This window comes from Hyla sarda, chromosome 2 (genome assembly GCF_029499605.1).
Source record: "Hyla sarda isolate aHylSar1 chromosome 2, aHylSar1.hap1, whole genome shotgun sequence".
In the NCBI taxonomy this organism is placed as follows: domain Eukaryota; kingdom Metazoa; phylum Chordata; class Amphibia; order Anura; family Hylidae; genus Hyla; species Hyla sarda.
In genome coordinates, this window is record NC_079190.1 from 2,475,271 (window position 1) to 2,618,500 (window position 143,230).

General features: G+C 44.6%; 3 protein-coding genes across 3 annotated transcripts; 1 reads left to right on the forward strand and 2 right to left on the reverse strand.

Moving 5' to 3' along the window:
• Positions 1-60,720: 60,720 nt before the first annotated feature.
• LOC130358757 (gastrula zinc finger protein XlCGF49.1-like) lies at positions 60,721-61,425 on the forward strand. Its single transcript, XM_056562506.1, has one exon. The coding sequence runs from the start codon at positions 60,721-60,723 to the stop codon at positions 61,423-61,425; it is 705 nt and encodes a 234-aa protein (XP_056418481.1).
• A 6,044-nt stretch (positions 61,426-67,469) lies between these two features.
• Positions 67,470-71,057, reverse strand: LOC130357551 (serine-rich adhesin for platelets-like). Its single transcript, XM_056560248.1, has 2 exons — positions 70,553-71,057; positions 67,470-70,482 (listed from the first exon to the last, which is right to left on the reverse strand). Exon 2 carries the CDS (start codon positions 69,704-69,706, stop codon positions 68,645-68,647), a length of 1,062 nt encoding a protein of 353 aa, XP_056416223.1. The 5' UTR covers positions 69,707-70,482; positions 70,553-71,057; the 3' UTR covers positions 67,470-68,644.
• Positions 71,058-71,709: 652 nt separating this feature from the next.
• SURF6 (surfeit 6) lies at positions 71,710-112,068 on the reverse strand. The gene is made up of 5 exons (XM_056560251.1): positions 111,853-112,068; positions 105,479-105,575; positions 105,121-105,243; positions 89,623-89,702; positions 71,710-72,944 (listed from the first exon to the last, which is right to left on the reverse strand). The coding sequence occupies exons 2-5, from the start codon at positions 105,570-105,572 to the stop codon at positions 72,270-72,272; spliced, it is 972 nt and encodes a 323-aa protein (XP_056416226.1). The 5' UTR covers positions 105,573-105,575; positions 111,853-112,068; the 3' UTR covers positions 71,710-72,269.
• Positions 112,069-143,230: the final 31,162 nt, after the last annotated feature.

The following is a 143,230-nucleotide window of genomic DNA, read 5'->3' on the forward strand; positions in this document are numbered from 1 at the left end:
ACATCGGACACAGAGACAGACAACAGACGTTCACACACACACTCCCGGAGCACTCTTCCCAACTCATAGCCCAGTCCAGACAGCCAACCAAACTAGGAGAACTAACCCTCTAAGGGGGAACCACCGACTCTCCCAGCACAAGCCAGGGCATCCAGACCTTATCAAATTTCTTGGGCCATTTACGGCAAGTATATAACATCCTATACAACGGTGCATATTTATTAACTAGTTTAAACCATATCAAAATAGGGGGGGGGGGGGGGGAAGCATCTTTCCATGCCATTATCAATACTTTCTAAGCACAGAACCATAGAAATCTAACGAGAAGGCACCTATGGGAGCCCATGGCCAAATCATTAATAACCCTCAGAAGACAGACAACCAGGGAAAACACATAGGGGAAGCCTAAGTGATCTGCCAGAAATTGCATCACCTCCCTCCAGAAGGGTTCCACACAAGGGCAGGGCAACTCCACATTGCATGAAGGAGGGAACCTACATCTACATTATATCTGAAACAAGTATCCGAGGAGGAAACTCCAATACGAAGCAACTTAACCGGAGTGAAGTATGAACAGAGGATTAGCCACATCTGAATGAGCAAATCCCTCGCACTGACCACCATAGGGTAAAATGTTTTGGTAACTTCTTGCCAGTGATCCTCAGTCAACTCAGGGATATCCGCCACCCACTTCACAAATGCCAACCCAAACGGATCAGGACCTACCGATTGCAGCAAAGCGTAAGCTTGGGTCAGGGATTTAGCAAGGTCGGTGGCCCCCCAGAAGCAACTCCAACTCAGAAATTGCCGGAATCACATCCAGAGAGCCAAATTGCGCCTCCACCTCATGTCTCAACTGGAAGTACCAAAACTGGGCACCCTGAGGGAGATGGAAGCGGTCACACATCTCCTGAAAGGAGGAGAACTCCCCAAAAAGATGCATGGCGAACTTGACTTCATGATCGCTCCAGAAACCTGCAGCCTCCAACCCCTGCAGGTGCTCAAAGTGAGGATTCCCCCACAGAGGTGCCCTAGGAGACATCACCGGTAGCGGGAAGTGTCTGGAAACCACCGACCACACCTCAGCCACTGTCTTGATAGGGGGCAACAATGTGGAAGAAGAAGAAGAAGTATATCTATACAGGACATTAGTAAATGTTTCATACAAACCCATAAGAGCTCCCGCTAAAGCAGTGGCCACATTCGCCAAATCCAGGTCAATCCACCAGGCCGCATACACCAATTGAGAAGCTAGGAAGTAATCAAGCATATTAGGGGCAGCCAAACCACCCCGCTGTTTGGACGCCTGGAGCAGCACCTGACCCAATTGTGGAGGTTTATCTTGCCAATAGAAGGACCTTAAAACACCACTCAGCCTCTTAAAAAAAGATTTGGGGGAAATTATCGAAGAAAGATGAGAGATATAGAAATTTGGGTAAGTAAATCATCTTGAAAATATTAATCCTACCAGCCAGCGAGAGGGGTAAGGAGAGGACCAAGCCTGTAATTAAGCCGTCACTGACTCCAACACCGGTGTTAAGTTCAACCTTACATACTCTGTCACACAAGGAGCAACCTCTACACCCAAGTATCTGAACTGAGAGACAACTTGCAGCCCGTGAGGAAGATGCAGCACAGAGTCTGCCAACCCAGAGAGGGCCATTAAGGAGGACTTACCCCAGTTAACCCTGAGACCTGAAAAAGAACCAAAGTCTGACAAAAGGGAAAACAAGGCCCCTAGGGAACCCTGAACATCAGCTAAATAAACTAAGGTATCATCCGCATACATGGACACTTTTTCTTCCAAGGAGCCCCTACGGATTCCATGAATATTAAGGGATGCTCAGATGGCTGCAGCCAGGGGCTTTACCACTAAGGCAAACAAAAAAGGAGACAGAGGACAACCCTGTCGCGTTCCCCTACTCAACCAAAAGGCCTCAGAAACCTCCAGATTAGTCCTAACCCTTGCCCTAGGACTATCATACAGCAGCCTCACCCACGCCCGGAACCGAGGGCCAAACTTAAGGACTCCCAATTCGTCCCTCAGGTATAGACATTCCACTGAATCAAAGGCCTTGCAAACATCCAAGCTGTCCACGTAACCCCCAGAGGCTTCCCCTGCCGGTGCAGCTATGTTTAGTTGTAATCTCTGGTCATTGATATCCGTAGCCCTCCCCAGCATAAAACCCGTCTGGTCTGGATGAATGATGGCAGCTATAATCATGCGCAGCCGAGTAGCCAACACTTTAGCCAAGATTTTAATATCAACCTTAAGGAGGGAAATCGGTCTATAGGAATCCGGCAGAGTCGGATCCTTGCCCGGCTTGGGGAGGACTACAATCAGGGCTTCCCTCATAGAGTCAGGGAGTCGCCCAGCTTCAAATACAACATTAAAGAGATTTTGTAAAACAGGGATCAGCCTCTCCTCATTCATCCTGTACCAGTTCCCAATCATGCCATCTAACCCCAGGGTCTTCCCTGTCTGCAGGGAAGAAATAGCCACTGAAATCTCTTCATCCATAAAGGGGGCATCTAAAGCATCCGCCTGGGCTCTAGTCAGGGGGGTAAGGGGCAAATTCTAAGAAAGGACACTAAGCCTTCAGGAACACCTGAAACCTGGTAGGTATATAGAGCCCGGTAAAAGTCTCGGAACACACCGTGAATGGAGGCTAGGTCGGTCACCAATACCCCAGTAGCCTCTCTGATACACGGGATAGCAGCCACCGGCTACTCTCCCTAGGCAAATATGCCAACAGCCTACCATTCTTGTCCCCAAATTCAAATATGGCAGCTTCCCTGTCAACTAATCTCTTTTGAACCCTCTCTTTTTGCAGGATCACGAGAGCTCTCTGGGCTGTCAACCATTCCCGTTCACTGTTCGAGGACGGGTCCCTCACCACTTCCACCTCCAAAACCCTTATCTCTGTCTGCAATGCCCTTTCTCTAAGTGCATACGCCCATCTCTCCCCCCCCCCCACAAAGGCCCCTCAAACATGGGCTTTATAGACATCCCATTGCACCAACACGTCAGGGAGGGATCTATTATGTTCCCAGAAACAATTGTGGGCATCTAACAAGGAGGCCGTCACCACCTCCTCCTGCAACCAGCCTGGGTGCATTAGCCATACCTTGGAGGAGGGACGAGGGCCCAGACCTAGGGAAATTAAGAGCGCTGAGTGGTCAGAGATCCCCCTAACGGTATATGTAGTGTCACTCACAAGAGGCAGAAGATCAGAAGAGGCAAATGCCAAGTCAATCCTGGAGAAGGACTTATGCACTGCTGAATAGAAGGAGAATAACGAGTCAGACATATTGTTACATTCTTATACTGGTCATATTTCATTTGACACAGTCACCATTGGAGAAATAAATTACTCAGATTAAATAAACAAAAATTACATTTATTATTAGGCTCATAGACAAATATGGTAGACAGAACAAACTAGAAAATCTTATGTAAATAACAGTCCTTGCTTAAGTATTACAATAATGACAGTAGGAAGTGTAGGCATGTTCTTAGAACCATCTCACCAACTGAGGCTTGTATGGGCTGGATCCATCATGGAAAGTTCATCTAAGATGGCTTCCTCCTTCATCAGACTGGATTGGCTCTGCCTCCTTCCTCTTAGCTTGGCTTGGCTTCCTTCATCAGTCTTGCTTCCTTGTTACTTCATGAATGATGCCCTCCTCGTCCTCAATGAATGAGGCTTCCTTGGTAACTTGTGAGGCCGTCTTCTTATATACCATACTTATGGGTGTGTTCTTTACATATGTGGGCGTGGTTATACTAAGTCTTATATCCATAAATATACTTATCTCTATATATCTCCTCCTAGTGGGTTGGTTTGAGTATATCTTTAACTTAAGGGTGTATACATTATGTCATGCTTAACTTGCATACTGATTGGACATTACTACCCTTCACATATATGGTAGGCCTGTGACTAGAATAGTATACTATGCATAGCTCTAGCTAAACAATATATATCTATAGTATTCAGCTATAGCTTAACTGTTCTAAAGGTCATGGCATCCATCTTAGGTTTGACTCTTGTCAGCCATCTTGTATACCCTTGCATAATTATTGGATATTAAACATAGAATTTTACATTCCCCCCTGATTATGAGTTTAAAATAAATTTTTGATACTCAAAATACAAGTTTTCAATATACAATTACCATATATAGCATTAGTAACCAAATCTTTACTTTGTAGTCATTTTATAAATAAATGAGACAATCCCCTTTAACCTCTGAACCCCTTAAGGACCGGGTTTTTTTTTTCCATTTTTGCATTTTAGTTTTTTGCTCCTTGCCTTTAAAAAATCATAACTCTTTCAATTTTGCACCTAAAAGTCCCTATGATGCTTATTTTTTGCGCCACCAATTCTACTTTGTAATGACGTCAGTCATTTTGCCCAAAAATCTACGGTGAAACGGGGAAAAAAATCATTGTGCGACAAAATTGAAAAAAAAACCGCAGTTTTGTAAATTTTGGGGGCTTCCGTTTCTACGTAGTACATTTTTCGGTAAAAATGACACCTTATATTTATTCTGTAGGTCCATACGATTAAAATGATACCCTACTTATATAGGTTGGATATTGTCGGACTTCTGGAAAAAATCATAACTACATGCAGGAAAATTAATATGTTTAAAATTGTCATCTTCTGACCCCTATAACTTTTTATTTTTCCGTGTATGGGGCAGTATGAGGGCTCATTTTTTGCGCAGTGATTTGAAGTTTTTAACGGTACCATTTTTGCATTGATAGGACTTATTGATCGCTTTTTATTCATTTTTAAATTATATAAAAAGTGACCAAAAATGCACTATTTGGGACTTTGGAATTTTTTTGCGCGCACGCCATTGACCGAGCGGTTTAATTAATGATATATTTTTATAATTCGGACATTTCCGCACGTGATGATACCATATATGTTTATTTTTATTTTTATTTACACTGTGTTTTTTTTTTTATGGGAAAAGGGGGGTGATTCAAACTTTTAATAGGGGAGGGGTTAAATGATATTCATTCACTTTTTTTTTTTCACTTTTTTTTTGCAGTGTTATAGCTCCCATAGGGACCTATAACACTGCACATACTGATCTCTTATACTGATCATTATTATCCCATAGGAGACTATAACACTGCACACACTGATCTCTTATACTGATCATTGTTATCACATAGGGACCTATAACACTGCACACACTGATCTCTTATACTGATCATTGTTATCACATAGGGACCTATAACACTGCACACACTGATCTTTATCATTGATCACTGGTTTCTCATAGGAAACCAGTGATCGATGATTCTGCCGCATGACTGCTCATGTCTGGATCTCAGGCACTGAGCAGTCATTCGGCGGTCAGACAGCGAGGAGGCAGGTAGTCCTCTAAGCTGTCCTGTAAGCTGTTCGGGATGCCGCGATTTCGCCGCGGCTATCCCGAACAGCCCACTGAGTTAACCGGAAGCTTTCACTTTCGCTTTTAGCCGCGCGGCTCAGCTCTGAGCGCGCGGCTAAAGGGTTAATAGCGCGCGACGCCGCGCGCTATTAGTGGCGGATCCCGGCTTCACTATGACGCCGGGCCCGCCGTGATATGATGCGGGGTTACTGTGTAACCCCGCGTTATATCACGGGAGCAGGACCAAGGACGTACCAGTACGTCCTTGGTCCTTAAGGGGTTAAGGACCCAGGGCGTATTAATACGCCCTCACACCCTGGGCCTTAAGGACCCAGGGCGTATCCATATGCCCTGGCGTTTTCCAGTCCCTGCCGCGCCGGGCAGAGATCAGCAGGCATCCAGGGCAAACGCCGAGGGGGGCCATGTAGGCCCCCCATGTCGGCGATCACCGCAAATCGGGACCCTCTGGGACCCGACCGCCCGGTAATTTTGCATGATCCCGGCTGTCACAGACAGCCAGGACCATGCTAACGTATAGGAGCAAGCCTGCCACCTCCTCCGATCCCCTGCGATTCTTCGGTTAGTTAACCGACCAATCGCAGGGGGGGGGGCTGTTACTTCCTCCCGCCCTGCCCGGCCCCTTGAAGTCCGGAGAGGACGGGAGGAAGACCTCGTCCCTGAAGACCCGGATCCTGGCGATGAAGACGACGGCGGCGGCGGCGACAGGTGAGTTCCTCTTCAGCCGCGGTCGGGCCCTTTACAGCAATGCACGTCGCCGTAAAGCGACATGCATTGCTGTAATGGGACCCTGTATACTACAACTCCCAGCATGCCCAGACAGCCCTTGGTGTCTGGGCATGCCGGGAGTTGCAGTTTTGCAACATCTGGAGGTCCACAGTTTGGAGACCACTGTGCCCTTCCAGATGTTGCAAAACTACACATCTTCAGTATGCCCTTACTGTCCAGGCATGCTGGGAGTTGTAGTTCTGTAACATCTGGCCCTTCAGATGTTGCAGAACTACAACTCCCAGCATGCCTGGACAGTTTTGGCATACTGGGAGTTGTAGTTTTGCAACATCTGGAAGGGCACAGATTGGGAACCACTGTATTAGTGGTCTGCAAACTGTAGTCCTCCAGATGTTGCAAAACTACAACTCCAAGCATGCTGGGAGTTGTAGTTCGGCAACATCTGGCTCTAAAGATGTTGCCGAACTACTACTTCCAGCATGCCTGAGAATGTTTGGGAGTAGTGGTTTTGCAACAACTGGAGGCACACTGGTTGGGAAACATTGTCTGTTTCCTAACTCAGTGTTTCCCAACCCGTGTGCCTCCAGCTGTTGCAAAGCTATAACTACCAGCATGCACTGATAGACTGTGCATGCTGGGAGTTGTAGTTTTGCAACAGCTGGAGGTCCCCCACCCTGTGAATGTACAGGGTACATTCACATGGGCAGGGGCTTACAGTGAGTATCAGGCTGCAAGTTTGCGATGCAGAAAAATTTTGCGCGGCAGCTCAAACTCGCAGCGGGAAACTCGCTGTAATCCCCCGCCCGTGTGACTGTACCCTAAAAACACTATACTACACTAACACAAAATAAAATAAAAATTAAAAAACACTACATATACACATACCCCTACACAGCCCCCCTCCCCAATAAAAATGAAAAACGTCTGGTACGCCACTGTTTCCAAAATGGAGCCTCCAGCTGTTGCAAAACAACAACTCCCAGTATTGCTGGACAGCCGTTGACTGTCCAAGCATGCTGGGAGTTTTGCAACAGCTGGAGGCACCCTGTTTGGGAATCACTGGCGTAGAATACCCCTATGTCCACCATTATGCAAATCCCTAATTCAGGCCTCAAATGCGCATGGCGCTCTCACTTCGGAGACCTGTCGTATTTCAAGGCAACAGTTTAGGGTCACATATGGGGTCATCGCCGTACTCGGGAGAAATTGCCTAACAAATTTTGGGGGGCTTTTTCTCCTTTCACCCCTTATGAAAAGGTGAAGTTGGGGTCTACACCAGCATGTTAGTGTAAAAAAATTAATTGTTTACACTAACATGCTGGTGTTGCCCTATACTTTTCATTTTGAAAAAGGGAAAAAAGCCCCCCAAAATTTGTAATGCAATTTCTCCCGACTACGGAGATACCCCATATGTAGGCGCAAAGTGCTCTGGGGGCGCACAACAAGGCCCAGAAGGGAGAGTGCACCATGTACATTTGAGGTGATTTGCACAGGGGTGGCTGATTGTTACAGCGGTTTTGACAAACTCAAAAAAAACAAAACCCCACATGTGAACCCATTTCGGAAACTACACCCCTCACGGAATGCAAAGAGGGGTGCAGTGAGAATTTACACCCTACTGGTGTCTGACAGATCTTCGGAACAGTGGGCTGTGCAAATTAAAAATTTTGTACAGCCCACTGTTCCAAAGATCTGACAGACACCAGTGGGGGGTAAATGCTCACTGTACCCCTTCTTACGTTCCTCAAGGGGTCTAGTTTCCAAAATGGTATGCCATGTGTTTTTTTTTTGCTGTTCTGGCCCCATAGGTGCTTCCTAAATGCGACATGCCCCCCGAGCAAAATTTGCTCTCAAAAAGCCAAATATGACTCCTTCTCTTCTGAGCATTGTAGTTCGCCCGTAGAGCACTTCTGGTCAACTTATGGGGTACCTCCATACTCAGAAGAGATGGGGTTACAAATTTTGGGGGGTATTTTCTGCTATTAACCCTTGCAAAAATTTGAAATTTGGGGGGAAACACATATTTTTGTGAAATTTTTTTATTTTTTTTTACGTATGCAAAAGTCGTGAAACCCCTGTGGGGTATTAAGGCTCACTTTATTCCTTGTTACGTTCCTCAAGGGGTCTAGTTTCCAAAATGGTATGCCATGTGGGGTTTGTTTTGCTCTCCTGGCACCATAAGGGCTTCCTAAATGTGACACGCCCCCGAGCAAAATTTGCTCTCAAAAAGCCAAATATGACTCCTTGTCTTCTGAGCATTGTAGTTCGCCCGTAGAGCACTTCTGGTCAACTTATGGGGTACCTCCATACTCAGAAGAGATGGGGTTACAAATTTTGGGGGGTATTTTCTGCTATTAACCCTTGAAAAAATGTAAAATTTGGGGGGGGAAACACACATTTTAGTGAAATTTAGTTTTTTTTACGTATTCAAAAGTCGTGAAACCCCTGTGGGGTATTAAGGCTCACTTTATTCCTTGTTACGTTCCTCAAGGGGTCTAGTTTCCAAAATGGTATGCCATGTGGTTTTTTTTTTTGCTCTCCTGGCACCATAAGGGCTTCCTAAATACGACACGCCCCTGAACAAAATTTGCTCTCAAAAAGCCAAATATGACTCCTTCTCTTCTGAGCATTGTAGTTCGCCTGTAGAGCACTTCTGGTCAACTTATGGGGTACCTCCATACTCAGAAGAGATGGGGTTTCAAATTTTGGGGGGTATTTTTTGCTATTAACCCTTGCAAAAATGTGAAATTTGGGGGGAAACACACATTTTAGTGAAATAAATTTTTTTTTTACGTATGCAAAAGTCGTGAAACCCCTGTGGGGTATTAAGGCTCACTTTATTCCTAATTACGTTCCTCAAGGGGTCTAGTTTCCAAAATGGTATGCCATGTGGGGTTTGTTTTGCTCTCCTGGCACCATAAGGGCTTCCTAAATGCGACACGCCCCGAGCAAAATTTGCTCTCAAAAAGCCAAATATGACTCCTTCTCTTCTGAGCATTGTAGTTCGCCCGTAGAGCACTTCTGGTCAACTTATGGGGCACCTCCATACGCAGAAGAGATGGGGTTACAAATTTTGGGGGGTATTTTCTGCTATTAACCCTAGCAAAAATGTGAAGTTTGGGGGGAAACACACATTTTAGTGAAATTTTATTTTATTTTTTTACATATGCAAAAGTCGTGAAACACATGTGGGGTATTAAGGCTCACTTAATTCCTTGTTACGTTCCTCAAGGGGTCTTGTTTCAAAAATGGTATGGCATGTGTTTTTTTTTTGCTGTTCTGGCACCATAGGGGCTTCCTAAATGCAACATGCCCCCCAAAAACCATTTCAGAAAAACGTACTCTCCAAAATCCCCTTGTCGCTCCTTCGGTTCTGAGCCCTCTACTGTGCCCGCCGAACAATTTACATAGACATATGAGGTATGTGCTTACTCGAGAGAAATTGGGCTACAAACATAAGTATAAATTTTCTCCTTTTACCCCTTGTAAAAATTCAAAAATTGGGTCTACAAGAACATGCGAGTGTAAAAAATGAAGATTGTGAATTTTCTCCTTCACTTTCCTGCTATTCCTGTGAAACACCTAAAGGGTAAAAGGCTGACCGAATATCATTTTGAATACTTTGGGGGGGGGGGGGGGTGCAGTTTTTATAATGGGGTCATTTGTGGGGTATTTCTAAGATGAAAACCCTTCAAATCCACTTCAAACCTGAACTGGTCCCTGAAAATAGTGAGTTTGGAAATTTTGTGAAAAATTGGAAAATTGCTGCTGAACTTTGAAGCCCTCTGGTGTCTTCCAAAAGTAAAAACTTGTCAATTTTATGATGCAAACATAAAGTAGACATATTGTATATGTGAATAAAAAAATAATATTTTGAACATCCATTTTCCTTACAAGCAAAGAGCTTCAAAGTTAGAAAAATGCAAAATTTTCAAATTTTTCATAACATTTTGGGATTTTTCACCTAGAAAGGATGCAAGTTACCAAAATTTTTTACCACTATGTTAAAGTAGAATATGTCACGAAAAAACAATCTCGGAATCAGAATGATAACTAAAAGCATTCCAGAGTTATTAATGTTTAAAGTGACAGTGGTCAGATGTTCAAAAAATGGCCGGGTCCTAAGGTGTAAAATGGCTGGGTCCTTAAGAGGTTAAATTAGTATATATCATCTTAGAATATCAATTTTAAGTAAATTAATCCATTCATGGTATACATTGGTATTATTATCATTTTTCTAATAATTCTATGTTGTAGTATATCATGATATCTAACAAATCATGTCATACTAGTCCATACAATGATAAATTCTCATTTTACCATATTTTGTTATATTATATTATGTTATGTTGTGTTGTGGTATACTGTAATTTATTTTTCATAAAAAACATTTTTACCCAATATCCAAATCTTTGTCTTCTTGGGCCTTGGAAAAACAGTCCATAACACAGTCCATAAAAGATCCTTGAAATGGAAAAACTTTACAATATACCACATCATTTCATATCATATATACCTTTATAATTGGAGATTTTCCTATCCTTGGTGAAGGAAAATATAGATTTTATTAAAGACAAAACGCGAGTATTATGCTTTATAAACTTCATTTACTGATCAGCAGCAAAAGAATATTGAATTGAATATTACAGAAGAAAAAACTTTAAATATAATGGATAATGTAGCCAAACATGCTAGCATATAACACCAGCCAATCAGAATACAGTGCTGGATATAACATTGGCAGTTAGTAGCAACACTTCCTTCTTCTTTGCAGCGAAGGGAAAAAACTGTTCATAACTTGAGGAAGATAGTAGACCGGAAAGAACTCAGGGATAGAGCAACTTCTGAACGAGGAAGATCTTCTGGAACATCGTAAAGACCACCGTACATGAATCCTTATTGGGAAGCTGAAAATAACAAGAAATTAAGAATTATAGGGATGGGATCTTAGGGAGGGATAATACTCGCGTTTTGTCTTTAATAAAATCTATATTTTCCTTCACCAAGGATAGGAAAATCTCCAATTTTATAAAAAGACAAAACGCTCCTATTATGCTAGTTTAAAGCTAAGCTTAACACATAACATAAATTGACATTAAAATGTATAACAATGGAGATATAAAACATGCATTACAAAAGTGTCATAGAGACATGAGATTGGGGTTTGAAATAGAAAGTTTTAAACGTAGAATCAGATGACCAATTTGCCGCTTTAAGAATATCCGAGAGGGTAGCGCCGGATTGGAATAACTTAGTGGATACAGCTCCTCTGGTAGAATGAGCGCCAAAAGTTGATACATCAATGTCAGCCATTGCAATGGTTAATTTAACCCAGCGGGCTAAAGTAGTGGAAGAGACAGGTCTATGAGGTCTAAAAAAGGAAATAAGAAGTTGTGAAGATGAAGAAGATCGTAAAGATTGAGTCCTTGATTCATAAGAACGTAGACAACGGACCACACAAAGTTTGTGTTGATGAGGAAAAGCGGGATAAAATACGGAATGGAGATTAGTCTTAGTGCAACGATATACAGTGAAGACTACTCCTTCAGGTGAATATTGCATCCTAGATATATCTAAGGCCTTAACGTCAGAAACGCGTTTGATAGATATAAGACAAAGAAGAACAGTGAGTTTGAAAGAGAGAAATTTTAAAGATAGGGAATCATTATCTTCCCAAGATAAAAATAGATCAAGGATGAGATTAACATCCCAAGTGGAATTGTATTTAGGTAAAGGAGGGCGACGGAAACGTATGCCTTTCAAAAGTCTACACACAAGAGGATGTTTACCTATTGGGACAAAATCAATGAGAGGATGTTTAGCAGAAATAGCCGAACGATAAAGATTAATTGTTCTATAAGCCTTTCTCGCATCAAAGGAAGCGGAAAGAAAATTTAAGATGTCAGATATAGATGCTTGTAAGGGATCCAGATCCCGTTGAGAGCACCAATGAACCCAAACTTTCCAGGCTGATCTGTAAGCCGATCTGGTGCCTGGAGCCCAAGCGTCTGATAGGAGTTCCCTAGTTGTGAAAGAAAATGAAGAGATTGTTCTGGAATTCCCGATATTAGCCAAGCAACAAGGTTGAGTTGATCCGACAAGATCAGAGGGTGAAAGTTGCCAAGAGGATCTTGGAGAAGATCTGGAATGGAAGGAAGAATCCAGGGTAGTCTATTAAGAGATGTAGAAGTTGAGGGAACCACGATTGAGTCGGCCACCAAAGAGTGATGAGGACCATGGTTGACTTCCGTAGCGAAGTTTGAATGAGAACTCGTGGGATAAGATTGAAAGGAGGAAAAGCATAGAGTATTTGTGGAGGCCAAAATTGGAGAAAAGCGTCTACTCCTAGAGCATCTGGATCTGGTTTCCAGCTGAAAAATTGAGGAATTTGGCAATTCAGGCGTGAAGCGAACATGTCGAGAAAGAGAGGGCCCCATAGGAGGTTGACATGTTTGAAAATTTCGGGATGAAGTTTCCAATCGCTGAAATCCGTAAGGTACCGGGAGTTCCAATCTGCGACAGAATTGGAGATTCCCGGAAGATATTCCGCCTTCAATGTAATGTGTCTGTCTAGACAAAAATGCCAGAAATCTTTGGCAATGTCGGCAAGGGCCTTGGAAGTCGTACCGCCTAGTCGATTTATATATTGGACCGCTGATATATTGTCCATGCGAAGCAAAACACAGCAATGAGATAAATTCTTCGCAAAGCTCTTTAGAGCGAAGGACCCAGCTAAAAGTTCCAAGCAGTTGATGTGAAGAGTGGTTTCGGAAAGAGACCATTTCCCTCCAGTAGAGAGTGAGTCGCAGCGAGCTCCCCATCCTGACAGACTCGCATCCGATTCTATAATGATGTCTGAATTGGGGTTGAATATTGTTTTCCCATTCCATAACTGGATGTGAGAGAGCCACCATAGAAGTTCTTTTCTGGCGTCCGAGGATAGACCAATCTCGTCTGAATATCCAAGACCTTCTCTCAGGTGTTGAATTTTTAGGCGTTGAAGGGCTCGATAATGTAGAGGAGCTGGAAAAACCGCCTGAATAGAAGCTGAAAGAAGACCTACTATCCGAGCAATAGCTCTCAGAGAAATTAGATCCTTCTGAAGAAGTTGGCAAATTTCTTTCCTTATAATCTTCAACCTCCTGGGGGGTTGATTGGGTATTGACCAGAAATCCCAGGAATTCTACTTCTTGAGTAGGCTGAAGAATGGATTTCGTGTGGTTGATGAGAAAACCCAGATTGGTGAGGAGAGACAGAGTCCAATCCCTGTGAGAAAGAAGAACGGATTTGGACTGTGCCATGAGGAGAATGTCGTCTAGATAGATGATGAGACGGACACCTCGACTTCTGAGTAGAGCGACAATAGGTTTCAGAAGTTTGGTGAAACACCATGGGGCCGAGGATAGGCCGAACGGAAGGCAAGTGAATTGCCACTTCTGATTGTTCCAAAGAAACTGAAGAAAGACTTGAGAGGAAGGGTGAATTGGTGTCACGATGCCGGCTGGCAGGTAGTGGATCCTCTGTGCCAGAGAGGGATTGGCGTGGACCGTGCTAGTGGATCGGTTCTAAGTCACTACTGGTTTTCACCAGAGCCCGCCGCAAAGCGGGATGGTCTTGCTGCGGCGGTAGTGACCAGGTCGTATCCACTAGCAACGGCTCAACCTCTCTGGCTGCTGAAGATAGGCACGGTACAAGGGAGTAGACAGAAGCAAGGTCGGACGTAGCAGAAGGTCGGGGCAGGCAGCAAGGATCGTAGTCAGGGGCAACGGCAGGAGGTCTGGAACACAGGCTAGGAACACACAAGGAAACGCTTTCACTGGCACGATGGCAACAAGATCCGGCGAGGGAGTGCAGGGGAAGTGAGGTGATATAGGGAAGTGCACAGGTGATAACACTAATTGGAACCACTGCGCCAATCAGCGGCGCAGTGGCCCTTTAAATCGCAAAGACCCGGCGCGCCCTAGGGAGCGGGGCCGCGCGCGCCGGGACAGGACTGACGGAGAGCGAGTCAGGTACGGGAGCCGGGGTGCGCATCGCGAGCGGGCGCTACCCGCATCGCGAATCGCATCCCGGCTGGAGGCGGTATCGCAGCGCCCCGGGTCAGTGGATCTGACCGGAGCGCTGCAGTGAGGAGAGTGTAGCGAGCGCTCCGGGGAGGAGCGGGGACCCGGAGCGCTCGGCGTAACAGTACCCCCCCCCTTGGGTCTCCCCCTCTTCTTAGAGCCTGAGAACCTGAGGAGCAGACTTTTGTCTAGGATATTGTCCTCAGGTTCCCAGGACCTCTCTTCTGGACCACAACCCTCCCAATCCACTAAAAAAAAGGTTTTCCCTCTGACCTTTTTTGATGCCAAAATCTCTCTGACGGAGAAGATGTCCGAGGAGCCGGAAACAGGAGTGGGAGGAACAGATTTGGGAGAGAAACGGTTAATGATAAGTGGTTTAAGAAGAGAAACGTGAAAGGCATTAGGAATACGAAGAGAAGGAGGAAGAAGAAGTTTGTAAGAGACAGGATTAATCTGGCACAAAATCTTGAAAGGACCAAGATAGCGTGGTCCCAACTTATAGCTAGGGACACGGAAGCGGACATATTTAGCGGAGAGCCATACCTTGTCTCCAGGGGAAAAAATGGGAGGAGCTCTTCTTTTCTTATCCGCGAATTTCTTCATGCGTGAAGAAGCCTGTAAGAGAGAATTTTGGGTCTCTCTCCATATGATGGAAAGATCACGAGAAATTTCATCCACAGCGGGCAGACCAGAGGGCAAGGGGGTAGGGAGGGGGGGAAGAGGGTGACGGCCGTACACCACGAAAAATGGGGATTTGGAGGAAGATTCAGAGACTCTGAAATTATACGAGAATTCGGCCCAAGGTAGAAGATCTGCCCAGTCATCCTGGCGGGAGGAAACAAAATGTCGTAAATAATCACCCAAGACCTGGTTAATTCTTTCTACTTGTCCATTGGATTGAGGATGATATGCAGAAGAAAAATTTAATTTAATCTTGAGTTGTTTACAGAGAGCCCTCCAGAATTTAGACACGAATTGGACGCCTCTATCCGAGACGATCTGCGTAGGCAACCCGTGAAGACGAAAAATGTGTACAAAAAATTGTTTAGCCAACTGAGGCGCTGAAGGAAGACCAGGAAGAGGGATGAAATGTGCCATTTTGGAGAATCGATCAACGACCACCCAAATAACAGTGTTGCCATGGGATGGGGGTAAGTCAGTAATAAAATCCATACCAATCAGAGACCAAGGCTGTTCGGGGACAGGCAGAGGATGAAGAAAACCAGCAGGCTTCTGGCGAGGAGTCTTATCCCGGGCACAGACAGTGCAGGCTCGCACAAAGTCCACGACATCCGTCTCCAGAGTCTTCCACCAATAGAAGCGAGAGATGAGTTGCACAGATTTCTTGATGCCCGCATGACCTGCGAGATGGGAGGAGTGACCCCATTTGAGGATTCCGAGGCGTTGGCGTGGAGAAACAAAGGTCTTTCCAGGAGGAGTTTGCCTGATGGAGGCTGGAGAAGTGGAAATCAGGCAGTCAGGAGGAATGATGTGTTGAGGAGAGAGTTCAACTTCAGAAGCATCTGAGGAACGAGAGAGAGCATCGGCCCTAATGTTCTTATCGGCAGGCCGAAAGTGAATTTCAAAATTAAATCGGGCAAAGAACAGAGACCACCTGGCCTGGCGAGGATTCAGCCGTTGAGCAGACTGGAGGTAGGAGAGGTTCTTGTGATCGGTGTAAATAATAACTGGAAATCTTGATCCCTCCAGCAGATGCCTCCATTCCTCAAGTGCTAATTTAATGGCTAGAAGCTCTCGATCCCCGATGGAGTAGTTCATCTCCGCCCGAGAGAAGGTCCTAGAAAAAAAACCACAAGTAACAGCATGCCCGGAAGAATTTTTTTGTAGAAGGACAGCTCCAGCTCCCACTGAGGAGGCATCAACCTCCAATAGGAAGGGTTTAGATGGGTCAGGTCTGGAGAGCACGGGAGCCGAAGAAAAGGCAGACTTGAGCCGTTTAAAGGCGTCTTCCGCTTGAGGAGGCCAAGACTTGGGATCGGCATTTTTTTTGGTTAAAGCCACGATAGGAGCCACAACGGTAGAAAAATGTGGAATAAATTGCCTGTAATAATTGGTGAACCCCAAAAAACGTTGGATGGCACGGAGTCCGGAGGGGCGTGGCCAATCTAAGACGGCAGAGAGTTTGTCTGGATCCATTTGTAGTCCCTGGCCAGAGACCAAGTATCCTAGGAAAGGAAGAGATTGGCATTCAAACAGACATTTCTCTATTTTGGCATAGAGTTGATTGTCACGAAGTCTCTGAAGAACCATACGGACATGCTGGCGGTGTTCTTCTAGATTGGCAGAAAAAATCAGGATATCGTCCAGATATACAACAACACAGGAGTATAGGAGATCACGAAAAATTTCATTAACAAAGTCTTGGAAGACGGCAGGGGCGTTGCACAGGCCAAAGGGCATGACCAGATACTCAAAGTGTCCATCTCTGGTGTTAAATGCCGTTTTCCATTCATCCCCCTCTCTGATGCGGATGAGATTATAAGCACCTCTTAAGTCCAGTTTGGTAAAAATGTGGGCACCTTGGAGGCGATCAAAGAGTTCAGAGATGAGGGGTAGGGGGTAGCGGTTCTTAACCGTGATTTTATTAAGACCGCGGTAGTCAATGCAAGGACGTAGAGAGCCATCTTTTTTGGACACAAAGAAAAATCCAGCTCCGGCAGGAGAGGAGGATTTACGGATAAAGCCCTTTTTTAAATTTTCCTGGACGTATTCAGACATGGCAAGAGTCTCTGGGACGGACAGAGGATAGATTCTGCCCCGGGGTGGAGTAGTGCCCGGGAGGAGGTCGATAGGACAATCATAAGGCCTGTGAGGAGGTAGAGTCTCAGCTTGTTTTTTGCAAAAAACATCCGCAAAGTCCATATAGGCCTTAGGGAGACCGGTTACAGGAGGAACCACAGAGTCACGGCAAGGGTTACTGGGAACCGGTTTTAGGCAGTCCTTGGAACAAGAGGGCCCCCAACTCTTGATCTCCCCAGTGGCCCAATCCAGGGTTGGGGAATGAAGTTGAAGCCAGGGAAGTCCAAGGAGAATTTCAGAAGTGCAATTGGGGAGGACCAAAAGTTCAATCCTCTCGTGATGAGATCCGATGCACATTAGAAGGGGCTCCGTACGGAAATGTATGGTACAGTCCAATCTTTCATTGTTTACACAATTGATGTAGAGGGGTCTGGCGAGACTGGTCACCGGGATGTTGAACCTGTTGACGAGAGAGGCCAAAATAAAATTTCCTGCAGATCCGGAGTCCAAGAAGGCCACAGTAGAGAAGGAGAAGGCAGAGGCAGATATCCGCACAGGCACAGTAAGACGTGGAGAAGCAGAGTAGACATCAAGGACTGTCTCACCTTTGTGCGGAGTCAGCGTACGTCTTTCCAGGCGGGGAGGACGGATAGGACAATCCTTCAGGAAGTGTTCGGTACTAGCACAGTACAGGCAGAGATTCTCCATGTGGCGTCGTGTCCTCTCTTGAGGTGTCAGGCGAGACCGGTCGACCTGCATAGCCTCCACGGCGGAAGGCACAGGAACAGATTGCAGGGGACCAGAGGAGAGAGGAGCCGGGGAGAAGAAACGCCTCGTGCGAACAGAGTCCATATCCTGGCGGAGCTCCTGACGCCTTTCGGAAAAACGCATGTCAATGCGAGTGGCTAGGTGAATGAGTTCATGTAGATTAGCAGGGATTTCTCGTGCGGCCAGAACATCTTTAATGTTGCTGGATAGGCCTTTTTTAAAGGTCGCGCAGAGGGCCTCATTATTCCAGGATAATTCTGAAGCAAGAGTACGGAATTGTACGGCATACTCGCCAACGGAAGAATTACCCTGGACCAGGTTCAACAGGGCAGTCTCAGCAGAAGAGGCTCGGGCAGGTTCCTCAAAGACACTTCGAATTTCCGAGAAGAAGGAGTGTACAGAGGCAGTGACGGGGTCATTGCGGTCCCAGAGCGGTGTGGCCCAAGACAGGGCTTTTCCAGACAGAAGGCTGACTACGAAAGCCACCTTAGACCTTTCAGTGGGAAACTGGTCCGACATCATCTCCAAGTGCAATGAACATTGGGAAAGAAAGCCACGGCAAAACTTAGAGTCCCCATCAAACTTATCCGGCAAGGATAGTCGTAGTCCAGAAGCGGCCACTCGCTGCGGAGGAGGTGCAGGAGCTGGCGGAGGAGATGATTGCTGAAGCTGTGGTAGTAACTGCTGTAGCATAACGGTCAGTTGAGACAGCTGTTGGCCTTGTTGCGCTATCTGTTGTGACTGCTGGGCGACCACCGTGGTGAGGTCAGCGACAACTGGCAGAGGAACTTCAGCGGGATCCATGGCCGGATCTACTGTCACGATGCCGGCTGGCAGGTAGTGGATCCTCTGTGCCAGAGAGGGATTGGCGTGGACCGTGCTAGTGGATCGGTTCTAAGTCACTACTGGTTTTCACCAGAGCCCGCCGCAAAGCGGGATGGTCTTGCTGCGGCGGTAGTGACCAGGTCGTATCCACTAGCAACGGCTCAACCTCTCTGGCTGCTGAAGATAGGCGCGGTACAAGGGAGTAGACAGAAGCAAGGTCGGACGTAGCAGAAGGTCGGGGCAGGCAGCAAGGATCGTAGTCAGGGGCAACGGCAGGAGGTCTGGAACACAGGCTAGGAACACACAAGGAAACGCTTTCACTGGCACGATGGCAACAAGATCCGGCGAGGGAGTGCAGGGGAAGTGAGGTGATATAGGGAAGTGCACAGGTGATAACACTAATTGGAACCACTGCGCCAATCAGCGGCGCAGTGGCCCTTTAAATCGCAAAGACCCGGCGCGCGCGCGCCCTAGGGAGCGGGGCCGCGCGCGCCGGGACAGGACTGACGGAGAGCGAGTCAGGTACGGGAGCCGGGGTGCGCATCGCGAGCGGGCGCTACCCGCATCGCGAATCGCATCCCGGCTGGAGGCGGTATCGCAGCGCCCCGGGTCAGTGGATCTGACCGGAGCGCTGCAGTGAGGAGAGTGTAGCGAGCGCTCCGGGGAGGAGCGGGGACCCGGAGCGCTCGGCGTAACAATTGGAACCGTCAAATAATCGTCTTTCAGATCTATCTTGATTACCCAATCGTCTTTTAACAGCATGTCTCTTAAGAGATGAATGCCTTCCATTTTGAAATGTCTGTACACAACAAAATTGTTGAGTAGTCTTAGATTGATTACAGGTCTGTGACCTCCGTCTTTCTTTTTCACAAGAAATAGGTTGCTGAGAAAACCTGGGGCATTTACAGGGACAGACATGATAGCCTTTTTTGCAATAAGATCTTTCACCTCTGAATCTATCAGGGTTTGATCTGAGGTTGAAAATGTGATGGGGTGTGGAAGAGTAGTTTGTACAGGTGGATAGACAAATTCTATTAGAAAACCCGAAACAGTATTTAGGATCCATAAGTCGGAAGTAATCATAGTCCAATTTTTCAAAAAATTGATGATTCTTCCACCCAATGGAATGTCTGGGAAAGAAACAGGAGGGCTTACCTGAAGATGTCTTCGCACGGGGTACTCCTCTTTGTCCTCTTGAACGCCATGGTCTTGCGCGATAGGGAAAGAAGGGAGTAGGGATGGATGGTGCGCTTGTATATGGCTGGTTATACTGATTGTAATGATAGGAGCCTCTGGACATAGTCCTGGATGGATGAGAGCGGCCGGGGAAGCGGCTCCTTCCTTTCCCGGCCCAATTGAAAACACGTTGGGAAAAAAACTTTTTTAGGGAACTTTGGGCCTTGTTAATGGAAGAGAAGAGGCCCACATATTTCCCCATGTGGTGTATAAAATCTTCCCCAAACAACATGCCTTCAGTAGGTTTCTCGGGGTCATTTGAGGCAAGGTTTGTAAGTTGGGGGTCAATTTTTAACAAAATTGAGCGTTTTCGCTCAGTGGTTAAGGAAGAATTTGCATTTCCGAAGAAACAAATGGCACGTTGTGCCCATCCCAATAGTACCTCCGTATTAACAGGTCTATTAGAAGCAGAGGATTCTTCTGCTAGATCGAGTATTTTAGTAAGGGGACCCAGGAGATCCATGAGTTTATCCTGGCACGAGCGAAAACTCCGGTCTACCCCCTTTTTTGGGTTTTTACCTGATTTCATCAGGAATTTTGTCAAAATTGGGTCAAGTTCTGGAGTGAGGGATGAGTTGTGGGGAAGTGTCGGTCTCGGACATTCCGATTTCAATTTATTTCTGGTGGATTTGTCCAGACCTTTATTAACTCTGACCGAGAGGAATTTAGCCACCTTAGGTAAGGGAAGCCATTCCCCCGATCTGGGATGGTGGATCAAAGAGGGGTCAAAATAATTTGGATCTGAGTCGATGGAAATAAAATCTTCCTGATCATCGGGGTCGTCGGCAATTTCCCCACTTTCTGCTGAGGAAGAATCCGATCTCTCAAGGATATTAATAACTTCCTGAGACTCATCTGAATCATCTGAATTGGATTCAACAAAAGAATCTGGTTTCGTCCGCTTAGCGGATTTCTTAGCCCTTTTATAAGAAACTTCCTCTTGGGTAGAGGGTATGGTGTGTTTGATAGGAACACTGTCATGATGACCTTTCTTGGGTCTAGTATGGTGGGTGTCTTGGCGGGCTCCTTTAGATGATTTTTTATTAGGAGCTTTGCCGTCTGAAGTGTGGTGGCGCTTAGATAAGGCCTTTTTTGGTGCCTGAAAGCCTTTGGCTAATTTTGACACAGAGGTCACAGGGGACCAATATACATCAGATGGAGTAGTAGGTCCAGGATTTGTGGAAGGTCCGGCTTGAGAAAGGACCATAGCCAATGACTTAGAAAAGCTATCCTGAAGGACAGAAACAGCAGACTGAACTGCTGATTGTACTGAACGGGATACAGAATTATCCACCATTGACTGAAAAAGATCATGGTTAACATTTTCAGGAATCAAAGATGGTGGACGTACTTCCCTAGCAGTATTTCCTTCAGAAACATCCATGATAATAATATAATAGGAAAATGGAAAATGAAATTTTGACAAAAATGTTTTTTAAAAATGAACCTGAGGTGAACAGGTAATGAGGAAAAATTATATATATATATATATATATATATATATATATATATATATATATAGGTATATACCAATATATACTAACACTGGAAGCACTGAGGTAAAATGCAATGAATTATATAAATATATATAAATTGGCCAGTAGATGGCAGCAGATGTTAAGAACAGACAAATTAACAACATTTTCTGTCAAAAGAACAAAATATATATAGTATTATGTAATTATAAAGGGGAAAATGATAAGAGCACAATTGCCTGACGGGAATCCGACTGTCGCCTCAAACGAGTGACAGGATTCCCGCCAGACGCAACAGGTGAGGACCACTCTGTTGCTGATCTCGCGAGACTCAACAGCCGAGATCTCGGAGAAGACAAGATGTCGGCTGTGGCGCAGATGAAAATAAGACGTCTGCGAGCCGGAGAGACTGGAGCTGATCGCGGGGAAAGGATCGGACATGGACCGGAATAAAAAGGTAAGCGATACTAGTTAAAAGAGAGAGGGTGAACGGAAACTAACAAGGGCGCAATTAAAAGAATGGACTAAAGGGATAATGGAGGCACGGAGTTTGCGGTCGCAAACAAGGAGTAAGGAGCTGGTATAAATGAGAGGAAATAATATGGAAATAATATGGAAATGAATGAGAGAACGAAAAATAGGGATATATAGTGCGATTTAGGGGAGAAGAAAGAATAAGGAAATAAATGAAATATACTTTATTATAAGGAATAAAAAATAGGCAAGAAATAAATAAAATTACATATATAAAATATATATGAACTAGTTAAAATAACAATAGTAATGGAGAAATGTTGTACTCATCTGTTTGTACTGCTGAGCAGCAAAAGAAGAAGGAAGTGTTGCTACTAACTGCCAATGTTCTATCCAGCACTGTATTCTGATTGGCTGGTGTTATATGCTAGCATGTTTGGCTACATTATCCATTATATTTAAAGTTTTTTCTTCTGTAATATTCACTTCAATATTCTTTTGCTGCTGATCAGTAAATGAAGTTTATAAAGCACAATAGGAGCGTTTTGTCTTTTTATAAAATTCTAAATATGAAATAATTATTAAAAACACTAATTATTATTATTATCATGACACATATGCTAAACATTATTCTATGACTATTCATATTATTCTTTCTATATTATTATATTAACCATATCTGACTGCGAATTCTAAATATAATACTTTAAAATAATACAATAGTATGATAGTAAACAAGTCTTAACTCATAAGTTATCCTCATATATCATTTAAATCATATATTATCTAAGCATATTCATAACATTCTTATTTTTATTTCACATTAATAATTACTTTAAATATAACCTTAAACTTTATTAATTAATTACCCATGCATTCCACCATGTTATTCATTTAATAAAATGGACACTTTTAAAATAATCTTTATTACCCAAATTTTTTTATTATCCCACATGACACGATAAAATGTGTATAAAACCTTATATTGTTGTGTGTATTTGACTTTTTTGTACCTGTTTAGAGGTCATAGTGATTTATTATATCACTTTCCCAATACCAGACTTTTTCTTAACATCTGTCACTCGCCCCATTCAGCTTATGAGAGCCGAAGCACTCCGTGACCTTTATTGTTGGGAACACCACAGTGTAGGGTTACTGTTTGTAAGAGAGAGATGGAATTTGCCTCTTCCTTGTTACTATGTTTTGTAATACCATTTTTTGTTATAGTAATGGACTCCATTAAAATGAATAAAATAATTCCCCACATTTTTACCTATGTGAATTACATGAAGATTTGTTTTTGTGTAAACATGTATACAACAAGACATTCACAAACACACACCATATATGAATTTGTGTATTTCCTTGAATTAATTCCCATATGAATATTCATGTATACTGAACATGTAAAACAAAGAACAATTAATAATTGAACCTACATTATGTCAGTGTGTAATTTCCCCAAATTCCTTTATATTACAATAACCATAATGTAACCTAAACTTTCTTAAAAATAACTAGAATAAAATAAAATAAAATATACCCCTCGAACCTTTAATAATTAACAATAATATTTGAAATCATGTGATTCATCAATTTCACCATATTAACATAGAAATATATGTATTTTCATGTCAATATGTAATTATCTCTATAATTTGGTATAGAATGAAATATTGTGCACTCATATTTTATTCCATATAAGACCAATCATTATTAACCCTTTATCTTTTGGATTTCAAACATTATTCTATATTTCTTTGAACATAGCATCCTCCAATCACATTCACTTCAATCTCCGTACTCAACACATTAATTCACTCACGGAATACACCTTTTCATACATTTCATAATTTGAATATGGTACCATAAAAATATTCAATATTCAATATTCATTTTGAGGGTGAATTTTACGTTTGAAAACCGGCCACTAGGGGTCACCCTCCTAGTGGCCGGCTGCAGCCTGGCGTGACGTCACGCCTGAAAAAGGAATGATTTTGGACTGGCAATCAGTCCTTTTTCATTTAGGCTGCTCTCGCTCCCTGCCTGTCAATCAGACAGGCGAGGGGCGAGCGCATTGGCTCCCCGGCCACTGGCTGGGAGGCCACTCCTTCCGCACGTGTCCTCGCCGCCGCTGACCCTGCACGCCCGCTGCCGGACTCTGCAGGTATCAGTAAGCATCAGAAGGAGGGTGGACAGGGGGAACTGGGTATGTGTTCGTGACAGGGGGAACTGGGTATGTGGGGGGGGGCTGTGTGTGACGGAGGGAATGGGGTATGCGGGGTGTTTGTGAAGGAGGGAACGGGGTATGTGGCTGCGGGCGTAGCGCAGCATGGCACTAAGTTATAGTTCATCTACACAGGGTGCCTCCAGCTGTTTCACTACTACAACTCCCAGCATGCCCTGACAGTCAATAGATGTCAGGGCAAGCTGGGAGTCGTAGTGGTGAAACAGCTGGAGGCACCCTGTATAGATGAACTAAGGACGGAAGTCCCCAAGGAAGTGACGGCGGCATGAGCTAGGGCCGCGCACTCCGGGGCTCTGGCCCCGCCCCCTGAGCCCTCGGGACGGAGGTGGAGTGGATGCCGACCTCGCGACAGTGGGGCTCTCCAGCCCGAACGCCCTGTGAAGAGCCGGGGGCGCTGGATTCTGCCGTCGGAGGAGGGAGGAGCGAGACGGTGGTGGCGCAACCCGTCGTCGGATAGGACGGGAGGCGCTGTGGAAGGGGATGCCGGAGAGGAGGTGAGAGAGGGGGGGGTGTGGTCTTGCTTCGGCCAGCTATTGAGAGGAGCTTCGGGCTTGTGCCGGAGGCCTATATATGGTGGCACCTGCCTCACGTAGGCCACAGCGACGCGGAGGTGTTGAGGGGCATGTGTGGAACTCCGCTACTCCTTGCAGGGATTTGGATAGACTGGCCCAGACCCTTCTTGTGGATGGAGAGTGGAGCTGAGTAAAACGATCAGATGCTACATGTGATGAATATCTAACAGTGCAGAAGCCGGTGAGTTATTGCTCCCTTTTGGGGGGCAGATTTTCTTATTCAGCAGTCTCCCTGCATGGATGTGTTTTACATGAGGACAAACTGCCATGAAACCTACTCACGGATTCCCTCCAACTAGGTGAAACCATTGATTAATACCCCTGACAATATTCTGAACAGCAGCAGCCCCCTGCACTGGCCCCATGTGGAATGGACAATATTGGATGCCTGACTCCCTGCCTGGCCACTCCTCCTAGTGATTTGGTGAGTGGCAGCTGCGGCAATGCATCTGTCCGGGTCTCCCCCTCTTCCCCCTGTGATGGTTGGTAACTGTGGAGCACCCATTGAGTTTACTAAATGTCCTTATGAGGCAGATATGTATATTACTAGCTTGGGGTGCTGTTTTGCTGCTACACATGAGGAAGGAGCTACAGTGGGCCTAATTACAGTGATAGGGATACTCCTGCCCTGCCCGCTTAGGCCGAGCCCTAATGGACAATTGACGCCTCGGGGAACTGAGCTAACTGAGCAATGTGGGACTGGCGCCCCCCCCTCCCTCCTCCCTTTAGGCATCCTTTACTTTTAGTCATGGAGACTCTGCCCATGATGAAAGCTGTGTGGACTTTGAGGAGTATAGATGGTATAATTATGGTCACGTAGAAGTACCTATGGCTTGCCATGCTGTAAAAATCGATGTTTTTGGAGGATTTACCCCCCCCCCCCCTCTCTCTCTTATACAGGAGAAACCTGGACTCATGGACTAAATTGAACAACTTGGTCTTAGCAGAATTCCTCTCTCATGAAATTGGACCCCTCCCTGGACCCAATAAGATCAGTGACTCTGGGGGGTGATTGCACTGCCTACCAGGGGGAGCGTGAATACGCTAATGATTCCGTAGTTGCATATTAGTATGCTATATTTGGTGGTGGATACTTCTGGATCAGTGTGTGACACCCTAGGTTTTAAGCGCTCCCCAGAGCCATATGGGACTGTGAATCCTTACTTTTGTATGCTGTAAATAACGGGATTTAAATTCTCGAGTGGGAGGGGCCTATGGTGTATAAAGTTGCTAAGTTGGTCCGTGATATCCCCATAGTGATACATATACCCCACAAATATAAAGTGAAGAGAAATAGTGGGTGAAATGGCCCCTAAGGTGAACCCCAGAAGATCAAGGGGTAGCTCGCCACAAAAAGACAAGGGGGCTATGGGTAAATTGGATAAAATATGGAAGTCTCCAGCTGTGGGTATAAAAACTAGAACCCAGAAGGATCTCTCCCCTAGTAAAACAGGCTCTAGGTACTCGGTCTTGGAGGTGGAAGAAACTGAGGAAGGGCAGTCTGTGCCCCCTATGGGAACACAGATGTTAGAGGAGATCTTGGGGGGGGTGAAAAAATCTAATTGTGCAATTGAGGAGATAAATAAACAACTGGGTGTGGTATCTACCGAGGTATCTCTGATAAGACACGATATGACTAAAATCAGAGATAGGATTTCCAGACTGGAGGAAGAAGCCCCTAAAACAGAAAATAGGATTAAGGTTTTGGAGGAGGAGGTTAATGACTTGAAAAAGGAGAGGACATCTGTTAAAGATAAGCTCACTGACCTTGAGGATAGATCCAGACGTTGTAATATAAGGATGGTGGGGTTTCCTGAGGGGGTGGAGGGGGGGGGGGACTCTGCCATACAGTTTCTTAGTAGGTGGTTGAAGGAGGGGATAGGGGAAGGGCATCTTACCCCAATGATTGGGATTGAACGAGCTCATCGGGTACCAAGGCGTATTCCCCCTCCGAGGGGTCCCCCTAGGACAATCCTAATTAAATTATATACCTCCCAGGACAGGGATACTATCCTTAGGAGGGCAAGAGAGATGAGGGACCTACAGTATAATGGACAGAATATTTTTCTATATCCGGATTTCTCCTGGGAGACCCAGAGGAAAAGGGCATCCTTTCGGGAGATAAAAAGGCGGCTAAAGAAAGCAGGGGTGCCCTTCTCTCTGTTGTTTCCAACGAGACTCCGGGTTGAGCATAAGGGAAAGGTAACAATATTTGGAACCCCACAAGAAGTCTCAGATTGGATGGATAAAGAAGGCATCTAATATAAGGCACTACTGTGGCATTAGGGGTTGGAAGTATTAGTTGAGTAATAATGTTACGTCTCGGGGGGAGGGGGGAGGGGTTGGGGGGTTCTCTGGGGTGTCACTAGGATAGGAGTGCATAGTAGAAGTACGGTGCATTATGGGGAGAGGGGGGGTGCGTGGGGGAAGGGTAAGGCAAAGGGGGGAGGGATGGCACGGGATGATCAAATGAGGGGATCTTTCTTCCTTTTTAATTTTTTATTTTTTTTATATATATTTTTTTTCTTTCTATTTTTTATTTATTTATTTTTTATTTTATTTTTATTTATTTTTTCTCTCTTAGGTAAATATATCTATGCTAAAATTATTAGCCTGGAACGTACGAGGTATGTCAGATAGAATTAAAAAGTGTGCAATCTTCGATTATATTCGGAGGTGCCTTCCTGCGATCATATGTTTAGTCGAGACCCATAGGTCAAGAGATGAGCAGATAATTCCAAGGAAGTGGGCCAAAGAAGAATACCACTCCAGACTCTCTTCTTACTCCGTGGGAGTGTCAGTATATGTTCACAGGAGGGTACCATTCGAGACTAAGAATGCAAAGGTAGATAAGTATGGTCGATATGTATTTCTTTATGGAATATGGGAAGATAGGGCAGTCATCTTGGCTTTTGTTTATATTCCTCCACCTTTTAGAGTGGATGTTCTGAGGGACCTCGTGAGCTATAGCGAAAGTAAGACACATTCGGCATTATGGATAGTTGGAGATTTGAACAATGTAATGGAACCTAGTATGGACAGATACAAATTAGGTAGGAATGTAGGGGGGAACGAAACAGCATTGGCGAGATACTGTGGAGAGATGAATTGGGTTGATGGGTGACGGAAACTAAACCCAGGAGTTACATAGTTACATAGTTACATAGTTAGTACGGTCGAAAAAAGACATATGTCCATCAAGTTCAACCAGGGAATTAAGGGGTAGGGGTGTGGCGCGATATTGGACAGTACTCATGTTTTAGTACCTCATATAACACCGCTTCCCGAATTGACTTATGCCTGTGTGATAAGAATGCAATGACCTGAACCAGCAGGGTGCAGTATAAAGCTAAAACCCTATCGGACCATTGCCCAGTGGTGGTGGAAATTGGAGGTAAGGTAATGGGTGGGAAAAGGTTGGGCTTTCGGCTCAACCCCCACTGGATAGAATTAGTGGGAGATCAGGACTGGTTTAGACAGGAAATAGAGGCATTCTGGGAGATTAATCATAAGTCTGCAAACCCTCAGGTGGTATGGGATACTATGAAGGCATATTTGAGGGGCCTATAGATAGGGCGAATCAATAAAAAGAAAAAGGAATTCTCACAGGAAGAATCAATGCTGAATAGTAAAGTGGCAACATTAGAAGCAGGGATAGAAGAGGATAGTGGGGGGGGGGGAACAGCTGTTAGAACTGAAGGCAGCTCAAGAGGAATATAAAGAAGATCTACTTAAAAAGGCACAAAATAAACTATTCTTCAGTTGGCAATTTAATTTCTTTGAGAAAGGGAAACCAAACAAGACACTGTCAAGATTACTTAAAAATCAAGGCGACGAATGTGGTATTATGGCTCTGAGGAGGGAGGATGGCAGCATAACCACAGATAGAGAAGAAATAGCCCAAATGGTTGGCTCTTTTTTCTCCAATCTCTATATAGGCAGCAATATTAATAGGGCGGAGGTAGCGGAATTCTTGAGGGGAATTAATATTCCAAGTTTGACAGAGGATGTCAGGGACTCCTTGGATGACCCAATTTCCCTCCAGGAATTGGAGGAGGCATTGGCATCAATCCAAGGGAATACATCCCCCGGGTCTGACGGCATTCCTTTCCAGATATATAGGATATACTCAACTCTGCTACTTCCAAAACTGCTGGGTATCATTAATGAATCCTGGAGGGGGGGGGGGTTCTCCCTAAATCTATGTGTGAGGCTAATATTAGACTCATTAGGAAAAAAGATAAAGATCCCTTGGATTTGGGCTCATATCGTCCTATCTCCTTGCTTAATACAGATATAAAGATAATAGCGAAAGCACTGGCAAGGAGATTGGATAAAGTAGTGGAGGTAGTGGTGGGCAATGACCAGGGAGGGTTTAGGTCAGGAAGAACGGTTCATGACAATATTCATCAGGTGTATGAAGCAATCCAGAGTGGATCCCGGGGCCCCCGCTCCATTCTGTCATTGGATGCTACTAAAGCTTTTGACAGGGTGGAGTGGGGATACCTCTGGGAAGTTTTGAAGCGGGTTGGGGTGGGCCCGAGGTTTTTGAGTTATATTCAGCTACTATACACTAACCCCGAGGCGAGTGTAGTGGAAGATGGAATTCCCTCCTACCCATTCAAACTAAGTAGAGGAACAAGGCAGGGCTGCCCCCTCTCACCCTCTTTATTTTTAATTTATATTGAACCCTTAGCGGCTTGGATAAGAGATAATGATGTTTATGAGGGATTTGGAGTAAATGGAGAGAAGAGTAAGATCTTGTTCTTTGCAGATGATATCCTCCTTTTTGTAACTAACCCACAAGAAAAAATACATTGTATCATTAAGATGTTCGAGGCTTTTGCCCCTCTATCTGGGTTGGAGATAAATTGGAGTAAATCTACTATGCTCCCCCTGGACGAAGATATGGGGGAGACGGTGGGAAGACTATCCGTGTTAAAAAAAATGAATGTTTCCTTTATCTGGGAGTAAAAATAGCAGCCACGAATGATAGGTTTGTGATTAACAATATACGGCCCCTTTTGAATAGTTTAGCGAAGAGAGTAGAAGTGTGGATTAAAATGCCCTTCTCTATGTCAGAAAGGATGGCGATAATAAAAATGGTGGTCCTCCCACAGGTCCTTTTTTTTCTTACTGCTTCCGGAAGATAGAAGTGATACTGGGTAGATTGTTATGGGGAAGAAAAAGGGTTCGTCTGAAGTACAGATATTTTATGGCCCCTGGAGATAGGGGGGGATTGGATATGCCCAACTTTTTTGTTTATTACATGGCCGCGCAGTTGGTACGAATCATGAATTGGAGAAATTCTAGATATCTGGAGAAGATTGTAGTAGATAAGGAGAAAGTGAACATATATGAGGTGTTGGAATTAGATGATTATGAGGAGAGTGGGTCAAATAACACGATGTTATGGTATAAATATAGGAAACTATGGGAAAGATTAAAGGGAGAATTACATGTAGGAAATAGTTTTGGGTTGACACCCCTATGGGGTAACAATAAATTTAAAGAATTGGTGAATTGTGAGTCAACTTTTTGGGATAGTAAGGGTATAAAACGACTAGAACAACTATTTGATAAAGGACAACTCTTTTAATTTGAGCACATAAAAAGGGGGTATGATATTAGTGATAATGATTGGCTGTACTATTGGCAAGTTAGTCACGCAGTCCATAACACGATAGATAAGGAGATATATGTAGCACAGAAACACAATTTCATAGAAGCACTAACTCAAATAGAGCACTTTAAAAAAAAAAAAGGAATATCAATTTTGTATAAGAAATTAAATAAGATTATTGGAGTAAGGGGGATCGATAGAATTAAAGAAAAATGGTCCGGAATAGTGGGTACTGTGTCTGAGGAAGACTGGGACATTATGGCCCAAAATATAAGCAAGGTTTCTCGTAATATGGAACATAAAATTACACAATTTAAGATATTACACAGGACCCACTATTCCGCGCTTCATTTACACAGGATAGGGGTGAGAATCACTTCACAGTGTGTTAAATGCGGTTTGGAAGAGGCGGATTATTTACATAGCTTTTGGTCGTGTGAGAAGATATCTGTTTTCTGGGAATCTGTAATAAAAGAGGTAGAAAGTAAAATTGCTGTGAAGGTACCTCGTACGATAGAGTTTATACTGTTGGGAGCTATGGGTAAGATGGGCAAATTTGAGTGCCTACTACATCGGATTTTGTTCTTCGCCAGACTGATTATATTAAGGAATTGGATATCCCCTAAAGAACTGCAAATAGAGGAATGGAAGGAAGGTTTGAAAACCATGAAAAATAAGGAGTTTAGATGGATGAGGAGTAGGGGGGGTCAAAGAGAATGTAAAAAAATTTGGAATTTATGGTCGACTTAAAAGTTCTTCCTTTTTTTTATTTTTTTTTCTCTACTCTTTGCTCTTCTCGGTGCCAGTGGGTTGGGGGGGGGGGTGGGGGTGGGGGGGGGTTGTTGATTAGATATACTCTCAAATGTAAACAAGTATGGCTATATGGCTATTTGGCTTCTATGGCTTTTGTTTTTCTCCCGATTGGTGATGTTGTTTTATCGGATTTGTACAATGTATTTTTGTAATTGTTTAATATTAAAATAAAAATAAAAAGGACGGAAGTCCCCCCCCCCCCCCCCCAGCAGGCATCAGTGATGTGGTGCCTGCTGGTGAAGTCTGCCTGGTAGTGAGCAGGGCAGACAAAAAGTTATTTTTAATATAGTAAAAAAAAATTAAAAGCAGGGAGGGTGTTAGGGGTAGATGGGCAATAGGCAGGGACAGAAAAAAAATATAGGATGGTGGGAGCTTCCCTTTAACTTACTTCTTACAAACACTGCCATGTCACATTTACATCCCACTGTAGTTTCAGTCTTCCAAAGACACATTCCTTAATTTATTTAAGCATACATATGGTCACACATGGTCCTGTCAATTGCACACATTCCAAACAAATGCTCGTACCCAAGGTTTTACTTACACACACCATATGCAGTTACAATGGCGACAGACACATGGACTCAAGGTTACTTAAATTGTCACATGAAGACAGAGAAGAAGCATGCTTACTTTTAAAGAGCAAAATGGATTTATTTATTCTTCATGCTTTTTAAACATATACAAGAGGCAACATATATGTAAGTGCATAAAATACTTTTATTTAAACTTCATTAAGTTAGGGTTAGTCACACCACTCTTAGCTTAATCAGCTCTTGTCCTGAATCTCTGTTAACCATATCTTTGGGACAAAATAACTTTTATTTGTTTCCCAACTTTTACTTCTTCTAAGAGATAAAAGCAGATATCCATTAGTTACATATTCCATTATCATTGCAGAATAATAACAACATATGACAGTGGTCTCCAGATTATGACCCTGCAGCTGTTTTAAAAAAAAAACATGATCTTTCTCTATCTTATTAATAATGTATATGCATACAAACATATCACTAGTAATATATTTAGTAGTAGAAGAAGAACAGCACAACCAATGGAAGAAAAATATCGTAGGGGGGTGCACGCAGCTCCTGGATCCTTGGTTAGGGGATCATCTTTCAAACAGAAGAAAAAGTCTTGTCCACAGCACCAAAGTTCATGAAAAAAATGTGTGTTTTATTCCATAAAAGGTGTCAATACAACAGCGACGTTTCAGTCAGCTCAACCTGATGCTTGAGAAAGCTCAGGTTGAGCTGACTGAAACGTCGCTGTTGTATTGACACCTTTTATGGAATAAAACACACATTTTTTTCATGAACTTTGGTGCTGTGGACAAGACTTTTTCTTCTAGTAATATATTTAGCTATACACAGATATCCATAACTAATCTGTCTTACTCTATAGGTTATATATATATATATATATATATATATATATATATGTACACATCTAATCTGTCTTACTCCATAGAGTATATATATATATATATATATATATATATATATATATACTCTTTACCATAAAAAATGTAGCAAAGAGTAAAAACATATAACATTAATTAATCTCTCACTACCATATAACATAACTAAAACATTTTTACATAATATTGCCAAAATCCAATAGACTAGCCAAAAATCATTTACCATATATTCTATACTTAAGAAATATTTGAAACCGTTTTATCCAATTGCTATCTTTAGTTTAATTACTTCATTCATAAGTAAAGTATTAAACAATCCCATTAAACCTTTAATTTCTCTAAGCTCTGTCTTTTCTAACTTACCATTTTTCAGCCTTTTTAACCATTTAACATATGTCTTTGTGAAACTGTCATTCATAGACCTTGTTAAAGCTGGGGTGTCATTTTTCTCTACAGCTGCCTTAGCTATGCTCCCAACAGCTGAACTAGTTAAAGACCGTGCAGACGGTCATCTTGTCATCTGACACTTCTATTGGCTTACTTTTAAAATTACTTATTTTGTTTGTTTCACTATTATATGATGTAACATTTATATGTAGTAATTTCCTCCGCTGTTCACAGATTGCATCTTGATTTTTGTAACTCTTTTTGGACAATGTTGGGGTTACATTTCCTTTTGACATAGTTTTACTATTTTCATTATGTGTTGAACTTTTCTGGAGCTGTGGAATTTCTGTCATGTGATCTCTCAGTGGTCCGTGTCTCTTCTGAGCCACCATTTTCTCCCTTATTATGTGTCTCACTTGCCTGATGTCTGACACTGGTTCTGGCTTTGTCTGCCTAATGTTCTCCTGTATGTTGGACTTTTTACAATTGTGCCTAGCCATGTTGTTTTGCGATATTTTAGAAGCCTGACAATTTTTATCTTTTTGTTGCTTCCTGGCTACATCAATTATCTTAGCGACTTCGATTAACAAATTTTTCTTTGACGCTATGGCTAATATTAGTTTATCCACAAAAGGAAACTTTTTAATAAATGTTGTTATCAAATTTTATCAATTCATGTGTTTTTTCCCATGAGCACCTTGAACATTCGCTCAAAACTTCTCCTGTACTCAAAAACACATTGTTTTTTGCCGAATTTATATGAAGTTAACATATCCATGCTTGGAATGTCCTTGTTGACACCTGTACAGAGCATTGTCAGCCTGTCAACATTGTCACATTCCAACCATTCTTCTCCCTGTACATTGTGATGTAATTCTCCAAATATACACAGGGATATATAATCGGAATATTTTATTGATTTGAGACTTGGTTAATCCATTTTGCGCTACATGGGCCTCAAAAATTTCTAAACTCTTCGCTACATGAAAATTTCTTATTAAATGTAGGGATATTACTTTTCAGTTTAATCAGATAGTTTAATTCTTTTAACAAATGCATTGACCTGTCACTTTGACAGATGCCAACAGCTGACTCCCTTAAGTCTTCACTCCACTGAGTAGGAAACATTCCTTGTGACTCTGTATCCAGATCAGATGTCGGCACATTTTGACTCTGACTTGTTACATCACATTGTATAGCAAAATCTTTTTTGGATACAATACTATCACTCCCATGTATCAGAACTTGATCATGGAAAACTTGTGACAGATGTACCAGATTTGCTAGCTTACTTTTCTCTTTATTTACAAATAGTTTACCATCTATTTCCTTATTCTTAGTTTCATATTCTGTTACTAATTTCATCCATAAAGATTTTAAGTCTATTTTAGATACATCTGACTTAAAACTAGACATGTCTGAAACCTGCATTTTACATTTGTCTGCCATAATATAGAGTAATTGAAACAATACTCACAAGATAGCCTCTTGTCTCTCAGTCTGCTTTGCTGAAACATCTGACACGTTTTTCCTTAGCAATTTCCCGCAGCTGAATTCTTTTCCTGGCCTTCTCCAATGGTCTTAGACTCTAGGTTCTCGTCTTTCTGGAAAGCTTGTATAGTATATGGCATCTGTACGTCTCTCCCCCTGTACAAGCGGAACAAAGACTAATGGCTGGGGCTTCCTTGGTAACTTGTGACATAGTCTTCTTATATACCATACTTATGGGTGTGTTCTTTACATATGTGGGCGTGGTTACACTAAGTCTTATATCCATAAATATACTTATCTCTATATATCTCCTCCTAGTGGGTTGGTTTGAGTATATCTTTAACTTAAGGGTGTATACATTATGTCATGCTTAACTTGCATACTGATCACATATATGGTAGGCCTGTGACTAGAATAGTATACTATGCATAGCTCTAGCTAAACAATATCTATCTATAGTATTCAGCTATAGCTTAACTGTTCTAAAGGTCATGGCATCCATTTTAGGTTTGACTCTTGTCAGCCATCTTGTATACCCTTGCATGATTATTGTATATTAAACATATAATTTTACACATATGCTTCCAGCGCCAAACCTCAGTAAGGGACAATGCTGAACTCCAGCCATTAAGACCAGAGGAGCCAGAAACCGTAGCACCGTTGCGATCGACACATGGAACCGGGACTGTGTTGAAATCACCTAGTAGGAGAACAGGTAAAGAGGGGAACGTTAGCAATTTAGACGTAATACATTCTAAGGTCTCTACACAGGAAGGAGGGGGAACATAAACTGACACTAAAAGAAAACTAAAGGCATGTAGGGATCACTGAATAATCACAAACCTCCCAAAATGATCACAAGCTACTTGATCAATGACTAAGGGAAGGGTTTTAGTAACCAATATAGAGACTCCCCTTGCAAAGGAGGAATAAGTAGAGTGATAACCATTCGCTATCCAAGCCCTCTTCAAGGCGAGAATCTTCTGACCAGTTAGATGGGTTTCCTATAAACAAATAAGGTGAGGGGACTCCTTTTTAATAAAATCCAAGCACAATGCCTGTTTAAATTTGGAATTAAGGCCCCTCACATTCCAACTCAGAATTCTAAGGGACCCCATTATGGACAAATAACAAAACTAATCCGCAGAAGTACCCCATAAAAACACACCATCTCTTTGTGCCATAGAGACAGCACAGACGAACCGTCTTACCTGGGCCAGCATACCCCTACGCTGGAGACTTCGGGAGACCACCACAAGCCTACCACAAACAAGACACGAGACCAGACAGACAAACAAAGAAAACAAACAGAAAAACAAAAAAACAAACAGTGCAGAACAAATGCATCCCCAACAATCCCTGTCTAACACTAAACTTGTGCAGACCTAGACCCTGAAAAACAAAAATTACGGAGGTAGCGAGAGTACTAGCAACCTGAACGGACCCACACCAACCCCCCCCCCCCCCCCACCAACCCAACCCCACTAACTTAATAGCTCAGGCCAACTCGCCCCTACACCGGAACCCCCACAGGTTGAGAGAGAGCCAAAGTCCAGTGCAGAAGTCCAGGTTCGGGACCCAGAGGGAAAGCTAACCTAACCCCTAGCAATTAACTAACTAACTGAGAAGCATGGGAGAGATCAGCAGCAGCAGACAGTTCAAAGTTCAATCTGGAGGAGCCGCAGCAGGCGCCACAGGAGCCGCCTCCACCAACTGCAAAGCTTCCGCTGGAGAGGTGAAGAATCTAGTTGTAGTCCCGTCGACCACCCGAAGGCGAGCTGGAAACAACATGGCATAACGGTATCCTTTAGTACGGAGTCTGAGGAGAACTTCTGTGAACTTGGTACGTTGCTTGCGCAGTTCCACCCAAAAATCCGGGTAGAAGGCCACCCGACTGCCATTAACCCCTTAAGGACTCAGGGTTTTTCCGTTTTTGCACTTTCATTTTTTCCTCCTTACCTTTTAAAAATCATAACCCTTTCAATTTTCCACCTAAAAATCCATATTATGGCTTATTTTTTGCGTCGCCAATTCTACTTTGCAGTGACATTAGTCATTTTACCCAAAAATGCATGGCGAAACGGAAAAAAAAAATCATTGTGCGACAAAATCGAAAAAAAAACGCCACTTTGTAACTTTTGGGGGCTTCCGTTTCTACGCAGTGCATATTTCGGTAAAAATTACACCTTATCATTATTCTGTAGGTCCATACGGTTAAAATGATACCCTACTTATATAGGTTTGATTTTGTCGCACTTCTGGAAAAAATCATAACTACATGCAGGAAAATGTATACGTTTAAAAATGTCATCTTCTGACCCCTATAACTTTTTTATTTTTCCACGTACGGGGCGGAATGAGGACTCATTTTTTGTGCCGTGATCTGAAGTTTTTATTGGTATGATTTTTGTTTTGATCGGACTTTTTGATCACTTTTTATTCATTTTTTAATGTTATAAAAAGTTACCAAAATACGCTTTTTTGGACTTTGGAATTTTTTTGCGCGTACGCCATTGACCGTACGGCTTAATTAATTATATATTTTTATAGTTCGGACATTTACGCACGCGGCGATACCACATATGTTTATTTATTTATTTTTTTACACTGTTTTATTTTTTTTTATGGGAAAAGGGGGGTGATTCAAACTTTTATTAGGGAAGGGGTTAAATGACCTTTATTAACACTTTTTTTTTAACTTTTTTTTTGCAGTGTTATAGGTCCCATAGGGACCTATAACACTGCACACACTGATCTCTCATCCTGATCACAGGCGTGTATTAACACGCCTGTGATCAGCATTATCGGCGCTTGACTGCTCCTGCCTGGATCTCAGGCACGGAGCAGTCATTCGTCGATCGGACACCGAGGAGGCAGGTAAGAGCCCTCCCGGTGTCCGATCAGCTGTTCGGGACGCCGCGATTGAAATCGCGGCGGTCCCGAACAGCCCGACTGAGCAGCCGGGATACTTTCAGTTTCACTTTAGAAGCGGCGGTCAGCTTTGACCGCCTCTTCTAAAGGGTTAATACCGCACATCGCCGCGATCGGCGATGTGTGGTATTAGCCGCGGGTCCCGGCCGTTGATTAGCGCCGGGACCCACGGGATATGATGCGGGATCGCGGCGCGATCCCGCTTCATATCGCGGGAGCCGGCGCAGGACGTAAATATACGTCCTGCGTCGTTAAGGGGTTAAAGCGTACCTCTCCTTTGATACGCACAGCTCTCAGGTTAGCATCTCACTGTGCGCCTCTTAACGGCGGTGCCGATAGTGATGTTGAGGGTTGCTCGCTTCAAGGCATGCTTTCACAATTCTGCTGGCCAGCGGTGTGAGTACGGTCGGCGGAGCATGCACTCGGCTTCTGGGTAAGGCGGCCATGATTCCTATATTGCGGGTACTCCGATAACCTGTATGGGTGCATACAGTTGTTGGCTAGATGCGTTTCGGGGAGCCACATCCCCTTTTTCAATAGCGGTAGAAGTGGTAGACTGGAAAAAATAGAAGGTAAGAAAAGAAATAGAAATACAAAATGAATGTCCTGGGGACTGGCACTAATTTCTAGTGTAATTCATCCCTGTCATTAAGTAAAGGGAGCAATGGCTTAAGGGTATAGGATAATACCGGGTGTCAGGAGCGATCCACTGCAGGGAACTTGTTCCAGATGGATTGATTGTAAAAGTTGCTTTATTAACCAAGGTGCACAGACACGTTTCGAGGTAACAACCTCTTTCTCAATGTGAATATTTCATTTACCCATTGAGAAATGCCATATTCACATTGAGAAAGAGGTTGTTACCTCGAAGCGCGTCTGTGCACCTTGGCTAATAAAGCAACTGTGAGTTGGCCTAACACTGCTGTAATTGCCCACTGGCCCCTGGTATTGCCCATATGGCACAGGTAGGTTTAGCGTTAGGTTCCGTGCCACTTGAGAAAACTTGGCGTTGGTGTGCAGGCTCAGGTATGTCCTTCATACAAGGATATACTGGCTAATGTCTCAATTTTAACATCAGTGTTGAGGGTTAGCCAATGTCATTGTTTACATCTGCCACAGTAGTGCACCTAAATTCCTGTATTAACAGGAAACCAGTACCCAGGCATGGGTACTGGGAGCCCACCATACAAGTGGGAGAGTATGTCCTCCGAGGACAAGGTGTCATTAAAACAAATGTAATTGATAAAGGGGCAGCAGAGTTAATTCTAGGAATGAAGATTATGAGGCATTGTTTTGAGGAGATCGTAGGGTCCTTGCATGTATCTGTCCCTCACATGTCACCTTCAGGCCGGCAAGCTGCGCAACACCATCTGAAGACTCTGCAAGCCGAACAGAAATTCGTCAACTGCCAAGGGGAGATCTGCCGAGTGAGGATTCAGGATATATGGTCTGTGACCCTCCAGCCGCAGACGGAGACATTTATCTGGTGCCGTGCCCGACCAGGGGTGATGAACCAGGATTATCAGGCCTTACTGGAACCGATCCAGCTGGAAGGTTACCCCTTGGTCCGTGCAGCGAGGAGTCTAGTTACTGTGTCTAACGGAAGGGTCCCGGTCCGAGTAGTCAACTTGTCGGATGTCACCACCAAGCTACTGAAGCATACTCCTGTCACTCAGCTATACCATCTTGGGCCCAAAGGTGTACTGACTAAGCTGCAAGTAGCTCGACAGTTGACCACCCAGACTACCCATGGAGCTGGTAACAGCTATCCAGAACCATGGTGGATCCAGCTGCAGATAGGGGATGAGAATACCCCCAGTGATCAGGTTGGCAGAGTCATCCAAGTGGCCGAACAATATCAGGAGGCCTTCAGCAAGCACCCCACCGATTTTGGCCGGATCACGATGATCCTACATTGGATTCTAACAGGTGATAGTCCTCCAATCAAGGAAACCCATCGTCCAGTGGCCCCTGGTATGTACCAGACAGTAAAAAAAATTCTGACCGAGATGAAAGAGGCTGACGTAATCCGGGAGAGCCAAATTCCTTGGGCTGCTCCCTTGGTCCTCATCAAAAAAAAAGATGGGACCATCCGCTTCTGCGTAGATTACCAGAAGCTGAATAACGTCACCCACAAAGACACCTACCCTCTCCCTCGGATTGATAAATCCCTGACTGCCCTGGGATCGGATGCCTACTTCTCTACTTTAGACTTGACCAGTGGATATTGGCAAGTGCCTATGGCAGAAGAAGATCGTGAGAAGACAGCGTTTGTGACACTGATGGAGCTTTTCAAATTCAAAAGTATGCCCTTTGGGCTATGCAACACCCCTGCCACCTTTCAACGTCTAATGGAGTGGTGTCTAGGACATCTCAATTTACAAAGTGTGCTACTATATCTGGATAATGTCATTGTCTACTCCAAGACTTATCAAGAGCATCTGGACCACTTTAAGGGGGTGTTTCAAGTCCTAATCCAACATGGACTGAAGATCAAATGTTCTAAGTGTCATCTACTGAAGCCACAGGTCCATTATCTTGGCCATGTGGTCAGCGCAGAGGGCGTCCAGCCTGACCCAGAAAAAGTGAGTGTTGTCAAGGACTGGCCTACCCTACACATGGTGAAAGACATCAGGAGCTTCCTGGGATTCGCTAGCTACTACCGGCACTTCATCCCTCACTTCGCACAGATTGCTGGACCCCTTACAGCTCTTCTCCGGGGTATTGCAAAGGAGAACTATAACGGAAGACTCCCGATCCAGTGGACTCAGGAACAAGAAACAGCTTTCCGGGCTCTGAAGTACCTGCTCCCTGAGTCGCCTATCTTGGCATATTCTGGTTAAGGCCAGCTCTTCAGGTTGTACACAGATGCCAGCTTCGAAGGCCTGAGAGCTGTTCTATCCCAGATGCAAGACGGTAAAGAAAGGGTGATAGCCTACGCCAGTAGACATCTGCGAGGAGCAGAGAAGAACAACTCCAACTACAGTTCCTTCATGCTGGAGCTCCTTGCCTTGGTCTGGGCAGTGACCGAAAAGTTTAAGGACTATCTAGCAGCCATCCCTTTCACAGTGTACACCGACAACAACCCGTTGGCACATTTGAATACAGCAAAATTGGAAGCCATTGAGCAGCCTTGGCCCTCCAGACTGGCCAACTACGACTTCAACATTAAATACCAAAGTGGCAAGTCTAATGTGAACGCTGATGTGCTATCCCGTATGGCCCCTGATGAAGAACCACCTGTTGAGGACGAGTGGGAAGATGTGGAGATGCCCCCATTCTATCAGAGGTTTGTGAGTCAGAGTGTCCTGACTACACAGGAAAACGATGAACCTGGATCTACAAAGGTTCCCGAGGACCTCTATACATGGAAGACTCTACAGGACGAAAGTTGAGTCATGAGGGATCTGTCGGACTACCTACTCCTGAAGAAGGTACCAACCCGTCTACGCCGGTCACAATGTGACTATGAACTGAAGAGGTTGTGGCGTCAAAGAAACCGTCTGTTTATCCACAAAGGACTGCTGTACAGGAACTCGCTGGATCCAGTCTCTGGTGAACGACTACATCAGATCCTGATCCTAGAAGAGATGCTGCCATGGTCCTGAATGCCTATCATGATCAGTCAGGACACTTTGGTATCCACAAAACTGAAGTCACCATCAGACAGAGGTTCTATTGGATAGGGATGCGAGGAGACATTGAAAAGTTCTGCGGTGAATGTACTGTCTGCAACGTCACCAAGAATCTCCGCAAGGATGCGAGAGCACCCCTTCATCCCATCCAAACTGAAAGGCCAACCAGCTGGTCGCCTTGGACCATGTGAAGTTGTCCTCTCCACGGTCGGGATACACCTATGCCCTGACCATAGTAAATCACTACTACAAGTGAGTAGTGGTAGTCCCTGTCAAGGACCTCACGGCGAAGACTGCTGCGCAGCTGTTCTATTCCAACTGGGTCCAGACCCTGGGATGTCCAGAGTCAGTACTTACAGACCAGGGAACAGCTTTTGAAGCCCAACTGTTCCAAGAATTGTGCCAGTTTCACGACTGTAAGAAGCTCCGGACTACAGCCTACCACCCCCAGGGGAATGGATTGTGTGAATGAATCAATCAGGTCTTCATACACATGCTACGAGCAGTGTCAGTATCCAAGCACAAAAAGTGGCCCGGCTATTGCCTGAACTGTTGTAGATATACAACAATACCATCCATTGCTCCATGGGGTACACTCCCTTCTTCTTAATGAAGGGACTGCATGGGCAGCTTCCCAAGGACCGAGCGTTTGGGTTACAAGCACCCTTCAACAACTCTCCACAAGCCTCGCAAGACTGGGTCTCTGAACATCAAAGGAGAATTCAGGAAGCTAAGGAGATTGTTGGGAAGAAAATGGGCGAGGCCCAAGAACGTCAGCAGAGAGACTACAACCGCCACGCATCTGCTAAGCCGTTACAACTGGGAGACAGGGTTTGGCTGAAGAAGTTCCCCAGAACACACAAGTTAGATTCCATTAGAGAGACGGAACCTTATACTATAACTGCTGTGCCATACCCAGACTTAGACGTCTACGAAGTCCAAAAGACTGGATTTGAGCCGCAGGAGGTTCATCGGAACCGGATCAAATTGTGCCTCAGAGAGGATTTACCAGAACCACCTCCTTCTCCTGCTTCCATCGCTGCTAGACCCGTGAGGGAATATGTCCCAGGAGAAGGAATCCATCCGTCGACGGACATTCCGATGTTCTCATCTAACCAGCCTGCAGTGTTCTGTGCAATGCCCTATCCAGTTCCAGCACAGCCATCTCTGGTTTCCTCACCTGCTGTAAGCTTGTTTCCCGTGGCAACTTCTGTAAGTCGAGGTTTGACCTCACCGATCCCCATGGATTCTCTCAGTCAGGACCAACTGCTACTCCTGACTCCAGCTCTCAAGCTGGTCCCCCTGGGACTGAAGAAACAAGAGTTCCGGTAGAAGAAGATACTCCTGAAACCCAAGAGGTGGTGTCGCGTCGGTCTCAAAGGTCGACACAGAGAAACATACCAATCAGATACCAAGACTGACTTCACATTAATAAAATTCATTAGTGTACATTTAGAATTCAGTACACATAACTCAGTCACATAACTTGTAACCTATACTCACAAAAAATAATAGGTATATAACAATATCTCACAAACAAACAAAAATTGAGTATTAGGGACTGTAACAATGTTCTATATCAGTCCATATCACTGTTATGCACAAGTGTCATGCACTAATATGTTCTTTTGTCTTTTCGTGTTAAGGATGCTCTTCCTGTCCAGAAGGTATACCTGTAGCTAACTAAACAATACACGTATCCAGGAAGGTAACAGTATGCTTAATTGTTATCTAGGTCAAAGAGTTCTAGGGGTAAGTGTGTAATACTGAGAGACCCTAGTAGCTAAGGCATTGGGCAGAAAGCCTCAGGCAACCCAATCTGCAACCAGTGTATAACAAATGGAAATAATATGTGGTATTGTATTAAATGAATGATGAAAAAAAAATAACAGTGAGATTAATTACAGTATGTAGAAGCATTCCAGTCATTATACATACTTCCAGTCTATATGTCAGTCAGGATTAAATGTCAGACATACATCAAATGTCTAATGTCAATAACATTTTCAGCTATAGATGGATGCTATAGCTAGTATATAATTAAATTTCATGCATAGTCAGTAAATGCATAGTCTCATAAAATAAGGTAAAATGGAGATGCTCAAAGGTGTAAAAAAAATATGCTCATCCTATACTGTTCATCCTGTTTGTGAATAGGGATTTATGCTATCCTAGGATTTATGTTCCCAACAAATTTTGTTTATATATCAGTTTTAGAGCATGTATGGACATTGCCTAAATGCACAGAGACTCTATTTATATTTTCTTCATTTCTATTATCACCAGCCTGGATTTGGACATTTGTATTAATGCTTCAGGACTGCATCCGGCCCTATGGCCATTCTGTCCCTCTACCTCAGGGGACCTATGTCGAGGACGACTCATCTTAAGTAAGGGGGTTTGTGGTGTCCCGGTACAGGACCTAGTCCTGTCCCTGTCTATAGTCCCCTCAGCTAGAGTCCCTCTAATCCACAGGGCTCTCCTGCAGGGCTTGCCCCTTAATCATGTCATATAAATGTATTTCTGTATAGTGTACAAATATATAGGACCTACCTAGGTCACGTGATATATTACAATGGTTGTACAAATGTTTAGGACCTTCCTGGGTCATGTGATAATGTCATGTGATGTACCCAGAGTTCTCTGGGTTCAGGACATACAGGCTTTGCATCCAATGGGATTAGTCCAACCCCCTTAATATATAAGGGGCTGTAGTCTGTAAATTCACTCTTTTCCTGCTGAACTATCAAGCAAGCACAATCAGCATATCTCAATTCATCTCAACTATGCCAAAGCTTAAAGAACCAGCAGCCACTAAAACCGTGAGTTATAAAACTCTGTTTACTAAATCCTTGTGACTACTATTCAACTCAACTCATACAATTGGTAGCACAGTGGCCTGCTTAAAGCTAAAGACTATTAGTCCTGGCAAAGCCTGTGAGGAACCTGCATCCCGGTTACCTCCGGAGAGAGACTATGTAGGAGATTTATCAAAACCTGTCCAGAGGAAAAGTTGCTGAGTTGCCCATAGCAACCAATCAGATTACTACTTTCAGTTTTGAAAAGGCCTCTGAGAAATGAAAGAAGCGATCTGATTGGTTGCTATGGGCAACTCAGCAACTTTTCCTCTGGACAGGTTCTGATAAATCTCCCCCTATGTGTTTACAAAGACTGTTTGCATAAGAAGTTCAGTAAAAGTTCCAGTTATCTCCTAAATCAATCTGTGGACATTCCATTTATTTCCTGCCGTTTTTGGGCCGGTTGGTGGCAGGGCCTTCTATACTAAGCAAAACCACACCCTGGCGTCATGACAAATCAAGGGTTAATACCACCAGACGCTGCATCACCATTGCAACACCCCAGGTCACCACAAAAACAATAACATTAGTAAATAAAAATAAGCATTATTATAAAGAAATTTCAAAAATAGGGTTAGGATAGCGGGTTAGGTTTAGCGGTTAAGGGTTAGGGAGTTAGGGTTAGCGGGTTAGGGGTAGTGGTTAGGATTTGGGGTTAGGGTTAGCGGTTAAGGGTTAGGATTTGGGATTAGGGTTAGGTTTTAAAATAATTTTATTGGGTTTTTCAGATTTTACATTAAATAAGGAAAACAAAGTAATAACAAGAAAGTAAATAACAATATAACATATAAAGGAAAGGAAATTGTACATATTGTACAAAAATTACTATATACCGTAAGTAATTTATGTGTGGGTCCTGATGAAGCTCGCTCTAAATAGGATTAAAGCCAGCCAGTTTGTGGGCAAATATTTCTTATGCATAAAATAGCTGTCTTTCAGTAGTAACAGTAAATTTAAATCATTCACTGCCCCATAAGTTATAATTGCACTTACCTGTGGAATAGAAACATGGAATAGGGTTACAGTTAGGGGTTAGGGTTAAGGGTAAGGGTTAGGAGTTAAGGGTTAAGTGTTAGGGGTTGGGTTAGGGGATAGCGGGTTAGGGGGTTAGGGTGTTAGGGTTAACATAAGGTTTAGGGGTTAGGGTTGAGGTTAGGGTTAGGTTCAAATAATTTTTATTGACATTTTTCAAGAATTTTTTACAATACAAAAAAGTTGGCCAACAAAAAGCAAACACAGCCAGAAAACAATACAGAAATAAATGCATCAAAATAGCATATATGTTTATGAAATTATCACTCAGTGGAAGTATTGTGCATAATATCAGAATAATAGCGAAATCAATGGGATATTGTATAAGCATACCCGGACTAAAGAATATAATATTTTGGATGGAAAGAAAAATAATGTCGTTATTAGAGATGAGCAAATCGAAGCTGATAAACCCGAATTTGTTACGAATTTCCTGAAAAATTCGATTCGCAGCGAATGCGAATATCACAGCGATTCTATCGCGCGAATCGCTTCAATAAACTCAATTTAGTGCGGCCCAGGCTCCAGGGCATCTAAAATGGTGGATCCACATGTCAGTACATGGGGCAAGGAACGATGGGAAGGTGGGAAGGGAATTAGGCGGGATGACCCTGAATCACATGCAGGATGCAGCCTATCAGCAGCCAGTCACCCCTGTGATATCACAGCCCTATATATTCAGCAGCCATTTTGCGGCCAGTCACTTCATTCATTACACTGCGGAGATATAGGATGGACACCCTGTGTGCGCGTTACACAGAAAAGTTTTTTCCAGCAGCGTTTCACCTCCTAGTCACATCAGCGTTCTGGTGGACAGAGAGCAGTGTTTGTTCTCACTGAAAATTATTTTTACTGCAGCCATTAACCTCCCAGCCCCTTTCTTCCGTATAGTATTACAGAGAGGGGCAGAGAGCTGTGTGTTGTCTCAAACATTTCAACAAGCTTCCTCAACTTCATAAACCTTAGCAGAGGAGGCCGGAATAATTTTTCAGCGCAATTCTGTGTCTATGTTGCACATCAAATCTACTGGCTATACTAGTCTTTAGACAGTATAATACCCAGCAGTCCATTCCTAATAGTCTTTGAGAGAGTGCAATTTTGGGTTTAGTACACAGCGACTGTGTGCTACAGCACTGTTGTGTTCTGCTGGTGTTGAGCAAAAATACGTATTTTTAAGCGTACTGTAGCGCATTTTTCTGCCCTCATTAGTGCATACCTGTCACGTACCGGCTGGACTGGTAGTGGATCCTCTGGACCAGAGAGTCGATGGCGCGGGTTGTACCAGAGGACTTGTTCTAAGTGGTTACTGGTTTTCACCAGAGCCCGCCGCAAGGCGGGATGGTCTTGCTGCGGCGGTAACCACCAGGTCGTATCCTCCAGTAGCAACTCAACCTCTCAGGCAGCTGATATGGCGTGGTACACAGGGAGCAGGCAGGAGCGTAGTCGGACGTAGCAGAGGTCAGGGCAGGCGGTAAGGGTTCACAGGCGAGTAGGCGGTAGCAACGTGTTCGGCAACAGGCAAGGCAATACACACAATAGGAATGCTTTCTCAGAGGCACTAGGGCACAAAGATCCAGCAATAGCAGGAAGGGGCAGGTGCCTTTATAGGGAAGGCAGGGGAAGTGGGGAACCAGCGCACTAATTACCGGTGCGCTGGCCCTTTAAATTTACTGAAGGCGGCACGCGCGCCCTAGAGAGCGGGGCCACGCGTGCTGGGAGGCAGAGAAGGACGGCGCACGGAGCGGGAAGCCAGGTGAGTGGAGCTGGGATGCGGCGCGTGAACGGAGGCCAGCTGTCACGGCAGCCGTGTCCCCGACACAAGGGAACCCGCGGGGGCAGACGCTCCGGTCCGGGGACAGGGACTGAAGCGCACGCATTTACAGTACCCCCCCTCTTGGTGCCCAGAAAATAGAGAATGAGACTGCGGTCCAAGATATTCTCATCAGGCTCCCAAGACCTCTCCTCAGGACCGCAACCCTCCCAATCCACCAGAAAAAATCTTTTCCCCCGAGAGATCTTGGTCGCCAAGATCTCATTAACAGAAAAAATATCAGAGGTACCGGCAACAGGGGTGGGAGAAAACAGCTTGGGAGAGAAATGGTTGAAGACAGCGGGTTTAAGAAGGGAGACATGGAAAGAGCTATGGATTCGGAGGGAGGAAGATGGAGCTGGTAGGAGACCTGATTACTCCGACTCTTGATTTTGTAGGGTCCCAAGTAGCGAGGACCCAACTTGTAGCTAGGAACCTTGAATCAGATGTATTTCGAGGAGAGCCAAACCTTGTCACCTGGGCGGAATTCCGGAGGAGCTCTGCGTCTCTTGTTGGCTTGGACCTTCATACGAGCAGATGCCCTGAGGAGAGCTGTTTGGTGGAAGAGGATGTTGGCCAAAAACCACAAAAAATTGAGATTTTTTAGTAGCAGAGGATTGTTTGTAATTGTAAGAAAATTCTGCCCAGGGAAGGAGATCCACCCAATTGTCATGGCGGGAGGATACAAAGTGGCGCAGATAGTCGCCCAAAATTTGATTCACCCGTTCTACTTGGCCGTTGGACTGAGGGTGGTAGGAAGAAGATAAGTCCAATTTGATCCCACATTTCCCACAAAGTGCCCTCCAGAACTTGGAGACAAATTGTACCCCACGATCCGAGACGATATGTTCGGGGAGGCCATGGAGACGGAAGATGTGTTGGAAGAATAGTTTGGTTAACATGGGTGCAGAAGGTAGACTGGAGAGAGGTACAAAGTGAGCCATTTTGGAGAAGCGATCTACCACAACCCAGATAACAGCCATGCCATGGGAGGAGGGAAGGTCTGTAACAAAGTCCATGGCAATGTGAGACCAGGGCCTTGCAGGAATGGGCAGATGCAAGAGAAGACCCGCTGGTTTCTGGCGGGGCGATTTATCCCGGGCGCAAATCACACAGGTGTGGACAAAGTCCGAGACATCCTTCTCCAGAGATGGCCACCAGTATCTTTGGGAGATCAGCTGAAGGGATTTTTGTATCCCTGGATGCCCGGCAAAAAGAGAAGAGTGGCCCCACTTGAGTACCTGCAACCGCTGACGTGGTGGTACATAAGACAGAGCATCTGCTCTAATGCAGGACGGAAATGGATTTCAAAATTAAAGCGGCCGAAGAACAAGGACCATCGAGCTTGGCGGGGATTTAGTCGCTGGGCGGACTGGAGATAAGCCAAGTTTTTGTGATCAGTGAAGATGTTCACAGGGTGTGAGGCGCCCTCGAGTAAATGCCTTTATTCCTCCAGTGCCAATTTAATGGCCAGCAGTTCTCTGTCTCCAATTGAATAGTTTCTCTCTGCAGGGGAGAATGTTTTAGAAAAGAAGCCACAAGTTACCGTTTTGCCCCCGGGAGACTTTTGGGTAAGGATAGCTCCAGCGCCCACCGAAGAGGCATCCACTTCGAGAGAGAAGGGCTTGGTGGAATCTGGCCTAGAGAAAACCGGTGCAGAGGCAAAGGCAGCTTTCAGTGACTGGAAGGCTTCTTCGGCTTGAGAAGGCCAAGATTTGGGGTTGGCTCTTTTTTTTGTTAAAGCCACGATAGGAGCCACGAGAGTGGAATACTGCGGAATAAACTGTCTAGTAATAAGCAAAGCCCAAAAATCTTTGTATGGATTGGAGTCCAGAGGGGCGCGGCCAATCCAGTATCGCAGAGAGCTTGTCTGGATCCATTTGAAGTCCTTGGGCAGAGATAATGTATCCCAGCAAAGGTAGGGAGGACCGTTCAAAAAGGCATTTCTCAAGTTTGGCGTATAGGCGATTGCTCCTAAGGCGGGTGAGAACTTGACGCACATGGACCCGATGTTGAATCAAATTGGAGGAGAAAATTAGGATGTCATCCAAGTATACGACCACGCAGGTATAGAGTAGGTCTCTGAAGATGTCGTTGACAAATTCCTGGAAGACGGCTGGTGCATTACAAAGGCCGAAGGGCATCCCCAGATACTCAAAGTGCCCGTCCCTTGTGTTGAAGGCGGTCTTCCACTCGTCCCCCTCTCGGATGCGGATCAAATTATAGGCCCCTCGTAGGTCCAATTTGGTGAAGATCTTTGCCCCTCGGAGGCGATCAAACAGTTCCGAGATCAGGGGCAGAGGTTAACGGTTCTTGATGGTGATCTTATTAAGTCCTCTGTAGTCAATGCAGGGACGGAGAGAACCGTCCTTCTTAGTCACAAAGAAAAACCCGGCTTCAGCAGGGGAGGAAGACTTTCTAATAAATCCTCTCTCTAGATTCTCACGAATATAGTCAGACATGGCAAGAGTCTCAGGAGGTGAGAGAGGATAGATCCTACCCCGAGGTGGGGTCGAACCGGGCACCAGGTCAATAGGACAGTCATAAGGACTGTGAGGAAGAAAGACCTCAGCTTGCTTCTTGCAAAAGACATCCGCAAAAGAATGGTACGGCTTGGGCAGATCAGGAGGCGGAGCGACTTGCGGGACCTGTTTGACAGGAGGAGGCTTGAGACAACGGCCAGAACAAGAGGAGCCCCAACGCAGGATTTCACCTGAGGTCCAATTCAGGACGGGACAATGTCGTTGTAGCCACGGCAGACCCAGGAGGAGTTCGGAGAAGCAGAAAGGGAGGACAAAGAACTCTAAGGTTTCGGTATGGAATATTACAATGTACATCTGCAGAAGCTGGGTACAGAACTGCACCGTGGTAGATAGTCTCTTACCGTTAACGTTAGAAATGAGGAACGGCTTAGGAAGACTGGTTACTGGAATATGGTACTTGTCAACCAAGGAAGCATGAATGAAATTGCCAGCTGAACCAGAATCCAAGAAGGCGGAAGCGGAGAAAGAGGACTTGGAAGAGATGAACAACTGCACGGGTATGATGAGTCGTGGAGAGGAGGAATCCACACCTAGCAACGCCTCTCCCACGTTTACTAGGTGCGAGCGTTTCCCGAACGCGGTGGATGGAGAGGACAGTCTCGTAGGAAGTGCTCAGTACTGGTGCAGTACAGACATAGGTTCTCGTCTCTGCGACGGCTTCGTTCCTGCGGAGTCAGGCATGACCGATCAACCTGCATGGCTTCCACAGCAGGAGGCCCGGAAAGAGGTTGAGGTGGACGCTGGAAAACGGGAGCCAGACGAGGGTAGCGTCTAGGTTGAGCTTTTCCTTTTTCTAGAAGTTCCTCCCGTCTCTCTGCGAAACGCTTGTCGATTCTAGTGGCCAGCAAGATGAGGTCACTAAGGGTGGAAGGTAGTTCACGTGCAGCCAGAACGTCCTATACTTCACTATTAGGTCCCTTCTTAAATGTGGCACAAAGGGCATAATTGTTCCAGTTCAGCTCTGAGGCTAGGGTGCGAATCTGAATGGCGTAGTCGCCCACAGTAGAGTTTCCCTGGAACAAGTTTAGTAAGGCAGTCTCTGCGGAGGTCACCCAGGCCGGTTCTTCGAAAACATTCCGGAACTCTTGGCAGAAGCTCTGGACGGAGGAGGTGACTGGATCAGCGCGGTTCCACAGCGGTGTAGCCCAGGCCAGGGCCTTCCCGGAGAGCAGACTGAGGATAAAGGCTACCTTGGCTCGCTCGGAAGGAAACTGGTCAGACAGTAGCTCGAGGTGGAGAGAGCACTGTGAGAGGAACCCTCGGCACTGCTTTGGATCTCCGTCATACTTGTCTGGCAGGGATAGACGGACTCGGGAACCGGAGATATCTGCCGGCGGTGGAGATACAGCAGATGCAGGAGGAGGAGCTGGCTGTTGCTGAGACGGCAGGAGCTGCTGCACCATGGCGGTTAGCTGGGCTAGCTGCTGACCTTGCTGGGCCACAATGGAGGTGAGGTCCGCTAGGCTTGGCAAAGGAACATCAGCGGGATCCATGGCCGGATCTTACTGTCACGTACCGGCTGGACTGGTAGTGGATCCTCTGGACCAGAGAGGGAATGGCGCGAGTTGTACCAGAGGACCGGTTCTAAGTGGTTACTGGTTTTCACCAGAGCCCGCCGCAAGGCGGGATGGTGTTGCTGCGGCGGTAACCCCCAGGTCGTATCCTCCAGTAGCAACTCAGCCTCTCAGGCAGCTGATATGGCGTGGTACACAGGGAGCAGGCAGGAGCGTAGTCGGACGTAGCAGAGGTCAGGGCAGGCGGCAAGGGTTCACAGGCGAGTAGGCGGTAGCAACGTGTTCGGCAACAGGCAAGGCAATACACAGAATAGGAACGCTTTCTCAGAGGCACTAGGGCACAAAAATCCAGCAAGAGCAGGAAGGGACAGGTGCCTTTATAGGGAAGGCAGGGGAAGTGGGGAACCAGAGCACTAATTACCGGTGCGCTGGCCCTTTAAACTTACGAAGGCGGCGCACGCGCGCCCTAGAGAGCGGGACCACGCAAGCCGGGAGGCACAGAAGGACGGCGCAAGGAGCGTGGAGCCAGGTGAGTGGAGCTGGGACGCGGCGCGTGAACGGAGGCCAGCCGTCACGGCAGCCGCGTCCCCGACACAAGGAAACCCGGACTCCCGGTCAGTGTGACTGACCGGGAGACGCCGGGATCCCAGGGCAGAAGGCCCCATCACACATAGAAATCATCCCCAGTCTGTGATGTACCCCCCTTATCCCCAGTCCCTGCAGTATGTCCCCATCACACATAGAAATCATCCCCAGTCTGTGATGTCCCCCCCTTATCCCCAGTCCCTGCAGTATGTCCCCATCACACATAGAAATCATCTCCAGTCTGTGATGTCCTCCCCCTTATCCCCAGTCCATGCAGTATGTCCCCATATCACATAAAAATCATCTCCAGTCTGTGATGTCCCCCCCCATCCCCAGTCTATGTAGTATGTCCCCATCACACATAGAAATCATCTCCAGTCTGTGATATCCCCCCCCCTTATCCCCAGTCCGTGCAGTATGTCCCCATCACACATAGAAATCATACCCAGTATGTGATGTCCCTCCTTTATCCCCAGTCCATGCAGTATGTCCCCCATCACACATAGAAATCATCCCCAGTCTGTGATGTCCTCCCCTTATCCTCAGTCCGTGCAGTATGTCCCCCATCACACATAGAAATCATCCCCAATCTGTGATGTCCCTCCCCTTATCCCCAGTCCATGCAGTATGTCCTCATCACACATAGAAATCATCCCCAGTCTGTGATGCCCCCCCCCCTTATCCCCTGTCCGTGCAGTATGTCCCCCATCACACATAGAAATCATCCCCAGTCTGTGATGTCCTCCCCTTATTCCCAGTCCGTGCAGTATGTCCCCATCACACATAGAAATCATCTCCAGTCTGTGATGTCCCCCCCTTATCCCCAGTCCGTGCAGTATGTCCTCATCACACATAGAAATCATCCCCAGTCTGTGATGTCCCCCCTTATCCCCAGTCCCTGCAGTATGTCCCCATCACACATAAAAATCATCTCCAGTCTGTGATGTCCCCCCCCATCCCCAGTCTATGTAGTATGTCCCCATCACACATAGAAATCATCTCCAGTCTGTGATATCCCCCCCCCTTATCCCCAGTCCGTGCAGTATGTCCCCATCACACATAGAAATCATACCCAGTATGTGATGTCCCTCCTTTATCCCCAGTCCATGCAGTATGTCCCCCATCACACATAGAAATCATCCCCAGTCTGTGATGTCCTCCCCTTATCCTCAGTCCGTGCAGTATGTCCCCCATCACACATAGAAATCATCCCCAATCTGTGATGTCCCTCCCCTTATCCCCAGTCCATGCAGTATGTCCTCATCACACATAGAAATCATCCCCAGTCTGTGATGCCCCCCCCCTTATCCCCTGTCCGTGCAGTATGTCCCCCATCACACATAGAAATCATCCCCAGTCTGTGATGTCCTCCCCTTATTCCCAGTCCGTGCAGTATGTCCCCATCACACATAGAAATCATCTCCAGTCTGTGATGTCCCCCCCTTATCCCCAGTCCGTGCAGTATGTCCTCATCACACATAGAAATCATCCCCAGTCTGTGATGTCCCCCCTTATCCCCAGTCCGTGCAGTATGTCCCCATCACACATAGAAATCATCTCCAGTCTGTGATGTCCCCCCTTATCCCCAGTCCGTGCAGTATGTCCCCATCACACATAGAAATCATCCCCAGTCTGTGATGTCCCCCCTTATCCCCAGTCCGTGCAGTATGTTGCCCATCACACATAGAAATCATACCCAGTCTGTGATGTCCCCCCTTATCCCGAGTCCGTGCAGTATGTCTCCATCACACATAGAAATCATCTCCAGTCTGTGATGTCCCCCCTTATCCCCAGTCCATGCAGTATGTCCCCATCACACATAGAAATCATCTCCAGTCTGTGATGTCCCCCCCTTATCCCCAGTCCATGCAGTATGTCCCCCATCACACATAGAAATCATCTCCAGTCTGTGATGTCCCCCCCTTATCCCCAGTCCGTGCAGTATGTCCCCCATCACACATATAAATCATCTCCAGTCTGTGATGTCCCCCCCTTATCCCCAGTCCGTGCAGTATGTCCTCATCACACATAGAAATCATCTCCAGTCTGTGATGTCCCCCCCTTATCCCCAGTCCGTGCAGTATGTCCTCATCACACATAGAAATCATCCCCAGTCTGTGATGTCCCCCCCCCCTTATCCCCAGTCCGTGCAGTATGTCTCCATCACACATAAAAATCATCCCCAGTCTGTGATGTCCTCCCCCTTATCCCCAGTCCGTGCAGTATGTCCCCATCACACATAGAAATCATCCCCAGTCTGTGATGTCCCCCCTTATCGCCAGTCCGTGCAGTATGTCCCCCATCACACATAGAAATCATCCCCAGTCTGTGATGTCCCCCCCCTTATCCCCAGTTCCCGCAGTATGTCCCCCATCACACATAGAAATCATCTCCAGTCTGTGATGTCCCCCCCTTATCCCCAGTCCATGCAGTATGTCCCCATCACACATAGAAATCCTCCCCAGTCTGTGATGTCCCCCCTTATCCCCAGTCCATGCAGTATGTCCCCATCACACATAGAAATCATCTCCAGTCTGTGATGTCCCCCCCTTATCCCCAGTCCATGCAGTATGTCCCCATCACACATAGAAATCATCTCCAGTCTGTGATGTCCCCCCCTTATCTCCAGTCCGTGCAGTATGTCCCCCATCACACATAGAAATCATCCCCAGTCTGTGATGTCCCCCCTTATCTCCAGTCCGTGCAGTATGTCTCCATCACACATAAAAATCATCCCCAGTCTGTGATGTCCCCCCCTTATCTCCAGTCCGTGCAGTATGTCTCCATCACACATAGAAATCATCTCCAGTCTGCGATGTCCTCCCCTTATCCCCAGTCCGTGCAGTATGTCCCCAACACACATAGAAATCATCTCCAGTCTGTGATGTCCCCCCCTTATCCCCAGTCCATGCAGTATGTCCCCATCACACATAGAAATCATCTCCAGTCTGTGATGTCCCCCCCTTATCTCCAGTCCGTGCAGTATGTCCCCATCACACATAGAAATCATCCCCAGTCTGTGATGTCCTCCCCCTTATCCCCAGTCCGTGCAGTATGTCTCCATCACACATAAAAATCATCCCCAGTCTGTGATGTCCCCCCCTTATCTCCAGTCCGTGCAGTATGTCTCCATCACACATAGAAATCATCTCCAGTCTGCGATGTCCTCCCCTTATCCCCAGTCCGTGCAGTATGTCCCCCATCACACATATAAATCATCTTGTCTGTGATGTCCCCCCTTATCCCCAGTCCATGCAGTATGTCCCCCATCACACATAGAAATCATCCCCAATCTGTGATGTCCCCCCCCCTTATCCCCAGTCCATGCAGTATGTCCCCATCACACATAGAAATCATCCCCAGTCTGTGATGTCCCCCCCCTTATCCCCAGTCCGTGCAGTATGTCCCCATCACACATAGAAATCATCTCCAGTCTGTGATGTCCCCCCTTATCCCCAGTCCGTGCAGTATGTCCCCATCACACATAGAAATCATCCCCAGTCTGTGATGTCCCCCCCCCTTATCAACAGTCCATGCAGTATGTCCCCATCACACATAGAAATCATCCCCAGTCTGTGATGTCCCCCCTTATCTCCAGTCCGTGCAGTATGTCCCCATCACACATAGAAATCATCCCCAGTCTGTGATGTCCCCCCTTATCCCCAGTCCGTGCAGTATGTCCCCATCACACATAGAAATCATCCCCAGTCTGTGATGTCCCCCCTTATCCCCAGTCCGTGCAGTATGTCCCCATCACACATAGAAATCATCCCCAGTCTGTGATGTCCCCCCTTATCCCCAGTCCATGCAGTATGTCCCCATCACACATAGAAATCATCCCCAGTCTGTGATGTCCCCCCTTATCCCCAGTCCATGCAGTTTGTCCCCATCACACATAGAAATAATCTCCAGTCTGTGATGTCCCCACCTTATCCCCAGTCCGTGCAGTATGTCCCCATCACACATAGAAATCCTCCCCAGTCTGTGATGTCCCCCCCCTTATCCCCAGTCCATGCAGTATGTCCCCATCACACATAGAAATAATCTCCAGTCTGTGATGTCCCCACCTTATCCCCAGTCCGTGCAGTATGTCCCCATCACACATAGAAATCATCCCCAGTCTGTGATGTCCCCCCCCTTATCCCCAGTCCATGCAGTATGTCCCCATCACACATAGAAATCATCCCCAGTCTGTGATGTCCCCCCCTTATCCCCAGTCCGTGCAGTATGTCCCCATCACACATAGAAATCATCCCCAGTCTGTGATGTCCCCCCCCTTATCCCCAGTCCATGCAGTATGTCCCCATCACACATAGAAATCATCTCCAGTCTGTGATGTCCCCCCCTTATCCCCAGTCCATGCAGTATGTCCCCATCACACATAGAAATCATCTCCAGTCTGTGATGTCCCCCCTTATACCCAGTCCGTGCAGTATGTCCCCATCACACATAGAAATCATCCCCAGTCTGTGATGTCCCCCCTTATCCCCAGTCCGTGCAGTATGTCCTCATCTCACATAGAACTCATCCCCAGTCTGTGATGTCCCCCCTTATCCCCAGTCCGTGCAGTATGTCTCCATCACACATAGAAATCATCCCCAGTCTGTGATGTCCCCCCCTTATCCCCAGTCCGTGCAGTATGTCCCCATCACACATAGAAATCATCCCCAGTCTGTGATGTCCCCCCTTATACCCAGTCCGTGCAGTATGTCCCCATCACACATAGAAATCATCCCCAGTCTGTGATGTCCCCTCTCCCTTATCTCCTGTCCGAGCAATATGTCCCCATCACACATAGAACTCATCCCCAGTCTGTGATGTCCCCCCCTTATCTCCAGTCCATGCAGTATGTCCCAATCACACATAGAAATAATCCCCAGTCTGTGATGCCCCCCTTATCTCCAGTCCATGCAGTATGTCCCCATCACACATAGAAATCATCCCCAGTCTGTGATGTCCCCCCTTATCCCCTGTCCGTGCAGTATGTCCCCATCACACATAGATATCATCCCCAGTCTGTGATGCCCCCCCTTATCCCCTGTCCGTGCAGTATGTCCCCATCACACATAGATATCATCCCCAGTCTGTGATTTCCCCTCCCCTTATCCCCAGTCCGTGCAGTATGTCTCCATCACACATAGAAATCATCCCCAGTCTGTGATGTCCCCTCTCCCTTATCTCCAGTCCGTGCAGTATGTCCCCATCACACATAGAAATCATCCCCACTCCATGCAGTATGTCCCCCCCCCTTATCCCCAGTCCGTGCAGTATGTCCCCATCACACATATATATCATCCCGAGTCTGTGATGTCCCCTCCTTATCCCCAGTCCCTGCAGTATGTCCCCATCACACATCGAAATCATCCCCAGTCTGTGATGTCCCCCCCTTATCCCCAGTCCGTGCAGTATGTCCCCATCACACATAGAAATCATCCCCAGTCTGTGATGTCCCCCCCTTATCCCTAGTCTGTGCAGTATGTCCCCATCACACATAGAAATCATCCCCAGTCTATGATGTCCCCCCCTTATCCCCAGTCCGTGCAGTATGTCCCCCCCTTATCCCCAGTCTGTGCAGTATGTCCCCCCCCCTTATCCCCAGTCCGTGCAGTATGTCCCCATCACACATAGAAATTATCCCCTGTCCATGCAGTATGTCCCCCCCCCTTATCCCCAGTCCGTGCAGTATGTCCCCATCACACATAGAAATCATCCCCAGTCTGTGATGTCCCCCCCCCCTTATCCCCAGTTCGTGCAGTATGTCCCCATCACACATAGAAATTATCCCCAGTCTGTGATGTTCTCCCCTTATCCCCAGTCCGTGCAGTATGTCCTCATCACACATAGAAATCATCCCCAGTCTGTGATGTCCCCCCTTATCCCCAGTCCGTGCAGTATGTCCCCATCACACATAGAAATCATCTCCAGTCTGTGATGTCCCCCCCTTATCCCCAGTCCATGCAGTATGTCCCCCATCACACATAGAAATCATCCCCAGTCTGTGATGCCCCCCCTTATCCCCAGTCCATGCAGTATGTCCCCCATCACACATAGAAATCATCCCGTCTGTGATGTCCCCCCTTATCCCCAGCCCGTGCAGTATGTCCCCCCCCCTTATCCCCAGTCAGTGCAGTATGTCCCCCCCTTATCCCCAGTCAGTGCAGTATGTCCCCCCCTTATCCCCAGTCCGTGCAGTATGTCCCCCCCTTATCCCCAGTCCGTGCAGTATGTCCCCCCCTTATCCCCAGTCCATGCAGTATGTCCCCCCTTATCCCCAGTCAGTGCAGTATGTCCCCCCTTATCCCCAGTCCGTGCAGTATGTCCCCCCCCTTATCCCCAGTCCGTGCAGTATGTCCCCCCCTTATCCCCAGTCCGTGCAGTATGTCCCCCCCTTATCCCCAGTCCGTGCAGTATGTCCCCCCCTTATCCCCAGTCCGTGCAGTATGTTCCCCCCCCATTATCCCCAGTCAGTGCAGTATGTCCCCCCCTAATCCACAGTCAGTGCAGTATGTCCCCCCTTATCCCCAGTCCGTGCAGTATGTCCCCCCCTTATCCCCAGTCCGTGCAGTATGTCCCCCCCTTATCCCCAGTCCGTGCAGTATGTCCCCCCCTTATCCCCAGTCCGTGCAGTATGTTCCCCCCCCATTATCCCCAGTCAGTGCAGTATGTCCCCCCCTTATCCCCAGTCAGTGTAGTATGTCCCCCCTTATCCCCAGTCAGTGCAGTATGTCCCCCCTTATCCCCAGTCCGTGCAGTATGTCCCCCCTTATCCCCAGTCCGTGCAGTATGTCCCCCCCTTATCCCCAGTCCGTGCAGTATGTCCCCCCCCTTATCCCCAGTCCGTGCAGTATGTCCCCCCCTTATCCCCAGTCCGTGCAGTATGTTCCCCCCCATTATCCCCAGTCAGTGCAGTATGTCCCCCCCCTTATCCCCAGTCAGTGCAGTATGTCCCCCCTTATCCCCAGTCCGTGCAGTATGTCCCATTCACACATAGAAATCATTAGGGAGGGGAGATGAGAAGCCGTGTCCCTCCTCTCTCCCCCTGCTCTGTCTTTGCTCCCCCCAGCTCTATCTTCGGAAACCTTCAGAGAGCGGAGGGAAGGAGCGGACGCAAACTTCCACCTCAGTCCGGCAAAGCAGCGGTTGGCGTGACGTAACACGCCGTCCGCACTGATCTGGTGCGACGTTTCTTCAGAAAGTCTCAGCAAGTTCAAACTACCTAGCCAGTCAGCCAGGGAGAAAAAGGGCCGATGATTGGGGGGGGGGGGGGGGGGGTCGCTGATGAATGATCAGGGGTGCTACTGCTGTCTGTCCACTAGCACCCCCCAAATCCCCCCCAGCAGTATTGACCCCCTAATCTGGGGGGGGGGGGGTGTTGCTGGTGGATGATGGGGGTGATACTGCTGTGGGGGTGTTCTGGTGGATGATGAGGGGAGTGTTGTTGGAGGATGATGGGGGTGCTACTGCTGGGGGGGTTCTGGTGGATGATGAGGGGAGTGTTGCTGGTGGATGATGGGGTGCTACTGCTGGGGGGGTTTCTGGTGGATGATGAGGCGGCCCTGGTAGTAGCATCCCAATCATTCAACATCACCCCCCCAGAAGTAGCACCCTCATCATCTACCAGCAACCCCCCTCCCAGCAATAGCACCCCCATCATCCACCAGCAACACCCCCCTCCCCATTCCCCCCCCCTTTGGTAATAGCATGAGCTGACAGATGATGGGGGTGCTACTGCTGGGAGTGGGGTCTCTGGTGGATGATGGGGGTGCTACTGCTGGGGGGGGGGTGTTGCTGGTGGATGATGAGGGTGCTACTGCAGGGGGGTGTTGTTGGATGATTGGGATGCTACTGTCAGGGCAGCCTCATCATCCACCAGAAACCCCCCCAGCAGTAGCACCCCATCATCCACCAGCAACACTCCCCTCATCATCCACCAGAACCCCCCCAGCAGTAGCACCCCCATCATCCACATTGTGAGACAAAATTGAAAAAAAAAACGCTGTTTTGTAACTTTTGGGGGCTTCCGTTTCTACGTAGTACATTTTTCGGTAAAAATTACACCTTATCTTTATTCTGTAGGTTCATACGATTAAAATGATCCCCGACTTATATAGGTTGGATATTGTCGGACTTCTGTAAAAAATCATAACTACATGCAGGAAAATTAATACGTTTAAAATTGTCATCTTCTGACCCCTATAACTTTTTTATTTTTCCGTGTATGGGGCGGTATGTGGGCTCATTTTTTGCGCCGTGATCTGAAGTTTTTAACGGTATCATTTTTGCATTGATAGGACTTATTGATCGCTTTTTATTCATTTTTCAATTATATAAAAAGTGACCAAAAATGCACTATTTTGGACTTTGACATTTTTTTGCGCGCACGCCATTGACCGAGCGGTTTAATTAATGATATATTTTTATAATTCGGACATTTCCGCACGCGGCGATATCACATATGTTTATTTTTATTTACACTGTTTTTTTTTTTTATTGGAAAAGGGGGGGTGATTCAAACTTTTAAGAGGGGAGGAGTTAAATGATCTTTATTCACTTTTTTTTTTTTGCAGTGTTATAGGTCCCATAGGGACCTATAACACTGCACACACTGATCTCCTATGCTGATCACTGGTTTCTCATAAGAAACCAGTGATCAACGATTCTGCCGCATGACTGCTCATGCCTGGATCTCAGGCACTGAGCAGTCATTCGGCGATCGGACAGCGAGGAGGCAGATAGGGGCCCTCCCGCTGTCCTGTCAGCTGTTCGGGATGCCGCGATTAGCCGCGGCTATCCCGAACAGCCCGACTGAGCTAGCCGGCAACTTTCACTTTTAGCCGCGCGGCTAAAGGGTTAATAGTGCGCGGCGCCGCGATCGGCGCTGCGCGCTATTAGAGGCGGGTCCCGGCTTCACTAGGACGCCGGGCCCGCCGTGATATGAGGCGGGGTTACTGTGTAACCCCGCGTTATATCAGGAGAGCAGGACCAAGGACGTACCGGTACATCCTTGGTCCTTAAGGGGTTAAGTCTTTTGAAATTATTTCTCCTAAATCCCTTTCCTCAGATACTGAGGTCAGGACTGTGTCACATGTTCTAGATTCTGCCCAAGGGTTTTTACGCCCCAGGTCCATTATCTTGCACTTATCCACATTAGATGTCAGTGTCCAGAGTTCTGACCATTCTTCTAAATCCTTTTCCATTTGGGGGATCCCGCCAGAAACATATCTTTATTTCATCGGCAAAAAGACCAAAACCATCAAGACCTTATCTTCGGTACAAAACCAACCCTGCAATGTTCTTTCTTCTCAGTGTTGGACAAGACCAGCCTGTCTCCAAAAAGAGGGAACTGCAGAACAATTTGTGAACCTGTTATGATGCCAAGAACCCTTTCAGTGGAAATTCCTTTTCCTGTATCACCCGGCCAGCGTAGAAGCTTCCGACATCCTGGCCCGTTTTGGAAGCTTAGAATGTGAGGACAGTGTGGATTCCACCCCAGCTATGGCTGCCAATCATATCTGTATTGAGTATGGACAGAGCTTCTCTCATGAGGTTCCTTATGTCAAGCACCAGAAGTTACACAGTCCTGGAGTTAAACTCGACCTCAGGTCGCACAGTCTGGTCAGTGGATCTGTGACCCAGGAGCCAAAGAGAACAGGCCGAGAGTTTGTATGTGGAGACTATGGAAAAACCTTTATGGGGAAATCTAATCTCATAGTCCATCAGAGAACGCACACAGGAGAGAAACCTCACGGATGCATCTTCTGTGGGAAACACTTTGGCAGAAGTTCTGTGCTTAGAAAACGCGAGCGGATCCACACGGGAGAGAAGCCGTACACACGTGTCTACTGTGGAAAACAGTTCAGTCAGAACTCAGGGCTGAAGAACCATGAGAGAATCCACACTGGGGAGAAGCCTTACGCCTGTATAGAGTGCGGGAGGAGGTTCAGTCAGAGTGTCGATCTGATTGTTCACTATAGGACCCACACCGGCGAGAAACCATTTACATGGATTGAGTGTGGAAACAGCTTTATCCGCAGCTCAGACCTCGCCATACACCAAAGGACTCACTCTGGGATTAAACCATTCACCTGCACTGAATGTGGGAAGAGCTTTAGACAGAGGTCCCACATTAGAAGACACGGCAGACCCACACCGGTGAGCGGCCATTTACCTGTGATGTCTGCAGGAAAAGCTTCATCCTGAGGTCAGAGCTGAAGAAACATCACCGGGTGCATACAGGAGAGAAGCCTTACAAGTGTTAGGCTAGGTTTCCACTTGTTTTTTTTTTTTGACAAAAACGCCAATAAAAACGCCCATTCTGCCGCATGGCGTTTTTTTTGTGAAAAAACACTGCGGCCAGATGTTAGCTGCAAGTCAATAGTAAACTGCAAAATGCCAAATCCACTTGGCATTTTTCAGTTTGGCGTTTTTTTTTATCCTTTTGGCGTTTTTGGGCTCCTTGGCAGTTTTTAAAAAACGACCTCTTGTCAAGACTTTGGCGTTTTTTCGGGAAAATCTTGGCGTTTTTCTTCCATAGAAGTCTATGGGAGTGAAAAAACGCCAAGAAAAATGCCATGTGGGTTTTAAATTTGGCGTTTTTTCAGGCGGTTTTTATTCTCTTTTGGACTTTAGCGATCCAAAAAAGTGTTGGAGATACCTTTTTTATTAAAATTTTGTAGGGTACCATTAAAAAATAATAAAAAAAGATACAGTAGTGATGGAAAAAATTGTATTTAACCAAATATATCTTTTTTATAACAAAATTTTTATAAATTTTTAAACAGGGATCAATTTATGTGCGCGGGTAGGGCACTAAAAATGTAGCTGACAATAATAAAAATGTAGTGTGTGTGTGTGTGTTTCACTTTTTTTAAACATTTTTTAGGTAGTACTACTACTCCCAGCATGGAACACACTGTTCCATGATAGGAGTAGTAGTTACGTGTACTAATTGACAGATCGCCGGGGTCCCTTGTGATCCTGTATAATGTATAGATGCGGCGGCTCTTCTATGGTCCCCTGCACTCACGTATATATACACATATTCATATTTCCCACAGAGAGCTGTGATTGGTCAGATGGTTCCAGCCAATCACAACTCTGTGGGAAATAGGAATATGTGTATATATACGGCAGTGCAGGGGACCATAGAATAGCAGCCGCCCGTATCTATACATTATACAGGAGGATCACAGTGGGTGTCAGGAGGAGGGACACTCACTGCGATATGTCTATTAATGCAGGTACTACAGCTCCCAGCAGAGTGTGCTCCATGTTGGGAGTATTAGTACCTGCAGTAAGGGACAGATTACAGCAGATGTCACTCCTCCTGACACCCACTGTGATCCTCCTGTATAATGTATAGATACGGGCGGCTGCTCTTCTATGGTCCCCTGCACTCACGTATAAATACACATATTCATATTTCCCACAGAGAGCTGTGATTGGTCAGATGGTTCCAGCCAATCACAACTCTGTGGGAAATAGGAATATGTGTATATATACGGCAGTGCAGGGGACCATAGAATAGCAGCCGCCCGTATCTATACATTATACAGGAGGATCACAGTGGGTGTCAGGAGGAGGGACACTCACTGCGATATGTCTATTAATGCAGGTACTACAGCTCCCAGCAGAGTGTGCTCCATGTTGGGAGTATTAGTACCTGCAGTAAGGGACAGATCCCAGGGATGTCACTCCTCCTGACACCCGCTGCGATCAAAGTGACTGTCGGGATCAGCTGTTCTCAAGGCTACAGAGCCGGGAGATCAGCTGATCCTGAGCAGTAGATAGATAGATAGATATACATCTATACATACTGCCCAGCAAGAACTTACAGTGAGCCTGCAATGTGTATACAGTATACACATTGCTGGCTCACTTAACCCCTTGTTGAGCTGTGCGCTATGCACCAGCCCAGCAAGGGAAGAGTTAACTTACACTGCAGGACAGTGTAGGTTAACCCTTTGGGCGGTATACACTATATACAGCTATCTATAGATAGCTGTATATAGTGTATACAGAAGATGGAGAAGTCCCCTCGGGTCAGCGTAGCTCCGCCCCCTAGAGATGACGTCATTAGGGGGGCGGAGCTACAGACACGATCCAGGCTGGCAAGGGTATAAGGCTCTGTTAACATTGTCCGTTTTGGATAATGGGAACAGACCCTTCTGCCAGTGTCTACCCAGACAGGGAGACTCCAGCTGTTGCTAAACTACAACTCCCAGCATGCCCAGACAGCCAAAGGAGGATTACGACGGATTCGATGGATTACGACGGATGAACAGGATTTTTTTTATATTTTAATAAAATGGTTAACGAGGGCTGTGGGGGAGTATTTTTTAAAATAAATTTTTTTTTCCAATGTGTTGTGTTTTCTTTTTTATTGAATATTCAGGCTTAGTTATGGAGGCTGTCTAATAGACGGAATCCATGACTAAGCCAGGGCTTAGCGTTAGCCCCAAAAACAGCTAGCGCTAACCCCCAATTATTACCCCGGTACCCACCGCCACAGGGGTGCCGGGAAGAGCCGGTACCAACAGGCCCGGAGTGTCAAAAGTGGTGCTCCTGGGCCTAGGCGGTAACAGGCTGGTGTTATTTAGGCTGGGGAGGGCCAGTAACAATGGTCCTCGCCCACCCTGGTAACGCCAGGCTGTTGCTGCTTGGTTGGTATCTGGCTGATACTGAAAATAGGGGGAACCCTATGCGTTTTTTTTTATTTATGAAAAAAACCCGCATAGGGTTCCCTGTATATTCAGCCTTTGGCTGTCTGGGCATGCTGGGAGTTGTAGTTTAGCAACAGCTGGAGTCTCCCTGTCTGGGTAGACACTGGCAGAAGGGTCGGTTCCCATTATCCAAAACGGACAATGTGAACAGAGCTTCAGACTAGCCTGAATATGTATTTAGCTCCGCCCCTAATGAAGTCATCACTAGGGGGCGGAGCTACACGGATCGGCAGTGACAGAAACGAGGGAGGTAAGTGGACCTCCTGTTCTGTATACACTATATACAGCTATCTATAGATAGTTGTATATTCTGTATACCGCCCAAAGGGGCTATAGGAGCAGGGAGTCCGGTCAGTCTGGTACACTATGCCCCCTGTATACTATACGGCCGGGGGAGGTGACTAGTGATGCTGTACATCCCTCCTCATCTCCTTACACTCTGTGGACCGGGCGCTCAGCATCCAACCCACTGAGTGGTACCTGAAGACAGTGAGAAAACTGCAACAGGGGACAAATTTGGCTGTTTCCAAACACCAGGGAAACGCCAGAAAAAACGCCAGAAAAACTGCCAAAACTCAGGAAAAACCTGTGGCAGTTTTTCTGGCGTTTTTTTTAGGTGTACAAAAAAAACCAAGTGGAAACCTAGCCTTAAAAGTGTGGGAAATCCTTCCAGCACTGCTCTAACATGAGCAGACACCAGAAGATACAAGCGGAGACCGACGGTCTCTAGACACTAATCTCCATTCTCTCAATATTCCTGATCTTGTGCACTAAGCAGACTGGGAAATCCAGCGCATGTCTACACCATTACTGTAACCAGAAGCTTCTTATTCCGTGGCTGAAGATCTTCCCTTAAAGGAGTAGTCCAGTGCCGACCGCAGGGACCCCCCCCCCCCCCCCCCCCCGCGATCTACAGTACGGGGCCCCAGCTTTCCGGCCAGATAGTGCGTGTTGACCATCGCACAAAGCGGCAGCCGACACGCCCCCTCAATACAACTCTATGGCAGAGCCGGAGATTGCAGATCGCAGGGGTCCCAGCGGTCGGACCCCCCGCGATCTGAAACTTATCCCCTGTCCTTAGGATAGGGGGATACGTTTTTCAGCACTGGACTACTCCTTTAAAGTAAACCTTTTTATATAATGTAGATAATATGTAATATAGATAATATGTATCTTTGGAACATACATTGGTTAAAAAACCCTGTCCCTGCAGCTACTGCCTGTGTCTCTATCAGAATTGCAAATACAGGAAGTGTGGGCGGGACAAAATACAGGTAGTGTGGGCGGGACAAAATACAGGTAGTGTGGGCGGGACAAAATACAGGTAGTGTGGGCGGGACAAAATACAATAAGGGCAGGGCAAGCTGGGCTCTGTGCAGGCTCCTGGTTTGTCAGTCATCCTGATGTGTGACTCGGAAGTGTGTCACAGAGCCTCAGTATACAGAGCCCCGCCTGTCCTTGGTGCGCAGAGCCCCGCTTGTCCTCGGTGCGCAGAGCCCCGCCTGTCCTCGGTGCGCAGAGCCCCGCTTGTCCTCGGTGCGCAGAGCCCCGCTTGTCCTACCCTCACTTCCTGTATTTGGTCTCCTCACCGAGACACTCTGGTATTAGCTGCAGAGACAAAAATATACACTTTTTTTTTAACCAATGTATATATAATAACTACATTAAAAAGTTTTTGCTCACTTTAAATTGCCACATAAGAAACATTACATACATGTTATATCCATTTTGTATTGCACCCCATTTACTTACTTTTTGGTTTCATTAAACAAACATCCTTTGCCTGAAATGTACCAGATTGTGTAGTGTGAACAAGCAGTCCTGAGCAGCAGCCACGTCCTCCCTAGCAGTAGCCACGTCCTCCCTAGCAGCAGCCACGTCCTCCCTAGCAGCAGCCACGTCCTCCCTAGCAGCAGCCACATCCTCCCTAGCAGCAGCCACGTCCTCCCTAGCAGTAGCCACGTCCTCCCTAGCAGCCACGTCCTCCCTAGCAGCAGCCACGTCCTCCCTAGCAGCAGCCACGTCCTCCCTAGCAGCAGCCACGTCCTCCCTAGCAGTAGCAGCCTCCCTAGCAGCAGCCACGTCCTCCCTAGCAGTAGCAGCCTCCCTAGCAGCAGCCACGTCCTCCCTAGCAGTAGCCACGTCCTCCCTAGCAGCAGCCACGTCCTCCCTAGCAGTAGCCACGTCCTCCCTAGCAGTAGCCACGTCCTCCCTAGCAGTAGCAGCCTCCCTAGCAGTAGCCACGTCCTCCCTAGCAGTAGCAGCCTCCCTAGCAGCAGCCACGTCCTCCCTAGCAGCAGCCACGTCCTCCCTAGCAGTAGCCACGTCCTCCCTAGCAGCAGCCACGTCCTCCCTAGCAGTAGCCACGTCCTCCCTAGCAGTAGCAGCCTCCCTAGCAGTAGCCACGTCCTCCCTAGCAGTAGCAGCCTCCCTAGCAGCAGCCACGTCCTCCCTAGCAGCAGCCACGTCCTCCCTAGCAGTAGCAGCCTCCCTAGCAGTAGCAGCCTCCCTAGCAGTAGCTACCCTGTCCTGTTAGATTACCAATACTTAATGGGAGCCCAAACCCCTGGCACAGAAACAGGCTCTTTATTATAGCTGTCTATCATACACTCTGAACTGCACTCTCACAACAACATTTGGGCTTTGGGTCATCGGCTTGGTCCCAGACATCTCCAGGCTTCATTGATAGATTTCTCCCTATAACAGGCCGGGACCTCCCAGAAGGCCTAGTTTCTGGATGCACTAGTGGGACTGAGAGCTACGTATTGGGAGGAGCAGAGTCTTACAGCAGCAGTTTTTTTTTTAGGAGTGAAGCTAAATATTTTATTTAACCCCTTAAGGACATAGCGTTTTTCCACTTTCGTTTTTTCCTCCTTACATTTTAAAAATCATAACCCTTTCAATTTTGCACCTAAAAATCCATATGATGGCTTTTTTTTTTTTTTGCGCCACCAATTCTTCTTTGCTACGGCAAAACAGGAAAAAAATCATTGTACGATGGGGACTTCCATTTCTACGCAGTAAATTTTTTGGTAAAAATTACACCTTCTCTTTATTTTGTAGGTCCATACGATTAAAATAATACCAACTTATATAGGTTTGATTTTGTCGTAGTTCTGAAAAAAATCATAATTACATGCAGGAAAATGTATACGTTTCAAATTTTCCTCCTGACCCCTATAACTTTTTTTTATTTTTCCACTTACGGGACAGTATGGGGGCTAATTTTTTGGGCCGTGATCTGAAGTTTTTATTGGTTCCATTTTTGTTCAGACTTTTTGATCGCTTTTTAATCATTTTTTATGGTATAAAAAGTGACCAAAAATACACTATTTTGGACTTTGGAATTTTTTTCGGCGCATACGCCATTTACCGAGCGGTTTAATTAACAATATATTTTTATAGTTCAGACATTTACGCACACGGCGATACCACATATGTTTATTTTTATTTACACAGTTTGTTTTTTTTATGGGAAAAGGGGGGTGATTAAAACTTTTATTACTTCACTTTTTTTTGCAATGTTATAGTTCCCGTAGGAGACTAACATGCAGTACATTGATTCATTACACTGATCACTGCCATTGCATTGCAAGGCATTGATCAGTGTTATCAGCGGTTGATTGCTCAAGCCTGGATTTCAGGCTTGGAGCAATCAATCGCCGATCGGACGTGCAGGAGGCAGGTAAGGCACCCTCCTGTTGCGTTCTAGCTGATCAGGACATCGCAATTTTACCGCAATTGTCCCAATCAGCTCGACTGAGCCGGGAAGCTTTCACTTTCGATGCGGCGATCAACTTTAATCGCTGTGTCTTAAGACTTAATACCGGACATCTGCCAGAAGGGCGATGTCTGGAATTAGCCACGGTTCCTGGCTGCTGATAGCTGCCGGGACCGTGCGGGTATGATGCAAGCTCAGCTCATAACCCTCCTGTGCCGCAGCACAGTATAAACACGGCGTTTTGTGGCAAGGGGGTTAAACTTTAGAAACAAAACATAAAAAGGGCTCAGGTTTTTGTTTTGAAGAATATAATGGCTTCATATATGTCATACATAAAATCTGATATAAATACAGATCATAAAATTCAGGTCTGTAACAGATGTGGTGAAAGTTATTGGCCCCAGGTAACATGACAGAATCCAAATTAATAAAGAAAAGAATTGAACTTTAAAACTAATGGAAGAACATGAAGATCTATGAAGATATAACTGTGATCTATGAGCCTCCCTGCCCCACCCTGTGTCACATGACTGTCATTTCCCTATGAATGGCAGCTTTGATGAATTCCAGTGTTATTCCCTTCTTCACAATGGTAAAGACCAGAGCAGAAACTCTTATCACCAAACACAGGGACTAAACCATCTCCTAAGACCTCGGCCTCCCCGCAACAGCTTCATATTGTCCAGTAAATTGTCTCATAAAACTGTCCAGAACCTTCCGGAACGTGGTGGAAAGAAATAAGGGGAGAACACAATGGTCACAATGTGGCAAAAAGACAACAGAATGTCCAGAGACAGTCAGGAGACACTCAGAGCGATGGTTTCATCCCATACAATATGCCGGACTTTGAACTAATCTGGAATGTATGGGGAAAGGCCGAGGAGGACCCCACTGCTTAAAGCAAACCTCCCACACTGAACCACCAGCATAGTAATGGAATGGAAGGATACATATAAACGCTTTTGTGACCATGTTCCTAATCCATGGGGAAAAAAACCACTTGGAGAGAAGGTGTCAGAAAAAAATGAGCCGTGTCTGCAGAGGAGTCATCCTGGAGAGAAGAGGTCAGAGAACCATGAGCTGAGTCTACAGAGAAGTCATCCTGGAGAGATGTAAGAGAACCATGAGCCATGTCTGCAGAGGAGTCATCCTGGAGATATGTCAGATGACCATAAGCTGAGTCTGCAAAGGAGTCATCCTGAAGAGAAGAGGTCAGAGGACCATGAGCCGTGTCTGCAGAGGAGTCATCCTGAAGAGAAGAGGTCAGAGGACCATGAGCCGTGTCTGCAGAGGAGTCATCCTGGAGAGATGTCAGAGAACCATGAGCCGAGTCTATAGAGGAGTCATCCTGGAGAGAAGATGTCAGAGAACCATGAGCCGAATCTATAGAGGAGTCATCCTGGAGAGAAGATGTCAGAGAACCATGAGCCGTGTCTGCAGAGGAGTCATCCTGGAGAGAAGATGTCAGAGAACCATGAGCCGTGTCTGCAGAGGAGTCATCCTGGAGAGATGTCAGAGAACCATGAGCCGAATCTATAGAGGTGTCATCCTGGAGAGAAGATGTCAGAGGACCATGAGCCGTGTCTGCAGAGGAGTCATCCTGGAGAGATGTCAGAGAACCATGAGCCGTGTCTGCAGAGGAGTCATCCTGGAGAGAAGATGTCAGAGAACCATGAGCCGAATCTATAGAGGTATCATCCTGGAGAGAAGATGTCAGAGAACCATGAGCCGTGTCTGCAGAGGAGTCATCCTGGAGAGAAGATGTCAGAGAACCATGAGCCGTGTCTGCAGAGGAGTCATCCTGGAGAGAAGATGTCAGAGAACCATGAGCCGAATCTATAGAGGTGTCATCCTGGAGAGAAGATGTCAGAGAACCATGAGCCGTGTCTGCAGAGGAGTCATCCTGGAGAGAAGATGTCAGAGAACCATGAGCCGTGTCTGCAGAGGAGTCATCCTGGAGAGAAGATGTCAGAGAACCATGAGCCGTGTCTGCAGAGGAGTCATCCTGGAAAGAAGATGTCAGAGATCCATGAGCCATGTCTGCAGAGGAGTCATCCTAGAGATATGTCAGATGACAATGAGCTGAGTCTGCAAAGGAGTCATCCTGGAGAGAAGATGTCAGAGGACCATGAGCCGTGTCTGCAGAGGAGTCATCCTGGAAAGAAGATGTCAGAGAACCATGAGCCGAGTCTATAGAGGAGTCATCCTGGAGAGATGTCAGAGAACCATGAGCCGAGTCTATAGAGGAGTCATCCTGGAGAGAAGAGGTCAGAGAACCATGAGCCGTGTCTGCAGAGGAGTCATCCTGGAGAGAAGAGGTCAGAGAACCATGAGCCGTGTCTGCAGAGGAGTCATCCTGGAGAGAAGATGTCAGAGAACCATGAGACGAGTCTATAGAGGAGTCATCCTGGAGAGAAGATGTCAGAGAACCATGAGCCGAATCTATAGAGGAGTCATCCTGGAGAGAAGATGTCAGAGAGAGAACCATGAGCCGAGTCTATAGAGGAGTCATCCTGGAGAGAAGATGTCAGAGAACCATGAGCCGAATCTATAGAGGAGTCATCCTGGAGAGAAGATGTCAGAGAACCATGAGCCGAGTCTATAGAGGAGTCATCCTGGAGAGAGGTCAGAGAACCATGAGCCGAGTGTTGTATTATATTATCCTCCCCTGTAATATATCAACCCCCTCTATACCTGACCTCCTCATAGATGATCAGATTAGTCTGACCGATCCCTCATACACCTCTCCCCGGACCAATCTATACCTGAACTCCTCATAGATGATCAGATTAATCTGACTGATCTCTCATACACCTCACCCCCACAAATCTATACCTGACCTCCTCATAGATGATCAGATTAGTCTGACTGATCTCTCATACACCTCACCCCCACAAATCTATACCTGACCTCCTCATAGATGATCAGATTAGTCTGACCGATCCCTCATACACCTCTCCCCGGTCCAATCTATACCTGACCTCCTCATAGATGATTAAATTAGTCTGACCAAACCTTCATACACACAATATATGCTGATTTTTGTATTTGGATAGGGGATAAGATGTCTAAGCACCAGAGAACCCCTTTAACTATTCTAACCCCTCCTCCGCTCCTCCTATCCCTATTAACGAAAGGATAGGGGATAAGATGCCTGATCGTGGGAGTCCCGCCGCTGAGGACCCCCGTGATCTTGCATGCGACACCCCGTTTGTAATCAGTCCCCGGAGCGTGTTCGCTACGGGTCCGATTAGCGGCGACCACAGGGCCGACGGCGTGTGACCTCACGCCTCCGCCCCCGTGTGACGTCACGTTCCGCCCCTCAATGCAAGTCTATGGGAGGGGGAGTGATAACTGTCACACCCCCTCCCATAGACTTGCATTGAGGGGCGGAGAGTGAGGTCACACGGGGGCGGAGGCGTGACGCTCTGTGGACTGATTACAAAATGGGATGCCGCGTGCAAGATCACGGGGGTCCCCAGCGGCGGGACTCCCGCGATCAGGCATCTTATCCCCTATCCTTTTGATAGGGGATAAGATGTCTAAGCACCGGAGAACCCCTTTAACCATTCTAACCCCTCCCCTCCTATCCCTATTAATTATTCTAACCCCTCCCCCTATTAACTTTTCTAACCCCTCCCCCCTGTTCCACCCCCAGTGTTATTACTCATCCCCAGTTCTCTATCTACACTCCTCTGGATGACCACGCGGACATTGCCATCCCCATAGACAGCAATGTGTTCCAGGCAAATTCCTCGAAAAGAATGAGCAAGATCATCACTTAGAAATTCCATATAGTCGACAGTAATTATTGTGGACCTGAGGAAGGTGCGAGATTGCGCCGAAACACGTTGTCCTGTTGTAAACACACCATGATCAAATAATTTTCCGGTGTACCCGATGGCATTTTGAAGTTTTTCTGAAACCATTGACACAGCAGCGCTCGCCACAAACCCCATACTTTTGTTTTGAATCCTTTGCTCACCACCACCATCCCCATCCCCACCCTACCCTACCCCCACCATACCCAACCTACAACCACCATCCCCACCCCACCACCACCATCCCCAGTCCAGACAAAACAATATTTCCATAAAGTGTTGCAGTCCTGCGCAGACAATTGTTATCACCAGGTACTGATGCTGCACAGAGAACTTATCACAATCCCCATAGTTGACCTCTTTGAGCCATGTTTTTTTTGGGGGTGGGCATGGCACATGTATTGCCACTGGTGGGCAGAGCGCCCAAAAGACTGAAGGGTCCAGGCAGGAGCCACAAGTACATCTCATTGTCCTTCCTGCACATGACCTGACCTTGTGTACAGAGGCAGATAGTGGGAACCCGTGAGGGGCGGACAATGCTACGTGTCTGCATACATGTCATGTGACTGCTGAATCTCTGAATGCTGCTATCAACACGCCCACTAAATAAACAACCTACAATCTGAATAAAGAAAAGTATCAGAAACTGGGGATATATTTAGCCACAAACTATACATATGATCCATTCCCTCCACATGTTAGAGGGTTACATGTCATACCATAAGTTTGACCACCACCCGCTCCATACTAACCCCCCAAGACGAGACCTCTCCCCTCACGTCACTTCACATTATTTTTGGCCAAGTCCTCAGGCATGATTCGCCCCCGCTTGCGCGCCCTGTTCTTCTTCTTCTCCAGTTTGGACACCTTCTTCTTCTTGATATTGCGGTTCCTCTTGTCTTGCCTCTGCTGCATCTTCTCAGCCGTATTTTGGATGCGATTATCCCAGCGCCTTTTCCTCTGCTCCTTGCGCTTCTCTTTTCTCTTCAGGGCGCTCCGCAGCATGCCCTCATCGTCCTTTATCTTTAGGCCTTCGGCTTTGTACAGAACATTTGTCCATTTAATCTTCTGCTCAAAGTCCTTGGCTTTCTCCTGGTCTTTGGCCCTCAGCTCCTCCAGTTTGCTCTTGCGGGACTCCAGGCGGCTCAGCAGCTGCTTGTAGTTCTTGCCAGTCATGGGCGTTATGTTGCCCTTCACAAACTGTTTCTTCTGCTTCTTTGTCAAGACCTTATTCAGGGGTTCATCATGGACCTCCACCTTATTGAAGACCAGCGGGGGCCGAGTGTTGTCCTCTGTCGGTTCCTCTGAGCTCTTCTCCATGGAGGTGGATTCTTGCGCCGGTGTCTCATCAGTCATCTTCAGCGCCTTCCTTTTCCTCTTCTTCCGTTCTCTTTCTTGTTTCCTCCTTTCTCTTCTTTTCTGGATTTCTTCAGTTGAGAGAGTTTTGTTGGAAACCTGAAACCACAAACAAGGGACATTTAAGTCATTGAATATGCAGGAAAATGACCCACAAAAAAACAAAAAAGACACATTTTATTAAACAGAGACACAGTAAACACCTCATTAAAAAGAAGGAAAATGGCAAGAAAAAGGCGGCAAACTCGGGACAATTTACAATAGAAAAATAGGGAGCAAAGTGGAAAAGGTGACAATTCAAAACCTAATATATATCATATTACATAAAGTGCTGATTATTAGGGATAAACCCCCCATTACTTATACTATATAAAGTGCTGATTAGGAATAAACCCCCCTTACATTATATATAGTTTATTAGGAATAAACTAGGGATCGACCGATTATCGGTATGGCCGATATTATTGTCCGATAATCACGATTTTGGGCATTATCGGTATCGGCAATTACCTTGCGGATAAGCAGATAACGCTTACTAGGGATAACCCCCCCGTCCGTTACTTATATTACATAAAATGCCGATTATTAGGAATAAACCCCCCTTATATTATATAAAGTGCTGATTATTAGGGATAACCCCCCTTACATTACATAAAGTGCTGATTAGTGATAAACCCCCCTTACATTATATAAAGTGCTGATTTTTAGGAATGAACCCCTTTACATTATATAAAGTGCTGATTAGGTATAACCCCCCCCCCTTATATTACATAAAGTGCTGATTATTAGGAATAACCCCCCCCCCTTACATTATATAAAGTGCTGATTATTAGGGATAAACTCCTGATTAGTGATAAACCCCCCTTACATTATATAAAGTGTAGATTATTAGGAATAAACCTCCCTTATATTACATAAAATGCTGATTAGTGATAAACCACCTTATATTACACAAAATGCTGATTATTAGGTATAAACCCCCCCCCCCCCTTATATTACATAACGTGCTGATTATTAGGGATAAACCCCCCTTATATTACATAAAATGCTGATTAGGAATAAACCCCCTTATATTATATAAAATGCTAATTATTAGGGATAAACCCCCTTACATTATATAAAGTGCTGATTATTAGGGATAACCCCCCCCCCTTATATTACATAAAATGCTGATTAGAAATAAACCCCCCTTATATTATATAAAATGCTGATTATTAGGGATAAACCCCCCTTACATTATATAACGTGCTGATTATTAGGGATAAACCCCCCTTATATTACATAAAATGCTGATTATTAGGGATAAACCCCCCTTATATTACATAAAATGCTGATTATTAGGGATAAACCCCCCTTATATTACATAAAATGCTGATTAGAAATAAACCCCCCTTATATTATATAAAATGCTGATTATTAGGGATAAACCCCCCTTACATTATATAAAGTGCTGATTATTAGGGATAACCCCCCCCCCCTCATATTACATAAAATGCTGATTAATAGGGATACCCCCCTTATATTACATAAAATGCTGATTAGGGATAAACCCCCCTTATATTATATAAAATGCTGATTATTAGGGATAAACCCCCCCTCCTTATATTACATAAAATGCTGATTATTAGGGATAAACCCCCCTTACATTATATAAAGTGCTGATTATTACTGATAACCCCCCCCCCCCCTCCTTATATTACATAAAATGCTGATTAATAGGGATACCCCCCTTATATTATATAAAATGCTGATTATTAGGGATTATCCCCCCTTACATTATATAAAGTGCTGATTATTAGGTATAAACCCCCCCTTATATTACATAAAATGCTGATTAGGAATAACCCCCCCCCCCTTATATAAAGTGCTGATTATTAGAAATAAAGCCCCCCTTACATTATATATAGTGCTGATTATTAGGGATAACCCCCCCCCTTATACAGTGACCCCCCGACCTACGATGGCCCCGACATACGATCATTTCAAGATACGATGGCCTCTCAGAGGCAGCATCAACATACAATGCTTTTGTATGTCGGGGCCATCGCATAAACGGCTATCCAGCAGCGCAGACTGCTTCAGCTGCTGCCGGATAGCCGTTTACGATGTGCCGTGTGCCCTGACGATCACTTACCTGTCCCCGGGGGTCCGACGCATCCTCTTCGGTGTCCCCTGCTATGCCGGCGCTCAACGCCATCACGTCGTCGCGCACGCCGTCCCGTCATCCAATAGGAGCAGCGTGCGTAGTGACGTGATGTTCGCGCGACAGAGAGCGAGGATCCCGGGCAGCAGAGACGTTCCAGAGCGACGGCGACATCCAGGGCAGCTGTGGCGGGGACACGTGAGTATTACCTCCTATACTTTACATTGCACTGATTATTAGGGATAAACCCCCTTATATTATATAAAATGCTGATTATTAGGAATAAACCCCCTTATATTATATACAATGCTGATTATTAGGGACAAACCCCCCTTATATTATATAAAATGCTGATTATTAGGAATAACCCCCCCCCCCTTTCTATTATATAAAGTGCTGATTATTAGGGATTATCCCCCCTTACATTATATAAAGTGCTGATTATTAAGGAATAACCCCCTTATATTATATAAAAGGCTGATTATTAGGGATAACCCCCCCTATATTATATAAAATACTTATTATTAGAGATTATCCCCCCTTACATTATATAATGTGCTGATTATTAGGGATAACCCCCCCCCCCCTATATTATATAAAAGGCTGATTATTAGGGATAAACCCCCCCCCCCCCTATATTATATAAAAGGCTGATTATTAGGGATAACCCCCCCTATATTATATAAAATGCTTATTATTAGAGATTATCCCCCCTTACATTATATAATGTGCTGATTATTAGGGATACCCCCCCCCCTATATTATATAAAATGCTGATTAGGGCTTATCCCCTCTTACATTATATAGAGTGCTGATTTTATTACAAGACAGGAGGCTCCATTTTGCAATCTCCTCTTTACTACTTTAAATGTTAGCAGCAAGATAAAACAAAGTTTATAGAAAAAAACGTTACATATGCAAATGAAGTGCATCATGCAGCCAATGAAAGGCTAGCACAGGTGATATGAGGCAAGGTAACTTACAATACTTCCTCTTCTTTGCTGCTCCACTCAGAAGTTAAGTATATCTCACATTTTGCTCTTGCATATATATTATCGTTTTTTAAAATACATTTATCTCTACTTAAACATATTTCTCAGTTGTCACCCTTATATAGTTGCTTTACAATTTTATCACCGCTGCCGTTCATTCATTATTTTATTTTGTGTTATAAGCATACACTTATATATCACTTCTCCTCAGGTTTTATTCACCTCTAAGTTTATATCATTACCCCTGTTATGTACCACTTACCTTCCGTTCTTTATCCTCTTTTTCTCCCCCTCCATATACATATTCATTTTTCTCCCCTCAGTATCGCTGGTCTCGGCACCGCCGGACTTCTCGCGATACTACGCAAGCTGGTCCTCAGCTTCGCGCTCTTTGTTTTTCCCCCCCGCTCTGTAGTTTCCCCCGCTCTGTGACTGAACTATCAGACGTCTGTCAGTCAGAGTTTCGCTCCCTCAGAGACGGCTGCGGCATTTCCTCTACTGAAAGCGCTCTCAGTCAATTTTCTTTTCCCCTTTCATTGGTTTTTCCTGTAGTGACACCTACTGGCATACTTTGATATTTATTAACAAATTCTGTCATTAATTCTACCACATTTACTCCAGTGCCGGTGGTATAATATTACATAGATTTTTTTCTCTGCTCATTTGGCCAGTTTTTTATTATATATTTTTCCCTCATAATAAATATATATATATATATATATATATATATATATATATATATATATATATATATATATATCATTGCATTATGGCCAATGAACAAACTACTAAAGACATGGAGTCCATTAATGCTCAACCTATGGATAGCAACTCCATGCAGTCTATGGTGGACTTATCAGTCCGGAATGCAATGGCCAGTATACCAGAGACTGTGGCCCAATCCATGGCTTTATTCATGTCCCATGATAAATATCAGCAACCCCCCCAAGGCTGGTCCTTCTACCCAGTCGGATCATTTTTGGTTCGCGGAGGACTCGACTTCAAATTTAGCCAGGGGATGGGGAAAGTCTGGGAAGGCCGCCCATAAACGGCCTATGCCTACTACCGGTCCTTCTAAATCATATAAAAAACCTAAAGTGGTTAAGGACCAGGTTCCAACTTCTGCTGTTATCAAAAGCAGACATACTGATGCTAAAAAAAAAAAAAAACACCATCCCATACCCTCCACCCGGGAGGAGAAACATGATAACCGGGTTAAAAGAGTATCCTGTAGAGAGAAACTGGACTCTTATAACTCTTCCCCTGACCAATCTTCATCTGAGGAAGGTGAGACTTCGGAATATGCCTCAGACTCTTAATATGAGGACATCTCTGATAATGAGGAGCCTACTGTGGCTATTGAGGACCCTAAAACAGTCATTATGGACAGTGCGGTAATCCCGTATTTTGATCCAAGTCTACTTAAACATCCACGTTCTGGAGAATGGGATCCTCATCCCCAGGTGACCCAATTTTTAACTTTATGGGTCAGAAAACCTATCGATAGAGCCACTCGCAACAGATTACGAGCAGAACGCCCTAGGCCTAATATTCCAAAGAAATTATCCATTAGAAATTGACCCTCCACTGATTAAATACCTAAACCCAAAAAAGGTATAGATCGCGCCTTCAAGACAATCCAGGACAGGTTTTTGGACCTTCTGGGTCCCTTAACAAAAATGTTGGACCTCACTGAGGAGGCTAGTTCCTCTGGCAACCCAGTGAACTTAGAAGTCCTTAAAGGATGGGCTCAAAGGGCCCGCTGTATGTTTGGTGAAAAGTGGTGGATAAAATCCAGGAAAACAGGAATTACCATACGGCGCTTTTACTCCTTGGACAGATGCAGGCAACAGTCCATATGACAGGTTAGTTCTTTATTGTGCCAATTTTTGTGCACATTGAAGCCACTCTGCTATACCGTCCACACTAGGAGCGCAGCTTGTTGTTTTTTGTCTTTTTCACATTCGGTGTATGTTTGGTGGCATTAACACTACCATCTGCACTGAACGTAAAAGGTCCATTCTATTAAAATTGGACCCTCAGTTGATTAACCTAGCTACAACTGAACCTGAATCCTCCACTGATTGCCTTCTCTTTGGAGATACATTTATTAACCCCTTAAGGACCAGGCCATTTTATACCTTAAGGACCGGAGCGTTTTTTGCAATTCTGACCACTGTCACTTTAAACATTAATAACTCTGGAATGCTTTTAGTTATCATTCTGATTCCGAGATTGTTTTTTCGTGACATATTCTACTTTAACTTAGTGGTAAAATTTTATGGTAACTTGCATCCTTTCTTGGTGAAAAATCCCCAAATTTGATGAAAAAAATGAAAATTTTGCATTTTTCTAACTTTGAAGCTCTCTGCTTGTAAGGAAAATGGATATTCAAAATATATTTTTTTTGGGTTCACATATACAATATGTCTACTTTATGTTTGCATCATAAAATTTATGAGTTTTTACTTTTGGAAGACACCAGAGGGCTTCAAAGTTCAGTAGCAATTTTGAAATTTTTCACAAAATTTTCAAACTCACTATTTTTCAGGGACCAGTTCAGTTTTGAAGTGGATTTGAAGGGTCTTCATATTAGAAATACCCCATAAAAGACCCCATTATAAAAACTACACCCCCTAAAGTATTCAAAAAAACATTCAGTAAGTGTATTAACCCTTTAGGTGTTTCACAGGAATAGCAGCAAAGTGAAGGAGAAAATTCAAAATCTTCATTTTTTACACTCGCATGTTCTTGTAGACCCAATTTTTGAATTTTTGCAAGGGGTAAAAAGGAGAAAATTTTTACTTGTATTTGAAACCCAATTTCTCTCGAGTAAGCACATACCTCATATGTCTATGTTAATTGTTCGGCGGGCGCAGTAGAGGGCTCAGAAGGGAAGGAGCGACAAATTGTTTTTGGGGGGCATGCCGCATTTAGGAAGCCCCTATGGCGCCAGGACAGCAAAAAAAAACACATGGCATACCATTTTGGAAACTAGACCCCTCAGGGAACGTAACAAGGGGTAAAGTGAACCTTAATACCCTACGACTTTTGCATATGTAAAAAAAATATGCAAAATATGCTTGCTTTTTAAAAAGGGTAATAGCAGAAAATACCCCCCAAAATTTGAAGCCCAATTTCTCCCGATACAGAAAACACCTCGCATGGGGGTGAAAAGTGCTCTGCTGGTGCACTACAGGTCTCAGAAGAGAAGGAGTCACATTTGGCTTTTTGAAAGCAAATTTTGCTCTGGGGGCATGCCGCATTTAGGAAGCCCCTATGGTGCCAGGACAGCAAAAAAAAAAAAAAAAACACATGGCATACCATTTTGGAAACTAGACCCCCTCGGGGAACGTAACAAGGGGTAATTTGAACCTTAATACCCTACAGGTGTTTCACGACTTTTGCATATGTAAAAAAATATATATATTTTTTTACCTAAAATGCTTGTTTTCCCAAAAATTTTACATTTTTTAAAAGGGTAATAGCAGAAAATACCCCCCAAAATTTGAAGCCCAATTTCTCCCGAGTACGGCGATACCCCATATGTGGCCCTAAACTGTTGCCTTGAAATACGACAGGGCTCCAAAGTGAGAGCGCCATGCGCATTTGAGGCCTAAATTAGGGACTTGCATAGGGGTGGACATAGGGGTATTCTACGCCAGTGATTCCCAAACAGGGTGCCTCCAGCTGTTGTAAAACTCCCAGCATGCCTGGACAGTCAACGGCTATCTGGCAATACTGGGAGTAGTTGTTTTGCAACAGCTGGAGGCTCCGTTTTGGAAACAGTGGCGTACCAGACGTTTTTCATTTTTATTGGGGAGGGGGGTTGTGTAGGGGTATGTGTATATGTAGTGTTTTTTACTTTTAATTTTATTTTGTGTTAGTGTAGTGTAGTGTTTTTAGGGTACAGTCGCACGGGCGGGGGTTCACAGTAGTTTCTCGCTGGCAGTTTGAGCTACGGCAGAAAATTTGACGCAGCTCAAACTTGCAGCCGGATACTTACTGTAATCCTCCGCCCATGTGAGTGTACCCTGTACGTTCACATTGGGGGGGGAAACATCCAGCTGTTGCAAAACTACAACTCCCAGCATGTACGGTCTATCAGTGCATGCTGGGAGTTGTAGTTTTGCAACAGCTGGAGGCACACTGGTTGTGAAACACCGAGTTTGGTAACAAACTCAGTGTTTTGCAACCAGTGTGCCTTCAGCTGTTGCAAAAGCTACAACCCCCAGCATGTACGGACAGCGGAAGGGCATGCTGGGTGTTGTAGTTATGCAACAGCTGGAGGCATACTACTTTGGCTGGGGATGCTGGGGATTGTAGTTATGCAACAGCTGGAGACACACTGGTTTACTACTTAACTCAGTGTGCCTTCAGCTGTTGCAAAACTACAACTCTCAGCAGTCACCGACAGCCAACGGGCATGCTGGGAGTTGTAGTTATGCAACCACCAGATGCACCACTACAACTCCCAGCATGCACTTTAGCTGATTGTGCAAGCTGGGAGTTGTAGTTACACAACAGCTGAAGGTACACTTTTCCATAGAAAGAATGTGCCTCCAGCTGTTGCAAAACTACAAGTCCCAGCATGCCCATAAGGGCATGCTGGGAGTTGTGGTGGTCTGCCTCCTGCTGTTGCATAACTACAGCTCCCAGCATGCCTTTTTTGCATGCTGGGAGCTGTTGCTAAGCAACAGCAGGAGGCTGTCACTCACCTCCAACGATCCTCGCCGCACAGGTCTGTCCCTCGTCGTCTCCGCTGCTCCTGGGGCCCCGATCCCAACAGGGGCGCCGGGGATCGGGGTCCCCAGCACCCGGGGTGCACGTCCCGCACCCGCTCACGTCCTCCGGAAGAGGGGCGGAGCGGGTTGCGGGAGTGACACCCGCAGCAGGCGCCCTGATTGGTCGGCCGGTAATCCGGCCGACGAATCAGGGCGATCGTGAGGTGGCACCAGTGCCACCTCACCCCTGCTGGCTCTGGCTGATCGGGGCCGTCTCAGACGGCCCCGATCAGCCAATAATTCCGGGTCACCGGGTAACTGGAGACCCGATTGACCCGGAATCCGCCGCAGATCGCTGGACTGAATTGTCCAGCGATCTGCGGCCATCGCCGACATGGGGGGTCATAATGACCCCCCTGGGCGATATGCCCCGATGCCTGCTGAACGATTTCAGCAGGCATCGGGGACCGGCTCCGCTCCAGATGGTTGCGGGGGGCCGGTAAAACACATGACGTTCTCATACGTCATGTGTCCTTAAGGACTCGGAAATGGAGACGTATGAGAACGTCATGTGTCCTTAAGGGGTTAAAGAGATAAATAAATATGTAGCATTATTTTCATCACTTGATAAGGCCCAAACATCCCTTAAGAAGGTTTTTTAACCTTGAGTTTTACCCAGGGCTGGGAAAAGAAGGGGCAATGTTCCCAGCCGCCAGTCTCAAGAGAGACAATATACACGTGCCCCCCAAAGAACAGACAGATTCCAGAACCCTACCTCCACCTATCAATACAGTCCATTCTTTCCAACAAGAGGAAGACCGTGGAGAGCCAGAGGACATCGCGGATATCCCAGATCTCGACCCAACGCTGGTAAGTCTTTATCCGATACTTTCTTCCCCACTTCCATTAGGAGGAAGGATTGCATATTTTTTCCATACCTGGGCCATAACATCCGACCCGTGGATTCTAAACACAGTCCTGGGTTATCAGATACAGTTTGTTCAACCTCCACCTCAGATTTTAACTCCTCATCCAATTCATTTTTTCAGAGGAAAACAGATCACTCAGATTCAGAGATCATAGAACTAAGCTCCAAAAAGGCAACCACCCAGGTACCCATGCATTTTCAAGGCTTCCTGAGCAATCTTTTTCTAGTAAGAAAGAAAGACGGAGGGTACAGGCCTGTTATAAATCTAAAGACCCTAAACAACTATGTGCTCTATCAACATTTCAAGATGGAGGGCATCCATCTATTGAGAGATCTGCTATTACCAAACGATTGGTTAGCGAAAATAGATCTCAAAGATGCATACCTTACGGTTCCCATGCATCACGAATCTCAACCTTACCTCCAATTTTTATGGAAGGATCAAAAATGGCAATTCACCTGCCTACCATTCGGCCTATCCTCGGCCCCATGGTGTTTTACAAAACTACTCAAACCGGTTGTGGCAATCCTAAGAGCCCGAGGTGTCCGTTTGATTATTTATCTGGACGATATCCTCCTCATGGCTCAATCCTTATTTCTAATTCGGCTCCACATTCAATGGACTGTGTCTCTCCTCTCCAATCTGGGCTTTATTATCAACACAGAAAAATCCATCCTTTTCCCCTCCAAGGAGATCGAATTTTTGGGATTTCTAATAAATACCGTATTTATCGGGGTATACCACGCACCGGCCTATAACACACACCCTCATTTTACCAAGGATATTTGGGTAAAAAAAGTTTTTTACCCAAATATCCATGGTAAAATGAGGGTGTGTGTGCGCGTGTATACCCCGATACATCCCCAGGAAAGGCAGGGGGAGAGATGCCGTCGCTGCCCGCTTCTCTCCCCCTGCCTTTCCTGGGGTCTAGAGCCCTGCTGCCGGCCCTTCTCTCCCCCTGGCTATCGGCGCCGCTGCCCGTTCTGTCCCCCTGACTATCGGTGCCGGCGCCCCATTGCCGGCGCCGATAGCCAGGGGGAGAGAAGCGGCGCCGACAGCCAGGGGGAGAGAAGGGGCAGCAGCACCCATTGCCGGCGCCGCTGCCCCGTTGCCTCCCCCCATCCCCGGTGGCATAATTACCTGGGTCGGGTCCGCGCTGCTCCAGGCCTCCGGCGTGCGACGTCATACGCCGCGCAGCGCATAGCAACGACGAAGGGGACGCACGCCGGAGGCCTGCAGCAGCGCGGACCCGACCCAGGTAATTATGCCACCGGGGATGGGGGGGGAGGCAACGGGGGCAGCGGCGCCGGCAATGGGTGCCGCTGCCCCTTCTCTCCCCCTGGCTATCGGCGCCGGTACCGATAGTCAGGGGGACAGAACGGGCAGCGGCGCCGATAGCCAGGGGGTGAGAAGGGCCGGCAGCAGGGCTCTAGATCCCAGGGAAGGCAGGGGGAGAGAAGCGGGCAGCGACGGCCTCTCTCCCCCTGCCTTTCCTGGGGCGGTATCGGCGTATAACACGCACATAGACTTTAGGCTAAAAATTTTAGCCTAAAAAGTGCGTGTTATACACCGATAAATACGGTACTCAATCTGCCCAGCTCAGTCTTCCCCCCAGGAGGATGAAAACCATTCGGAGAGAGATTCATTCCATTTTGAACAAGCAAACAGTCTCTCTTCGTTCGATAGCTCGTGTAGTGGGTCTTCTTTCTGCTTCGATTCAAGCGATTTTCCCAGCTCCACTTCATTATCGAGCTCTCCAAAGGTTGAAAGCTCAACACCTTCAGAACGGTTTGGGTTACTCGGACGAAATAGCTCTTACTTCGGATACCACAGAAGAACTTCTGTGGTGGCTAAGACACCTCCAGGATTGGAACGGAAAGACTATATTCAATTCCGTTCCAGATCTGATCATAGAATCAGATGCCAGCCGTTCGGGTTGGGGAGCCCGTGGCGGTTCCTCTTCGACAGGAGGAAAGTGGTCCCCAGAGGAATCACTCTTCCACATCAACTGCTTGGAATTACTGGTGGGTTTCTTCGCTCTCAAGAGTTTTGCGAAGAACAGATCAGATTGTTGCATTCTTTTACGAATGGACAATATCTCCGCAGTACAATATATCAACAAGCTTGGTGGTACAAAATCTTTTCATCTAGCCAACATTACCAAAGGCCTATGGCATTACTGTCTTCACAGGAACATCACTATCAAAGCAAAATACTTACCAGGTCTGTCCAACATTATTGCAGACTGGAATTCCCGCTTCCTTGCGGATTCCAGCGATTGGCAATTGGACCCTCAAATATTCTCCTGCATCAATTCTCTTTGGGGCCCTGTTCACCTAGACCTCTTTGAATCACGACTGAATCGTCAGGTTCACCGCTTTTACAGCTGGCGCCCCAATCCGGAAGCAGAAGGCATAGATGCCCTTCTCCAATACTGGCCTTCGGAGAACCTCTATGCATTCCCTTCGTTTATTACGATCCCGAGAGTTCTCATCAAATCTCAGAAATCAACGGTAATTCTCATTACCCCTCTACTGCCAACACAGTCTTGGTTCCCTCAGATTCTAGAAATGCTTATCGATTTTCCTCGCCTAATTCCTTCTCATCCGTTTCTCCTTCAGGACCCTGTAGGGAACCCTCATCCTCTCATAACCTCCAACAATCTTCCTTTGATAGCCTGGTGTGTTTCGGGTCAACAGACCCGGGTTGCGAACTTTCTAACTCATCTAGAGAAATCCTCTCAAGCGCCTGGGCTCCAGGTACCAGATCTGCTTACAGATCAGCCTAGAAAATTTGGACTAGTTGGTGCATGCAACGGGATTTGGATCCCATACATGCGCCTTTAAATCATATTATAAATTTTCTATCTTCATCTTTTGATTTGGGTAAGGCCTACCGTACCATAAACGTTTACAGATCTGCCATTTCCTTTTACCACGCTCCTATTAATTCCCTTTCTGTGGGTAAACATCCATTAATTTGTAAATTACTCAAAAGGCATAACATTCAGACATCCACCTTTACCCAGATACCAATCGACTTGGGATGTCAATATTCTCTTACAATATATCATTTCCTTAGGGGATAATCATTCCCTTTCCTTAAAATCCCTATCTTTGAAACTCACTGCACTTCTCTTTATTCAGTATTTTATCCCTCTTTTCCTCATCAAAAACACCTCTGCGTAGTTTCCTGCCTTCAGGCTTATGAACAGAGAACTTTTCGTAACCATTCTGACACTCAATTTCTCATTTCTTTCTGTAAACCCTACCATCCTGTATCATCTCCTTTAGCTAGATGGATGAAACAGATTATGCAATCGGCAGGAGTTGACATTTCTATCTTTAAAGCCCACTCCTCCAGAGGAGCCATGTCCACAAAATTAAAACAATCAGGGGTATCCTTGTCGGATATCCTTAAAGCCGTAATTGAACTTCGGAATCAACTTTTAAAACCTTTTATTTCAGACCAGATCCCCATGTTTCTATGAATATTATTTAATGTTCATTTCTGCATGCTTTATCGTTAAATCTGATCAAGTTTATTATTATTTAAGCTTTAAACTTGCAAAATGGAGCCTCCAGTCTTGTAATAAAATTGGAGATTTTCCTAGTCCTTATGAAGGAAAATATGGATTTTATTAAAGACAGGAGGCGAACATTTTCCCTCCCTTTATCCCATCCCTTTATTATTATTCAGGAAGAGCAAAGAAATGAGGAGGCACTCACGGTTTTGTCGGGGTGACAGCAGGCTTCTTTATTTCAGGTGCGGCATGCGATCATCGCCGTGGGACGCCAGACCAGTGCAAACAGGTAGTGACAAATGTTTCACGCCCCTTCTGGACGTTTCTTCAGACTCACCTTCCCCCTGCTTCACGCACAGGTAAATAGTCCACCCAGCGTGACGTCAGGGGGAAGGGTTATTGTCTTGATGTGAAGTAAAACCACAAATTTTTAAAAACAAGACAACTGTATGCGAAAATCAAACATGGGAAGCAACGTGATTATATTTATAAAAATACACTAAGATCAAGGCGATCATTCAAGCCCAAGTTACCTTGAGCATTGAGTTCGAGGATCAGTCTCGCCTCTCGTTGCAACAGGGTTTTAAGCCGGTCCATGCCCTCCTTTTGATTAACCCTTTCTATGCCTAAAAAGGTAAGGCAGGAGGCATCACTGGAATGGCAGGTTACAATATGCTCAATCAACCTAGGGCTACCATGTCCTGTTTTTATGGAATGCACATGTTCCCTAAATCTAATATTAAGGGCTCTTTTAGTGCACCCTATATAAAACCTCTTGCAGGGGCAGAGTATTGCATAGATAACAAAATTAGTCCGACAGCAAATTACATCCTTGAATCTAATATTTTTACCTCCAATATTTATGGTTTTCTCTGGATTGATGAAACTACACCAGTTACAAGAATTACAGCGATAGTTTCCTGGGGATAAAGTTCTGTTCAACCAGTTCTTATCTTGTTTTTTTGTCTCAAATTTACTTTGAACTAATTCGTTTTTCAGATTCCTAGTTTTACGGAACGCTATCAAGGGTTTATTTTTAGTAATATCCCTTAAATTAGTGTCGTTCTGCACCAAGAACCAATTATCACAAATGATTTTCTTAATTTTTTCGGCCATCGGGCTGAATTGAAAAGAAAAAGTAAAGGGAGGAGATTTCTCCTTTCTTTGATCACTGTATTTCTTGTTGTAAAACTTTTGTCCTTTCAGAAGGTCACTTCTTTTTTGTTTAGAAGCTCTTTCTAGAGCCTGAATTAGGATAGGTTCTGGATAACCTCTAATTAATAGGCGTTTTTTCAAGTCCATTGCCTGCAACAAAAAATCTTCGTCGCTGCTATTAACTCTTTTTAAGCGCAAAAATTGTCCATATGGGACAGCTTTTTTTACGTGTATGGGGTGATAAGACCCGTAAGACCTATTGTCTCCGGTGTGGGGACCCTAACCGAACCCATCTCAAAATTTGTGGACTGGTTACTTCATCCACTTCTATCTGAAATTCCATCCCTAGTCAAGGATACTAATGAGTTTTTGTTAACTTTAGAAGGACTTTCATGGCCAGCAGACTGTATCCTTACGTCTGTGGACATAGAAAGCCTCTACACAAGTATACCTCAAGATCTAGCAGTAGAGGTTGTACGAGATTTATTATCGTCTTCCGATAAGAGTACAACATGCATTGACTTCATCTGTGAATCTCTTGAATTTATTTTATCAAACAACTCCTTTAAATTCGGTGAACAATGGTTCACACAGACGGGAGGCGTAGCCATGGGTACGCCAGTGGCGTGTACACTGGCTAACCTGTTTGTAGCTATGTTTGAGAAAAAATATATATTTTCCGGTAAAAATAAACATTTGAAGTCGATAGCATGCTATAGACGTTTCGTGGATGACGTGTTCATTGTATGGACAGACACGGAGTCCGCTTTTGCGGACTTCGTGTCTGAACTGAACGCATCCAATGACATGAATTTGAAATTTACTAGCAAAGTAGGTGGCAGAGAATTAGAATTCTTAGACGTATTGATAAACTTAGAGAATAATAGCCTAAAAACAAAAGGCTATGGCAAGCCCACTGCCTGCAACTCGTTGCTGCATTACGGGTCTTATCACCCCATACACGTAAAAAAAGCTGTCCCATATGGACAATTTTTGCGCTTAAAAAGAGTTAATAGCAGCAACGAAGATTTTTTGTTGCAGGCAATGGACTTGAAAAAACGCCTATTAATTAGAGGTTATCCAGAACCTATCCTAAATCAGGCTCTAGAAAGAGCTTCTAAACAAAAAAGAAGTGACCTTCTGAAAGGACAAAAGTTTTACAACAAGAAATACAGTGATCAAAGAAAGGAGAAATCTCCTCCCTTTACTTTTTCTTTTCAATTCAGCCCGATGGCCGAAAAAATTAAGAAAATCATTTGTGATAATTGGTTCTTGGTGCAGAACGACACTAATTTAAGGGATATTACTAAAAATAAACCCTTGATAGCGTTCCGTAAAACTAGGAATCTGAAAAACGAATTAGTTCAAAGTAAATTTGAGACAAAAAAACAAGATAAGAACTGGTTGAACAGAACTTTATCCCCAGGAAACTATCGCTGTAATTCTTGTAACTGGTGTAGTTTCATCAATCCAGAGAAAACCATAAATATTGGAGGTAAAAAATATTAGATTCAAGGATGTAATTTGCTGTCGGACTAATTTTGTTATCTATGCAATACTCTGCCCCTGCAAGAGGTTTTATATAGGGTGCACTAAAAGAGCCCTTAATATTAGATTTAGGGAACATGTGCATTCCATAAAAACAGGACATGGTAGCCCTAGGTTGATTGAGCATATTGTAACCTGCCATTCCAGTGATGCCTCCTGCCTTACCTTTTTAGGCATAGAAAGGGTTAATCAAAAGGAGGGCATGGACCGGCTTAAAACCCTGTTGCAACGAGAGGCGAGACTGATCCTCAAACTCAATGCTCAAGGTAACTTGGGCTTGAATGATCGCCTTGATCTTAGTGTATTTTTATAAATATCATCACGTTGCTTCCCATGTTTGATTTTCGCATACAGTTGTCTTGTTTTTAAAAATTTGTGGTTTTACTTCACATCAAGACAATAACCCTTCCCCCTGACGTCACGCTGGGTGGACTATTTACCTGTGCGTGAAGCAGGGGGAAGGTGAGTCTGAAGAAACGTCCAGAAGGGGCGTGAAACATTTGTCACTACCTGTTTGCACTGGTCTGGCGTCCCACGCCGATGATCGCATGCCGCACCTGAAATAAAGAAGCCTGCTGTCACCCCGACAAAACCGTGAGTGCCTCCTCATTTCTTTGCTCTTCCTGGATTCTACTGTGTATACTTTAGAGGATTGAGAACCCGGTCTGTCACGGACGGCATTACCCCATCACTCCCTGCCTTCCCAGCATTTGGTTGCGTGAGAGCTCATAGAACAAATAGGGTGTTGCCGCAGCTGTGCCGGTGCTGTCTCTACGTTGTGAACCTTTATTATTATTGTTGTTTTCTGTCTCCATCTTTTTTAGTGTAACACACGGACTGTCAAGGATCTTCGTGTCAACAGGATTTTCATCCATTCCACATCTTATAAGACCTGTTTCCAGTTTCTCATGAAGTTCACTTCCGTTTATCCTTCTTCAGGACTGTTATCCACAATCTTCTCAGACTTCTAAAGACTATTCTCGTTGAAGATGATTTATTTCTTCATATATTGTTTCTTCATTCCAACAAATTATTGGACTTGTGTCTTTTTCCTTATTTTGTTATATTATAACGTTTTGCATCAAAGAAGAGGAATTATTGTAAGTTACCTTGCCTCATATCACCTGTGCTAGCCTTTCATTGGCTGCATGATGCACTTCATTTGCATATGTAACGTTTTTTCTATACACTATTGTTTCATCTTGCTGCTAACATTTAAAGTAGTAAAGAATGCAAAATGTTCACCTCCTGTCTTTAATAAAATCCATATTTTCCTTCATAAGGACTAGGAAAATCTCCAATTACTAGGAATAAACCCCCCTTACGTATTTTACAAGCAAGGGGGGGGGGGGGTTATCCCTAATAATCAGCACTCTATATAATATAATGGGTTTATCCCTAATAATCAGCACTTTATATAATGTAAATTAGCTTTTGCATTGTCACCTTTTCCACTTTGCTCCCTATTTTTCTACTGTAAATTGTCCCGGTTTGCCGCCTTTTTCTTGCTGTTTTCCTCCTTTAAAAAAAATGTTTTTACTGTATGTCCCTTTGTCGTAATATTTTTTGTGAGTAGCTCCAATTTTTGGGGATAATTTGATTATTGGGCGTCTACACTTATACACTATATACACGTTTGGGGTGTACTTGACTATAGGGGTATGGAGACCAAGTACCTTATTACTATATGTGGGATTTTATCCCTGTGTACAGTAGCCCCTAGATCCCCGTGCAGAGGGACACTAGTTCACACTCCTCCTCACCTGACCCCGAGACTCCTCAATCTTCTCATGGAGACGTCTCCTTAGTAAGTCAACTGTGGAGAAGGAGCTCAGAGTGATGTCTGTAGAGAAGAGGAAGAGATTAGACCCCAACATATATACACAGTATAAATAACACTAGAGGATGATGGGATACTGCCCTCCCACCCCCATACACATAAATATGTCTAACTATATCTCACAGTGAAAATATATAATATATATATGCAAATCATGAAATGTTGCAGTATCCTGTAATAACCTTTTTTATTGGACTAACAGCATTTTGTAGAGAAGCTTTCGGGATTCCTCCCTTTATCAAGTCCAAAGTAAATCTAAGCTCACAAGCAGAAAACACAGGTTACATCTCACAGATATGCAGGGGTTAAGACAATAGATGTGGAGAATTTACACTAAGATGGGCCATAAATTGTCCTGTTATGGGAACACAGACTAAATAGATAAGGATGAGAAAAAGGGGGAGGGAGGGGGGAGCAGGGGAGAGACTGTAATTAGCAGGACATAGTGAGATGTAAAAGAGAACACAGTGCAGGATATATAAGGGAATACAGTATATAGTACAGGAGATATAAGGGAATACAGTATATAGTACAGGATATATAAGAGAATACAGTATATAGTACAGGAGATATAAGGGAATACAGTATATAGTACAGGATATATAAGGGAATACAGTATATAGTACAGGAGATATAAGGGAATACAGTATATAGTACAGGATATATAAGAGAATACAGTATATAGTACAGGATATATAAGGGAATACAGTATATAGTACAGGAGATATAAGGGAATACAGTATATAGTACAGGATATATAAGGGAATACAGTATATAGTACAGGATATATAAGGGAATACAGTATATAGTGCAGGATATATAAGGGAATACAGTATATAGTGCAGGATATAAGAGAATACAGTATATAGTACAGGATATATAAGAGAATACAGTATATAGTACAGGATATAAGAGAATACAGTATATAGTACAGGATATAAGAGAATACAGTATATAGTACAGGATATATAAGGGAATACAGTATATAGTACAGGATATATAAGGGAATACAGTATATAGTACAGGATATATAAGGGAATACAGTATATAGTACAGGATATATAAGGGAATACAGTATATAGTGCAGGATATATAAGGGAATACAGTATATAGTGCAGGATATAAGAGAATACAGTATATAGTACAGGATATATAAGAGAATACAGTATATAGTACAGGATATAAGAGAATACAGTATATAGTACAGGATATAAGAGAATACAGTATATAGTACAGGATATATAAGAATACAGTATATAGTACAGGATATAAGAGAATACAGTATATAGTACAGGATATAAGAGAATACAGTATATAGTACAGGATATATAAGAATACAGTATATAGTACAGGATATAAGAGAATACAGTATATAGTACAGGATATAAGAGAATACAGTATATAGTACAGGATATAAGAGAATACAGTATATAGTACAGGATATATAAGAGAATACAGTATATAGTACAGGATATAAGAGAATACAGTATATAGTACAGGATATAAGAGAATACAGTATATAGTACAGGATATAAGAGAATACAGTATATAGTACAGGATATATAAGAATACAGTATATAGTACAGGATATAAGAGAATACAGTATATAGTACAGGATATATAAGAGAATACAGTATATAGTACAGGATATAAGAGAATACAGTATATAGTACAGGATATAAGAGAATACAGTATATAGTACAGGATATAAGAGAATACAGTATATAGTACAGGATATATGAGAATACAGTATATAGTACAGGAGATATAAGAGAATACAGTATATAGTACAGGATATATAAGAGAATACAGTATATAGTACAGGATATATAAGAGAATACAGTATATAGTACAGGATATATAAGAGAATACAGTATATAGTACAGGATATATAAGGGAATACAGTATATAGTACAGGATATAAGAGAATACAGTATATAGTACAGGATATATAAGGGAATACAGTATATAGTACAGGATATATAAGGGAATACAGTATATAGTACAGGATATATAAGGGAATACAGTATATAGTACAGGATATATAAGGGAATACAGTATATAGTACAGGATATATAAGGGAATACAGTATATAGTACAGGATATATAAGGGAATACAGTATATAGTACAGGATATATAAGAGAATACAGTATATAGTACAGGATATATAAGGGAATACAGTATATAGTACAGGATATATAAGGGAATACAGTATATAGTACAGGATATATAAGGGAATACAGTATATAGTACAGGATATATAAGGGGATACAGTATATAGTACAGGATATATAAGGGGATACAGTATATAGTACAGGATATATAAGGGAATACAGTATATAGTACAGGATATATAAGGGAATACAGTATATAGTACAGGATATATAAGGGAATACAGTATATAGTACAGGATATATAAGAGAATACAGTATATAGTACAGGATATATAAGAGAATACAGTATATAGTACAGGATATATAAGAGAATACAGTATATAGTGCAGGAGATATAAGGGAATACAGTATATAGTGCAGGATATATAAGGGAATACAGTATATAGTACAGGATATATAAGAGACTACAGTATATAGTGCAGGAGATATAAGGGAATACAGTATATAGTGCAGGAGATATAAGGGAATACAGTATATAGTGCAGGATATATAAGAGAATACAGTATATAGTGCAGGATATATAAGAGAATACAGTATATAGTACAGGATATATAAGAGAATACAGTATATAGTACAGGATATATAAGGGTATACAGTATATAGTACAGGATATATAAGAGAATACAGTATATAGTACAGGATATATAAGAGAATACAGTATATAGTACAGGATATATAAGAGAATACAGTATATAGTACAGGATATATAAGAGAATACAGTATATAGTACAGGATATATAAGGGAATACAGTATATAGTACAGGATATATAAGGGAATACAGTATATAGTACAGGATATATAAGAGAATACAGTATATAGTACAGGATATATAAGAGAATACAGTATATAGTACAGGATATATAAGAGAATACAGTATATAGTACAGGATATATAAGAGAATACAGTATATAGTACAGGATATATAAGGGAATACAGTATATAGTACAGGATATATAAGAGAATACAGTATGTATATAGTACAGGATATATAAGAGAATACAGTATATAGTACAGGATATATAAGAGAATACAGTATATAGTACAGGATATATAAGAGAATACAGTATATAGTACAGGATATATAAGAGAATACAGTATATAGTACAGGATATATAAGGGAATACAGTATATAGTACAGGATATATAAGGGAATACAGTATATAGTACAGGATATATAAGAGAATACAGTATATAGTACAGGATATATAAGAGAATACAGTATATAGTACAGGATATATAAGAGAATACAGTATATAGTACAGGATATATAAGGGAATACAGTATATAGTACAGGATATATAAGGGAATACAGTATATAGTACAGGATATATAAGAGAATACAGTATATAGTACAGGATATATAAGGGAATACAGTATATAGTACAGGAGATATAAGGGAATACAGTATATAGTACAGGAGATATAAGGGAATACAGTATATAGTAAAGGATATATAAGGGAATACAGTATATAGTACAGGGATATATAAGGGAATACAGTATATAGTAAAGGATATATAAGGGAATACAGTATATAGTACAGGTTATACAAAATTTTGATAATGAGATAAGAAGCTCAAATCCACATTAAGTCCCCTTCTTATCTCAGTATCAAAATTTCTTCTATCTCCTGCACTATATACTGTATTCCCTTATATATCCTGTACTATATACTGTATTCCCTTATATATCCTGTACTATATACTGTATTCTCTTATATATCCTGCACTATATACTGTATTCTCTTATATATCCTGCACTATATACTGTATTCCCTTATATCTCCTGCACTATATACTGTATTCCCTTATATCTCCTGCACTATATACTGTATTCCCTTATATCTCCTGCACTATATACTGTATTCCCTTATATCTCCTGCACTATATACTGTATTCCCTTATATCTCCTGCACTATATACTGTATTCCCTTATATCTCCTGCACTATATACTGTATTCCCTTATATCTCCTGCACTATATACTGTATTCCCTTATATCTCCTGCACTATATACTGTATTCCCTTATATCTCCTGCACTATATACTGTATTCCCTTATATCTCCTGCACTATATACTGTATTCCCTTATATCTCCTGCACTATATACTGTATTCCCCTTATATCTCCTGCACTATATACTGTATTCCCTTATATCTCCTGCACTATATACTGTATTCCCTTATATCTCCTGCACTATATACTGTATTCCCTTATATCTCCTGCACTATATACTGTATTCCCTTATATCTCCTGCACTATATACTGTATTCCCTTATATCTCCTGCACTATATACTGTATTCCCTTATATCTCCTGCACTATATACTGTATTCCCTTATATCTCCTGCACTATATACTGTATTCCCTTATATCTCCTGCACTATATACTGTATTCCCTTATATCTCCTGCACTATAATACTGTATTCCCTTATATCTCCTGCACTATATACTGTATTCCCTTATATCTCCTGCACTATATACTGTATTCCCTTATATCTCCTGCACTATATACTGTATTCCCTTATATCTCCTGCACTATATACTGTATTCCCTTATATCTCCTGCACTATATACTGTATTCCCTTATATCTCCTGCACTATATACTGCATTCCCTTATATCTCCTGCACTATATACTGCATTCCCTTATATCTCCTGCACTATATACTGCATTCCCTTATATCTCCTGCACTATATACTGCATTCCCTTATATCTCCTGCACTATATACTGCATTCCCTTATATCTCCTGCACTATATACTGCATTCCCTTATATCTCCTGCACTATATACTGCATTCCCTTATATCTCCTGCACTATATACTGCATTCCCTTATATCTCCTGCACTATATAACTGCATTCCCTTATATCTCCTGCACTATATACTGCATTCCCTTATATCTCCTGCAGCTATATACTGCATTCCCTTATATCTCCTGCGCTATATACTGCATTCCCTTATATCTCCTGCGCTATATACTGCATTCCCTTATATATCTCCTGCGCTATATACTGCATTCCCTTATATCTCCTGCGCTATATACTGCATTCCCTTATATCTCCTGCGCTATATACTGCATTCCCTTATATCTCCTGCGCTATATACTGCATTCCCTTATATATCTCCTGCGCTATATACTGCATTCCCCTTATATATCTCCTGCGCTATATACTGTATTCCCTTATATATCTCCTGCGCTATATACTGTATTCCCTTATATATCTCCTGCGCTATATACTGTATTCCCTTATATCTCCTGCGCTATATACTGTATTCCCTTATATCTCCTGCGCTATATACTGTATTCCCTTATATCTCCTGCGCTATATACTGTATTCCCTTATATCTCCTGCGCTATATACTGTATTCCCTTATATCTCCTGCGCTATATACTGTATTCCCTTATATCTCCTGCGCTATATACTGTATTCCCTTATATCTCCTGCGTCTATATACTGTATTCCCTTATATCTCCTGCGCTATATACTGTATTCCCTTATATCTCCTGCGCTATATACTGTATTCCCTTATATCTCCTGCGCTATATACTGTATTCCCTTATATCTCCTGCGCTATATACTGTATTCCCTTATATCTCCTGCGCTATATACTGTATTCCCTTATATATCCTGCGCTATATACTGTATTCCCTTATATATCCTGCGCTATATACTGTATTCCCTTATATCTCCTGCGCTATATACTGTATTCTCTTATATATCCTGTGCTATATACTGTATTCCCTTATATATCCTGTACTATATACTGTATTCCCTTATATATCCTTACTATATACTGTATTTAAACAAACAACAAAAACGTGGTTTCAAATGGCTGGAAGTGCTCAACCCCAAATGCGGTTGTGCATTTATACTGGGGGAGCAGATCCTGCCCTTGTAGTCCGTTGCTAAGGGGCGATCCCGAGCATAAAAATGCATACAATGGAGGATGCCTGCAGCGGACTACAAGTGCCACTATATACTGTATTCCCTTATATATATATCCTGTACTACATACTGTATTCCCTTATATATATATCCTGTACTACATACTGTATTCCCTTATATATATATCCTGTGTACTACATACTGTATTCCCTTATATATATATCCTGTACTACATACTGTATTCCCTTATATATATATCCTGTACTACATACTGTATTCCCTTATATATATCCTGTACTACATACTGTATTCCCTTATATATATCCTGTACTACATACTGTATTCCCTTATATATATCCTGTACTACATACTGTATTCCCTTATATATATCCTGTACTACATACTGTATTCCCTTATATATATCCTGTACTACATACTGTATTCCCTTATATATATCCTGTACTACATACTGTATTCCCTTATATATATCCTGTACTACATACTGTATTCCCTTATATATATCCTGTACTACATACTGTATTCCCTTATATATATCCTGTACTACATACTGTATTCCCTTATATATATCCTGTACTACATACTGTATTCCCTTATATATATCCTGTACTACATACTGTATTCCCTTATATATATCCTGTACTACATACTGTATTCCCTTATATATATCCTGTACTACATACTGTATTCCCTTATATATATCCTGTACTACATACTGTATTCCCTTATATATATCCTGTACTACATACTGTATTCCCTTATATATATCCTGTACTACATACTGTATTCCCTTATATATATCCTGTACTACATACTGTATTCCCTTATATATATCCTGTACTACATACTGTATTCCCTTATATATATCCTGTACTACATACTGTATTCCCTTATATATATCCTGTACTACATACTGTATTCCCTTATATATATCCTGTACTACATACTGTATTCCCTTATATATATCCTGTACTACATACTGTATTCCCTTATATATATCCTGTACTACATACTGTATTCCCTTATATATATCCTGTACTACATACTGTATTCCCTTATATATATCCTGTACTACATACTGTATTCCCTTATATATATCCTGTACTACATACTGTATTCCCTTATATATATCCTGTACTACATACTGTATTCCCTTATATATATCCTGTACTACATACTGTATTCCCTTATATATATCCTGTACTACATACTGTATTCCCTTATATATATCCTGTACTACATACTGTATTCCCTTATATATATCCTGTACTACATACTGTATTCCCTTATATATATCCTGTACTACATACTGTATTCCCTTATATATATCCTGTACTACATACTGTATTCCCTTATATATATCCTGTACTACATACTGTATTCCCTTATATATATCCTGTACTACATACTGTATTCCCTTATATATATCCTGTACTACATACTGTATTCCCTTATATATATCCTGTACTACATACTGTATTCCCTTATATATATCCTGTACTACATACTGTATTCCCTTATATATATCCTGTACTACATACTGTATTCCCTTATATATATCCTGTACTACATACTGTATTCCCTTATATATATCCTGTACTACATACTGTATTCCCTTATATATATCCTGTACTACATACTGTATTCCCTTATATATATCCTGTACTACATACTGTATTCCCTTATATATATCCTGTACTACATACTGTATTCCCTTATATATATCCTGTACTACATACTGTATTCCCTTATATATATCCTGTACTACATACTGTATTCCCTTATATATATCCTGTACTACATACTGTATTCCCTTATATATATCCTGTACTACATACTGTATTCCCTTATATATATCCTGTACTACATACTGTATTCCCTTATATATATCCTGTACTACATACTGTATTCCCTTATATATATCCTGTACTACATACTGTATTCCCTTATATATATCCTGTACTACATACTGTATTCCCTTATATATATCCTGTACTACATACTGTATTCCCTTATATATATCCTGTACTACATACTGTATTCCCTTATATATATCCTGTACTACACACTGTATTCCCTTATATATATCCTGTACTACACACTGTATTCCCTTATATATATCCTGTACTACACACTGTATTCCCTTATATATATCCTGTACTACACACTGTATTCCCTTATATATATCCTGTACTACACACTGTATTCCCTTATATATATCCTGTACTACACACTGTATTCCCTTATATATATCCTGTACTACACACTGTATTCCCTTATATATATCCTGTACTACACACTGTATTCCCTTATATATATCCTGTACTACACACTGTATTCCCTTATATATATCCTGTACTACACACTGTATTCCCTTATATATATCCTGTACTACACACTGTATTCCCTTATATATATCCTGTACTACACACTGTATTCCCTTATATATATCCTGTACTACACACTGTATTCCCTTATATATATCCTGTACTACACACTGTATTCCCTTATATATATCCTGTACTACACACTGTATTCCCTTATATATATCCTGTACTACACACTGTATTCCCTTATATATATCCTGTACTACACACTGTATTCCCTTATATATATCCTGTACTACACACTGTATTCCCTTATATATATCCTGTACTACACACTGTATTCCCTTATATATATCCTGTACTACACACTGTATTCCCTTATATATATCCTGTACTACACACTGTATTCCCTTATATATATCCTGTACTACACACTGTATTCCCTTATATATATCCTGTACTACACACTGTATTCCCTTATATATATCCTGTACTACACACTGTATTCCCTTATATATATCCTGTACTACACACTGTATTCCCTTATATATATCCTGTACTATATACTGTATTCCCTTATATATATATATCCTGTACTATATACTGTATTCCCTTATATATATATATCCTGTACTACATACTGTATTCCCTTATATATATATATCCTGTACTACATACTGTATTCCCTTATATATATATCCTGTACTACACACTGTATTCCCTTATATATCCTGTACTACACACTGTATTCCCTTATATATATCCTGTACTACACACTGTATTCCCTTATATATATCCTGTACTACACACTGTATTCCCTTATATATATCCTGTACTATATACTGTATTCCCTTATATATATCCTGTACTATATACTGTATTCCCTTATATATATCCTGTACTATATACTGTATTCCCTTATATATATCCTGTACTATATACTGTATTCCCTTATATATATCCTGTACTATATACTGTATTCCCTTATATATATCCTGTACTATATACTGTATTCCCTTATATATATCCTGTACTATATACTGCATTCCCTTATATATATCCTGTACTATATACTGCATTCCCTTATATATATCCTGTACTATATACTGCATTCCCTTATATATATCCTGTACTATATACTGTATTCCCTTATATATATCCTGTACTATATACTGTATTCCCTTATATATATCCTGTACTATATACTGTATTCCCTTATATATATCCTGTACTATATACTGTATTCCCTTATATATATCCTGTACTATATACTGTATTCCCTTATATATATCCTGTACTATATACTGTATTCTCTTATATATATCCTGTACTATATACTGTATTCTCTTATATATATCCTGTACTATATACTGTATTCCCTTATATATCCTGTACTATATACTGTATTCCCTTATATATCCTGCACTATATACTGTATTCCCTTATATATCCTGCACTATATACTGTATTCCCTTATATCTCCTGCACTATATACTGTATTCCCTTATATCTCCTGCACTATATACTGTATTCTCTTATATATCCTGCACTATATACTGTATTCTCTTATATATCCTGCACTATATACTGTATTCTCTTATATATCCTGTACTATATACTGTATTCCCTTATATCTCCTGTACTATATACTGTATTCCCTTATATCTCCTGTACTATATACTGTATTCCCTTATATCTCCTGTACTATATACTGTATTCTCTTATATCCTGTACTATATACTGTATTCTCTTATATATCCTGTACTATATACTGTATTCTCTTATATATCCTGTACTATATACTGTATTCCCTTATATATCCTGTACTATATACTGTATTCCCTTATATATCCTGTACTATATACTGTATTCTCTTATATATCCTGTACTATATACTGTATTCCCTTATATATCCTGTACTATATACTGTATTCCCTTATATATCCTGTACTATATACTGTATTCCCTTATATATCCTGTACTATATACTGTATTCCCTTATATATCCTGTACTATATACTGTATTCCCTTATATCTCCTGTACTATATACTGTATTCCCTTATATCTCCTGTACTATATACTGTATTATCTTATATCTCCTGTACTATATACTGTATTCCCTTATATCCTGTACTATATACTGTATTCCCTTATATATCCTGTACTATATACTGTATTCCCTTATATATCCTGCACTATATACTGTATTCCCTTATATATCCTGTACTATATACTGTATTCTCTTATATATCCTGTACTATATACTGTATTCTCTTATATATCCTGTACTATATACTGTATTCTCTTATATATCCTGTACTATATACTGTATTCCCTTATATCCTGCACTATATACTGTATTCCCTTATATATCCTGCACTATATACTGTATTCTCTTATATATCCTGTACTATATACTGTATTCTCTTATATATCCTGTACTATATACTGTATTCTCTTATATCCTGTACTATATACTGTATTCTCTTATATCCTGTACTATATACTGTATTCTCTTATATATCCTGTACTATATACTGTATTCCCTTATATATCCTGCACTATATACTGTATTCCCTTATATATCCTGTACTATATACTGTATTCCCTTATATATCCTGTACTATATACTGTATTCCCTTATATATCCTGTACTATATACTGTATTCTCTTATATATCCTGTACTATATACTGTATTCTCTTATATCCTGTACTATATACTGTATTCTCTTATATCCTGTACTATATACTGTATTCTCTTATATATCCTGTACTATATACTGTATTCTCTTATATATCCTGTACTATATACTGTATTCCCTTATATATCCTGCACTATATACTGTATTCCCTTATATATCCTGCACTATATACTGTATTCCCTTATATATCCTGCACTATATACTGTATTCTCTTATATATCCTGTACTATATACTGTATTCCCTTATATATCCTGCACTATATACTGTATTCCCTTATATATCCTGCACTATATACTGTATTCCCTTATATATCCTGCACTATATACTGTATTCCCTTATATATCCTGTACTATATACTGTATTCTCTTATATATCCTGTACTATATACTGTATTCCCTTATATCTCCTGTACTATATACTGTATTCTCTTATATATCCTGTACTATATACTGTATTCTCTTATATATCCTGCACTATATACTGTATTCCCTTATATATCCTGCACTATATACTGTATTCCCTTATATCTCCTGCACTATATACTGTATTCCCTTATATCTCCTGTACTATATACTGTATTCCCTTATATCTCCTGTACTATATACTGTATTCCCTTATATATCCTGTACTATATACTGTATTCTCTTATATATCCTGTACTATATACTGTATTCTCTTATATATCCTGTACTATATACTGTATTCCCTTATATATCCTGTACTATATACTGTATTCCCTTATATATCCTGTACTATATACTGTATTCCCTTATATATCCTGTACTATATACTGTATTCCCTTATATATCCTGTACTATATACTGTATTCTCTTATATATCCTGTACTATATACTGTATTCTCTTATATATCCTGTACTATATACTGTATTCCCTTATATATCCTGTACTATATACTGTATTCCCTTATATATCCTGTACTATATACTGTATTCTCTTATATATCCTGTACTATATACTGTATTCCCTTATATATCCTGTACTATATACTGTATTCCCTTATATATCCTGTACTATATACTGTATTCCCTTATATATCCTGTACTATATACTGTATTCCCTTATATATCCTGTACTATATACTGTATTCCCTTATATCTCCTGTACTATATACTGTATTCCCTTATATCTCCTGTACTATATACTGTATTATCTTATATCTCCTGTACTATATACTGTATTCCCTTATATCCTGTACTATATACTGTATTCCCTTATATATCCTGTACTATATACTGTATTCCCTTATATATCCTGCACTATATACTGTATTCCCTTATATATCCTGTACTATATACTGTATTCTCTTATATATCCTGTACTATATACTGTATTCTCTTATATATCCTGTACTATATACTGTATTCTCTTATATATCCTGTACTATATACTGTATTCCCTTATATCCTGCACTATATACTGTATTCCCTTATATATCCTGCACTATATACTGTATTCTCTTATATATCCTGTACTATATACTGTATTCTCTTATATATCCTGTACTATATACTGTATTCTCTTATATCCTGTACTATATACTGTATTCTCTTATATCCTGTACTATATACTGTATTCTCTTATATATCCTGTACTATATACTGTATTCCCTTATATATCCTGCACTATATACTGTATTCCCTTATATATCCTGTACTATATACTGTATTCCCTTATATATCCTGTACTATATACTGTATTCCCTTATATATCCTGTACTATATACTGTATTCTCTTATATATCCTGTACTATATACTGTATTCTCTTATATCCTGTACTATATACTGTATTCTCTTATATCCTGTACTATATACTGTATTCTCTTATATATCCTGTACTATATACTGTATTCTCTTATATATCCTGTACTATATACTGTATTCCCTTATATATCCTGCACTATATACTGTATTCCCTTATATATCCTGCACTATATACTGTATTCCCTTATATATCCTGCACTATATACTGTATTCTCTTATATATCCTGTACTATATACTGTATTCTCTTATATATCCTGCACTATATACTGTATTCCCTTATATATCCTGTACTATATACTGTATTCCCTTATATATCCTGTACTATATACTGTATTCTCTTATATATCCTGTACTATATACTGTATTCCCTTATATATCCTGCACTATATACTGTATTCTCTTATATCTCCTGTACTATATACTGTATTCTCTTATATCCTGCACTGTTTTCTTTTACATCTCACTATGTCCTGCTAATTAGTCTCTCCCCTGCTCCCCCCTCCCTCCCCCTTTTTCTCATCCTTATCTATTTAGTCTGTGTTCCCATAACAGGACAATTTATGGCCCATCTTAGTGTAAATTCTCTACATCTATTGTCTTAACCCCTGCATATCTGTGAGATGTAACCTGTGTTTTCTGCTTGTGAGCTTAGATTTACTTTGGACTTGATAAAGGGAGGAATCCCGAAAGCTTCTCTACAAAATGCTGTTAGTCCAATAAAAAAGGTTATTACAGGATACTGCAACATTTCATGATTTGCATCACTGGACTAATACAGCTACTCAAATTTACATATACATACATACATATATATATATAAATATATACACACACACACACACACACACACACACACACACACACACACACTGTGTACACTCAAAAACATAAAGAGAACACCTAAACCACACAATGTAACTCCAATCACTGACACTTGTGTGAGATCCCACTGTCCACTCAGGAAGAACACTGATTGACAATCAATTTCACATGGAACAGACAACAGCTGGAAATTATAGGCAATTAGCAAGACACCCACAATAAAAGGAGTGGTTCTGCAGGTGGTAACCACAGACCACTTCTCAGTTCCTATGCTTCCTGGCTGATGTTTTGGTCACTTTTGAATGCTGGAGGTGCTTTCACTCTAGTGGTAGCATGAGATGGAGTCTACAACCCACACAAGTGGCTCAGGTAGTGCAGCTCATCCAGGATGGAACATCAATGCGAGCTGTGACAAGAAGGTTTGCTGTGTCTGTCAGCGTAGTGTCCAGAGCATGAAGGTGCTACCAGGAGACAGGCCAGTACATCAGGAGACATGGAGGAGGCCGTAGGAGGGCACCACCACCTTTGTGCCGGGAGGAGCAGGAGGAGCACTGCCAGAGCCCTGCAAAATGACCTCCAGCAGGCCACAAATGTGCATGTGTCAAAACAGTCAGAAACAGACTCCATGAGGGGGGTATGCGGGCCCGACGTCCACAGGTGGGGGTTGTGCTTACAGCCTAACACCGTGCAGGACGTTTGGCATTTGCCAGAGAACACCAAGATTGGCAAATTCCCCACTGGCGCCCTGTACTCTTCACAGATGAAAGCAGGTTCACACTGAGCACGTGACAGACGTAACAGAGTCTGGAGATGCTGTGGAGAACGTTCTGCTGCCTGCAACATCCTCCAGCATGACCGGTTTGGCGGTGGATCAGTAATGGTGTGGGGTGGCATTTCTTTGGGGGGCCGCACAGCCCTCCATGTGCTTTCCAGAGGTAGCCTGACTGCCATTAGGTACCGAGATGAGATCCTCAGACCCCTTGTGAGACCATATGCTGGTGCGGTTGGGTTCCTCCTAATACAAGACAATGCTAGACCTCATGTGGCTGGAGTGTGTCAGCAGTTCCTACAAGAGGAAGGCATTGATGCCATGGACTGGCCGCCCGTTCCCCTGAATCCGATTGAGCCCATCTGGGACGTCTCGCTCCATCTACCACAGACTGTCCAGGAGTTGGCGGATGCTTTAGTCCAGGTCTGGGAGAACATCCCTCAGGAGACCATCCTCCACCTCATCAGGAGCATGCCCAGGCGGGGAGGTCATACGGGCACGTGGAGGCCACACACACTACTGAGCCTCATTGGGACTTGTATTAAGGACATTACATAATGTTGGATCAGCCTGTAGTGGGGTTTTCCACTGTGATTTTGAGTGTGACTCCAAATCCAGACCTCCAGGGGTTGATACCTTTGATTTCCATTGATAATTTGTGTCATTTTGTTGTCAGCGCATTCAACTATGTAAAGAGGAAAGGATTTCATACGATTAGTTCATTCAGATCTACGATGTGTTATCACAGGGAGACCTTTATTTTTTAGAGCAGTGTAAATCTATATAACACTAGAGGATGATGGGATAACGCATGTTTTACTGTTGATTATCTGTTTAACCCAAAGAAGTTGAGACTATTACAGCTGGAGGAGGATGTGACCAAGCTCAGTGCTGCCCCCTCCCCCACAGTCCTCAGAGAGTCCTGCACCCTCACCTGTGCTCTGCGGAGCAGGGATGACCAGTGGCAGCTTGTGGGCGGTTCCCCCCGCTCCTCGCAGTTTCCGTGGCTTCTTTTTCTTCTTCTTGAGGCCACTGGGAGCATCTGGATCTCTAAAGGCTGAAGATTATAGGAAGGAGGTGAGTGAACACTCAGGGTAGAGGGATGAAGGATACAACTGGAGATTATAGGGAGGAGGTGAGTGAACATTCAGGGTGGAGGATACGACTGGAGATTATAGGAAGGAGGTGAGTGAACACTCAGGGCAGAGGGATGAATGATACAACTGGATATTATAGGAAAGAGGTGAGTGAACACTCAGGGCGGAGGATACGACTGGAGCTCACTCATTTACCTGCTTTACGTTTTGGTGTCTCTTTCCTTGGCTGCTCACAGACCTTCCTGCCCAGACTCTGCAAATAGGAGTCTGCACTCACCAGAGATGCCATCACCTGCAACCAGAGAAACCTTAAGTCAGAGAGGAGAGGAATGGGGGCTGTAGGGTACAGAACTGGTGGCCGGGAGTGTGGGGGTCGGTAGGGTATAGAACTGGTGGCCGGGAGTGTGGGGGTCGGTAGGGTACAGAACTGGTGGCCGGGAGTGTGGGGGTCGGTAGGGTATAGAACTGGTGGCGGGGAGGGAGAGGGGGGGGGGGTGTAGGGGAAGTAACTGGTGGCTTTATGGGGGGGGGGTGTATGGGATGTAACTGGCGGCTGTGAGGGAGGGGGGTGTAGGGGATAGAACTGGCGGCTGTGAGGGAGGGGGGTGTAGGGGATAGAACTGGCGGCTGTGAGGGAGGGGGGTGTAGGGGATAGAACTGGCGGCTGTGAGGGAGGGGGGTGTAGGGGATAGAACTGGCGGCTGTGAGGGAGGGGGGTGTAGGGGATGGAACTGGCGGCTGTGAGGGGGGTGTAGGGGATAGAACTGGTGGCTGTGAGGGGGGGTGTAGGGGATGGAACTGGTGGCTGTGAGGGGGGGTGGGGGGTGTAGGGGATAGAACTGGTGGCTGTGAGGGGGGTGTAGGGGATAGAACTGGTGGCTGTGAGGGGGGGTGTAGGGGATAGAACTGGTGGCTGTGAGGGGGGGGTGTAGGGGTTAGAACTGGTGGCTGTGAGGGGGGGTGTAGGGGATAGAACTGGTGGCTGTGAGGGGGGGGGTGTAGGGGATAGAACTGGTGGCTGTGAGGGGGGGTGTAGGGGATAGAACTGGTGGCTGTGAGGGGGGGGTGTAGGGGATAGAACTGGTGGCTGTGAGGGGGGGGTGTAGGGGATAGAACTGGTGGCTGTGAGGGGGGGATGTAGGGGATAGAACTGGTGGCTGTGAGGGGGGGATGTAGGGGATAGAACTGGTGGCTGTGAGGGGGGGATGTAGGGGATAGAACTGGTGGCTGTGAGGGGGGGTGGGGGGTGTAGGGGATAGAACTGGTGGCTGTGAGGGGGGATGTAGGGGATAGAACTGGTGGCTGTGAGGGGGGGTGTAGGGGATAGAACTGGTGGCTGTGAGGGGGGGTGTAGGGGATAGAACTGGTGGCTGTGAGGGGGTGGGGGGTGTAGGGGATAGAACTGGTGGCTGTGAGGGGGGGTGTAGGGGATAGAACTGGTGGCTGTGAGGGGGGTGTAGGGGATAGAACTGGTGGCTGTGAGGGGGTGTGTAGGGGATAGAACTGGTGGCTGTGAGGGGGGGTGTAGGGGATAGAACTGGTGGCTGTGAGGGGGGGTGTGTAGGGGATAGAACTGGTGGCTGTGAGGGGGGTGGGGGTGTAGGGGATAGAACTGGTGGCTGTGAGGGGGTGTGTAGGGGATAGAACTGGTGGCTGTGAGGGGGGTGTGTAGGGGATAGAACTGGTGGCTGTGAGGGGGGGTGTGTAGGGGATAGAACTGGTGGCTGTGAGGGGGGGTGTGTAGGGGATAGAACTGGTGGCTGTGAGGGGGGATGTAGGGGATAGAACTGGTGGCTGTGAGGGGGGATGTAGGGGATGGAACTGGTGCCTGTGAGGGGGGATGTAGGGGATAGAACTGGTGCCTGTGAGGGGGGGTGTAGGGGATAGAACTGGTGGCTGTGAGGGGGGGTGTAGGGGATAGAACTGGTGGCTGTGAGGGGGGGTGTAGGGGATAGAACTGGTGGCTGTGAGGGGGGGTGTAGGGGATAGAACTGGTGGCTGTGAGGGGGGGTGTAGGGGATAGAACTGGTGGCTGTGAGGGGGGGTGTAGGGGATAGAACTGGTGGCTGTGAGGGGGGGTGTAGGGGATAGAACTGGTGGCTGTGAGGGGGGGTGTAGGGGATAGAACTGGTGGCTGTGAGGGGGGTGTAGGGGATAGAACTGGTGGCTGTGAGGGGGGGGTGGGGGGGTGTAGGGGATAGAACTGGAGGCTGTGAGGGGGGGTGTAGGGGATAGAACTGGTGGCTGTGAGGGGGGGTGTAGGGGATAGAACTGGTGGCTGTGAGGGGGGGATGTAGGGGATAGAACTGGTGGCTGTGAGGGGGGATGTAGGGGATATAACTGGTGGCTGGGAGTGGGGGATGTAGGGGATAGAACTGGTGGCTGGGAGGGGGGTGGGGTGTAGGGGATAGAACTGGTGGCTGGGAGGGGGGGTGTAGGGGATAGAACTGGTGGCTGTGAGGGGGGTGGGGTGTAGGGGATAGAACTGGTGGCTGTGAGGGGGGGTGTAGGGGATAGAACTGGTGGCTGTGAGGGGGGGTGTAGGGGATAGAACTGGTGGCTGTGAGGGGGGGTGTAGGGGATAGAACTGGTGGCTGTGAGGGGGGTGTAGGGGATAGAACTGGTGGCTGTGAGGGGGGGGGGTGGGGGGTGTAGGGGATAGAACTGGTGGCTGTGAGGGGGGGTGTAGGGGATAGAACTGGTGGCTGTGAGGGGGGGATGTAGGGGATAGAACTGGTGGCTGTGAGGGGGGGATGTAGGGGATATAACTGGTGGCTGTGAGGGGGGTGGGGTGTAGGGGATAGAACTGGTGGCTGTGAGGGGGGGTGTAGGGGATAGAACTGGTGGCTGTGAGGGGGGGATGTAGGGGATAGAACTGGTGGCTGTGAGGGGGGGATGTAGGGGATAGAACTGGTGGCTTGGAGGGGGGGTGTAGGGGATAGAACTGGTGGCTGTGAGGGGGGTGGGGTGTAGGGGATAGAACTGGTGGCTTGGAGGGGGGGTGTAGGGGATAGAACTGGTGGCTGTGAGGGGGGTGGGGTGTAGGGGATAGAACTGGTGGCTGTGAGGGGGGGTGTAGGGGATAGAACTGGTGGCTGTGAGGGGGGGTGTAGGGGATGGAACTGGTGCCTGTGAGGGGGGATGTAGGGGATAGAACTGGTGCCTGTGAGGGGGGGTGTAGGGGATAGAACTGGTGCCTGTGAGGGGGGGGTGTAGGGGATAGAACTGGTGGCTGTGAGGGGGGGTGTAGGGGATAGAACTGGTGGCTGTGAGGGGGGGTGTAGGGGATAGAACTGGTGGCTGTGAGGGGGGGTGTAGGGGATAGAACTGGTGGCTGTGAGGGGGGGGTGTAGGGGATAGAACTGGTGCCTGTGAGGGGGGGTGTAGGGGATAGAACTGGTGGCTGTGAGGGGGGGTGTAGGGGATAGAACTGGTGGCTGTGAGGGGGGGTGTAGGGGATAGAACTGGTGGCTGTGAGGGGGGGATGTAGGGGATAGAACTGGTGGCTGTGAGGGGGGGATGTAGGGGATATAACTGGTGGCTGTGAGGGGGGGTGTAGGGGATAGAACTGGTGGCTGTGAGGGGGGGATGTAGGGGATAGAACTGGTGGCTGTGAGGGGGGGATGTAGGGGATATAACTGGTGGCTGGGAGTGGGGGATGTAGGGGATAGAACTGGTGGCTGGGAGGGGGGTGGGGTGTAGGGGATAGAACTGGTGGCTGGGAGGGGGGGGTGTAGGGGATAGAACTGGTGGCTGTGAGGGGGGTGGGGTGTAGGGGATAGAACTGGTGGCTGTGAGGGGGGGTGTAGGGGATAGAACTGGTGGCTGTGAGGGGGGGTGTAGGGGATAGAACTGGTGGCTGTGAGGGGGGGTGTAGGGGATAGAACTGGTGGCTGTGAGGGGGGGTGTAGGGGATAGAACTGGTGGCTGTGAGGGGGGTGTAGGGGATAGAACTGGTGGCTGTGAGGGGGGTGTAGGGGATAGAACTGGTGGCTGTGAGGGGGGGGGGTGGGGGGTGTAGGGGATAGAACTGGTGGCTGTGAGGGGGGGTGTAGGGGATAGAACTGGTGGCTGTGAGGGGGGGTGTAGGGGATAGAACTGGTGGCTGTGAGGGGGGGTGTAGGGGATAGAACTGGTGGCTGTGAGGGGGGGATGTAGGGGATAGAACTGGTGGCTGTGAGGGGGGTGGGGTGTAGGGGATAGAACTGGTGGCTGTGAGGGGGGGTGTAGGGGATAGAACTGGTGGCTGTGAGGGGGGTGTAGGGGATAGAACTGGTGGCTGTGAGGGGGGGTGGGGGGTGTAGGGGATAGAACTGGAGGCTGTGAGGGGGGGTGTAGGGGATAGAACTGGTGGCTGTGAGGGGGGTGGGGTGTAGGGGATAGAACTGGTGGCTTGGAGGGGGGGTGTAGGGGATAGAACTGGTGGCTGTGAGGGGGGGATGTAGGGGATATAACTGGTGGCTGGGAGTGGGGGATGTAGGGGATAGAACTGGTGGCTGGGAGGGGGGTGGGGTGTAGGGGATAGAACTGGTGGCTGGGAGGGGGGGTGTAGGGGATAGAACTGGTGGCTGTGAGGGGGGGTGTAGGGGATAGAACTGGTGGCTGTGAGGGGGGATGTAGGGGATAGAACTGGTGGCTGTGAGGGGGGGATGTAGGGGATATAACTGGTGGCTGGGAGTGGGGGATGTAGGGGATAGAACTGGTGGCTGGGAGGGGGGTGGGGTGTAGGGGATAGAACTGGTGGCTGGGAGGGGGGGTGTAGGGGATAGAACTGGTGGCTGTGAGGGGGGTGGGGTGTAGGGGATAGAACTGGTGGCTGTGAGGGGGGATGTAGGGGATAGAACTGGTGGCTGTGAGGGGGGGATGTAGGGGATATAACTGGTGGCTGGGAGTGGGGGATGTAGGGGATAGAACTGGTGGCTGGGAGGGGGGTGGGGTGTAGGGGATAGAACTGGTGGCTGTGAGGGGGGTGGGGTGTAGGGGATAGAACTGGTGGCTGTAAGGGGGGGTGTAGGGGATAGAACTGGTGGCTGTGAGGGGGGGTGTGGGGGATAGAACTGGTGGCTGTGAGGGGGGGTGTAGGGGATAGAACTGGTGGCTGTGAGGGGGGGTGTAGGGGATAGAACTGGTGGCTGTGAGGGGGGTGTAGGGGATAGAAATGGTGGCTGTGAGGGGGGGGTGGGGGGTGTAGGGGATAGAACTGGAGGCTTTGAGGGGGGGTGTAGGGGATAGAACTGGTGGCTGTGAGGGGGGGGTGTAGCGGATAGAACTGGTGGCTGTGAGGGGGGGATGTAGGGGATAGAACTGGTGGCTGTGAGGGGGGTGGGGTGTAGGGGATAGAACTGGTGGCTGTGAGGGGGGGTGTAGGGGATAGAACTGGTGGCTGTGAGGGGGGGATGTAGGGGATAGAACTGGTGGCTGTGAGGGGGGGATGTAGGGGATAGAACTGGTGGCTTGGAGGGGGGGTGTAGGGGATAGAACTGGTGGCTGTGAGGGGGGGATGTAGGGGATAGAACTGGTGGCTTGGAGGGGGGGTGTAGGGGATAGAACTGGTGGCTGTGAGGGGGGTGGGGTGTAGGGGATAGAACTGGTGGCTGTGAGGGGGGGTGTAGGGGATAGAACTGGTGGCTGTGAGGGGGGTGTAGGGGATAGAACTGGTGGCTGTGAGGGGGGTGTAGGGGATAGAACTGGTGGCTGTGAGGGGGGGTGTAGGGGATAGAACTGGTGGCTGTGAGGGGGGTGTAGGGGATAGAACTGGAGGCTGTGAGGGGGGGTGTAGGGGATAGAACTGGTGGCTGTGAGGGGGGGTGTAGGGGATAGAACTGGAGGCTGTGAGGGGGGGTGTAGGGGATAGAACTGGTGGCTGTGAGGGGGGGGATGTAGGGGATATAACTGGTGGCTGTGAGGGGGGTGGGGTGTAGGGGATAGAACTGGTGGCTGTGAGGGGGGGTGTAGGGGATAGAACTGGTGGCTGTGAGGGGGGTGTAGGGGATAGAACTGGTGGCTGTGAGGGGGGGGTGGGGGGTGTAGGGGATAGAACTGGAGGCTGTGAGGGGGGGTGTAGGGGATAGAACTGGTGGCTGTGAGGGGGGGTGTAGGGGATAGAACTGGAGGCTGTGAGGGGGGGTGTAGGGGATAGAACTGGTGGCTGTGAGGGGGGGGATGTAGGGGATATAACTGGTGGCTGTGAGGGGGGTGGGGTGTAGGGGATAGAACTGGTGGCTGTGAGGGGGTGTGTAGGGGATAGAACTGGTGGCTGTGAGGGGGGGTGTAGGGGATAGAACTGGTGGCTGTGAGGGGGGTGGGGTGTAGGGGATAGAACTGGTGGCTGTGAGGGGGGTGGGGGTGTAGGGGATAGAACTGGTGGCTGTGAGGGGGGGGTGTAGGGGATAGAACTGGTGGCTGTGAGGGGGGGTGTAGGGGATAGAGCCGGTGGTCGGGGGGGGGGGATAGAGCCGGTGGTCAGGGGGGGGGGGATAGAGCCGGTGGTCAGGGGGGGGGGGATAGAGCCGGTGGTCAGGGGACTGCGTGTAGGGCCGGTAGTCGGGGGGGGTCAGTCCGCCTCTCACCCGTTAAGCTCGGAGCCGGTTTGTTTTCACAGATCAGAAACGCAGCAAAACCGAAGACACATGGAGCCGCAGGCGACACTAGCGGAGCCCAGAGACAGAGCAGCCGCCACCAATCACAGCACAGGATCACCGCTCGATTACACTGGTCTGCGAATACACAGCTAGAGCGTCCGAGGAGCGGAGCATGATGGGATACAGGCGGTCCTCCCGGGGAAATGTCACGTGTTCTAACACAGAGTATATATGTGTGGCGCGGGGACGAGGATGAAGTTGGTTTCTTATTCGGCAGCTTCTTATTCCTGAAGTTTGTTTCTTATTCGCAGCTTCTTATTCCTGAAGTTGGTTTCTTATTCGCAGCTTCTTATTCCTGAAGTTGGTTTCTTATTCGGCAGCTTCTTATTCCTGAAGTTGGTTTCTTATTCGGCAGCTTCTTATTCCCTGAAGTTTGTTTCTTATTTGCAGCTTCTTATTCCCTGAAGTTGGTTTCTTATTCGCAGCTTCTTATTCCCTGAAGTTGGTTTCTTATTCGGCAGCTTCTTATTCCTGAAGTTGGTTTCTTATTCGGCAGCTTCTTATTCCCTGAAGTTTGTTTCTTATTTGCAGCTTCTTATTCCCTGAAGTTGGTTTCTTATTCGCAGCTTCTTATTCCTGAAGTTTGTTTCTTATTTGCAGCTTCTTATTCCTGAAGTTGGTTTCTTATTCGCAGCTTCTTATTCCCTGAAGTTGGTTTCTTATTCGGCAGCTTCTTATTCCTGAAGTTTTTCTTATTCGCAGCTTCTTATTCCCTGAAGTTTGTTTCTTATTCGGCAGCTTCTTATTCCCTGAAGTTGGTTTCTTATTTGCAGCTTCTTATTCCCTGAAGTTTGTTTCTTATTCGCAGCTTCTTATTCCTGAAGTTTTTTTCTTATTCGCAGCTTCTTATTCCTGAAGTTTGTTTCTTATTTGCAGCTTCTTATTCCCTGAAGTTTGTTTCTTATTCGCAGCTTCTTATTCCTGAAGTTTGTTTCTTATTTGCAGCTTCTTATTCCTGAAGTTGGTTTCTTATTCGCAGCTTCTTATTCCCTGAAGTTGGTTTCTTATTCGCAGCTTCTTATTCCTGAAGTTTGTTTCTTATTCGCAGCTTCTTATTCCCTGAAGTTTGTTTCTTATTTGCAGCTTCTTATTCCCTGAAGTTGGTTTCTTATTTGGCAGCTTCTTATTCCTGAAGTTTGTTTCTTATTCGCAGCTTCTTATTCCCTGAAGTTGGTTTCTTATTCGGCAGCTTCTTATTCCCTGAAGTTGGTTTCTTATTCGGCAGCTTCTTATTCCTAAAGTTGGTTTCTTATTCGCGCATTGTCTTATAGATGACTAATAGACCTTTTCTATTCTTATTTCTCTGCTGTAAACCTGTTTTTTATACATAAATGTTGAATATTATTTGGGAACAATCAAATTCAGAACAAAAAATCTAGATTGTTTGTGTTTTTGCTGAAAAAAACAATAGTAAAATAATGGATGAAAAAATATGGGTTTTGAATAAGTAACTGATGAATTTAAGGGGTTAAACGCTGTTGGGCCACTGACCTATATGTTGAAAAATAAAGAGTAAGGGCCTCTCCATAATACCCACCTATATCCAGCCTGGCCCAAACAGCGGGTTGGCATTAAAACAGGTGCTAACTTTGCCAACATTACACACTTCTTTTACATTTTGAATATTTGGTGATTTCAAGGGGTTAAAAACGCTGTTGGGCCACTGACCTAAGGGTTGAAAAATAAAGAGTAATGGTCCCTCCATAGTACCCAACTGTATCTAGCCTGGCCCAAACAGTGGATTGGCATTAAAACAGGTGCCAATCTTGCCAACTATATACATTTTCTACATTTTGAATAAGTAGCTGAGGAATTTAAGGGGTTAAACGCCATTGGACCACTGAATGAAGGGTGGAAATATAAACAGTAAGGGCCCCTCCATAATACCCAATTTTATCCAGCCTATCCCAAACAGTGGATTGGCATTAAAACAGGTGCCAGCCTTGCCAACTATATACATTTTCTGCATTTTGAATAAGTAACTGGTGATTTCAAGGGGTTAAACGCTGTTGGGCCACTGACCTAAGGGTTGAAAAATAAAGATTAAGGGCCTCTCCATAATACCCAACTGTATCCAGCCTGGCCCAAACAGTGGATCGTCATTAAAATTGGTGCCAACCTTGCCAGCTATGTAAATTTTCAGTATTTTGAATTAGTGAGGAATTTAAGGGGTTAAACACCATTGGGCCACTGAATTAAGGGTGGAAATGTAAAGAGTAAGGGCCCTCCATAATACCCAGATGTATCCAGCCTGGCCTAAACAGTGGATTGGCATTAAAACAGTTGCCAACCTTGCCTACTATATACATTTTCTATATTTTGAATATTTGATGATTTCAAGGGGTTAAACGCTGTTGGACCACTGACCTAAGTGTTGAAAAATAAAGAGTAAGGGCTCCTCCATAATACCACCTGTATCCAGCCTGGCGCAAACAGTGGATTGGCATTAAATCAGGTGCCAACCTTGCCAGCTATATACATTTTCTGCATTTGAATAAGTAACTGGTGATTTCAAGGGGTTAAACGCTGTGGGGCCACTGACCTAAGTGTTGAAATGTAAAGAGTAAGGGCCCCTCCATAATACCCAACTGTATCCAGCCTGGCCTAAACAGTAGATTGGCATTAAAACAGGGGCCACCCTTGCCAACTATATACATTTTCTACATTTTGAATAATTACAGTAACTGGTGATTTCAAGGGGTTAAACGCCATTGGGCCACTGACCTGAGAGATAAAAAATAAAGATTAAGCCCCCTCCATAGTACCCAACTGTATCCAACCTGGCCCAAACTGGGGATTGGCATTAATGCCTTAACAACGCCGGACGTAAATGTACGTCCTGGTGAGCTGGTACTTAACACACCAGGACGTACATTTACGTCATAAGTATAACCGCAAGCATCGGAGCGATGCCCAGATCATGCCCAGATCCAAAATAGCTGCTTTTTTTGTAACATTTTATTCCAAAACAAATGAATAAAAAATGGATTAAAAGTTTTATATAAGCAAATATGGTATCAATAAAAATTACAGATCAAGGCGCAAAAAATGAGCCCTCATACCGCCGCTTGTATGGAAAAATGAACAAGCTATAGGTCTTCAAAACGGGGATTTTAAACGTACTAATTTGGTTAAAAAGTTTGTGTTTTTTTTTAAGCACAACAGTAATAGAAAAGTATGTTATCATGGATATCATTTTAATCGTATTGACCCAAAAAATAAAGGACATATATCATTTTTACCGTAAATTGTATGGCGTGAAAACAAAACCTTTTCGTGAAATTACCAAAATTGCGTTTTTCTTTTTAATTTCCACACACAAATAGTATTTTTTTGGATGAGCCATACATTTTATGGTAAAGTGAGTGATGGCATTACAACGGACAACTGGTCGCGCAAAAAACAAGCCCTCACACTAGTCTGTGGATGAAAATATAAAAGAGTTATGATTTTTTTGAAGGCGAGGAGGAAAAAATGAAAACATAAAAATAAAATTGTTTTTAAGGCCTAAATGGGCTGAGTCCTAAAGGGGTTAAAACAGGTCCAAACATAGAACAGGATATCCGGCTCCCAATAGAATAAGATAAAATCCGACTTTATTAGAAATCCATTAAAAATAGTGCAGGTAGGTGAAAAAATAAGGAAAAAAAAGGGCAGACGTGTTTCGACTTATCAGTAAGCCTTAGTCATGGCAAGTTACTAACACACACTGTCCCATATATATACATGGATAAGCAACACGTGACATGACATCACACGCTACCACGCCCTCCCGAAAAGGGAGGGGGAATATCTGGCCATATACAGCCCAACGCACCTGAATATCCAAAGGACAGCATATTATGCATATTATATATCAATCCCAAAATTCAAAATTATAACAATGGGTGCGAGCAAAAAATTGCATTATATTCAGACACGCCCACTATACCTAATCATGTCGGTAGGTGAAAATTTATCACAAGCGTATCACCAGAACAAAACATAAAAGAGAATAAAAGAGAGATTCAAAAAATATTATAAAGAAAGTTGCAATTATCTGGAGAGACAATTTCTTAATAGATATAAGAAAAATCATGTCTATAATTTAACCCCTTAAGGACCCAGCCATTTTACACCTTAGGACCAGAGCGTTTTTTGCACATCTGACCACTGTCACTTTAAACATTAATAACTCTGGAATGCTTTTAGTTATCAATCTGATTCCGAGATTGTTTTTTCGTGAAATATTCTACTTTAACGTAGTGGTAAAATTTTGTGGTAACTTGCATCCTTTCTTGGTGAAAAATCCCAAAATTTGATGAAAAATTTGAAAATTTTGCATTTTTCTAACTTTGAAGCTCTCTGCTTGTAAGGAAAATGGATATTCAAAATATTTTTTTATTTTATTCACATTTCCAATATGTCTACTTTATGTTTGCATCATAAAATTGACGTGTTTTTACTTTTGGAAGACACCAGAGGGCTTCAAAGTTCAGCAGCACTTTTCCAATTTTTCACAAAATTTTGAACCTCGCTTTTTTTCAGAGACCAGTTCAGGTTTGAAGTGGATTTAAAGGGTCTTCCCATTAGAAATACCCCACAAATGACCCCATTATAAAAACTACACCCCCCAAAGTATTCAAAATTACAATCAGTAAGTGTTTTAACCCTTTAGGTGTTTCACAGGAATAGCAGCAAAGTGAAGGAGAAAATTCACAATCTTTATTTTTTACACTCGCATGTTCTTGTAAACCCAATTTTTGAATTTTTACAAGGGGTAAAAGGAGAAAATGTATACTTGTATTTGTAGCCCAATTTCTCTCGAGTAAGGACATACCTCATATGTCTATGTAAAGTGTTCGGCGGGCGCAGTAGAGGGCTCAGAAGCGAAGGAGCGACAAGGGGATTTTGGAGAGTACGTTTTTCAGAAATGGTTTTTGGGGGGCATGTTGCATTTAGGAAGCCCCTATGGTGCCAGAACAGCAAAAATAACCCACATGGCATACCATTTTGGAAACTAGACCCCTTGGGGAACGTTACAAGGAATAAAGTGAGCCTTAATACCCCACAGGTGTTTCACGACTTTTGCATATGTAAAAAAAAAAATTTTTTTTTTTCACTAAAATGTGTGTTTCCCCCCAAATTTCGCATTTTTGCAAGGGTTAATAGCAGAAAATACCCCCCAAAATTTGTAACCCCATCTCTTCTGAGTATGGAGGCACCCCATAAGTTGGCATGAAGTGCATTACGGGCGAACTACAATGCTCCGAAGAGAAGGAGTGATATTTGACTTTTTGAGAGCAAATTTTGCTCGGGGGGCATGTCGCATTTAGGAAGCCCCTATGGTGCCAGAACACCAAAAAAAAAACACATGGCATACCATTTTGGAAACTAGACCCCTTGAGGAGCGTAACAAGGAATAAAGTGAGCCTTAATACCCCACACGGGTTTCACGACTTTTGCATATGAAAAAAAATATATATTTTTTTTTCACTAAGATGTGTGTTTCCCCCCAAATTTCAATTTTTGCAAGGGTTAATAGCAGAAAATACCCCCCAAAATTTGTAACCCCATCTCTTCTGAGTATGGAGGTACCCCATAAGTGGACCTGAAGTGCACTACGGGCGAACTACAATGCTCAGAAGAGGAGGAGCACCATTGAGCTTTTGGAAAGAGAATTCGTTTGGAATGGTAGTCAGGGGCCATGTGCATTTACAAAGCCCCCCATGGTGCCAGAACAGTGGACCCCCCCCCCCCACATGTGACCCCATTTTGGAAACTACACCCCTCACAGAATTTAATAAGTGGTGCAGTGAGCATTTACACCCCACTGGCGTTTGACAGATCTTTGGGACAGTGGGCTGTGCAAATGGAAAATTACATTTTTTATTTTCACGGATCACTGTTCCAAAAATCTGTCAGACACCTGTGGGGCGTAAATGCTCACTGCGCCCCTTATTACATTACATGAGGGGAGTAGTTTCCAAAATGGGGTCACATATGGGGGGGGTCCATTGTTCTGGTACCATGGGGGCTTTGTAAACACAAGTGGCCTTCAATTCCGGACAAATTTTATCTTCAAAATCCCAATGGCGCTCCCTCTCTTCTGAGCATTGTAGTGCACCCATAGAGCACTTTACATCCACATATGGGTATTCTCTTACTCAGAAGAAATTGAGTTACAAATTTTGGGGGGCTTTTTTTTATTTTCCCTTGTGAAAATGAAAAATTTAGGGTGACACCAGCATTTTAGTGAAAAAAAATTTTTTTTTTCATTTTCCCATTCAACTTTAATGAAAATTTGTCAAACACCTGTGGGGTGTTCAGGCTCACTATACCCCTTGTTACGTTCCGTGAGGGGTGTCGTTTCCAAAATGGGGTCACATGTCTGTATTTATTGTTTTGCGCTTATGTCAGAACCGCTGTAAAATCAGCCACCCCTGTGCAAATCACCAATTTAGGCCTCAAATGTACATGGTGCGCTCTCACTCCTGAGCCTTGTTGTGCGTCCGCAGAGCATTTTACGCCCACATATGGGGTATCTCCGTACTCAGGAGAAATTGCGTTACAAATTTTGGGGGTCTTTTTTTCCTTTTACCTCCCGTGAAAATAAAAAGTAAAGGACAACGCCAGCATGTTAATGTAAAAAAAATTTATTTTTTACACTAACAGGCTGGTGTAGACCCAACTTTTCTTTTTCATAAGGGGTAAAAGGAAAAAAAGCCCCCAAAATTAGTAACGCAATTTCTCCCGAGTACGGAAATATCCCATATGTGGCACTAAACTGTTTCCTTGAAATACGACAGGGCTCCGAAGTGAGAGAGCGCCATGCGCATTTGAGGACTAAATTAGGGATTGCACAGGGGTGGACATAGGGGTATTCTACGCCAGTGATTCCCAAACAGGGTGCCTCCAGCTGTTGCTAAACTCCCAGCATGCCTGGACAGTCAGTGGCTTTCCGGAAATGCTGGAAGTTGTTGTTTTGCAACAGCTGGAGGCTCTGTTTTGGAAACACTGCCGTACAATACATTTTTTATTTTTTATTAGGGGGACAGTGTAAGGGGGTGTATATGTTGTGTTTTACTCTTTATTATGTGTAAGTGTAGTGTAGTGTAGTGTTTTTAGGGTACATTCACACTGGCGGGTTTACAGTGAATTTACCGCTAGGAGTTTGCGCTGCGGTGAAAAATTTGCCACAGCCCAAACTTGAAGCAGAAAACTTACTGTAAACCCGCCAGTGTGAATGTACCCTGTACGTTCACATGGGGGGGCAAACCTCAAGCTGTTTCAAAACTACAACTCCCAGCATGTACTGACAGACCGTGCATGCTGGGAGTTGTACTTTTGCAACAGCTGGAGGCACACTGGTTGGAAAACCTTCAGTTAGGTTCTGTTACCTAACTCAGTATTTTCCAACCAGTGTGCCTCCAGCTGTTGCAAAACTTCAACTCCCAGCATGTACTGATCGCCGAAAGGCATGCTGGGAGATGTAGTTATGCAACAGCTGGAGGGATCGCAACTACAACTCCCAGCATGCCCAGAGAGCTGTTTAGGCTTGCTGGGAGTTGCAGTTTTGCAACATCTGTAGAGCTATAGTTTAGAGACCACTGCATAGTGGTCTCCAAACTGTGGACCTCCAGATGTTGCAAAACTACAACTCCCAGCATGTCCAGACAGCAAACTGCTGTCTGGGCATGCTGGGAGTTGTAGTTTTGCAAGATCTGGAGGTGCACAGTATAGAGATCACTTTGCAGTGGTCTCAAACTGTAGACCTCCAGCTGTTGCAAAACTGCAACTCCCAGCAAGCCTAAACGGCTCTCTGGGCATGCTGGGAGTTGTAGTTTTGCAACATCTGGAGGGTTACAGTTTAGAGACCACTATAGTGGTCTCAGACTGTAGCCCTCCAGATGTTGCTAAGTAACTCACCGGCTTCCGTTGGATCCAGGGAGCTGTGTCGCGGTCCTCTTCTTCCGCCGATCGTCGCCCGCTGCCGCCGCTGATCGTCGCCCGCTGCCTTCGCCGATGGGTAAGTGGATCTTCGGCGCCGGTCCCTGTCGGTTTCCCCGTTCTGCCCCGCCTATTGTGGGAGGGCAGGACGGGGAAACCGAAAGTAAACCCCTCCGCCCCCGATCTGCTATTGGTGGTCGCGTCTAGACCACCAATAGCAGAGATAGGAGGGGTGGCAACTCTGCCACCTCACTCCTATCGCTACAGGGGGATCGTGGGTGTCTAGGACACCCGCGATCCCCCTTCTATTCCGGGTCACCGGGTCACCATAGACCCGTATGACCCGGAATCGGCGCAAATCGCAAGTGTGAATTCACTTGCGATTTGCGCCGATCGCCGACATGGGGGGCTCTAATGACCCCTCTGGGCATTTGCGCGGGGTGTCTGCTGATAGATATCAGCATTCACCCCGGCGCGATCCCCGCCCGGCGCGCGGCGGGGACCGAAATTCCCACGGGCGTACAGGTACGCCCTTGGTCCTTAAGTACCAGGGAGCAAAGGCGTACCTGTACGCCCTTGGTCCTTAAGGGGTTAAACCATATGGATGGCGTGTCTCCAGATTTAATATCCAAAACGCCTCTCGTCTGAAAATCTGTTGGCCCCAATCTCCACCTCTTCGGGAAGGACGGACCTTTTCAATTCCCAAGACCTTGCATTTGGGTATATTGCCAGAGTGTTTCTCCACCACGTGTCTAGAAAAACCTGATAGAGACCTGTTCACACTCTTCTCAGTATTGGGTATATACATATGTTCTTGAATTCTAGATTTCAGTTTTCTGGTCGTGCAGCCTACATATTGCAGGCTGCACTCCAGGCAAATGATGGTATAAATCACATGAGAAGACAATTAATGAGACTTTTGATGTTAAACTGTTGCCCAGATGCACAAGAGGAAAAAGTGGTAGAATTATGCATATATTTACAATTACCACATCTGGGGCGGCCACATTTGTAGCTGCCCTTGGCAGAAAGCCAAGTGTCATTTCTATTACCAGTGTCACTAAATTCACTTGGAGATAACTGGCTTTGAAGTGTACGAGCTCTACGAGGAATGACTCGGAAACCTTAATCAAGTATACGGCTCATGACTTCATCTGATCTTAGCAACGGTAAATGTCTGTAAACAATATTACGAATGTCATTAAATTGCATAGAAAAATTAGTAGAAAAGGTAGGAACATTCTGACTGTTTGTGTCTGTATGTAATTTGGCGTTAAGGTAGTATCTATTAGGCTTGGCATTAACAATGCCCTCTGCCCTACCTATAATATGAGAATTATAACCTCTAGCAGACAACCTTTGTCTAATGTCCTTACAGGCTATACCATACGATACATTGTCAGAGCAAGCTCTACGGGCACGAACTAATTCACCAATGGATAGATTTTTTATAACATGCTGTGGATGACAACTAGACGCATGGAGCAAACTGTTGCCCGCACAAGGCTTTCGATATAGCCTCGTGTGTACACAGTTATTTACAACATCTCCCGACAGTGTAACATCCAAATATTAGTTTCATTGTCATCAAGTGACATTGCAAAAGACAATGATAAATCATTAGAATTGATATAGGACATGAAATCATGAACCTGAGTATGTGTGCCCCTCCATATTAGGAGGAGGTCATCTATATATCTGCCATACCAGCCAATCAGGTGGAAAATGGATTGGCTGGTGAACACAAGACGACCTCCTCCCAATACAACATATATAAATTAGCTAGTGACGGGGAGAACTTAGACCCCATAGGGCAACCTGTAATTTGTAAAAAATACTCATCACTGAAACTAAAAAAAAAATTATTTTGTAACAAAAAGTGTAACACCTGCAGTATGTATTCTCTGAGATCATTATGATAAGTACTATATTTATCAAGATGGTAAGCAACTGCAGTGATAGCATGATTATGAGAGATACAGGTATAAAATGCTGTAACATTACAAGATAGCCATTTTTGATTCTCTTTCCATTGTATTTTTTTTCATGGTTTTTAACAAAGACTTGGTATCTTTGATATAGTCCATCGTTCTGGGTACCAAGGGCTGCAAAAGACCATCCAGCCAAGAGCCTAGTCTCTCCAGGAGTGAGTCTATGCCTGCCACTGTGGGGGTGGAAAGCAGTTATGCAACTTAGGAAGTGCATGGAATATTGGACATTTTGGAAAGCCAGGTAACAAAAATTCTGATTGTTCTTGTAAAAATGTTTCCAATTTTGTGGAAATAGACTTGGTGGGATTAGATTTTAGTTTACGGTATGTATTTTGATCCTCCAACATCTCCAATATTAATTTCTTGTATAGAGCTCTATCAAGAATGGCTACTTAAAACAGGTGCCAACCTTGCCAACTATATACATTTTCTACATTTTGAATAGGTAACTGAGGAATTTAAGGGGTTAAACGCCATTGGGCCACTGAATTAAGGAGGGAAATATAAAGAGTAAGGTCCCCTCCATAATAGCCAACTGAATCCAGCCTGGCCCAAACAGTGGATTGGCATTAAATCAGGTGCCAACCTTGCCAACTACATACATTTTCTGCATTTTGAATAAGTAACTTATGAATTTAAGGGGATAAACGCTGTTGGGCCACTGACCTATATGTTGAAAAATAAAGAGTAAGGGGCCCTCCATAATACCCAAGTGTATCCAGCCTGGCCCAAACAGTGGATTGGCATTAAAACAGGTGCCAACCTTGCCAACAATATACAGTTTCAGTGTTTTGAATAAGTGATCATTTTAAGGGGTTAAACGCTGTTGGGCCACTGACCTAAGTGTTCAGAAATAAAGAGTAAGGGCCCCTCCATAATATCCAACTGTATGCAGCCTGGCCCAAACAGAGGATTGTCAAGAAAACAGGTGCCAACCTTGCAAACCTTATACATTTTCTGCATTTTGAATAAGTAACTGATTTCAAGGGGTTAAACGCTGTTGAGCTACTGACCTAACTGTTGAAAAATAAAGAGTAAGGCCCCCTCCATAATACCCAACTGTATCCAACATGGCCCAAACAGTGGATTGGCATTAAAACGGGTGCCAACCTTGCCAACTTTATACATTTTCTACATTTTAAACAACTGAGGAATTTAAGGGGTTAAACGCCATTGGGCCACTGAATTAAGGGTTGAAAAATAAAGAGTGAGGGCCCTTCATAATATCCACCTGTATCCATCCTGGCCCAAACAGTGGATTGGCATTAAATCATGTGCCAACCTTGCCAACAATATACATTTTCAGTGTTTTGTATAAGTGATCAATTTAAGGGGTTAAACGCCATTGGGACACTGAATTAAGGGTGGAAATGTAAAGAGTGAGGGCCCCTCCATAATACCCAACTGTATCCAGCCTGGCCCAAACAGTGGATTGGCATTAAAACAGGTGCCAACCTTGCCAACAATATACAGTTTCAGTGTTTTGAATAAGTGATGATTTTAAGGGGTTAAACGCTGTTGGGCCACTGACCTAAGTGTTCAGAAATAAAGAGTAAGGGCCCCTCCATAATATCCAACTGTATGCAGCCTGGCCCAAACAGAGGATTGGCAAGAAAACAGGTGCCAACCTTGCAAACTTTATACATTTTCTGCATTTTGAATAAGTAACTGGTGATTTCAAGGGGTTAAACACTGTTGAGCTACTGACCTAACTGTTGAAATAAAGAGTAATGCCCCCTCCATAATATCCAACTGTATCCAACATGGCCCAAACAGTGGATTGGCATTAAAATGGGTGCCAACCTTGCCAACTATATACATTTTCTACATTTTGAACAACTGAGGAATTTAAGGGGTTAAACGCCATTGGGCCACTGAATTAAGGGTTGAAAAATAAAGAGTGAGGGCCCTCCATAATATCCACCTGTATCCAGCCTGGCCCAAACAGTGGATTGGCATTAAATCAGGTGCCAACCTTGCCAACAATATACATTTTCAGTGTTTTGTATAAGTGATCAATTTAAGGGGTTAAAAGCCATTGGGCCACTGAATTAAGGGTGGAAATGTAAAGAGTAAGGGCCCCTCCATAATACCCAACTGTATCCAGCCTGGCCCAAGCAGAGGATTGGCATTAAATCTAAATCAGGTGCCAACCTTGCCATTTATAAACATTTTCTGCATTTTGAATAAGTAACTGATGATTTTAAGGGGTTAAACGCATTTGGGCCTCTGACCTAAGTGTTGAAAAATAAAGAGTAAGGCCCCCTCCATAATATCCAACTGTATCCAGCCTGGCCCAAAGAGTGGATTTGCATTAAATCAGGTGCCAACCTTGCCAACTTTATACATTTTCTGCATTTTGAATAAGTAACTGGTGATTTCACTTCAATCATACGGATGTAAAGTGTCTAAGTGAGGGGTGGTCACTGTGACGGTATGGCGTAACGCCTTCAACTCCGGATCTACGGATCGGCCCTCTGACTGCCTGATGGATCCTATGCCTGAGGAAACCTTCTGTCCCCCCCCCCCCCCACCCCACCCCCCTCCTTCCTGTTGTGGCTGCTTGGAAGAGAAAGAGAAGATGTTACCGGACGGCATCAGGTGAAGTGTCCAGGATTATTGTCTCTGGATCTGGGTTCAGCCGTGTGGGCGCATCTGAGCTATTCTGTGGTAGTGGACAGGGGCCTGACAGCTGTATGGTGAGTGGAGGGGATAGGGCACGTGATACAGCCGCACGTGACTCAGCCTCTGAGCGCTCCCAGAAGATGCCTGGGATCGTGACTATAGCGAGAAGCCAGGACTGTGAGGCGGCAACTGATGGGGCCGGCAGCCAAGTAAGTGGAAATATGGGTGATGTCCCATCTAGGAGCAACAGTAATATGTGCAATAAAAGGACTGGGTCAAGGACCATGTGGAAAAAAGCTATATTGTACACCCAAGCTACACTTCAGGCCCCTGATGCAGGGGAATGCTGATGTCGGGGCAATTAAGTAATGTGATTGGTGAACAGCATAAAATCCAAGATGTGGAAGTGCTGGTTATGCGGGGCTCTGTACATCTGCTGATGATGGACTTAGTAGCCAGGAGGGTCGGTGCAATACTTATTCGGTGGGCCATGTGTTAAGTGTGCAGAAGAGTGGTATAATGGTGCATAGAATGTTTTCTTGGCACATAACAAACTCCTTGTAACACTCACATATCTGAAGACAGGAACCCTGGTGGATGTGGATCCGCTAGACCTGTGTGGCAGATGACTTGGACCGTACCAGGGAGCAGAGTCTAAGGTGCTGCTGGGTTTCACCAGAGCCCGCTGCAAAGCGGGATGGGCTTGCAGCTGCAGGCGGCACCCAGGTCGCTACCCCTGGCACAGCTCGACCACACAGGTGGCTGAGGAGATGCGAGGTACATGAGGGATAAGGCAACTCCTAGTCTGGATAGCAGAAGGTCAGGGCAGGCGGCACAGTAGCTTCCAAGATCTCTCCTCAGGACCATAACCCTTCCAGTCGACAAAAAAAAATTAACCCTTAACTGTTGTGATGCCAGGGTGAGGGCTCCTCTGTATATGCTTGTCCTATCGCCACCCGTCCCAAGAGCGATAGGGAGGTATAATAAATGATTGTCCACAACCGGAGGTTTCAGAAAACTGTCGGAACTTTTACTGCAGGCTTTATGCAGAATCAAACAGGAACAGTCTTTGTACAATCAGAGTCTATGAGAATCCTGACAGTTGGTTGGGACCTTGTGAGTTTTAAGCTCAGGAGATTTATATGCGCTGTTCCGCTGGATTTAGGGGATTGAGTTTAGGTCCAGCAGTCACGCAGACTTTAGCGGGGAGTTGTATTATAAATCACAGTTTGGTATTATCAGGCTTCGGTCTGGTCTTATCTTTCAAAGTTGCACGGATCTCTACTCTATACTAGTCTGGAACCCAAGAGATATGCTGCTTGCTTTGCAGCTTAGAAGCAAGAGAGCAAGGATTGGCTAGCAGCTCCCTTATGTGGGCAGGGGCTGGCCTTGAGCTCATTGGTCTGTCAATCACTTTACAAGGAATTATGGTCTAAACATGTGACCACCCATGTGACCGAGAAAGGTCCTTTAACATGCCCTAAGAGAATTAACATTAGTCATTTGACCTAAGGTCCTGCGACACTATATTCACCATTAAATAGACAATTAAATATGCATACAAACATCACAAAATTAGAGAAGAAAATGGTGACTAGGTTTTATCCCACCATAAGGACCCCACCGGAACGAAGTAACTCTGACTTTGGGGACCACCATACAAGGTACGGTATACCATACGGTACCGGGATACCACAAACCCCCCTTACTTAAGATAAGTCGACCTCAACGTCTGTCCCCTAAGGCAGAGGGACGAAGTGCAACATTTGCTTTTTGACAGTCCTGGGCATAGTTTTTCAAATGTCCATTATCCAGGCTGTATGAACACAACAAAAGAGTCTTTGCGCATAATAAATGTACTTGCAAGCTCTGAAGAGATTAGTATTATATTTTCCTTTTATGTTTTAGGCAACCAAAATTATACATGACTTTTTTTAATGTTCAAACATGAGTACTGATAAACTCACGAACAGGATTATGCTGTTCAAGAATTTAGTAACAGGATAACATTATAAGACATTAGATACATGGTTACCTTTTGAATACGTGTATACACTTAGGCTTACAGGAGCGCCTTCTGGCCAGAAAGAGCATCCTGGACACGTAAAGAGAACAAAGTGTACATAACAGTGGAAGGAATTGAATAATGACATAGACTACAATCCCTTAAAGTTTTGGTTTGTGGATACTTAGAATGTGAGATAATTTCCTTTGTGTACTAAGTTAGAGTGAGGTAGGTACACTAAAGTGATTATTTTATGTACTATGTGTACATGAATTATTTGAAAAGTCAGTCTTGGCATCTCATGACGCAACACCATCTCTGGACTATTCGGAGCCTCGTCGATCAACAACTCTCGGACGACTTCAGTCCCTGAGAGACCAGCTTGAGGGCTGGAAGCAGGAGTGAGATCCCTGTCTGGACATAGAGAACCCATTGAAATAGGCGTAGATGGCTCTAAGTTGCTGGGAGTTGCCACTGGAGATTGATTAGGACCAGGCAATGAGACCAAAGATGGCTGGACTGGGGCTGACCATGGTCCACCACAGAACATTGCAGGCTGATGAGGGGAGAACATTGGAATGTCCATTGATGGATGAATCCCTTCTCCTGGAACATATTCTCTCACCGGTCTTGCAGCTGGAGGAGTAGGAGGAGGTGGCTCCGGCAACTCTTCTTTTAGGCATAGTTTAATTATATTTCTGTGGACCACCTGTGGTTCAAATCCCTCCTTTTGTATCTTATTGACATCCGTATCAGGTTACGGCATTGCAGTAATAGTGTAGGGCTCTGTCTCCCGGAGGGAATCCAGCTTATGCGACCTGGGAAATTTTCTGAGCCACACTCTGTATCCAAGTCGCAATGGTGTGGGTGAAGCATGCCGATTGTAATCTCTTTGCTGTCGGCTCTGAGCTTCACCTTCTTTTCAACAATCTCCTTGGCCTCTTCAATCCTCCTTCGATGCTCAGAGACATAATCTTGTGAGGTCTGAGGGGAGTTGGTAAAAGGGGGTTGTAATCTAAAACCCTATCCTTTGGCAGCTGACCATGTCGTCCCATTATAAGGAAGAACGAATTGTGCCCTGTGGAGCAGTGGATGGTGCTATTGTACATTTCCAGCAGCTCAGGCAGGAGTCAGGGCCACTCTTTGTGTCTAGAGACAGACGGTGCTCTCAGCATATGAATGAACACCTGATTGATCCTTTCAGACAATCCAGGATGATAGGCAGTGGTCCGGAGTTTCTTGCAATCATGGAACTGTCAGAGTTCTTTAAATAGCTGAGCTTCAAAGACAGTCCCTCGATCTGTGAGGACTGACCCCGGACACCCCAAAGGCTGGACCCAATGGTTGTAGAATATCTGAGCCGCAGTCTTTGCGGTGAGGTCTTTGACAGGGACGACCACCACCCACTTAGAGTAATGGTCCACCATGGTCAGGGCATATGTATAATCAGATCGAGTGGGTGACAGCTTCACAGGTCCAAGGCAACCAACTGTTTAGGTCTCTCAGTGTGGATGGGATGTACAGGTGCTCTCACATCCTTTCGAAGGTTCTTGGTAACATTGCAGACCACTTTCGGCACACCACTTTTCAATATCTCCACGCATTCCCACCCAATAGAACCATTGACTGATGGTGGCTTCAGTCTTGTGAACTCCAAAGTGTCCTGACTGGTCTTGGTAGGCATTAACCCCTTAAGGACTCAGCCCATTTTGGACTTAAGGACTCAGACAATTTAATTTTTACGTTTTCATTTTTTCCTCCTCGCCTTATAAAAATCATAACTCTTTTATATTAACATCCACAGACTAATATGAGGGCTTGTTTTTTGCGCGACCAGTTGTCTTTTGTAATTACATCACTCATTATATCATAAAATGTATTGCGCAACCAAAAAACACTATTTTTGTGGGGAAATTAAAACGAAAAACGCAATTTTGCTAATTTTGGAAGGTTTCGTTTTCACGCCGTACAATTTATGGTAAAAATGACATGTGTTCTTTATTCTGAGGGTCAATACGATTAAAATGATACCCATTATTACATACTTTTATATTATTGTTGCGCTTAAAAAAAATCACAAACTTTTTAACCAAATTAGTACATTTATAATCCCTTCATTTTGATGACCTATAACTTTTTTATTTTTCCGTATAAGCGGCGGTATGTGGGCTCATTTTTTGCGCCATGATCTGTACTTTTTTGGATACCACATTTGCATATAAAAAACTTTTAATAAATTTTCTATAATTTTTATTTTAATAAAATGTAATAAAAAAAGTAGGAATTTTGGACTTTTTTTTTTCGTTCACGCCGTTCACCGTACGGGATCATTAACAGTTTATTTTAATAGTTCGGACATTTACGCACGCGGCGATACCAAATATGTCTATAAAAAAAAAATTACGCTTTTTGGGGGTAAAATAGGAAAAAACGGACGTTTTACTTTTTTATTGGGGGAGGGGATTTTTCACTTTTTTTTACTTTTACTTTTACATTTTTTTAAAAAAATTTTTACACTTGAATAGTCCCCATAGGGGACTATTCATAGCAATACCATGATTGCTAATACTTATCTGTTCTATGTATAGGACATAGAACAGATCAGTGTTATCGGTCATCTCCTGCTCTGGTCTGCTCGATCACAGACCAGAGCAGGAGACGCCGGGAGCCGGACGGAGTAAGGAGAGGGGACCTTCGTGCGGCGTTATGAATGATCGGATCCCCGCAGCAGCGCTGCGGGCGATCCGATCATTCATTCAAATCGCGCACTGCCGCAGATGCCGGGATCTGTATTGATCCCGGCACCTGAGGGGTTAATGGCGGACCCTGGAGTAGGTAGTCAAGGAGATCCCCCATGGTTCATCTCTCATCCTGGAGAGTCTTCCAGGTATACAGGTCCAGGCCCAGGCTCTTCTCTCTCCTGGGTCGCCTGGTATTCTGACTCACGAACCTTTGATAGAAGGGTGGCATCTCCACGTCTTGCCACATGTCTTCTACGGGCGGTTCCTCGCCAGGAGCCATACGGGATAGTACATCAGCGTTGACAATGCTTTCACCACTCCTATACTTGATATGGAAGTCATAGTTAGCCAGTCTGGAGGCCCAACGCTGTTCAATGGCTCCCAATTTTGCAGTATTCATGTGTGCCAACGGATTGTTGTCGGTATAGACTGTAAAGGGAGTGGCTGCCAGGTAGTCCTTGAACTTCTCGGTGACCGCCCAGACCAAGACAAGGAGCTCTAACTTGAAAGAACTGTAGTTGGCATCATTCTTCTAGGCTCCTCGCAGGTGTCTGCTTGCGTATGCGATCACTCTCTCTTTACCCTCTTGCACTTGGGATAGGATAGCTCCCAGGCCTTCGAAGCTAGCATCGGTGTACAGCCTGTAGGGCTGACCATAGTCAGGATATGCCAGAATAGGAGGTTCAATGAGAAGAAACTTTAGAGTGCGGAATGCTGTCTCTTGTTCTTTCTTGTATCGGGAGTCTTCCATTGTAATTCTCTTTTGCGGTACTCCGCAGCAGGGGTCCAGCAATCTGGGCAAAACGAGGGATGAAACGCCTGTAGTTGCCAGTGAACCCCAGGAAACTTCTAATGTCTTGCACCGTGCGAGGCGTGGCCCAGTTCTTCACAACCCTCACTTTTTCAGGGTTGGGCTGCACACCCTCGGCACTGACGACATGTCCCAGATAGTGAACTCGGGGTTTCAGTAGATGGCACTTAGACGGCTTGACCTTTAGTCCATGCTGTATGAGAACTTGGAAGACTTCCTTCAAATGGTCCAAATGCTCTTGGTAAGTCCTGGAATAGGCAATGACATCGTCTAGATAAAGAAGTGGACAAATTACTAGGGGGGGCTGGGGATGACCCAGCTGTCGTGGTCCGTGTGGGAACCAACGACAGAATACATGGTAGGTGGAGGAACTAGGTGCCAAGCTGAAGGGAAGGACCTCTAAGGTTGTGTTCTCTGGAATACTTCCTGTGCCATGCGCAGGAAAGACAGCGGGAGCTTAGGGAGTTAAATGCATGGCTTAAGTCGTGGTGTAAGAGGGAAGGGCTTGGGTTTTTAGAGCACTGGGCTGACTTTTGATTCGGTTACAAACTCTATTCTACGGATAATTTGCACCTGAATGGAAGGGGGTCTGCTGTGCTGGGGGAGAGAATCCTGGAAGGGGTGGCAGAGTATTTAAAATAGGTGAGTGGGGGGAGGATAATAAAGCAAAGAAAGCAGACAGTGGGATGGATAGGTTAGAGAGGGGTCAGGGCATAATGGTGGGTGGAGAGGAGTCCTGTGGGGGGAGGTTAAGAGCAGTGGATAAGGAGATCCATGGGTTACAAACCAGCCGTAAAAATAAATGTAGCCCAAAAGATTGTAACCCCAATAATTCAAAAAATTCCACTAGCCCCAATAACTCAATAACTACAATAAGCCCCATTAACTCAAAAAATAGCATTAGCCCCAATAACTTAATAATAACGTTAGACCCAATAATGCAAAAAATCCCATTAGCCCCAATAACTTAAATAATAACGTTAGACCCAATAACTCAAAAAATCCCATTAGCCCCAATAACTTAAATAGTACAATTATCCATTATAACTCAAATAATAACATTAACCCCAATAACTCAGAAAATCCCATTAGTGAGACTATATGTGTAAAACTTAATGGAAATGTAAAGTGTATGTTCTCAAATGCCAGAAGCCTAGCAAATAAAATGGGGGAGCTTGAGGCCTTGATACTGGAGGAACATATTGATATAGTGTGGGTCACTGAGACATGGCTGGTGATATAGTTGGGGTCACTGAGACATGGCTGGTGATATAGTTGGGGTCACTGAGACATGGCTGGTGATATAGTTGGGGTCACTGAGACATGGCTGGTGATATAGTTGGGGTCACTGAGACATGGCTGGTGATATAGTTGGGGTCACTGAGACACGGCTGGGGTTATAGTTGGGGTCACTGAGACATGGCTGGGGATATAGTTGGGGTCACTGAGACATGGCTGGTGATATAGTTGGGGTCACTGAGACATGGCCTGTGATATAGTTGGGGTCACTGAGACACGGCTGGTGATATAGTTGGGGTCACTGAGACATGGCTGGTGATATAGTTGGGGTCACTGAGACATGGCTGGTGATATAGTTGGGGTCACTGAGACATGGCTGTTGATATAGTTGGGGTCACTGAGACATGGCTGGACTCCTCACATGACTGGGCTGTTAATCTGCAGGGGTTTACATTGTTCCCCAAGGATAGAATGAACAGAAAAGGTGGTGGAGTCTGTCTGTATGTAAGAAGTGGTATGAAAGTCAGTGTGAACGATGCCATAGTGTGTGATGATTCTGAGGAGGTGGAATCACTGTGGGTAGAATTACAAAAGGAGGGAAATACTGAAAAAATAGTATTTGGTGTAATCTACAGACCCCCTAATATCACTGAAGAGATAGAAGTTCGGCTTCATAAACAAATAGAGAGGCCGCCCGGGCAGGTACAGTGGTAATAATGGGAGATTATAACTATCCAGATATAGATTGGGGTCCGGGGTTGGCTAAAACTACAAAGGGGCGACAATTCCTAAATTTATTGCAGGATCATTTTCTGGGCCAGTTTGTGGAGGACCCAACAAGAAGTGATGCCTTGTGGGATCTGATCATTTCCAACAACGCAGAGCTGGTTGGTAATGTAACTGTGCGGGAAAACCTTGGGAATAGCGACCACAATATAGTTACTTTTCACTTAAAATGTAGAAAACAAAGACAGACGGGGAAAGCAAAAACATATAACTTTAGAAAGGCAAATTTCCCTGGGTTGAGATCTGCACTACAGGACATAGACTGGGGGAGGGGTTGTCAAATACTGATACAGAAGGGAAATGGGACATCTTTATATCAACTCTAAATAACTATACAGCTAAATATATACCAAAGGGGAACACATATAAACGATTAAAACTAAATCCTACATGGCTGACAAATGATGTTAAAAGAGCAATAAACAACAAAAAATGGCTTTTAAAAAATACAAATCTGATGGGTCAGATATAACATTTAACCCCTTAAGGACACAGGACGTAAATGTACGTCCTGGTGCGGTGGTACTTAACACACCAGGACGTACATTTATGTCCTGTGCATAACCGCAGGCATCGGAGCGATGCCCGTGTCATGCGCGGCTGATCCCGGCTGCTGATCGCAGCCAGGGACCCGCCGGCAATGGCCGATGCCCGCGATCTCGCGGGCGTCCGCCATTAACCCCTCAGATGCCGGGATCAATACAGATCCCGGCATCTGCGGCAGTACGCAATTTCAATGAATGATCGGATCGCTATGGGGACTATTCAAGTGTAAAAAAAATTATTTTTTTTTTTTTAAATGTAAAAGTAAAAAAATAATTAAAAATCCCCTCCCCCAATAAAAAAGTAAAACGTCATTTTTTTTCCTATTTTACCCCCAAAAAGCGTAAAAAATAAATTTAATAGACATATTTGGTATCGCTGCGTGCGTAAATGTCCGATCTATTAAAATAAAATGTTAATGATCCCGTACGGTGAACGGCGTGAACGTAAAAAAAAAAAGTCCAAAATTGCTACTTTTTTTAATACATTTTATTTAAAAAAAATTTTAAAAATGTATTAAAAGTATTTTATATGCAAATGTTGTATAAAAAAAGTACAGATCATGGCGCAAAAAATGAGCCCTCATACCGCCGCTTATACAGAAAAATAAAAAAGTTATAGGTCATCAAAATGAAGGGATTATAAATGTACTAATTTGGTTAAAAAGTTTGTGATTTTTTTTAAGCACAACAATAATATAAAAGTATGTAATAATGGGTATCATTTTAATCGTATTGACCCTCAGAATAAAGAACACATGTCATTTTTACCGTAAACTGTACGGCGTGAAAACGAAACCTTCCAAAATTAGCAAAATTGCATTTTTCTTTTTAATTTCCCCACAAAAATAGTGTTTTTTGGTTGCGCCATACATTTTATGATATAATGAGTGATGTCATTACAAAGGACAACTGGTCATGCAAAAAACAAACCCTCATACTAGTCTGTGGATGTTAATATAAAAGAGTTATGATTTTTAGAAGGCGAGGAGGAAAAAACTAAAACGTAAAAATTAAATTGTCTGAGTCCTTAAGGCCAAAATGGGCTGAGTCCTTAAGGGGTTAAACAGTACAAAGAACTTAATAAAATCTTTAAAAATGTTATAAAAACGGCAAAAATTCAAAATGAGAGACAGGTGGCCAAAGAAAGCAAAACTAATCCTAAATATTTTTTTAGATATATAAATGCAAAAAAACCAAGGACAGATCATGTAGGACCCCTTAATAATGATAATGGTGAGGTTGTCACGGGCGATCAAGAGAAGGCGGAGCTACTGAATGGGTTCTTTAGTTCTGTATATACTATGGAAGAAGGAGGAGCTGACATTGGACAGGTCAGTGCTGGTAACACATCATGTAATGTACTAAACTGGCTTAATGTAGAAATGGTACAAGGTAAGTTAAGTAAAGTAAATGTAAGCAAATCTCCAGGACCGGATGGACTACACCCAAGAGTTCTTAGAGAGGTAAGTTCAGTAATATCTGTACCCCTGTTCATGATATTTAGAGATTCTCTGGTGTCTGGTATTGTGCCAAGGGACAGGCGCAAGGCGAATGTGGCGCCAATCTTCAAGAAGGGCTCTAGGTCTTCGCCAGGCAATTATAGACCGGTAAGTCTAACATGCATTGTGGGTAAATAGTTTGAAGGACTTATAAGGGATTACATACAGGAATACATAGGGGATAATAGTATTATAAGTGATAGCCAGCATGGGTTTACTAAGGATAGAAGTTGTCAAACCAATCTAATTTGCTTTTATGAAGAGGTGAGTAGAAGCCTTGACAGAGAAATGGCTGTTTATATAGAGGGGGCTGTGTATATAGAGGGGGGGCTGTGTATATAGAGGGGGGCTCTGTATACAGAGGAATGGCTGTGGATATAGTGTTTCTGGATTTTGCTAAAGCATTTGATACTGTCCCTCATAGTCGTCTGACAGGTAAGTTAAGGTCTTTGGGCTTGTAAACTTTAGTTTGGAACTGGATTGAACACTGATCATGGATCGTACCCAGAGAGTGGGGGTCAATGATTCGTACTCTGATTGGTCCACAGTTATTAGTGGTGTACCCCAAGGTTCAGTACTGGGCCCGCTGTTGTTTAATTTATTTATCAATGATAAAGAGGATGGTATTAACAGCTCTGTTTCTATCTTTGTAGATGACGCCAAGCTTTGTAGCACAGTACAGTCTATAGAGGATGTGTATAGGTTACAAGATGACTTGGATAGACTAAGTGTCTGGGCATTCACTTGGCAAATGAGGTTCAATGTGGATAAATGTAAAGTTATGCATCTGGGTACTAATAACATGCATGCGTCATATGTCTTAGGGGGGATAAAACTGACAGAGTCACTGGCAGAGAAGGATCTGGGTGTACTTGTAGATCACAAACTTCAGAATAGCACAATGTCAGGCTGCTGCTTCCAAAGCCAGCAGGATATTGTCATGTATCAAAAGAGGCATGGACTCAAGGGACAGGGACATAATACTCCCCCTTTATAAAGCATTGGTACGGCCTCACCTGGAATATGCTGTTCAGTTTTGGTCGCCTGTCCATAAAAGGGACACTGCGGAGCTGGAAAGGGTGCAGAGACGTGCGACTAAACTAATATGGGGCATGGAACATTTTAGCTACGAGGAATGATTAAAGAAGTTACAATTGTTTTGTCTTGAGAAGAAACGTTTAAGGGTGGATATGATAAACGTATATAAGTATATAAATGGCCCATACAAAAAATATGGAGAAAAACTGTTCCAGGTTAAACCCCCCCAAAGGATGAGGGGGCACTCCCTCCGTCTGGAGAAGAAAAGGTTTAGTCTAAAGGGGCGACACACCTTCTATACCATAAGAACTGTGAATTTATGGAACAGTCTACCTCAGGAACTGGTCACAGCAGGAAAAATTAATAGCTTTAAAACAGGGTTAGATACATTCCTGGAACAAAATAACATTAATGCTTATGCAGAATTATAAAACAACATCCCTTCCCCTTATCCCCTTACACCCTTCCCTTCAATTCCCTGGTTGAACTTGATGGATGTATGTCTTTTTTCAACCATACTAACTATGTAATTTACTATGTAAGTACACTTTGGAAGTTGAGGTGTCCTAGGCATCGTTCCATCAAGCATTGGAAGGTGGCAGGTGCATTGCACAGTCCAAAGGGCATGCTCTTGAATTTGAAGAGCCCCATCGGGGTCACAAACGCTGTCTTCTCACGATCTTCCACTGGTCAGGTCTAGGGTGGAAAAGTAGGCAGCTGTGCCCAAAGCAGTCAACGATTCTTCTGTCCTGGGGAGAGGGTAGACATCTTTGTCGGTGACATAATTTAATTTTCTATAATTCACACAGAAGCGGATGGTCCCATCTTTCTTCTTGACGAGGACCAAAGGAGCAGCCCAGGGACTCTGGCTCTCCTGAATGACATCAGCCTCCTTCATCTCCAGTAACATCTTCTTTACCATCTGATACATTCCCGAGGCCACGGGGCAATGTCTTTCTTTGATTGGGGGACTATCGCCAGTCAGAATCTGATGCTGGATCATCGTGGTATGGCCAAAATCAGTGGGGTGTTTACTAAAGGCTTCTTGGTATTGTTTGGCCACTTGGATGACGCCACCGACCTGGTCTCTGGGAGTGTCTTCGTCTCCAATCTGCAACTGAGTCCACCAGGGTTCTGGATGGCCCTTGTCGAACTACTTTCGGCTTTGACACCACATCCTTGTAGTCCAGGTGATATAGCTGAGCCACAGGAGTATACTTTGGTAGCCTGGTAGTGACATCTGGAACCACTCGAACTGGAACTCTTCCATTCTTCACAGTCACGAGACTCCTAGCTGCAAGTACTAGAGGGTAGTCTTCTAGTTGAATGGGCTCCAATAACACCTGATTATCTTGGTTCTTCACACCTGGTTGCGCACGGCACCAAATAATAGTCTCTGTCTGTTGATGAACTTCTGGTGACTCGCCGGCCTGAGGGTGACATGTGAGGGAGAGATGCATGCAATGAACGGACAACCTCCTCAAAACAGTGTCTCATGATGTTCATTCCTAAAATCGGCTGCATGCTGATCACTAACATTAGTAACAATAACACCCTGTCCTCGAAAAACATGCCTCCCGACCTGCACTGTGGGCTCCCAGTAGCCATGTCTGGGTACTGGTTTCCCATTCCCTGTGACCACCCTAAAATCTACATCCTCAGGTTCACTTAATCTTTCAGGCCCCCAATATTTATAAAACACCCCTTGAGGAATTGTTGACACTTAAGACCCGGTATCTATCAAGGCCTCTAGCTGCACCCCCTCTACTACAATTTTCACATAAGGGCAAGGGGCAACATACATCGAGAAACCTGTCTTAGTACTGGTTACTTCTAGACTTTCAGTAGTTACTCCTGGGGTGCAGTCCTCGACCCCAGGGGATGCCCGTTTAAAGCCCAGCATCAACTCTTCCAGTGTCCAGTCTTATTGCAAAAAATACAAATTGGCCGCTAAGTCCCAGGTGGTCTCACAGGGGGAGCATTGGGTGGATGAACAGGACGAGGGGCAGGCTTTTTAGGTGTAAGCGTATCAGGCCTAGAGGACTCAGACCTGCCCACCATCTCCTTGAAAGCTTTAGTCAAATGTTCTATGTCTTGTTGTACATTGTGTAGGTTGGCAGTCCAGGAACTAGTGGGAGTAGGTGCAGGAATAGGTTGTGGAGGGGGTACTGGTTGTACCGAGGCTCCCAGGGCCTCAGCAGAAGGGGCACTAATTTCCTCTGCCTCAGGCCCTGACTCAATAACCTTGATAGCTAGTTGCTTAAAGGCTGGGAAAGGCGTATCGGGATTCTGCACCGCCAGCATCCTAAGTTGGGCCTTATCCCATTTATTCTGTGCCCCATCTATGAACCGGTCCATCAGCACTTTGTTACCCTGCTCAGGCGTAATGCCATCTAACTTCTACACCATCTCTAAAGCATTCTGTAATGCCTCAGCATATGCCCGAAGAGTCTTACCTGGCTTCTGATGTCGCTCATGTAGTCTTAGACGTACCTCAGAGGGGGAGTGAGACTCGAACACTTGGTAAAGCCCCTCAAAGATTTTCTCCACTGTAGCCTTGTCGGCTGCCGGCCAGGTGCGAACCTCCTCCAGTGCAGGCCCCTGCAGCTGTCCTGTAAGTAACTGCACCTGCTGGTTAGGGGGAAAAGAATAAAAAACAAAAAGACTTTGTATCTTCTCTTTGAAGTCCTTCAATGTAAAGGGATACCCATTGTAGTTGGGAAGAACTGGATTCCCCAAAAAGACAGGTGCGGCAACTGGAGCTCCTGAAATTAATCAGCTTGATCTTGTCTTGTGGTGGCCCCGCTGATGAGACCACTGGAGCACCACCATCTTTCTGGGCAGGTGGTGGAGGTGGAGCAAGTCCCGGAGGTGCATTGGTGCTGTAGGGTCTGACATCTTGGTTTAAAGTGCTGGCCCTTTAAATGAATCTTGAGAATGTAGCACTCCTTAGGTAATGTAGCTGTTCTCTAATCTGGAACTTGAGAGCAGTGACCTGGAACTGGAGTGCGTTGAGCTGAAACTTGAGTGCGATTGTTGGCAGCTGGAAGGAGCTGATGCAGGATCTCAGCATAGTGATCTGGCAACTTAGAGCTTTACAGTGTGCAGCACTCTGTGTTTTTTCGCCACTCTAGCTGCGCCTTTCTGCAGGTCTTCTAGTTGAGGTTCCACCAAAATGGCCACCACGGCTCCGGAGACCTCGGTGGGCGGAGTTTCAGGATCGCGCGCGTGGGAAGGCCCTGCGCTGACTTTAACCCCTTCTGATATGGCTTGCAACTCTGCTGTCTTTTTCGCCTCCCCCCTTACTTTTCGTGCGCACTTCTTGCACACCGTACCATAAGCACAGTCCTGTACACTTGCATGCGATTTCCAGTCCATAAATAAAGTCTTTTACATAGGGGGAGTACTCTGTAAATGGTGGCAACAGCTGTAGGCACACACTCGTATCCTGTTCGTAAGACGCCAAAAAGCTATGTGGTAAGCTTGTGGTGGGGGTATAGGGTATATGGGGTGTAGCTGTGCAGTGATGAAAGGGTGCTGGTTTAACCCTTAACTGTCATGATGCCAGGGTGAGGGCTCCTCTGTATATGCTTGTCCTATTGCCACCCGTCCCAAGAGCGATAGGGAGGTATAATAAATGATTGTCCACAACCGGAGGTTTCAGAAAACTGTCGGAACTTTTACTGCAGGTTTTATGCAGAATCAAACAGGAACAGTCTTACAGTCTGTACAATCAGAGTCTATGAGGATCCTGACAGTTTGTTGGGACCTTGTGAGTTTTAAGCTCAGGAGATTTATATGCGCTGATTTAGGGGATTGAGTTTAGGTCCAGCATGTCACGCAGACTTTAGCGGGGAGTTGTATTATAACTCACGGTTTGGTATTATCAGGCTTCGGCCTGGTCTTGTCTTTGAAAGTTGAAATTTCTACTCTCTGCTAGTCCGGAACCCAAGAGAGGCTGCTTGCTTTGCAGCTCAGGAGCAAGAGAGCGAGGATTGGCTGGCAGCTCCCTTATGTGGGCAGGGGCTGGCTTTGAGCTCATTGATCCATACCATCTGTCAATCACTTTACAAGGAATTATGGTCTAAACATGTGACCATCCATGTGACCTAGGAAGGTCCTTTAACATACCCAAAGAGAATTAACATTAGTCATGTGACCTAAGGTCCTGCGACACTATATTCACCATTAAATAGACAATTAAATATACATCCACACATCACAAAATTAAAAAAGGAAGAGGCGATTAGGGTTTATACCACCAGAAGAACCACACCAGAATGAAGTAACTCTGACTTTGGGGACCACCATACAAGGTATGGTATACCATATGGTACCGGGACACCACACAGGTGTGGGGACAAGAGTCTTCTGAGAGAACCGGTTTATGACAAGAGGCTTGAGGAGAGACACGTGGAAGGAATTGGGAATACGTAGCAGGTAGACTGAGTTTGTAGGAGACAGGATTGATCTTTTGTAGAATCTTGAAGGGACCAAGGTAGCGAGGACCGAGCTTGTAACAGGGGATCTTGAAGCGGATGTACTTTGATGAAAGCCACACTATGTCACCAGGAGAGAAGGACAGAGGAGGCCTTCTACCTTTATCCACTTGCACCTTCATGCGTGAAGAAGCCTGGGACAACAACTGTTGGGTCTGTTGCCAGATGGTGGAGAACTCACGGACCAGCTCATCAACAGCAGGCACACCGGAGAAGACTGGGAGAGGAAGAGGAGAACGGAGATGGACTCCATAGACAACAAAAAGGGGGACGACCTCATGGACTCGGAATCCTTATGATTATATGAGAATTCAGCCCAGGGGAGAAGGTCGACCCAATCATCTTGGCGAGCTGAAACAAAATGGCAAAGATAAGTCTCAGGGATTTGATAAACCCTCTCCACCTGACCGTTGGACTGAGGGTGATAGGCCGAGGAGAAGTCCGGATTGATGTCCAGACGGTTACAAAGGGCTCGCCAGAACTTCGAGACAAACTGCACACCTCGATCCGAAACGATATGCTGAGGAAGACCATGTTAACGAGAGAATTGCAACAAGAAGTACTTTGCCAGCTGCGGGGCAGAAGGAAGATCTGGTAGAGGAATGAAATGAGCCATCTTGGAAAACCGATGTACAACGACCCAGATGACAGTGTTATTATGAGAAGGTGGCAAATCGGTGATGAAATCCATGGCGATATGGGACCAGGGAGTCTCTGGAATGGGTAAAGGCTGTAAGAGTCCTGCAGGTCTTTGTCGAGGAGTTTTGTCACGGGCACATGTTACACAGGACCGAACAAAATCAGAAACATCACATTCAAGATGGGGCCACCAGTAGTGCCGGGAGATAAGAAGTAGAGTCTTGCGTATTTCAGGATGTCCTTCTGTCAAGGAAGAATGACCCCATTTCAGGACCTTGCGTCTCAATCTGGCGGGCACAAAGGATTTTTCCTGAGGAACTTGCCTAGGCATGGAGTCCAAACCAATGATATCAGAGGACCTGGAGAGAGCATCAGCCCTGATGTTCTTGTCTGCAGGACAGAAGTGAATGAAGAAGTTGAACCTAGAAATGAACAGTGACCATCTTGCCTAGCGAGGGTTCAAACGCTGAGCAGACTGTAGTCAATGCATGGGCGGAGTGAGCCATCCTTCTTCCCTACAAGGAAGAAACCTGCTCCAGCAGGAGAAGAGGACTTAAGGATAAATCCCTTTTGGAGATTCTCCTGGATATACTGAGCAATGGCTTTGGTCTCAGGAATTGATAGAGGGTATATCCTCCCATGAGGAGGAGTGGTACCAGGCAGAAGATCAATAGGGCAGTCGTAAGGACGATGTGGAGGCAGAGACTCAGCCTGTTTCTTGCAGAAAACGTCAGAGAAATCTTGGTAAGGTGGCGGCAGGCCAGGTAAAGGAGGAAGACGAGAAACAACTTCACGCAGAACAGGTTGGAGGCAAAAATTTTGACAGGATTGTCCCCAGCTAATTATTTCTCCAGTTCTCCAATCCAGTTGCGGGGAATGGCATTGCAGCCAAGGAAGGCCAAGAAGAATCTCAGAAGTACAGTGTGGCAGAACATAGAATTCAATCTTTTCTTTATGCGATATTCCCACTTGCATGACTAGAGATTCAGTACGGAAGTGAACCTTACAGTCCAGATTTTGTCCATTAACAGAGGAGATGAACAAGGGCTTGGCAAGCCGAGTAAGGGGAAGATGATACTTGTGGACTAAAGCCGCATCAATAAAGTACCCTGCTGATCCAGAATCCAAAAATGCTGTAGCAGTGAAGGAAGACTTGGCTGAAGCGAAGACTTGTACAGGATAGTTAAGCGTGGAGAGGTAGTATTCATACCCAGGGACGCCTCTCCTACTTACCCTAGGTGCGGGCGAACTGTATAGTCCTTGAGAAAGTGCTCCGGGCTATCACAATACAAACACAAATTCTCATTGCGTCATGACCTCTCCTGTTGCATAAGACGAGAACAATCTCCATGTATAACCTCTTCGGCAAGAGGCGCCAGAAACTGAAGAGGGGGACATTGAAACACGAGTGTCAGGGGCGCAGGTTCCCTCTCTAATCGCAATTCCTCCTGTCACTCGGCAAAAGGCGCATCAATATGTGTGGTCAAGTGGATAAGTTCTGTCAAAGAAGCTGGAGGATCACGTGCTGCAAGGACATCTTTAATCCTGCTTGACAGTCCTTTTTCGAATGTGGCACACAAGGCCTCATCATTCCAGGCAAGTTCAGAGGCTAGAATGCGTAATTGAACAGCATAGTCACCAACGGTAGAATTCCCTTGACAGAGGTTCATCAACGCCGTCTCAGCTAAAGAGGCACGTGCGGGTTCCTCAAAGACACTGCGAAATTCTGCCAAGAATGCCGACAAATTGGAGAATACTGGATCAGCACGGTCCCAAAGGGGTGTAGCCCAAGCCAGGGCTTTTCAGTACAGTAGACTAATGACAAAGACCAACTTACTACGTTCTATCGGAAACAGTTCAGACATGAGCTCCAGGTGCATGGAGCACTGTGTAACAAAGCCTCTGCATGACTTGGAATCCCCATCATACTTGGAAGGCAAAGGCAGGCGCAGCTGGGAGACAGAAGACACTGCAGGAGCTGGAGGTGGGAGTGGGCCTGATTGTGGTACCTGCTGCTGTTGCAAGGCCAAAAGCTGTTGCATCATGGCTGAAAGTTGAGAAAATTGCTGTGCCTGTCGGGCCAACTGCTGTGACTGATGTACCACAATGGAGGGAAGATCCGCGACTTCAGGCAGGGGTACCTCAGCGGGATCCATGGCCGGATCTTCCTGTAGCACTCACGTTTCTGAAGACAGGAACTCTGGTGGATGTGGATCCGCTGGACCTGAGCTGCAGATGACTTGGACTGTACCAGGGAGCGGAGTCTAAGGTGCCGCCGGTTTTTACCAGAGCCTGCCGCAAAGCGTGATGGACTTGTTGCTGCAGGCGGCACCCAGGTCGCTACCCCTGGCAAGCTCATCCACACAGGCGGCTGAGGAGATGCGAGGCACAGGAGGGATAAGGCAACTCATAGTCTGGATAGCAGAAGGTCAGGGCAAGTGGCACAGTAGCGTAGTCAAAGCGAAGCAGGAGTTCAGTAGGCAGGTTGCAGAGGAGCAAGGTCGAGTCGCAAGAGATCTGATACACGGCAAGGCAATAACAGGAATTCTTTCTCTCAGGCTCAAGGCAACAAAGATCCGGCAGGGAACTGAGGAGGGTGGAGGAATTTGTAAATGAGCCACAGGTGGATTACACTAATGAGCGTACTGGCACTTTAAATCTTAAAGAGAGGAGCAGAGAGGCAGAGGCAGGAGAAACACCCGGAGGGTGACGGACTGGGGCTTGCATGCGGACGCTTCCCGCGATGCGAGTCCAAGCCCCGTCGGCAGCAGAAGGTAAGGGGACCATGCGCTCACGGCCAGCGTTTGTGGCCAGAGCGTATAACTTAACACTCCTTGATACTATCTGAACATTGTCACATAGTGCAATATATACTCAGGTGCCGAGCTTTTTCTCTACAAGAAATGGTGATTGAAGTCAAACGGAGATTAGCAAGTGCCTTGCTCCACTAGATACTGTG

What these genes read in the sequence shown, in the direction of transcription:
- LOC130358757 (XM_056562506.1), top strand. Translation starts at nt 60,721, where the DNA reads ATGGCTGCCAATCATATCTGTATTGAGTATGGACAGAGCTTCTCTCAT.
- SURF6 (XM_056560251.1), bottom strand. Translation starts at nt 105,572, where the DNA reads ATGGCATCTCTGGTGAGTGCAGACTCCTATTTGCAGAGTCTGGGCAGG. An exon ending in GACACCAAAACGTAAAGCAG is followed by an intron (nt 105,244 to 105,478) that starts GTAAATGAGTGA and finishes TATAATCTTCAG; the next exon opens with CCTTTAGAGATCCAGATGCT. An exon ending in CCCTGCTCCGCAGAGCACAG is followed by an intron (nt 89,703 to 105,120) that starts GTGAGGGTGCAG and finishes TCTTCTCTACAG; the next exon opens with ACATCACTCTGAGCTCCTTC.
- LOC130357551 (XM_056560248.1), bottom strand. Translation starts at nt 69,706, where the DNA reads ATGGCTCATGGATCTCTGACATCTTCTTTCCAGGATGACTCCTCTGCA.